The following is a 144179-nucleotide window of genomic DNA, read 5'->3' as shown; positions in this document are numbered from 1 at the left end:
CACCTAACTGCCCGAGTGACGCCAGCCCACCTAACTGCCCGAGTGACGCCAGCCCACCTAACTGCCCGAGTGACGCCAGCCCACCTAACTGCCCGAGTGACGCCAGCCCATCTAACTGCCCGAGTGGCGCCAGCCCACCTAACTGCCCGAGTGGCGCCAGCCCACCTAACTGCCCGAGTGGCGCCAGCCCACCTAACTGCCCGAGTGGCGCCAGCCCACCTAACTGCCCGAGTGGCGCCAGCCCACCTAACTGCCCGAGTGGCGCCAGCTCACCTAACTGCCCGAGTGGCGCCAGCCCACCTAACTGCCCGAGTGGCGCCAGCCCACCTAACTGCCCGAGTGGCGCCAGCCCACCTAACTGCCCGAGTGGCGCCAGCCCACCTAACTGCCCGAGTGGCGCCAGCCCACCTAACTGCCCGAGTGGCGCCAGCCCACCTAACTGCCCGAGTGGCGCCAGCCCACCTAACTGCCCGAGTGGCGCCAGCCCACCTAACTGCCCGAGTGGCGCCAGCCCACCTAACTGCCCGGGGGGCGCCAGCCCACCTAACTGCCCGGGGGGCGCCAGCCCACCTAACTGCCCGGGGGGCGCCAGCCCACCTAACTGCCCGGGGGGCGCCAGCCCACCTAACTGCCCGGGGGGCGCCAGCCCACCTAACTGCCCGGGGGGCGCCAGCCCACCTAACTGCCCGGGGGGCGCCAGCCCACCTAACTGCCCGGGGGGCGCCAGCCCACCTAACTGCCCGGGGGGCGCCAGCCCACCTAACTGCCCGGGGGGCGCCAGCCCACCTAACTGCCCGGGGGGCGCCAGCCCACCTAACTGCCCGGGGGGCGCCAGCCCACCTAACTGCCCGGGGGGCGCCAGCCCACCTAACTGCCCGGGGGGCGCCAGCCCACCTAACTGCCCGGGGGGCGCCAGCCCACCTAACTGCCCGGGGGGCGCCAGCCCACCTAACTGCCCGGGGGGCGCCAGCCCACCTAACTGCCCGGGGGGCGCCAGCCCACCTAACTGCCCGGGGGGCGCCAGCCCACCTAACTGCCTTGAACTTGATTGGAGGAATCTCTAGTGTTATCCATTCCTGTCAACGGGTTTGGTAACTTAGAATTTTTATCTTAATTAATGATGTTACATATAGAGGGCGTTTCTGTCACATTGCTTTGTAATTAAATAAGAGTATGCAGCTTTCTTCTTAGACAGAGAGGTCTGTATGCTCCCTGTCGTCTGTATTAGAGGTCGACCGATTAATCGGAATGGCCGATTAATTAGGGCCGATTTCAAGTTTTCATAACAATCGGAAATCGTGATTTTTGTGCGCCGATTTGCCTTTTTTTTTTTTTTTTTTTTTTTTAATTTAATAAAAAAAAAAAAAATGTTATACCTTTTATTTAACTAGGAAAGTCAGTTAAGAACACATTCTTATTTTCAATGACGGCCTAGGAACGGTGGGTTACCTGCCTTGTTCAGGGGCAGAACGACAGATTTTCATCTTGTCAGCTCAACCTTACAGTTAACTAGTCCAACGCAATAACGACCTGCCTCTCTCTCGTTGCACTCCACAAGGAGCCTGCCTGTTACGTGAATGCAGTAAACCAAGGTAAGTTGCTAGCTAGCATTAAACTTATCTTATAAAAAACAATCAATCATAACCACTAGTTAACTACACATGGTTGATGATATTACTAGATATTATCTAGCGTGTCCTGCGTTGCATATAATCTGACTGAGCATACAAGTATCTAAGTATCTGACTGAGCGGTGGTAGGCAGAAGCAGGCGTGTAAACATTCATTCAAACAGCACTTTCGTGCGTTTTGCCAGCAGCTCTTCGTTGTGCGTCAAGCATTGCGCTGTTTATGACTTCAAGCCTCCTGAGATGAGGCTGGTGTAACCGAAGTGAAATGGCTAGCTAGTTAGCGCGCGCTAATAGCGTTTCAAACATCACTCGCTCTGAGACTTGGAGTGGTTGTTTCCCTTGCTCTGCATGGGTAACGCTGCTTCGATGGTGGCTGTTGTCGTTGTGTTCCTGGTTCGAGCCCGGGGAGGAGCGAGGAGAGGGACGGAAGCTATACTGTTACACTGGCAATACTAAAGTGCCTATAAGAACATCCAATAGTCAAAGGTTAATGAAATACAAATGGTATAGAGGGAAATAGTGCTATAATTCCTATAATAACTACAACCTAAAACTTCTTACCTGGGAGTATGGCTGTGGTTATGGGTGGGCCCAGTAGAAAGCCCCTTGGTTATAACCAGGTCCAGAGTATGGCTGTGGTTATGGGTGGGCCCAGTAGAAAGCCCCTTGGTAATATCCAGGTCCAGAGTATGGCTGTAGTTATGGGTGGGCCCAGTAACATGTTGGATAATGTCCATAGAGCTCAAAAGGCTAGTCTACATGAGATTGTGGATAAGAGAGAGATTTTTTTTAAACGTTAGTCAAGAATAAGACCCTCTATTTATTGTAACGGAGATTCCAGTGCACTTTCACCACCCTGTGAAATTCATCATACCTTATTTCATGTGTAGCCTAATAAACTGCATAGTTTCCTGAGTCGTAGTGGGAGGAGCACACACCATGTCATCAAGTGACTCCAAGTTTACTTCCACATGGTGGTTGTTATAGCCGCCATTTCACGCATAATTAATTTTAGACACAAACATATCCTACCATTTCAAAGGAACAAATGATCTGTCAGCATATAAAATTGTTTTGAAACTTCATGTTTCCATCACAGCTGTCATGATACACTATATATACAAAAGTATGTGGACACCCCTTCAAATGAGTGGATTTGGCTATTACGGCCACACCTGTTGCTGACAGGTGTATAAAATCGAGCACACAGTCATGCAATCTCCATAGACAAACATTGGCAGTAAAATGGCATTAATGAAGAGCTCAGTGACTTTCACCGTGGCACCGTCATAGGATGCCACCTTTCCAACAAGTCACTTCGTCAAATTTCTGCCCTGCTAGAACACCAGTCTCAATGTCAGTGAAGAGGGGACTCCGGGATGCTGGCCTTCTAGGCAGAGTTCCTCTGTCCAGTGTCTGTGTTCATTTGCCCATTTTAATCTTTTCTTTTTATTGGTCAGTCTGAGATATGGCTTTTTCTTTGCAACTCTGCCTAGAAGGCCAGCATCCCAGAGTCGCCTCTTCATTGTTGACGTTGAGACTGGTGTTTTGCTGGTACTATTTAATGAAGCTGCCAGTTGAGGACTTGTGAGGCGTCTGTTTCTCAAACTAGACACTCTAATGTACTTGTTGTCTTGCTCAGTTGTGCACCGGGGCCTCCCACTCCTCTTTATATTTTGGTTAGAGCCAGTTTGCGGAGTTCTGTGAAGGGAGTAGCACACAGTGTTGTACGAGATCTTCCGTTTCTTGGCAATTTCTCGCATGGAATAGCCTTAATTTCTCAGAACAAGAATAGACTGATGAGTTCCAGAAGAAAGTTCTTTGTTTCTGGCTATTTTGAGCCTGCAATCGAACCCACAAATGCTGACGCTCCAGATACTCAACTAGTCTAAAGAAGGGAAGTTTTATTGCTTCTTTAATCAGAACAACAGTTTTCAATGCTAACATAATTGCAAAAAGGTTTTCTAATGATCAATTAGCCTTTTAAAATGATCAACTTGGATTAGCGAACACAACGTGTGGTGGCATTTTTCTGTATTACCAAATGAAGAGAGAGAGAGACAAACTTCACACAGAGTCAGAGTTATACTTAAACTACATCTTTAATGAGCTTTAAGCTTTAGCCTTTGACTTTCAACAATTCACTATCTATAATGAATTTTGAGAGTGACTACAGAAAAATACAAAGATCTTTTATAGCCAAGATACGCCTCTCAACTTACATGACGAACCACAGATTTTAGGAACTCTTCACAAAGGGACATTTACTTGAGAAAGGAGTATCCTTTAGCCAGATAGCATTAGCTATAAATTATCGCTCAGTTTGGTCTCTAAAACGAGGTTCTAATCTCGTTCCTGGTACTTCATAGTACAAAAACATTACCTCATCCAAGGCATAACTCAATTGTCAACTCTAGATACTCCCATCTCAAGTAAACCCCCTCTTGACCCCACTCCTGGTCAAGCTCACTGAGGGGAGTGAGCCTCTAGGTCATACACTATCCCAGGATAAGCGCACAGACATTGTTGAGACAAGTAATTGGTTCCCCATTAATCACGCCATCCCTTCACATGGTTTAAGAATAGGTAAAGACACATTCACATATGAAGACCATGTTCCATTCTGTCCTCTTCCCTTTCTGATATTCTGCATAGCACCAGGGACATGTGAAAGACAAGCCTGACCTCTCCCCTCTCTGGGCCCCAAGTGACTGAGTCCTAGCTGAGGGAAAAGTGCAACTTCTCACAAGCATATTATATAAATAAAAAATCGTAATTATCTATGTTACCCAACTAATTCTGATTCATCTGCCACACGTGCCATTGGAACACAGGAGTGATGGTTGCTGATAATGGGCCTCTGTTCGCCTATATAGATATTCCATAAAGAAATCAGCCGTTTCCAGCTACAATAGTCATTTACAACATTAACAATGTCTAAACTGTATTTCTGATGAATTTGATGTTATTTTAAGGGACAAAAAATGTGCTTTTCTTTCACAAACAAGGACAGTTCTAAGTGACCCCAAACTTTTGATCAGTAGTGTATATGTAGATTGTCTATAGTTGTGTGTGTGTGTATTTATGCATGCATGTATGTACAGTTGAAGTTGGAAGTTTACATACACCTTAGTTTTAAACAATTCCTGACATTTAATCCTCGTCAAAATTCCCTGTCTCAGGTCAGTTAGGATCACCACTTTATTTTAAGAATGTGAAACGTCAGAATAATAGTAGAGGGAAAAAAAGAAAGCCAGACTACGGTTTGCAACCGCACATGGGGACAAAGATTGTACTCTTTGGAGAAATGTCCTCTCTTCTGATGAAACACAAATAGAACTGTTTGGCCATAATGACCATCGTTATGTTTAGACGAAAAAGGTGGATGCTTGCAAGCCGAAGAACACCATCCCAACCGTGAAGCACGGGGGTGGCAGCATCATGTTGTGGGGGTGCTTTGCTGCAGAAGGGACTGGTGCACTTCATAAAATAGATGGCATCATGACATAGGAAAATGATGTGGATATATTGAAGCAACATCTCAAGACACCAGTCAGGAAGTTAAAGCTTGGTTGCAAATGGGTCTTCCAAATGGACAATGACCCCAAGCATGCTTCCAAAGTTGTGGCAAAATGGCTTAAGGACAACAAAGTCAAGGTATTGGAATGGCCATCACAAAGCCCTGACCTCAATCCTATAGAAAATTTGTGGGCGGAACTGAAAAAGCGTGTGCGAGCAAGGAGGCCTACAAACCTGACTCAGTTACACCAGCTCTGTCAGGAGGAATGGGCCCAAATTCACCCAACTTATTGTGGGAAGCTTGTGGAAGGCTACCCGAAACGTTTGACCCAAGTAAAACAATTTAAAGGCAATGCTACCAAATACTAATTGAGTGTATGTAAACTTATGACCCACTAGGAATGTGATGAAAGAATTAAAAAGCTGAAATAAATCATTCTCTCTACTATTATTCTGACATTTCACATTCTTAAAATAAAGTGGTGATCCTAACTGACCTAAGACAGGGAATTTTTACTCAGATTAAATGTCAGAAATTGTGAAAGTTTAAACGTATTTGGCTAATGTGTATGTAAACTTCCGACTTCAACTGTATGGTTGATAGTTATATATATAGACAGATATTTTTATTTATTTTTATTTTTTATTTCCATTTTATTTAACCAGGTAGGCTAGTTGAGAACAAGTTCTCATTTACAACTGTGACCTGGCCAAGAATAAAGCAAAGCAGTTCGACACATACAACAACACAGAGTTACACCTGGAATAAACAAACATACAGTAGAAAAAGTATATATACAGTGTGTGCAAATGAGGTAGGATAAGAGAGGTAAGGCAATAAATAGTCCATGGTGGCGAAGTAATTACAATTGACCAATTAAATACTGGAGTGATTGATGTGCAGAAGATGAATATGCAAGTAGAGATGCTGGGGTGCAGGAGCAAGATAAATAAATAAATACAGTATGGGGATGAGATAGATTAGATGGGCTATTTACAGATGGGCTGTGTACAGATGGGCTATGTACAGGTGCAGTGATCTGTGAGCTGCTCTGACAGCTGGTGCTTAAAGCTAGCTATATAGATAGTGTGTGTATATATAGTTAGATAGTGTGTGTTTATAGTTGATAGAATCTTTGTGTCCCATATACACCTCTTGTTGAAACTATGTTTGTTTGCCAAAAGTATTACACAAACTGTTTGATATGATGTATAGCCTACCACTTTATACAGAGTTACACTGCAGTGACTTCCCCGTCTCCCCCCAATAGACGGGCAGTACTGTCATCAGTCTGTTTACCACTATCTGAATAGATACTCTGAAGGAAATTGTTTGAAGAACCTCTATGTATACGGGTGGTGAATATAATGATTGATGTAATGAACTAAATATTGTTGGGGATGTTAATGTGTTTTCAGTTGACATGGACGATGAAGATGGCAGGTGCCTGCTAGATGTCATTTGGTGAGTTCATATCCAAGCTGTTATACGTTTATCCTCTTCAAAGTATTGATTATGTTCTAATATCCACACTACACACCATCTAGTATATCTGGCCAAGACATTGGTTCACACCGAAAGGTTGTTGGATCGAATCCCCGAGCTGACAAGGTAAAAATCTGTCCTTCTGTCCCTGAACAAGGCAGTTAACCCACTGTTCCCCGGTAGGCCGTCATTGTAAATAAGAATTTGTTCTTAACTGACTTGCCTAGTTAAAAAAAAAATATATATATAAAATGACTTCAGAAAGTATTCACACCCCTTGACTTTTTCCACATTTGGTTGTTAGACCCTAAATGTTATAATGGATTACATTGAGATGTTGTGTCATTGGACTACACACAGTACCCCATCTTGTCAAAGTGGAATTGTTTTTATTTTTTACAAATTAATAAAAAATGTCGAGTCAATTAGTATTCAACCCCTTTGTTACGGCAACCCTAAATCAGTTCAGGAGTAAAAATGTGCTTAACAAGTCACATAATAAGTTGCATGGACTCACTCTGTGTGAAATAACAGTGTTTAACATGATGTCTGAATGACTACCTCGTCTCTGTATCCAACACATACCATTATCTGTAAGGTCCCTCAGTCGAGCAGTGAATTTCAAACACAGATTCAACCACAAAGACCAGGGAGGTTTTCCAACACCTCACAAAGAAGGGCACCTAAAAAATAGCAGATATTGAATATCCCTGTGAGCATGGTGAAGTTATTAATTACACTTTGGATGGTGTATCAATACACCCAGTCACTGCAAAGGTGAGAGTAAGGAAACCAGTCAGGGATTTAACCATGAGGCCAATGGTTACGGAGTCAGAGTTGAACGACTGTGATAGGAAACTGAGGATGGATCAACAACATTGTAGTTACTCCACAATACTAATTTAATTGACACAGTGAAGAGAAGGAAGCCTGTACAGAATACAAATATTCCAAAACATGCATCCTGTTTACAACAAGGCACTAAAGCAATACTGCAAAATATGTGGCAAAGAAATTCACTTCATGTCCTGAATACAAAATGTGACTACCATATTGTCAAGCATGGTGGTGACTGCATCATGTTATCGTTATGATTGTAAAAAGAAACGGAATAGAGCTAAGCACAGGCAAAATCCTCGAGGAAAACCTGGTTCAGTCTGCTTTCCACCAGACACTGGGAGATGAATTCACCTTTCAGCAGGACAATAACCTAAAACACAGGCAAAATCCTAGAGGAAAACCTGGTTCAGTCTGCTTTCCACCAGACACTGGGAGATGAATTCACCTTTCAGCAGGACAATAACCTAAAACACAGGCCAAGTCTACACTGGAGTTGCCTACCAAGAAGACAGTGAATGGCCGAGTTACAGTTTGGACTTAAATCTACTTGAAAATCTATGACAAGACTTAAAAATGGTTTTCTAGCAATGATCAACAACTAATTTGACAGAGTTTGAGGATTTTTGAAAATAGTAATGGGAATATCTGGGCGGCAGGTAGTCTAGCCGCCCAGATTAAGAGCGTTAGGCCAGTAAACTAAAGTACCCCACAGGCAGGTAGTCTAGCCGCCCAGATTAAGAGCGTTAGGCCAGTAAACTAAAGGTCGCTGGTTGAATCCCTGAGCAGACTAGGTGAAAAATCTGTCATTGTGCCCTTGAGCAAGGCATTTCACCCTAATTGCTCTGGTTAAGAGCGTCTGGTAAATGACTGAAATGTCAAATGTGAATGTAAATATTGTACAGTCCAGGTGTGGTAAGCTCTTAGAGACGTACCCAGAACGACCCCCAGCTGTAATCAAAGATGATTCTACATGTATTGACTCGGGGGTGTGAATACTATAATACTATATAATAATATATATAATTATGTAAATCAGCTTGTAACACAACAAAATGTGTAATAAGTCAAGTGGTCTGAAGGGTTAGGGGTTAGGGGTTAGAGGTTAGGGGTTAGAGGTTAGGGGTTAGAGGTTAGGGGTTAGAGGTTAGGGGTTAGAGGTTAGGGGTTAGGGGTTAGGGGTTAGAGGTTAGAGGTTAGAGGTTAGAGGTTAGGGGTTAGGGGTTAGGGGTCGGGGGTTAGAGGTCAGGGGTTAGAGGTCAGGGTTTAGAGGTTAGGGTTAGAGGTTAGGGTTAGAGGTTAGGGGTTAGGGTTAGGGGTTAGAGGTTAGGGGTTAGAGGTTAGGGTTAGAGGTTAGGGGTTAAGGGTTGGGGTTAAGGGTTGGGGTTAGGGGTTAGGGTTGGGGTTAGGGGTTAGAGGTTAGGGGTTAGAGGTTAGGGGTTAGAGGTTAGGGGTTAGAGGTTAGGGGTTAGAGGTTAGGGTTTAGAGGTTAGGGGTTAGGGGTTAGAGGTTAGGGGTTAGAGGTTAGGGGTTAGGGGTAGGGTTAGGGGGTAGGGTTAGGGTTAGGGGGAGGGGGTAGGGTTAGGGGTAGGGTTAGGGGGTTAGGGTTAGGGGTTAGGGGTTGGGGGTAGGGTTCGGGGGTTAGGGTTAGGGGTTAGAGGTTAGGGGTTAGAGGTCAGGGGTTAGGGGTTAGAGGTCAGGGTTTAGGGGTTAGAGGTCAGGGGTTAGAGGTTAGGGGTTAGAGGTTAGGGGTAGGGTTAGGGGGTAGGGTTAGGGGGTAGGGGTTAGGGTTAGGGGGTTAGGGGGTAGGGTTAGGGGTTAGGGTTAGGGGGTTGGGTTAGGGGTTAGGGGTTTAGGGTTAGGGGTTGGGGGTTAGGGTTTAGAGGTTAGGGGGTAGGGGTTGGGGGTAGGGTTAGGGGTTAGGGTTGGGGGTTAGGGGGTAGGGTTAGGGTTGTAGGGTTAGGGGGTAGGGTTAGGGGTTAGGGGTTAGGGGGTTAGGGTTAGGGGTAGGGTTAGGGGGTTGGGGGTTAGAGGTTAGGGGTTAGGGTTAGGGGTTAGAGGTTAGGGTTAGGGGTTAGGGGTTAGGGTTTAGAGGTTAGGGGTTAGAGGTTAGGGGTTAGAGGTTAGGGGTTAGAGGTTAGGGGTAGGGGGTTAGGGTTAGGGGTTAGGGTTAGGGGTTAGGGGGTAGGGTTAGGGTTGTAGGGTTTGGGGGTTGGGTTAGGGGGTAGGGTTAGGGTTAGGGGTTAGGGGTTTAGGGTTAGGGGTTGGGGGTTAGGGGTTTAGGGTTAGGGGTTAGGGTTATTGACCTCAGTGAGTAATGTTTGGTATGAATACTTTCTGAAGGTTAGGGGTTAGGGGTTAGGGTTAGGGGGTAGGGTTAGGGGTTAGGGTTAGGGGTTAGGGTTATTGACCTCAGTGAGTAATGTTTGGTATGAATACTTTCTGAAGGTTAGGGGTTAGGGTTAGGGGTTAGGGTTAGGGGTTGGGGGTAGGGGTTAGGGTCAGGGGTTAGGGTTATTGACCTCAGTGAGTAATGTTTGGTATGAATACTTAGGGGTTAGGGGGTAGGGTTAGGGGTTAGGGTTAGGGGTTAGGGTTATTGACCTCAGTGAGTAATGTTTGGTATGAATACTTTCTGAAGGTTAGGGGTTAGGGGTTAGGGTTAGGGTTGGGGGTTGGGGGTTAGGGGTTAGGGTTGGGGTTGGGGGTTAGGGTTATTGACCTCAGTGAGTTTGTTTGGTATGAATACTTTCTAAAGGCACTGTAGACGTGACCTCAGTGAGTAATGTTTGTCTGACCGATGTTCCTCTCTTCACAGTGACCCAGAAGCGCTAAACGATTTTCTTCATGGATTAGACACCCATGTAAGTGGCTGCTATTTCACTGCAAGGATGGTTATGATGCCTCTATTGTACTTACCAAACTAAGGAGTTAGCTGGATTATTTCATAGCAGTTGACCTGACGCACTGAGGACGGACGCGGTTGACCTGACGCACTGAGGACGGACGCGGTTGACCTGACGCACTGAGGACGGACGCGGTTGACCTGACGCACTGAGGACGGACGCGGTTGACCTGACGCGCTGAGGACGGACGCGGTTGACCTGACGCGCTGAGGACGGACGCGGTTGACCTGACGCGCTGAGGACGGACGCGATTTGACCTGACGCGCTGAGGACGGACGCGATTTGACCTGACGCGCTGAGGACGGACGCGGTTGACCTGACGCGCTGAGGACGGACGCGGTTGACCTGACGCGCTGAGGACGGACGCGGTTGACCTGACGCGCTGAGGACGGACGCGGTTGACCTGACGCGCTGAGGACGGACGCGGTTGACCTGACGCACTGAGGACGGACGCAATTTGACCTGACGCACTGAGGACGGACGCAATTTGACCTGACGCACTGAGGACGGACGCGGTTGACCTGACGCACTGAGGACGGACGCGGTTGACCTGCCGCACTGAGGACGGACGCGATTTGACCTGCCGCACTGAGGACGGACGCGATTTGACCTGCCGCACTGAGGACGGACGCGGTTGACCTGACGCACTGAGGACGGACGCGGTTGACCTGACGCACTGAGGACGGACGCGGTTGACCTGACGCACTGAGGACGGACGCGGTTGACCTGACGCACTGAGGACGGACGCGGTTGACCTGACGCACTGAGGACGGACGCGGTTGACCTGACGCACTGAGGACGGACGCGGTTGACCTGACGCACTGAGGACGGACGCGGTTGACCTGACGCACTGAGGACGGACGCGGTTGACTTACTGGCACCAGATAACCTCTACTTCTGTTGAGCATGGAGACAAAGTGACCATTAAGTTCAACAAGTTCACTGACTACTGCACACACATCTCATATGCTTATCTAAAGGGATGTGTGTGTTTCTGTTTCAATGGGCTTTGCTGCTGCTTGTGGTTTCTTGCTTCATGAGGGATCTATATGTGAGGGATCTTTAGGATTTCAACTGTGTCTTTTCACTTTATTAATCCACAATGACCAGTACTAATCTAACGTAAGCCCTCTTCTGATTCTGTTTGTTCCTTCCTTTCTGTCCCTCTCACCTCTAAACCACTTTGCTGCCCCTCCTCAATCCTGGGTCACTGGTGGGTCTGCCCGGCTCTCTCGCTCTCTGTCTGCCCGGCTCTCTCGCTCTCTGTCTGCCCGGCTCTCTCGCTCTCTGTCTGCCTGGCTCTCTCGCTCTCTGTCTGCCCGGCTCTCTCGCTCTCTGTCTGCCCGGCTCTCTCGCTCTCTGTCTGCCCGGCTCTCTCGCTCTCTGTCTGCCCGGCTCTCTCGCTCTCTGTCCTTGTGGGGTGCGTCTCCCTCTGGCCTGTTTGTCTGTCGTTCTGTTTCCCTTCTGTCCTGGCTTTGTCTGTCGTTCTGTTTCCCCTCTGTCCTGGCCTGTTTGTCTGCCGTTCTGTTTCCCCTCTGTCCTGGCTTTGTCTGTCGTTCTGTCTGTCTAGCTGGACAATGACGACCTATTGGATGGCTCGAGCGATCCCTCCAGCTCTTTCTTCTCTGGTGCTGGGGTGAGTAAAGGCCCTCTAACCTCTGACCCTCCTGTTTCCATTCGTACATGTACATGTAGCATGCAAGTCTCCCATCATGTCACCTCACACTTCCTCCCACTGGCTGGGAGGCCTAACACTATAGTGGTCTAGGAGGGCCTTTCTGGTCAACATCTCCACGATTGAAGCCTGTGTCAACCCCTTCCTTCTCTACTCGGTTCTCCTCATCGCTTTGCTTCATTACCTCCATCACAGACCTTCTCCCTCTTCTCATCGTCCTCATCAGATCTTCTCTCTTCTCCTTGTCCTCCATCACATACCTTCTCTCCTCTCATCCTAATTACAGACCTTCTCTCTCCTTCTCGTCCTCCATCACAGACCTCTTATTCTCGTTCTTCTTCACAGACCTCCCTCTTCTCGTCCTCCATCACAGACCTTATCTCTCTTGTTCTCGTCCTCCTTCAGACCTTCTCCATCTTGTTCTCGTCTTCATCAGACCTTCTCTCTCCTCTTCTCGTCCTCCTTCACAGACCTTTTCTCTTCTCGTCCTCCATCACGTTCTCTTTCTTCTTCTTGTTCTACATCAGACCTCTCTTCTTCTCGTCTTCCATCCGACATCTCTTAATCTCATTTCAGACCTTCTCTCTATTCTCGTCCTCCATCACAGACCTTCTCTCTCTTCTCGTCTTCCACCAGACCTTCTTTCTCTTGTCCTCATCAGACCTCTCTTTTCTCGTTCTCCTTCAGACCTTCTCCCTCTTCTTCTCGCCCTCCATCAGATCTCTCTTCTTCCCGTTCTCCTTCAGACCATCTCTCTTCTTCTTCTTCTTCTTCATCACAGACCTTCTCTCATCTGTTCGTCCTCATCACATACCTTCTCCCTCTTCTTCTCGTCCGCCATCACAGACTGTCTCCTTCTAGACCTCATAGACTTTCTCTCTTCTCATCCTCCATTAGACCTTCTCTCTTCTCCTCATCCTCATCACAGATCTTCTCTCTTCTCGTCCTCCATCAGACCTTCTCTCTTATTCTCGTTCTTATTCACAGACCTCTCTTCTCGTCCTCCTTCACAGACCTCTCTTCTCCTCGTCCTCCATTACAGATCTTCTCCTTCTTGTTCTCGTCCTCCATCACAGATCTTCTCCTTCTTGTTCTCGTCCTCCATCACAGATCTTCTCCTTCTTGTTCTCGTCCTCGTCAGAGATCGCTTCTCCTCCTTGTTCTCGTCCTCGTCAGAGATCGCTTCTCCTCCTTGTTCTCGTCCTCCGTCAGAGATCGCTTCTCCTCCTTGTTCTCGTCCTCCGTCAGATCGCTTCTCCTCCTTGTTCTCGTCCTCCGTCAGAGATTGCTTCTCCTCCTTGTTCTCCGTCAGAGATCGCTTCTCCTCCTTGTTCTCCGTCAGAGATCGCTTCTCCTCCTTGTTCTCCGTCAGAGATCGCTTCTCCTCCTTGTTCTCCGTCAGAGATCGCTTCTCCTCCTTGTTCTCCGTCAGAGATCGCTTCTCCTCCTTGTTCTCCGTCAGAGATCGCTTCTCCTCCTTGTTCTCCGTCAGAGATCGCTTCTCCTCCTTGTTCTCCGTCTGAGATCGCTTCTCCTCGTCCTCCGTCAGAGATCGCTTCTCCTCGTCCTCCGTCAGAGATCGCTTCTCCTCGTCCCCCTTCAGAGATCGCTTCTCCTCGTCCCCCTTCAGAGATCGCTTCTCCTCCTTGTTCTCCGTCAGAGATCGCTTCTCCTCCTTGTTCTCCGTCAGAGATCGCTTCTCCTTCTTGTTCTCGTCCTCCATCACAGATCTTCTCCTTGTTCTCGTCCTCGTCAGAGATCGCTTCTCCTCCTTGTTCTCGTCCTCGTCAGAGATCGCTTCTCCTCCTTGTTCTCGTCCTCCGTCAGAGATCGCTTCTCCTCCTTGTTCTCGTCCTCCGTCAGAGATTGCTTCTCCTCCTTGTTCTCCGTCAGAGATCGCTTCTCCTCCTTGTTCTCCGTCAGAGATCGCTTCTCCTCCTTGTTCTCCGTCAGAGATCGCTTCTCCTCCTTGTTCTCCGTCAGAGATCGCTTCTCCTCCTTGTTCTCCGTCAGAGATCGCTTCTCCTCCTTGTTCTCCGTCAGAGATCGCTTCTCCTCCTTGTTCTCCGTCAGAGATCGCTTCTCCTCCTTGTTCTCCGTCAGAGATCGCTTCTCCTCCTTGTTCTCCGTCAGAGATCGCTTCTCCTCCTTGTTCTCCGTCAGAGATCGCTTCTCCTCCTTGTTCTCCGTCTGAGATCGCTTCTCCTCGTCCTCCGTCAGAGATCGCTTCTCCTCGTCCTCCGTCAGAGATCGCTTCTCCTCGTCCTCCGTCAGAGATCGCTTCTCCTCGTCCCCCTTCAGAGATCGCTTCTCCTCCTTGTTCTCCGTCAGAGATCGCTTCTCCTCCTTGTTCTCCGTCAGAGATCGCTTCTCCTCCTTGTTCTCCGTCAGAGATCGCTTCTCCTCCTTGTTCTCCGTCAGAGATCGCTTCTCCTCCTTGTTCTCCGTCAGAGATCGCTTCTCCTCCTTGTTCTCCGTCAGAGATCGCTTCTCCTCCTTGTTCTCCGTCAGAGATCGCTTCTCCTCCTTGTTCTCCGTCAGAGATCCCTTGTTCTCCGTCAGAGATCCCTTGTTCTCCGTCAGAGATCCCTTGTTCTCCGTCAGAGATCCCTTGTTCTCCGTCAGAGATCCCTTGTTCTCCGTCAGAGATCCCTTGTTCTCCGTCAGAGATCCCTTGTTCTCCGTCAGAGATCCCTTGTTCTCCGTCAGAGATCGCTTCTCCTCGTCCCTCCGTCAGAGATCGCTTCTCCTCGTCCCTCCGTCAGAGATCGCTTCTCCTCGTCCTCCGTCAGAGATCGCTTCTCCTCGTCCTCCGTCAGAGATCGCTTCTCCTCGTCCCTCCGTCAGAGATCGCTTCTCCTCGTCCCTCCGTCAGAGATCGCTTCTCCTCGTCCCTCCGTCAGAGATCGCTTCTCCTCGTCCCTCCGTCAGAGATCGCTTCTCCTCGTCCCTCCGTCAGAGATCGCTTCTCCTCGTCCCTCCGTCAGAGATCGCTTCTCCTCCGTCAGAAATCGCTTCTCCTCGTCCTCCGTCAGAGATCGCTTCTCCTCGTCCTCCGTCAGAGATCGCTTCTCCTCGTCCTCCGTCAGAGATCGCTTCTCCTCGTCCTCCGTCAGAGATCGCTTCCCCTCGTCCTCCGTCAGAGATCGCTTCTCCTCGTCCTCCGTCAGAGATCGCTTCTCCTCGTCCTCCGTCAGAGATCGCTTCTCCTCGTCCTCCGTCAGAGATCGCTTCTCCTCGTCCTCCGTCAGAGATCGCTTCTCCTCGTCCTCCGTCAGAGATCGCTTCTCCTCGTCCCGCCGTCAGAGATCGCTTCTCCTCGTCCCTCCGTCAGAGATCGCTTCTCCTCGTCCCTCCGTCAGAGATCGCTTCTCCTCGTCCCTCCGTCAGAGATCGCTTCTCCTCGTCCCTCCGTCAGAGATCGCTTCTCCTCGTCCCTCCGTCAGAGATCGCTTCTCCTCGTCCCTCCGTCAGAGATCGCTTCTCCTCGTCCCTCCGTCAGAGATCGCTTCTCCTCGTCCCTCCGTCAGAGATCGCTTCTCCTCGTCCCTCCGTCAGAGATCGCTTCTCCTCGTCCCTCCGTCAGAGATCGCTTCTCCTCGTCCCTCCGTCAGAGATCGCTTCTCCTCGTCCTCCGTCAGAGATCGCTTCTCCTCGTCCTCCGTCAGAGATCGCTTCTCCTCGTCCCTCCGTCAGAGATCGCTTCTCCTCGTCCCTCCGTCAGAGATCGCTTCTCCTCGTCCCTCCGTCAGAGATCGCTTCTCCTCGTCCTCCGTCAGAAATCGCTTCTCCTCGTCCTCCGTCAGAGATCGCTTCTCCTCGTCCTCCGTCAGAGATCGCTTCTCCTCGTCCTCCGTCAGAGATCGCTTCTCCTCGTCCTCCGTCAGAGATCGCTTCTCCTCGTCCTCCGTCAGAGATCGCTTCTCCTCGTCCTCCGTCAGAGATCGCTTCTCCTCGTCCTCCGTCAGAGATCGCTTCTCCCCGTCCTCCGTCAGAGATCGCTTCTCCTCGTCCTCCGTCAGAGATCGCTTCTCCTCGTCCTCCGTCAGAGATCGCTTCTCCTCGTCCTCCGGCACGGACCGCTTCTCCTCGTCCTCCGGCACGGACCGCTTCTCCTCGTCCTCCGGCACGGACCGCTTCTCCTCGTCCTCCGGCACGGACCGCTTCTCTTCCTGTCCTCCGGCACGGACCTTTTCTCTTCCTGTCCACCGGCACGGACCTTTTCTCTTCCTGTCCTCCGGCACGGACCTTTTCTCTTCCTGTTCTCCGGCACGGACCTTTTCTCTTCCTGTTCTCCGGCACGGACCTTTTCTCTTCCTGTCCACCGGCACGGACCTTTTCTCTTCCTGTCCACCGGCACGGACCTTTTCACTCTTCTTTTTGTCCTCCGGCACAGACCTTCACTCTCTTCTTCTCTCTTCTCTCTCGTCCTCCATCACAGACCTTCTTTTCGTCCTCCATCACAGACCTTCACTCTCTTCTTCTCTCTTCTTTTTGTCCTCCATCACAGACCTCTCTCATCCTCCATCACAGACCTTCTCCCTCTTCTCTCATAGTGCCACATTCCAGAGGTCCTGCCCCCAGTCCAGCTGCCGTCCAATGAGCAGCCAGTCTTGCCCCGGGTCAGTGTGGACCTGGACTTCCTGGAAGATGATGTCATCCTGGGCGGGTCGCCGGGCGGTAGCGGTAGCAACACCATGGAGCCATGTGACATCCTGCAGCAGAGCCTGGCGGAGGCTAACATTACAGAGCAGAGCCTGCAGGAGGCTGAGGCAGAGCTGGACCTGGGCTCCTTCGACCTCACCATGCCAGGCCTGACTCAGGTGGTCCAGACCCTGCCCTGTACAGACAGCCTGACTGGGCCTGGAGGGACCGCTGTGGGGGTGGGGCTCCCCATCTTCCATGGAGCTCCAGACTCCTCTGCCACCCCTCCCCAGGCCACAGCTGACATGCTGGGCTCGGTGCTGGCCCAACAGGGCCTGGAGTTTGGGCCCCAGGTCATGAACAAGGCCCAGACCATCAGTATGCAGCCGTTCATGCAGCAGGTGGCAGGCCTGGGTAACGTCACCCTTCAGCCAATCACCTCCCTCCAGGCTCTACCAAACGGCTGTCAGTCAGGACACCTGGGACTGGGACAGATACAGGTGATGGGCCAGCCCACTGTGATGACTATGAACCAATCAGGACAGCCCATCCTGGCCAAGGGTATGGGAGGATACCAGCTGCACCAGCCTGGCCCCGAGGCACAGGGGGCAGGTGGGCAGGGCGGACTGGGAGGGGGACTTCTGATCCAAGGGGGCAAAGCTACTCTGGGATCTCCAGTTTTAAACGGCCCGGCGTTGTGCACTAACAGTAACAGTAGCACCATCGCTGCTGCTGGAAGCATGGGTCAACAGAACCATCCCCAAGGACAGGTCATGCAGAACCTGATCATCCAGCGAACCCCGACCCCCATCCAGCCCAAACCCCCTCAGGGGGGCGCAGCCATCCAGCCCAAACTGTTCAAACAGCAGCAGACCCACACCCTCCAGAACGATGGCAACAAGGCTCTTGGAGGTCAGGTCCCTGTCTCCGCTGCCCAGAATGTAGCCTTCCTGACAGGCAAGCCTGGCTCTAACGTGGTCCTGACCTCTCAGGCAGGGGTTTCCCAGCAGGCACTGTTCAAACAGCAGACAGCTCACCACCCCTCTGGGAAAGCGCTCAGTGTCCATCTGCTCAACCAGCCCGGCAGCATCATGCTGGGGGGGCAGAACCACCAGTTCCTCTTGCCGCAGCAGCTAGCCGGGGGTCAGATCCTCACGCAGCACCCTGGGGGCCACATCATCACCTCCCGGGGGCCTGGGGGCCAGCTGATAGCCAACCAGATCCTGGCTCAGCACCAGAACATCAACCTGGGCCAGGTGCTGACATCTCAGGGCCACCCTCTGCTCCAGGGCCACATCCAGCTGCAGCCGGGCCAGATGGGGGTGGGACATCAGCTCTTCCAGATGCCTGTCACCCTCTCCCAGAGCCAGAGCCACCCAGTCACGGGCCACCAGGCCCACACAGTGATGCAGGGCATGCCCTTGCACAACTCCCTGACCATGCTGAGCCAGGTAGAAGGGTTGAGTCCTGCTGTCAGCCTGCAGCCCGCTCTGCAGCCACAGCCAGGGGGCGTTCCCAGCAGCGGGGTGGGTGGGGCTGCTGCCATTGCACAGGGCCAGCCTGGGGGGAGTGTGCCGATGCTGGGGAGTTCTACAGACCAAGCAGCCCACCCTGGACAAGCCCCTCAGCCCTCCTCCATCCTCTCTATGCAAGCTGGGCCCTCTGTCTCCATGGCCATGTCTGTCCCCTCCTCCTCTCCGGCCTTATCTGTGTCCACCACACTGGTCCCACACCTAGCCCAGCAGCACAGCCCTGGGAGCAGGGTGCTCTTCACAGGCCACCAGGGCTCCAGCATGATCCTCAGCCAGGAACAACTCCAGATGTTCCTCCAGCAGGTCAGTATGCCTCCCCAGTATTCCTCCCCGCGCTCTCTCTGCCTCTTCTCTACCTCTCCCCGTGCTCTCTCTCTGCCTCTTCTCTGCCTCTCCCCACGCTCTCTCTCTCTGCCTCTCCCCGCTCTCTCTCTCTGCCTCTCCCCACGCTCTCTCTCTCTCTCCCTCCCCCCGTGCTCTCTCTCTGCCTCTTCTCTGCCTCTCCCCGTGCTCTCTCTCTGCCTCTTCTCTGCCTCTCCCCACGCTCTCTCTCTCTGCCTCTCCCCGCTCTCTCTCTCTGCCTCTCCCCACGCTCTCTCTCTCTCTCCCTCCCCCCGTGCTCTCTCTCTGCCTCTTCTCTGCCTCTCCCCGTGCTCTCTCTCTCTCTGCCTCTCCCCGTGCTCTCTCTCCCTCTGCCTCTCCCCACGCTCTCTCTCTCGCTGCCTCTCCCCGTGCTCTCTCTCCCTCTGCCTCTCCCCACGCTCTCTCTCCCTCTGCCTCTCCCCACGCTCTCTCTCTCACTGCCTCTCCCCACGCTCTCTCTCGCTGCCTCTCCCCGTGCTCTCTCTCCCTCTGCCTCTCCCCACGCTCTCTCTCCCTCTGCCTCTCCCCACGCTCTCTCTCCCTCTGCCTCTCCCTGTGCTCTCTCTCCCTCTGCCTCTCCCCGTGCTCTCTCTCTCGCTGCCTCTCCCCACGCTCTCTCTCTCGCTGCCTCTCCCCACGCTCTCTCTCTCGCTGCCTCTCCCCACGCTCTCTCTCTCGCTGCCTCTCCCCACGCTCTCTCTCTCGCTGCCTCTCCCCGTGCTCTCTCTCCCTCTGCCTCTCCCCACGCTCTCTCTCCCTCTGCCTCTCCCCACGCTCTCTCTCCCTCTGCCTCTCCCCGCGCGCTCTCTCTACCTCTACACCTCTACGTCTCTACCTCTGCGTCTCTACCTCTGCGTCTCTACCTCTACGTCTCTACCTCTACGTCTCTACCTCTACGTCTCTACCTCTACGTCTCTACCTCTACGTCTCTACCTCTACGTCTCTACCTCTACGTCTCTACCTCTCTACCTCTGCGTCTCTACCTCTGCCTCTCTACCTCTGCCTCTCTACCTCTTCCTCTCTGCCTCTGCGTCTCTACCTCTGCGTCTCTACCTCTGCGTCTCTACCTCTGCGTCTCTACCTCTGCCTCTACCTCTGCGTCTCTACCTCTGCCTCTCTACCTCTGCGTCTCTACCTCTGCCTCTCTACCTCTACGTCTCTACCTCTACCTTTACGTCTACCTCTCTACCTCTACCTCTCTACCTCTTCCTCTCGACCTCTACGTCACTACCTCTAAGTCTCTACCTCTCTACCTCTACGTCTCTACCTCCTAGTCTCTACCTCCTAGTCTCTACCTCTCTACCTCTACGTCTCTACCTCTACGTCTTTTCCTCTCTACCTCTTCCTCTCTACCTCTTCCTTTCTACCTCTACGTCACTACCTCTACGTCTCTACCTCTACGTCTCTTCCTCTACATCTCTACCTCTACGTCTCTACCTCTCTACCTCTACGTCTCTACCTCTAACTTTACGTCTACCTCTTTACCTCTTTGTATCTACTTCTCTACGTCTCTACCTCTACGTCTCTTCCCATCTACCTCTTCGGCTCTGTCTCTACGTCTCTACCTCTACGTCTCTACGTTTACCTCTACCTCTACCTTTCGACGTCTGTCTACCTCTACGTCTCTACACCTCTACGTCGCTTCCTCTCTACCTCTACGTCTCTACACCTCTACGTCGCTTCCTCTCTACCTCTACGTCTCTACCTCTACGTCTCTACCTCTGCCTCTCTACCTCTGCCTCTCTACCTCTACGTCTCTACCTCTACGTCTCTACCTCTACGTCTCTACCTCTACGTCTCTACCTCTACGTCTCTACCTCTACGTCTCTACCTCTACGTCTCTACCTCTACGTCTCTACCTCTACGTCTCTACCTCTACGTCTCTACCTCTACGTCTCTACCTCCGCGTCTCTACGTCGATACCTCTAGGTCTCTACCTCTACGTGTCTACCTCTGTCTCTTCCTCTCTACATCTCTACCTCTACGTCTCTACACCTCTACGTCGCTTCCTCTCTACCTCTACGTCTCGACCTCTACGTCTCGACCTCTACGTCTCTACCTCTACCTCTCTACCTCTTCCTCTCTACCTCTACCTCTCTACCTCTTCCTCTCTACCTCTACCTCTCTACCTCTTCCTCTCTACCTCTACCTCTACCTCTTCCTCTCTACCTCTTCCTCTCTACCTCTTCCTCTCTACCTCTTCCTCTCTACCTCTTCCTCTCTACCTCTACGTCTCTACCTCTACGTCTCTACCTCTACGTCTCTACCTCTACGTCTCTACCTCCGCGTCTCTACGTCGATACCTCTAGGTCTCTACCTCTCTGTCTCTACCTCTCTACCTCTACGTCTCTTCCTCTACGTGTCTACCTCTTCCTCTCTACCTCTTCCTCTCTACCTCTACGTCTCTACCTCTACCTCTCTACCTCTACGTCTCTTCCTCTCTACCTCTCTACCTCTACGTCTCTACCTCTCTGTCTCTACCTCTCTACCTCTACGTCTCTTCCTCTCTACCTCTCTACCTCTACGTCTCTACCTCTCTGTCTCTACCTCTCTACCTCTACGTCTCTACCTCTACGTCTCTACCTCTCTGTCTCTACCTCTACGTCTCTACCTCTACGTCACTACCTCTCTACCTCTACGCCTCTACCTCTACGCCTCTACCTCTACCTCTCTACGTCTCTACCTCTACGTCTCTTCCTCTCTACCTCTACGTCTCTTCCTCTACCTCTGTCTCTACCTCTACGTCTCTACCTCTACGTCTACCTCTATGTCTCTACCTCTGCGTCTCTACCTCTACGTCTCTACCTCTACGTCTCTACCTCTGCGTCTCTACCTCTACGTCTCTACCTCTACGTCTCTACCTCTACGTCTCTACGTCTCTTCCTCTCTACCTCTACGTCTTTACCTCTACGTCTCTTCCTCACCACCTCTACGTCTCTACCTCTACGTCTCTACCTCTACGTCTCTACGTCTCTTCCTCTCTACCTCTACGTCTTTACCTCTACGTCTCTTCCTCTCTACCTCTACGTCTCTACCTCTACGTCTCTTCCTCACTACCTCTACGTCTCTTCCTCTCTACCTCTACGTCTCTACCTCTACGTCTCTTCCTCACCACCTCTACCTCTCTACCTCTACGTCTCTTCCTCTCTACCTCTACGTCTCTACCTCTACGTCTCTTCCTCACTACCTCTACGTCTCTACCTCTACGTCTCTTCCTCACTACCTCTACGTCTCTACCTCTACGTCTCTTCCTCTCTACCTCTACGTCTCTACATCTACGTCTCTTCCTCACTACCTCTACGTCTCTACATCTACGTCTCTTCCTCTCTACCTCTACGCCTCTACCTCTACCTCTACGCCTCTACCTCTACCTCTCTACGTCTCTACCTCTACGTCTCTTCCTCTCTACCTCTACGTCTCTTCCTCTACCTCTGTCTCTACCTCTACGTCTCTACCTCTACGTCTACCTCTGCGTCTCTACCTCTGCGTCTCTACCTCTACGTCTCTACCTCTACGTCTCTACCTCTGCGTCTCTACCTCTGCGTCTCTACCTCTACGTCTCTACCTCTACGTCTCTTCCTCACTACCTCTACGTCTCTACCTCTACGTCTTTACCTCTACGTCTCTTCCTCACCACCTCTACGTCTCTACCTCTACGTCTCTACCTCTACGTCTCTACCTCTACGTCTCTTCCTCACTACCTCTACGTCTCTTCCTCTCTACCTCTACGTCTCTACCTCTACGTCTCTTCCTCACCACCTCTACCTCTCTACCTCTACGTCTCTTCCTCTCTACCTCTACGTCTCTACCTCTACGTCTCTTCCTCACTACCTCTACGTCTCTACCTCTACGTCTCTACCTCTACGTCTCTGCCTCTACGTCTCTGCCTCTCTATGTCTCTACCTCTCTACCTCTACGTCACTACCTCTACGTGTCTACCTCTACGTCACTACCTCTACGTCTCTACCTCTACCTTGCGTCTCCTCTCCACCTTGCATCTCCTCTTCTCCTCTGCGCGCTCCATCCCTCCTCTGCTCGCTTCTCCTCTCTACCACTGCACACTCCGTCCCACCCTCTGCTCTCTGCCACCTTCTGCCCTCTGCCTTTCTCTCTCTGCCTCTCTGTTCTCTCTACCTCCTGTCTTTGCTGACATTGTGTTGTTGATCTGAAGTGAACAGTTAACAATGACCAACTAGATAAGACTGATGCCTTGGTCCCCTGGTCTGAACTGTCCAATCTTTTTTTTACTATTTTACTCTCCTTTCCTCTCTCCTTACCTCCTCCCTCCCTCCCTGACTTGGTAATGTGCTCATGTCAGGACCAGCGACAGACAGAGAATGACCCCGTCCCCACTATGTCAGTGGGCGTGCCAGCGTCCGTTATCGTCAGCAGCAACAGCAGCTTTGGCCAAGCCTCCTCGGGCCATGACAGCCAATTAGCTGAGACAGCAGTGGTAAACCAGGTAGACAACAAGCCACTCTGCGTCAGGACGTTGTGTTTACCTGCAGGCTTCTCTCTCTGTCTCGCTTTCGTTCGCCAGCTAGATCTCTGTGTGTTTCTCATCTGTACCTTCCATCTCAGTTCATCCTGACCATAGACCTGGTGGTTGTCTCCTCTCTAAATCACCATGCCAATCCACCTCTGTTTCCTCTCTAAATCACCATGCCAATCCATCTCAGTCCATCTGTTTCCTCTCTAAATCACCATTCCAATCCATCTCTGTTTCAATCAAGTTTATTTTATATAGCCCTTCGTACATCAGCTAATATCTCGAAGTGCTGTACAGAAACCCAGCCTAAAACCCCAAACAGCTAGTAATGCAGGTGTAGAAGCACGGTGGCTAGGAAAAACTCCCTAGAAAGGCCAAAACCTAGGAAGAAACCTAGAGAGGAACCAGGCTATGAGGGGTGGCCAGTCCTCTTCTGGCTGTGCCGGGTGGAGATTATAACAGAACATGGCCAAGATGTTCAAAATGTTCATAAGTGACAAGCATGGTCAAATAATAATCATGAATAATTTTCAGTTGGCTTTTCATAGCCGATCATTAAGAGTTGAAAAAAAGAGTTGTTTCCTCTCTAAATCACCATGCCAATCCATCTCTGTTTCCTCTCTAAATCACCATGCCAATCCATCTCTGTTTCCTCTCTAAATCACCATGCCAATCCATCTCAGTCCATCTGTTTCCTCTCTAAATCACCATGCCAATCCATCTCAGTCCATCTGTTTCCTCTCTAAATCACCATGCCAATCCATCTCTGTTTCCTCTCTAAATCACCATGCCAATCCATCTCAGTCCATCTGTTTCCTCTCTAAATCACCATGCCAATCCATCTCTGTTTCCTCTCTAAATCACCATGCCAATCCATCTCTGTTTCCTCTCTAAATCACCATGCCAATCCATCTCAGTCCATCTGTTTCCTCTCTAAATCACCATGCCAATCCATCTCTGTTTCCTCTCTAAATCACCATGCCAATCCATCTCTGTTTCCTCTCTAAATCACCATGCCAATCCATCTCAGTCCATCTGTCTCCTCTCTAAATCACCATGCCAATCCATCTCTGTTTCCTCTCTAAATCACCATGCCAATCCATCTCAGTCCATCTGTTTCCTCTCTAAATCACCATGCCAATCCATCTCTGTTTCCTCTCTAAATCACCATGCCAATCCATCTCAGTTCATCTTGTGTCCTCTCTAAATCACCATGCCAATCCATCTCTGTTTCCTCTCTAAATCACCATGCCAATCCATCTCAGTTCATCTGTTTCCTCTCTAAATCACCATGCCAATCCATCTCTGTTTCCTCTCTAAATCACCATGCCAATCCATCTCAGTTCATCTGTTTCCTCTCTAAATCACCATGCCAATCCATCTCAGTTCATCTTGTGTCCTCTCTAAATCACCATGCCAATCCATCTCAGTTCATCTTGTGTCCTCTCTAAATCACCATGCCAATCCATCTCAGTTCATCTTGTGTCCTCTCTAAATCACCATGCCAATCCATCTCAGTTCATCTTGTGTCCTCTCTAAATCACCATGCCAATCCATCTCAGTTCATCTTGTGTCCTCTCTAAATCACCATGCCAATCCATCTCAGTTCATCTTGTGTCCTCTCTAAATCACCATGCCAATCCATCTCAGTTCATCTTGTGTCCTCTCTAAATCACCATGCCAATCCATCTCAGTTCATCTTGTGTCCTCTCTAAATCACCATGCCAATCCATCTCAGTTCATCTTGTGTCCTCTCTAAATCACCATGCCAATCCATCTCAGTTCATCTTGTTTGTGGGTGTTTAAAGTAGGGAATTTCCCGAGACTTCACATACGATATGATGATGATGATGATGAGTGCCTTCACAACCCTTTATTTCCACATTTTGTTACAATGAAGGTTCCACGTTCATCTGTACAAACAATAGTACGCAAGTATAAACACCATGGGACCACGCAGCCGTCATACCGCTCAGGAAGGAGACGCGTTCTGTCTCCTAGAGATGAACGTACTTTGGTGCGAAAAGTGCAAATCAATCCCAGAACAACAGCAAAAGACCTTGTGAAGATGCTGGAGGAAACGGGTACAAATGTATCCACAGTGGGGCAAAACAGTATTTAGTCAGCCACCAATTGTGCAAGTTCTCCCACTTAAAAAGATGAGACGCCTGTAATTTTCATCATAGGTACACTTCAACTATGACAGACAAAATGAGAAAATAAAATCCAGAAAATCACATTGTAGGATTTTTAATGAATTTATTTGCAAATTATGGTGGAAAATAAGTATTTGGTCACCTACAAACAAGCAAGATTTCTGGCTCTCACAGACCTGTAACTTCTTCTTTAAGAGGCTGCTCTGTCCTCCACTCGTTACCTGTATTAATGGCACCTGTTTGAACTTGTTATCAGTATAAAAGACACCTGTCCACAACCTCAAACAGTCACACTCCAAACTCCACTATGGCCAAGACCAAAGAGCTGTCAAAGGACACCAGAAACAAAATTGTAGACCTGCACCAGGCTGGGAAGACTGAATCTGCAATAGGTAAGCAGCTTGGTTTGAAGAAATCAACTGTGGGAGCAATTATTAGTTAATGGAAGACATACAAGACCACTGATAATCTCCCTCGATCTGGGGCTCCACGCAAGATCTCACCCCGTGGGGTCAAAATGATCACAAGAACGGTGAGCAAAAATCCCAGAACCACACGGGAGGACCTAGTGAATGACCTGCAGAGAGCTGGGACCAAAGTAACAAAGCCTACCATCAGTAACACACTACGCCGCCAGGGACTCAAATCCTGCAGTGCCAGACGTGTCCCCCTGCTTAAGCCAGTACATGTCCAGGCCCGTCTGAAGTTTGCTAGAGAGCATTTGGATGATTCAGAAGAAGATTGGGAGAATGTCATATGGTCAGATGAAACCAAAATAGAACTTTTTGGTAAAAACTCAACTCGTCGTGTTTGGAGGACAAAGAATGCTGAGTTGCATCCAAAGAACACCATACCTACTGTGAAGCATGGGGGTGGAAGCATCATGCTTTGGGGCTGTTTTTCTGCAAAGGGACCAGGACGACTGATCCGGATAAAGGGAAGAATGAATGGGGCCATGTATCGTGAGATTTTGAGTGAAAACCTCCTTCCATCAGCAAGGGCAGATGAAGCTAGCTGGCTGCTAATAACGTTAGCCTTTGGCAACAGGGTTAAGTAGCTGGCTAGCTATTTATTTTCATGAGCTGAAGTTCAATTTCAATAGGCGAACAACTAGTGGCTACCTAGTTAATACTTACAAGGATTCCTAAATCATTGCTCAGAATAGTGAAAACGACTGCAGTTTCTACTGGGCATTGTTTTCAGGCTGGTTGTATTGGGTCTAGCTAGGTACCAAGCTAAAGCTAGCTACCCCAGAAGTTGCGGTCGACAAAATAATGCTTTATTACCAACGGGGTATTGTAAACACATTGTTCGTGGCCGGTGTTTGCTTGTTTGCTGACTTTTTTGTACAGCTTTGACAGTGCTACTGTATCTTTTTGACCCGCAAAGACCCAAACAGCGTTCCATAGTATGTCGTGAAGCTAATAGCAGTGACGCTATTACTGTATAACTCCGGTAGGGCAACATCTGAAAAATAGCGCACCTGGTAGTGTTAACCGGTGCTCGACCAGTCGGCGAAAGCCAACATCACCCACAATGGAGAACGGTTGATTGTGTGTGTGTTCATTGTCAAGGGCAATGAATTCCATTACCTTGGCGTTAATGGATTTCGCCTTTTGAGTTGTCTTGCTGAAGTTTTGTTATTCTTTCAAATGACTGTGCGTGTGCAACCTGTAGACGTTTCTTGGTCTCGTGTATCGTGTGAGTCAGTAGCTCTGGTCCAGGGTGTCAGGGTGCTACGCACATACCAGTCGGCCCAGTAGCTCTGGTCCAGGGCGTCAGGGTGCTACGCACATACCAGTCGGCCCAGTGGCTCTGGTCCAGGGCGTCAGGGTGCTACGCACATACCAGTCGGCCCAGTGGCTCTGGTCCAGGGCGTCAGGGTGCTACGCACGTACCAGTCGGCCCAGTGGCTCTGGTCCAGGGCGTCAGGGTGCTACGCACGTACCAGTCGGCCCAGTGGCTCTGGTCCAGGGCGTCAGGGTGCTACGCACATACCAGTCAGCCCAGTGGCTCTGGTCCGGGGTGTCAGGGTGCTACGCACATACTGGTCCAGGACGTTATGTAAACCACTGGTACTTGTGCAGCTAGCTAGTACACACTAGGTAGTTGGCTAGTACACACTAGGTAGTTGGCTAGTACACACTAGCTACCCTAATCAAATATTTTATGTATTTTCACCACCCATGCTGTACTACTACTACTTTAAATATTACTATTTACTACTACTACTACTTTAAATATTACTATTTACTACTACTACTACTACTACTACTTTAAATATTACTATTTACTACTACACCTATTTTAAAAATTACTATTTACTACTCTACTACTATTTTAAATATTACTATTTACTACTACTACTTTAAATACTACTATTTATTACAACTACTACTACTTTAAATAGTACTATTTACTACAACTACTACTACTTTAAATAGTACTATTTACTACAACTACTACTACTACTTTAAATATTACTATTTACTACAACTACTACTACTTTAAATATTACTATTTACTACTACTACTTTAAATATTACTATTTACTACTACTACTACTTTAAATATTACTATTTACTACTACTACTACTTTAAATATTACTACTACTACTACTACTAATTTAAATATTACTACTACAACTACGACTACAACTTTAAATATTACTATTTACTACTACTTTAAATATTACTACTACTACAACTTTAAATATTACTTCTACTACTACTTCTACTACAACTTTAAATATTACTACTACTTCTACAACTTTAAATATTACTATCTACTACTACTACAACTTTAAATATTACTACTACTACAACTTTAAATAGTACTTCTACTACTACTACAACTTTAAATAGTACTACTACTACTACTATTTTGAATATTACTACTACTACTACTACTTTGAATATTACTACTACTACTACTTTAAATATTAGTACTACTACTACCAATATTACTACTACTACTACTATCAATACTACTACTACTGCTACTACTATCAATATTACTACTACTACTATCAATACTACTTCTACTACTATGAATACTTGTTTTTTTAGCTTGGTGTTCTATAGCTGCCTGACCTGTTTAAAATGCTGTTCCACATTACATTTACATTTTAGTCATTTAGCAGACGCTCTTATCCAGAGCGACTTACAGTAGAGTGCATACATTTTTATTACATTTACATACTGAGACAAGGGTATCCCTACCGGCCAAACCCTCCCTAACCCGGACGACGCTATGCCAATTGTGCGTCGCCCCACGGACCTCCCGGTTGCGGCCGGCTGCGACAGAGCCTGGGCGTGAACCCAGAGACTCTGGTGGCGCAGCTAGCACTGCGATGCAGTGCCCTAGACCACTGCGCCACCCGGGAGGTTCTAGTATAACTTGTATTATTTGGAACCCAAATATCATGTTTGTATCCTCTGTGTTGGTTTCTGACGTGTTTCCTGTTTGTTTTGACCTCTAACCCCAGATGCCCCAGGCGGGTGGCCAGCAGCAGCAACTGAAGCTCCAGAGCCTGTCCCCCTCCCAGCCCCTGGCCTCCCACACTGCCCTCCCTCTGTCGGACAGCCCCCAGCCCTCCCCTCTCCCCATGCATTCCCCCCAGTCCTGGCCACCTTCTCAACCCCAGACCCCCGCCCGATCCTGTACCCCCTCCTCTCTTCCCCCAATGTTCATTATCCAGAACCAGATACCAGGCCCCTCCCAGCCTGCACTACTACAACAGCAGCAGCAACAACAGATACACCTTCAGCCCCGGCCCCCCTCCCAGCCTGCCCCACAACAACAACAGATACACCTTCAGCCCCGGCCCCCCTCCCAGCCTGCTCTCTACCAATCGGATGTCCCCCCTCCCTCTCGCTCCCCCAAACCCCCCCACATCCTCCAGGCCCCTCTGGCAGGGCTCCAGTTCACTGCTAGCCAGGTGGGGGACCCCGGGGGTGAGGTGTTGAAGACCCAGGTCTTAACAGCAGAGCGGCAGCACCGTCTGCAGCTGATTGGTGCTCAGCCCTCTCCACAACAGAAACACCAGGTGTGAAGGAACACACTTCTCACTGCTCAGATGTTTTGACTTGCTGCTATCTGAGTGTTTATCAAAGTATTCAAATAATCAATTTTCTCTCTTTATTCACGCTCAGATCCAACAGAACATTCTACTACAGGCCAAACGGCAGCAGCAAAGCCAGCCCCAATCCCAACAACATGGTGGTCAACAACAAGACGTGCCTGCTCCTCAGTCGTCTGTGCTGGTCAAGACTCCTGCCACAGGTCAGAAAGAAACAACATTACTACTGTGAAATGTGTTCCTGATCTGACTCCCATCTCTCTTTTCAGCATCCAATGACGTGTTGTCAGGAGCTCAGGTGACACAGGGGGGCGTGGCTCAAGCTAACCTTAACCAGTCAGCACACCAGCCTGGTCAACAGTCAGTACACCAGGCTGTGCAGGTAGGTAACACCTACTGATGCTCAACCCTCATCACAACCATTTGACTCCTTTAAATTCAAAAAGCTATATTGGCCATCAAATTTAAATAAATACGAATTTGTTCTTAAAAACTTCTTACGGCTGAAGTCCCGTTAACGGGATCGATATGACAACAGCCAGTGAAACTGCAGGGCGCCAAATTCAAACAACAGAAATCTCATAATTAAAATTCCTCAAACATACAAGTATTTTACACCATTTTAAAGATGAACTTGTTGTTAATCCCACCACAGTGTCCGATTTCAAAAAGGCTTTACGACAATAGCACACCAAACGATTATGTTAGATCAGCAACTAGTCACAGAAAAACACAGCCATTTTTCCAGCCAAAGAGTGGAGTCACAAAAAGCAGAAATAGAGATAAAATTAATCACTAACCTTTGATGATCTTCATCAGATGACACTCATAGGACTTCATGTTACACAATACATGTATGTTTTGTTCGATAAAGTTCATATTTATACCCAAAAATCTCAGTTTACATTGGCGCGTTATGGTCAGTAATGTTTTTTTTCCAAAACATCCGGTGATTTTGCAGAGAGCCACATCAATTTACAGAAATACTCATAATAAACATTGATAAAAGATACAAGTGTTATGCATGGAATTTTAGATAAACCTCTCCTTAATGCAACCGCTGTGTCAGATTTCAAAAAAGCTTTACGGAAAAAGCACACCATGCAATAATCTGAGTACGGTGCTCAGACACAAAAACAAGCCATACAGATACCCGCCATGTTGTGGAGTCAACAGAAGTCAGAAATAGCATTATAAATATTCACTTACCTTTGATCTTCACCGGAATGCACTCCCAGGAATCCCAGTTCCACAATAAATGTTTGTTTTGTTCGATAACGTCCATAATTTATGTCCAAATACCTCCTTTTTGTTCGCGCGTTTAGGTCACAAATCCAAATTCATGAGGCGCGAGCACTAGGTCCAGACGAAAAGTCCAAAAGTTCCGTTACAGTTCGCAGAAACATGTCAAACGATGTATAGAATCAATCTTTAGGATGTTTTTAACATAAATCTTCAATAATGTCTCAATCGGAGAATTCCTTTGTCTTTAGAAATGCAATGGAACGCAGCTAACTGACTGAGCTCATGGCACTCTGCCAGACCTCTGGTTGAAACAGCTCTCATTCTCTCCCCCTTCACAGAAGAAGCCTCAAACAAAGTTCTAAAGACTGTTGACATCTAGTGGAAGCCGTAGGAAGTGCAATCGGACCAAATTTACACTATCTTGGATAGGCTAAGAGTTGAAAAACTACAAACCTCAGATTTCCCACTTCCTGGTTGGATTTTGTTCTCAGGTTTTTGCCTGCCATATGAGTTCTGTTATACTCACAGACATCATTCAAACAGTTTTAGAAACTTCAGAGTGTTTTCTATCCAAATCTACTAATAATATGCATATCTTAGCTTCTGGGCCTGAGTAGCATGCAATTTACTCTGGGCACCTTATTCATTAAAGCTACTCAATACTGCCCTCATCCATAAGAAGTTAACTGACATACCTGGATAAATAAAGGTTCAATAGTATTGTTTTACTCTCCCTCTTTCCTCTGCCAGGTGGGGGGGTTGGAGTCAGGTCTGGGTCAGATGACCTCTACACAGCAGACTTTCAGCCCTGGTCTGGCCTCTCTACAAACACAGGTCAGGAGACCCTCAACCAATCCCGCTGGCTTCCATTTCTGACTATTTAATCACCTGTCTAATCAATCTGGGTCTGTGTTCTGATGCTGTGATGGTCATGGATGCTATGTCTTGTTCACCTGACAGACTGCTGCTATGAAGATGCCTTTCAGTATGGCTAAACCCAGCAAGGAAGCCAGGTATGCTCCTGTATTATTCTCCTGGAATGTTTTTCTGTCTTCTTTTGTTGTGTTTGTTTGTGCGCATGAGTGTTGTCCTACCGCTTGTTAAACGTATGGCAATTCAGTCTTGTGACCTATCTTCCTCGACCCTGTGTGGTGTGTGTAGGATGTTGGAGCAGCTGAGGAAGCAGCAGGGCTCAGTCCTCCACCCAGACTACAGCTCTTCCTTCCAGTGCTTTGAAGACACCCTGACCCGGCTGGTGCCTTACCACCTCTACCAGGGCACTGCCACCACACCACACGACTACCACAGAGGTACACACACCCTGACCCGGCTGGTGCCTTACCACCTCTACCAGGGCACTGCCACCACACCACACGACTACCACAGAGGTACACACACCCTGACCCGGCTGGTGCCTTACCACCTCTACCAGGGCACTGCCACCACACCACACGACTACCACAGAGGTACACACACCCTGACCCGCCTGGTGCCTTACCACCTCTACCAGGGCACTGCCACCACACCACACGACTACCACAGAGGTACACACACCCTGACCCGGCTGGTGCCTTACCACCTCTACCAGGGCACTGCCACCACACCACACGACTACCACAGAGGTACACACACCCTGACCCGGCTGGTGCCTTACCACCTCTACCAGGGCACTGCCACCACACCACACGACTACCACAGAGGTACACACACCCTGACCCGGCTGGTGCCTTACCACCTCTACCAGGGCACTGCCACCACACCACACGACTACCACAGAGGTACGTACACACTCTGACCCGCCTGGTGCCTTACCACCTCTACCGGGGCGGCAGGGTAGCCTAGTGGTTAGAGCGTTGGTCTAGTAACTGAAAGGTTGCAAGTTCAAATCCCCGAGCTGACAAGGTACAAATCTGTCGTTCTGCCCCTGAACAAGGCAGTTAACCCACTGTTCCTAGGCCGTCATTGTAAATAAGAATTTGTTCTTAACTGACTTGTCCAATTTGTAAGTCGCTCTGGATAAGAGCGTCTGCTAAATGACTTAAATGTGAATGTACCAGGGCACTGCCACCACACCACTACCACAGAGGTACACACACCCTGACCCACCTGGTGCCTTACCACCTCTACCAGGGCACTGCCACCACACCACACCACTACCACAGAGGTACACACACCCTGACCCGCCTGGTGCCTTACCACCTCTACCAGGGCACTGCCACCCCACGGCTACCACAGAGGTACACACACTCTGCTGTTAACATGTGTTTTTGTGATTGGGGGGGGATTAATACAGTATTATAAACTGGGTGGTTTGAACCCTGAATGCTGATTGGCTGACAGCAGTGGTATATATTGACTGTATACCACGGGTATGACAACTTATTTTTACTGTGGTAATTACGTTGGTAACCAGTTTACAATAGCAATAAGGCTCCTCATGGTTTGTGGTACATGGCCAATATACCACGGCTATGGGCCGCGTTGCGTCGTGCCCAAGAACAGCTATTAGCCGTGGTATATTGGCCATATACCACACCCCCTCGGGCCTTATTGCTTAATTATATTGCAATATTATTTTCGACAATATTATATTGATAACTTTGACTCCAAGTATTGATTTGTAAAAAAAAATAAAAATAAAAAAAGGTAGGTAGCGCTAGTTTTCTGTACCTGCGCCAAAACTCCTGTGCTTTCATCCTATAGCTCTCCATATTCTTTTAAATAGTGAGTAGTGCTGAGCGATTAACGGAAATGTCTGTTATTTTTGGGGGTTTTAAACAACTAATTGACCGACATGGGTGAAATATTTGAATTCCATTTTGTTTCTTTCTGTGAGCTTGATGTGCTGTTTCTGTAGAGATAAATCAGATGATGCCTGAACTGTGCGATGTAGTAGGGAGTTGTAGTTTCCAACAGCCCAATATTCAATATAGTTTAGCGCAGAAAACGTGGTAATTAACTACAATGACCATAATTCATTTCGCGCTCCGCTTAAACTTGTCAGGTCTGTACGGAGCAGACGCTCGAACTAAGAGAAGAGAATCGCAATACATGTAGAATCGTGAGAATCGCAATACATGTCGAATCGGCACCTAAGAATCGTGATACCATTGTATCGCGATGTCCCTGGCATTTCCCAGCCCTAATATGTATGGACGGGAGTGACCACATGACCTGACCAGAAACTCCAAGCCCTAATTATGTCCCATTGGTTTCCACTGTCTGATCTCCACCTCCCCTGTTCCATATTCTCTCCCCTCCAGTGGATGATGAGTTTGAGAGGGTTTCCAGCCAGCTCCTGAAGAGAACGCAGGCTATGCTGGATAAATACAGACACCTGCTTTTTGAGGAATCAACGGTAAGTTATTACCTTATTATCAATGGTAAGTTATTTAAGTTATCTGTCTCCTGCTACAGCCCTCCCTCACTAGGGTTCCTTCTCCAGGTGATTTATCTGTTCTGTCTGTTCAGTGTCTACTCTTTCTCCCTCACTAGGATTGTCTTGCTAACTTATGTGTTATGGTTGATTGATTGACTAGCTGGCTGTGTTGCTGTTGGGTTTCACAGCGCCTTGGCCCGTCAGCTGAGATGGTAATGATGGACAGGATGTTTATTCAAGAAGAGAAGATCTCTCTGGGACAGGACCGCATCCTCGCCAGAGACAGACCTGGTAACAAATCTATATCTAATATACATACAGTGAATTCGTAAAGTTTTCAGACCCCTTGACTTTTTCCACATTTTGTTACGTTACAGCCTTATTCTAAAATGGAATCATAACTTTTCCCCCCATCAATCTACACACACTACCCCATAATGACAAAGCAAAAACAGTTTTTTTTTTTGAAATGTTTACTAATGTATAAAATCAAGGTAAATATCACATTTACATAAGTATTCAGACCCTTTACCTCAGTACTTTGTTGAAGCACCTTTGGCAGCGATTACAGCCTCAATTCTTCTTTAGTATGATGCTACAAGCTTGGCATTTGGGAGTTTGTCTCATTCTTCTCTGCAGATCCTGTCAAGCTTTGTCAGGTTAGATGTTGATCGTCTCTGCACAGCTATGTTCAGGTGTCTCGAAAGATGTTCAATTGGGTTCTATGCCTATATCTAATACGCATGCCTATATCTAATATACATATCTAATATACATATCTAATACGCATGCCTATATCTAATATACATATCTAATATACATATCTAATATACATGCCTATATCTAATATACATATCTAATATGCATATCTAATATACATGCCTATATCTAATATACATGCCTATATCTAATATGCATATCTAATATACATGCCTATATCTAATATACATATCTAATATACATATCTAATATACATGCCTATATCTAATATACATATCTAATATGCATATCTAATATACATGCCTATATCTAATATACATGCCTATATCTAATATGCATATCTAATATACATGCCTATATCTAATATGCATGCATATCTAATATACATATCTAATATGCATATCTAATATACATATCTAATATACATACCTATATCTAATATGCATGCATATCTAATATACATATCTAATATACATGCCTATATCTAATATACATATCTAATATACATATCTAATATACATGCCTATATCTAATATACATATCTAATATACATGCCTATATCTAATATACATATCTAATATACATGCCTATATCTAATATACATATCTAATATGCATGCATATCTAATATGCATATCTAATATGCATATCTAATATACATATCTAATATACATGCCTATATCTAATATACATATCTAATATACATATCTAATATGCATATCTAATATACATGCCTATATCTAATATACATATCTAATATGCATATCTAATATGCATATCTAATACGCATGCCTATATCTAATATACATGCCTATATGTAATATACATGCCTATATGTAATATACATATCTAATATACATGCCTATATCTAATATACATATCTAATATACATGCCTATATCTAATATACATATCTAATATACATATCTAATATACATGCCTATATGTAATATACATATCTAATATACATGCCTATATCTAATATACATATCTAATATACATATCTAATATACATGCCTATATGTAATATACATTTCTTATATATATATCTGCGGCCCGCTAATCGTTAGCTGTCTTGAGCATATCGCTATCTGAACAGGTCTATCGAACAATCTTCCTGGGCCACTATTTTGACAATTGGATTGGTCACCTCTACCACACGGAACCCCACTAATCTACTGATGGAAACGCACGGGGTGGCTATAACAGACCATCTTCTGCTAGCTTGCTACCCATGGCTCGGCTAGCTGTCTGAATCGCCGTGACCCCAACCAACCTCTACTCACTGGACCCTTATGATCACTCGTCTAAGCATGCCTCTCCTTAATGTCAATATGCCTTGTCCATTGCTGTTCTGGTTAGTGTTTATTGGCTTATTTCACTGTAGAGCCTCTAGCCCTGCTCATTATACCTTATCCAACCTTTCAGTTCCACCACCCACACATGCGATGACATCACCTTGTTTCAATGATGTTTCTAGAGACTATCTCTCTCATCATCACTCAATACCTAGGTTTACCTCCACAGTATTCACATCCTACCATACCTTTGTCTGTACATTATTCCTTGAAGCTATTTTATCTCCCCCAGAAACCTCCTTTTACTCTCTGTTCTAGACGTTCTAGACGACCAATTCTCATAGCTTTTAGCCGTACCCTTATCCTACTCCTCCTCTGTTCCTCTGGTGATGTAGAGGTGAATCCAGGCCCTGCAGTGCCTAGCTCCACTCCTATTCCCCAGGCGCTCTCTTTTGATGACGTCTGTAACCGTAAAAGCCTTGGTTTCATGCATGTTAACATTAGAAGCCTCCTCCCTAAGTTTGTTTTATTCACTGCTTTAGCACACTCTGCCAACCCGGATGTCTTAGCCGTATCTGAATGCTGGTTTAGGAAAACCACCAAAACCCCTGAAATCTCCATCGCTAACTATAACATTTTCAGACAAGATAGAACAGTCAAAGGGGGCGATGTTGCAATCTACTGCAGAGATAGCCTGCAGAGTTCTGTCCTACTATCCAGGTCTGTACCCAAACAATTTGAACTTCTACTTTTAAAAATCCACCTCTCTAAAAACAAGTCTCTCACCGTTGCCGCCTGCTATAGACCACCCTCTGCCCCCAGCTGTGCTCTGGACACCATATGTGAACTGATTGCCCCCCATCTATCTTCAGAGCTCGTGCTGCTAGGTGACCTAAACTGTGACATGCTTAACACCCCGGCCATCCTACAATCTAAGCTTGATGCCCTCAATCTCACACAAATGATCAATGAACCTACCAGGTACAACCCCAAAGCCATAAACACGGGCACCCTCATAGATATCATCCTAACCAACTTGCTCTCTAAATTCACCTCTGCTGTTTTCAACCAAGATCTCAGCGATCACTGCCTCATTGCCTGCATCCGTAACGGGTCAGCGGTCAAACGACCTCCACTCATCACTATCAAACGCTCCCTGAAACACTTCAGCGAGCAGACCTTTCTAATCGACCTGGCCCGGGTATCCTGGAAGGATATTGACCTCATCCCGTCAGTAGAGGATGTCTGGTTATTCTTTAAAAATGCCTTCCTCACCATCTTAAATAAGCATGCCCCATTCAAGAAATGTAGAACCAGGAACAGATACAGCCCTTGGTTCTCTCCTGACCTGACTGCCCTTAACTTCTTATGGCTGCAATCGGGATGATATGACAACAGCCAGAGAGAGTGCAGGGCACCAAATTCAAACAACAGAAATCTCATAATTAAAATTCCTCAGACGTATATACATGTGTCATATATCATTTTAAAAGTAATCTTGTTGTTAATCCCATCAGTGTCCGATTTCAAATATGCTTTTCAGCGAAAGCACTACAAACGATTGTTAGGTCACACCAAACCACAATAAGCACAGCCATTTTTCCAGCGAAAGATAGCTTTCACAAAAAGCAGAAATAGAGATAAAATTAATCACTAACCTTTGATTATCTTCATCAGATGACACTCATAGGACTTCATGTTATACAATACATGCATGTTTTGTTTGATAAAGTTCATATTTATAACAAAAAATCTGAGTTTACATTGGCGCGTTACATTCACTAGTTCCAAAAACATCAAGTGATTTTGCATAGCCACATCGTTTCAACAGAAATACTCATCATAAATGTAGATGATAATACAAGTTATACACATGGAATTATAGATATACCTCTCCTTAATGCAACCGCTGTGTCTTTATGGAAAAAACAAACCATGCAATAATCTGAGACGGCGCTCAGAACAATAGCAAAATTAGCCGCCATGTTGGAGTCAACAGAAATACGAAATTACATCATAAATATTCCCTTACCTTTGATTATCTTCGTCAGAATGCAGTGCCAGGAATCCTAGTTCCACAATAAATTGTTGTTTTGTTCGATAATGTCCATTACTTATGTCCAATTAGCTAATTTTGCTAGCATGTGTAGTACACGTGTCCAAACGCTCGCGCAGATGCAGGCAAACGTCGGACGAAAACTTCAAAAGGTTATATTACAAGTCGAATAAACTGGTCAAACTTAGTAGAGAATCAATCTTCAGGATGTTGTTATCATATATATCCTACCGGAGCATTCTTTTCAGTCTCTATAAGTAATGGAACGCATGGCGATATCATGAGGAAAGTGCGTGACCAAGCACAGGCACTCTGCCAGACCACTGACTCAAACACCTCCCATCCGGTCCCACAACACAGCATAAGCTTCATTCCACGTTCTACTGACTGTTGACATCTAGTGGAAGGCGTAGGAAGTGCAAACAGATCCATATATTACAGGGAATTGAATAGGCGATGACTTTAACATCGACCACTCTCAGAATTCTCACTTCCTGTTTGGATTTTTTCTCAGCTTTTTGCCTGCCATATGAGTTCTGTTATACTCACAGACATAATTCAAACAGTTTTAGAAACTTCAGAGTGTTTTCTATCCAATACTAATAATAATATGCATATATTAGTAACTGGGACTGAGGAGCAGGCCGTTTACTCTGTGCACCTTTCATCCAAGCTACTCAATACTGCCCCTGCAGCCATAAGAAGTTAACCAACACAAAAACATCCTGTGGCATTCTGCATTAGCATCGAACAGCCCCCGTGAAATGCAACTTTTCAGGGAAGTTAGAAACCAATATACACAGGCAGTTAGAAAAGCCAAGGCTAGCTTTTTCAAGCAGAAATTTGCTTCCTGCAATACAAACTCAAAAAAGTTCTGGGACATTGTAAAGTCCATGGAGAATAAGAGCACCTCCTCCCAGCTGCCCACTGCACTGAGGATAGGAAACTCTGTCACCACCGATAAATCCACTATAATTGAGAATTTCAATTAGCATTTTTCTACGGCTTTCCACCTGGCTACCCCTACCCCGGTCAACAGCACTACACCCCCCACAGCAACTTGCCCAAGCCTTCCACATTTCTCCTTCTCCCAAATCCAGTCAGCTGATGTTCTGAAAGAGCTGCAAAATCTGGACGCCCACATATCAGCTGGGCTAGCCAATCTGGACCCTTTCTTTCTAAAATGATCTGCCAAAATTGTTGCAACCCCTATTACTAGCCTGTTCAACCTCTCTTTCGTGTCATCTAAAATTCCCAAAGATTGGAAAGCAGCTGCGGTCATCCTCAAAGGGGGGGGGACACTATTGACCCAAACTGTTACAGACCTATATCTATCCTACCCCGCCTTTCTAAGGTCTTCGAAAGCCAAGTTAACAAACAGATCACCGACCATTTCGAATCCCACCGTACCTTCTCCGCTATGCAATCTGGTTTCAGAGCTGGTCATGGGTGCACCTCAGACACGCTCAAGATCCTAAATTATATCTTAACCGCCATCGATAAGAAACAATACTGTGCAGCCGTATTCACTGACCTGGCCAAGGCTTTCGACTCTGTCAATCATCAAATCCTCATCGGCAGACTCAACAGCCTTGGTTTCTCAAATGACTGCCTCGCCTGGTTCACCAACTACTTCTCCGACAGAGTTCAGTGTGTCAAATCTGAGGGCCTGTTGTCCGGGCCTCTGGCAGTCTCTATGGGGGTGCCACAGGGTTCAATTCTTGGGCCGACTCTTCTCTGTATACATCAATGATGTCGCTCTTGCTGCTGGTCAGTCTCTGATCCACCTCTACGCAGACGTCACCATTCTGTATACTTCTGGCCCTTCTTTGGACACTGTGTTAACAACCCTCCAGACGAGCTTCAATGCCATACAACTCTTCTTCCGTGGCCTCCAATTGCTCTTAAATACAAGTAAAACTAAATGCATGCTCTTCAACCGATCGCTACCTGCCCGCCCGTCCGGCATCACTACTCTGGACGGTTCTGACTTAAAATATGTGGACAACTACAAATACCTAGGTGTCTGGTTAGACTGTAAAATCTAGAATTGGCTTCCTATTTCGCAACAAAGCATCCTTCACCCATGCTGCCAAACATACCCTCGTAAAACTGACCATCTTACCGATCCTCGACTTCGGCGATGTCATTTACAAAATAGCCTCCAACACCCTACTCAACAAATTGGATGCAGTCCATCACAGTGCCATCCGTTTTGTCACCAAAGCCACATATACTACCCACCACTGCAACCTGTACGCTCTCGTTGGCTGGCCCTCGCTTCATACTCGTCGTCAAACCCACTGGCTCCAGGTCATCTACAAGACCCTGCGAGGTAAAGTCCCGCCTTATCTCTGCTCGCTGGTCACCATAGCAGCACCCACCCGTAGCACGCATTCCAGCAGGTATATCTCACTTGTCATCCCCAAAGCCAATTCCTCCTTTGGCCGCCTCTCCTTCCACTTTCCTTCCATTTCTCTGCTGCCATTGACTGGAACGAACTACAAAAATCTCTGAAACTGAAACTATATCTAATATACATGCCTATATCTAATATACATGCCTATATCTAATATACATGCCTATATCTAATATACATGCCTATATCTAATATACATGCCTATATCTAATATACGTGCCTATATCTAATATACGTGCCTATATCTAATATACGTGCCTATATCTAATATACGTGCCTATATCTAATATACGTGCCTATATCTAATATACGTGCCTATATCTAATATACATGCCTATATCTAATATACATGCCTATATCTAATAAACATTCCTATATCTGATATATATTTAACATACATACCTATATCTAATATACATGCCTATGCCTATACATACCTACATTGGCCCTGGCCACATCTGCAGTCCTCATGCCTCCTTGCAGCATGCCTAAGGCACGTTCACGCAGATGAGCAGGGACCCTGGGCATCTTTCTTTTGGTGTTTTTCAGAGTCAGTAGAAAGGCCTCTTTAGTGTCCTAAGTTTTCATAACTGTGACCTTAATTGCCTACCGTCTGTAAGCTGTCAGTCTTAACGACCGTTCCACAGGTGCATGTTCATTGATTCTTTATGGTTCATTGAACAAGCATGGGAACAGTGTTTAAACCTTTTACAATGAAGATCTGTGAAGTTATTTAGATTTTTACGAATTATCTTTGAAAGACAGGGTCCAGAAAAAGGGACGTTTCTTTTTTTGCTGAGTTTATATTAGATATACATATGTATATTAGAAATATGTATATTAGATATAGATATTAGATAAATATGTATATTAGATATAGATATTAGATATATATATTAGATAAATATGTATATTAGATATAGATATTAGATACATATGTATAATAGATATAGATATTAGATACATATGTATATTAGATATAGATATTAGATAAATATGTATATTAGATATATGTATATTAGATATAGATATTAGATAAATATGTATATTAGATATATGTATATTAGATATAGATATTAGATAAATATGTATATTAGATATAGGTATGTACAGTTGAAGTCGAAAGTTTACATACACCTTAGACAAATACATTTAAACTCAGTTTTTCACAATTTCTGACATTTAATTCTAGTAAAAATTCCCTGCCTTAAGTCAGTTAGAACTACCACTTTATTTGAAGAATGTGAAATGTCAGAATAATAGTAGAGTGATTTATTTCAGCTTTTATTTCTTTCATCACATTCCCAGAGGGTCAGACGTTTAGATGCCTATACCCATACAAGAGTGTGCCAAGCTGTCATCAAGGCAAAGGGTGGCTGTTGAAGAATCTACAATATAACATTTATTTACATTTGTTTAACACCTTTTTTGGTTACTACATGATTCCATATGTGGTATTTCATAGTTTTGATGTCTTCATTATTATTCTACAATGTAGAAAATAGTACAAATATAGAAAAACCCTGGAATGAGTAGGTGTCCAAACTTTTGAATGGTCAAACTGGCCCTCCTGTGTACAGCCGAGAAGCACATAGCCAGATTAGTTTTGACAGAAATGTGGACTATGTGTAATAGCTTTACCTTTGGTCTGGTCTATCATCTCTAATTCATCTGATAACTTCCATCTCTCTCTCTCCAGAGGAGTATGTGGCCAACTCAAGGATGATGGAGATTGAGAGTGGAGCTGCCAACATGGCCCAGTCCAAGCCTCAGCTCCAGTCCCAGCCCCAGCCTCAGCCCCATCCTGAGCCTCAGCTCCGGTCCCAGCTCCATCCTCAGCCCCTGTCCCAGCCTCGTCCTCAGCCCCTGTCCCAGCCCCATCCTCAGCCCCGGTCCCAGCCCCATCCTCAGCCCCTGTCCCAGCCTCGTCCTCAGCCCCTGTCCCAGCCCCATCCTCAGCCCCGGTCCCAGCCCCATCCTGAGCCTCAGCCCCGGTCCCAGCCCCATCCTGAGCCTCAGCCCCTGTCCCAGCCCCATCCCCAGCTCCAGTCGGAGCCCCATCCTGAGCCCCTGTCCCAGCCCCGTCCTCAGCCTCAGCCCAAGTGGTTTGAGCCCAGCACCGTAAGGAGTGGTGTTGCCCCTGCTCCAGCCCCAACACCGATTCCGGCCCACTTCCCCTCCACCAAGCTGGTGATAAAGCAGGGAGGAGCAGGGGCGTCTGTCTCCTGGTCCAGCTCCCCAGCTCCTGTGGCCAGGTCGGGGTCAGGGGTCAGACAGACAGCCGACACCCAGAGTCACAGCTCATCCTTCAGCCGCGCTCCTCCACCTCCCTCCCGTCACTCACCCCACCACCCTTTCTCCTCCTCTCGTCCAGCTGAGGATGGTGATACTCTCCCCCGGAGGACCAGTAAACCCCCCATGAAGACGTACGCCGCCCGCCCACGCATCGGCTTGAAGCTCAAGATCAAGCAGGAGGCGGGGTTTAGTAAGGTGGTGCATAACACCGCCCTCGACCCGGTCCACACACCATCCACACCCCACCCTAAGCCACAGCCACACCCTACCACCCAGCTCCACCCGGCGCCTACACTTCCTAGCACCCAGCTCCACCCGGCGCCTACACTCCCTACCACCCGGCCCCAACCGGCGCCGGCACTCCATAAAGCCCAAACAGCAGCACTAGCCACGCCACCTTCTATAACTGTCATTAGGACTCCTCCCACTAGCTGTAACACAGCCTCCTCAGCAACGGTCTTCATAGCAACCACAAAGGCGACCCCCAGCCCACAGATAGTCACAGCGCCCGCATCCTCCTTCACGGCTCAGATGAACGGAGCGTTAGAACATCACAATGTGGGTGGAGTCAAGCGTAACCCCGCCTCCACGGCCACTTCCCCTCAGACCACCTGCCGCCTGCCTCTACGGAAGACTTACCGGGAGAACATCAGCCCCCGCGTCCGACCGGGCGTACCGGGGGGAGGAGGAGACAGTGTCCCGTACCCCCGTCCCTCCCCCTCGCCCCCCAATTCTCCCCCCCCACCCTCCTCACCCTCTCCCTCAGAGGGGACAGTGATCGCCAGCTTGAAGCTGGAGAAGAGAGGAGGCAGCCCCAGGGAGGGGGGCTCCCACACAGAGCTCAGCCGGGAGGCCCTGAGGCTGGGGAACTCCTCCCCCTCCTCTCCTGGCCTAGTGCAGGGCATCACAAACACCCAGCAGCATCTCTCAGACAGAGAGGAGGAGGAGAGGGGGAGAGAAGGGGATCATTGGAACAGAGGGGCGGACATGGGGAGGTATAAGAGGGTGAGCAGTAAAAACCACCAGAGGTCAGGTGGCGGCGGGGGGGGTGATACGTTCAGAATGGACCAGCATGCCCCTGGGCCCCCTTCCTCGCCGCCAGACACTTTTTGTTACAGAGACTCATCACTTCCTGCAAAGCGCTGTAAGTCAGACTCTCCTGTCATGGACAACGCCTCCTTCTCCTCCGGTTCCCCGCCACACGATGAGTCTCTTAACGAGCACCTGCAGTGTGCCATCGACACCATCCTCAACTTGCAGGGCCAGGCCCAGGGTCCCACGCCGCGCGGGGCCAAAGGGGGCTCCGGCAGGCCACACCACCACCACAGCCAGCGACCCGCGGCCCCCCAGCCCTCCTCACACACATACAGACCCTCAGTCTCCTCTTCATCTTCGTCCTCTCTGGCCCATCACTCTCAGGTTGGAGGCAGAGGACTCGTGCCACAGACTCACAGCAGATAACACACACAACAGTTGGGACTGAAGAGAGAGGATTAACTCTCTCACTGCTCTGACAAGCTCGGTTGGCCTTGTTTGTCCATCTGAATGTTGTTTACTTTACAATGCTCACAGTCACTGGATGGATGGTGATGACTTTCTCTGTAAAAAGGTATGCTTTACTCTGTGGCAGTACCCTCTGCTCTCTCAACTACGCTCAATCATCAATTTGATTAATTTGTCTCCAGTTTTTTTGTATTATTGAAGGTTTTCCTTTTTCATTCCCGCTGTATTCCATTCTTTAGTCATCATGTTATAGCTGCTGCCCGCCTGTCTGTATAACCAATAAGACCTGGGTCGTGTTCAGTAGGTATAAAACAGGAGAAAACTACAGGAACTTGTCCAATAATAAGAGATTTGTTTTTCTGTGACTAAATGTTTTGCTACGGTTTGCTCTACTGAACATAATCAAGGCAAGACTGCATAGAGCTCCCTAAAGCCTCTCTTCAGTAGGTAAACCACAGAGGAGAGGCTTGTGTTAGCTATCTCATCATCATTACAGCTCTACGTCTCTTTTTCCATATTCTGACTTCTATCATCACCACAAATACACCTTCTGGTCCCAGCTGTTCAGTTCTTCTCAGCTAGATGGTTAGGTTGTGTTTCTTTCAAATACATGTTGTAGTATGGTTAAATGTTGAGGTGGTTGACTGACTGGTGGCTGACTTTCTGGTTGACTGTTGAGGCTGCCGCTCTCTTACTGTAATGACGATGAGCTGTCAATGAAACATGTACGTATGAAATCACCTTTACATGTTAAAACATGTCCTCTGGTTGTCCTGACCATGGCTGACGTTCAGTAGGCTAGGATGCATTTCAGTTAACATGGCCACATTTATCAAATCTCTTATTCTCTCCTTCGCCCCTCTCACTGTTCATCCCACCATCCTTATCTTCAAAGCCTGTTGGACAATTCAAACCCAAGAGCAACAGCAACATGGACAAACCAACAATAATGTACAAAAAAAAGAGAATTTGAAGTATAGTATTAGATTAATTTTGTATTGTATTTATTGTGTATAATGACACTTTTAAATAAATAAATAAAACTGTAAATTAAATCTTTATTGAAAGAGTTGATGCTTATAATCCTTTTAGGTGGGTCTAATCCTGGCTGCTGATTGGTTCAAACCGTGTTCCAGCCGGTATCTATATGGCTATGACATTGAAATGCCTGTTTACTGTTCCGTCTCCCTGCACATTGTGTGCAGTCTATGGTGTCATTTCCTGTTTACTGTTCCATCTCCCTGCACATTGTGTGCAGTCTATGGTGTCATTTCCTGTTTACTGTTCCGTCTCCCTGCACATTGTGTGCAGTCTATGGTGTCATTTCCTGTTTACTGTTCCATCTCCCTGCACATTGTGTGCAGTCTATGGTGTCATTTCCTGTTTACTGTTCCGTCTCCCTGCACGTTGTGTGCAGTCTATGGTGTCATTTCCTGTTTACTGTTCCGTCTCCCTGCACATTGTGTGCAGTCTATGGTGTCATTTCCTGTTTACTGTTCCATCTCCCTGCACGTTGTGTGCAGTCTATGGTGTCATTTCCTGTTTACTGTTCCGTCTCCCTGCACGTTGTGTGCAGTCTATGGTGTCATTTCCTGTTTACTGTTCCGTCTCCCTGCACGTTGTGTGCAGTCTATGGTGTCATTTCCTGTTTACTGTTCCGTCTCCCTGCACGTTGTGTGCAGTCTATGGTGTCATTTCCTGTTTACTGTTCCGTCTCCCTGCACGTTGTGTGCAGTCTATGGTGTCATTTCCTGTTTACTGTTCCGTCTCCCTGCACGTTGTGTGCAGTCTATGGTGTCATTTCCTGTTTACTGTTCCGTCTCCCTGCACGTTGTGTGCAGTCTATGGTGTCATTTCCTGTTTACTGTTCCATCTCCCTGCACATTGTGTGCAGTCTATGGTGTCATTTCCTGTTTACTGTTCCATCTCCCTGCACGTTGTGTGCAGTCTATGGTGTCATTTCCTGTTTACTGTTCCGTCTCCCTGCACATTGTGTGCAGTCTATGGTGTCATTTCCTGTTTACTGTTCCGTCTCCCTGCACATTGTGTGCAGTCTATGGTGTCATTTCCTGTTTACTGTTCCGTCTCCCTGCACGTTGTGTGCAGTCTATGGTGTCATTTCCTGTTTACTGTTCCGTCTCCCTGCACGTTGTGTGCAGTCTATGGTGTCATTTCCTGTTTACTGTTCCGTCTCCCTGCACGTTGTGTGCAGTCTATGGTGTCATTTCCTGTTTACTGTTCCGTCTCCCTGCACATTGTGTGCAGTCTATGGTGTCATTTCCTGTTTACTGTTCCATCTCCCTGCACGTTGTGTGCAGTCTATGGTGTCATTTCCTGTTTACTGTTCCGTCTCCCTGCACGTTGTGTGCAGTCTATGGTGTCATTTCCTGTTTACTGTTCCGTCTCCCTGCACGTTGTGTGCAGTCTATGGTGTCATTTCCTGTTTACTGTTCCGTCTCCCTGCACGTTGTGTGCAGTCTATGGTGTCGTTTACTGTTCCGTCTCCCTGCACGTTGTGTGCAGTCTATGGTGTCATTTCCTGTTTACTGTTCCGTCTCCCTGCACGTTGTGTGCAGTCTATGGTGTCATTTCCTGTTTACTGTTCCGTCTCCCTGCACGTTGTGTGCAGTCTATGGTGTCATTTCCTGTTTACTGTTCCATCTCCCTGCACATTGTGTGCAGTCTATGGTGTCATTTCCTGTTTACTGTTCCGTCTCCCTGCACATTGTGTGCAGTCTATGGTGTCATTTCCTGTTTACTGTTCCATCTCCCTGCACATTGTGTGCAGTCTATGGTGTCATTTCCTGTTTACTGTTCCGTCTCCCTGCACGTTGTGTGCAGTCTATGGTGTCATTTCCTGTTTACTGTTCCGTCTCCCTGCACATTGTGTGCAGTCTATGGTGTCATTTCCTGTTTACTGTTCCATCTCCCTGCACGTTGTGTGCAGTCTATGGTGTCATTTCCTGTTTACTGTTCCGTCTCCCTGCACATTGTGTGCAGTCTATGGTGTCATTTCCTGTTTACTGTTCCGTCTCCCTGCACATTGTGTGCAGTCTATGGTGTCATTTCCTGTTTACTGTTCCGTCTCCCTGCACATTGTGTGCAGTCTATGGTGTCATTTCCTGTTTACTGTTCCGTCTCCCTGCACGTTGTGTGCAGTCTATGGTGTCATTTCCTGTTTACTGTTCCGTCTCCCTGCACGTTGTGTGCAGTCTATGGTGTCATTTCCTGTTTACTGTTCCGTCTCCCTGCACGTTGTGTGCAGTCTATGGTGTCATTTCCTGTTTACTGTTCCGTCTCCCTGCACATTGTGTGCAGTCTATGGTGTCATTTCCTGTTTACTGTTCCGTCTCCCTGCACATTGTGTGCAGTCTATGGTGTCATTTCCTGTTTACTGTTCCATCTCCCTGCACGTTGTGTGCAGTCTATGGTGTCATTTCCTGTTTACTGTTCCGTCTCCCTGCACATTGTGTGCAGTCTATGGTGTCATTTCCTGTTTACTGTTCCGTCTCCCTGCACGTTGTGTGCAGTCTATGGTGTCATTTCCTGTTTACTGTTCCGTCTCCCTGCACGTTGTGTGCAGTCTATGGTGTCATTTCCTGTTTACTGTTCCGTCTCCCTGCACGTTGTGTGCAGTCTATGGTGTCATTTCCTGTTTACTGTTCCGTCTCCCTGCACGTTGTGTGCAGTCTATGGTGTCATTTCCTGTTTACTGTTCCGTCTCCCTGCACGTTGTGTGCAGTCTATGGTGTCATTTCCTGTTTACTGTTCCATCTCCCTGCACGTTGTGTGCAGTCTATGGTGTCATTTCCTGTTTACTGTTCCGTCTCCCTGCACATTGTGTGCAGTCTATGGTGTCATTTCCTGTTTACTGTTCCGTCTCCCTGCACATTGTGTGCAGTCTATGGTGTCATTTCCTGTTTACTGTTCCATCTCCCTGCACGTTGTGTGCAGTCTATGGTGTCATTTCCTGTTTACTGTTCCGTCTCCCTGCACATTGTGTGCAGTCTATGGTGTCATTTCCTGTTTACTGTTCCATCTCCCTGCACGTTGTGTGCAGTCTATGGTGTCATTTCCTGTTTACTGTTCCGTCTCCCTGCACATTGTGTGCAGTCTATGGTGTCATTTCCTGTTTACTGTTCCGTCTCCCTGCACGTTGTGTGCAGTCTATGGTGTCATTTCCTGTTTACTGTTCCGTCTCCCTGCACGTTGTGTGCAGTCTATGGTGTCATTTCCTGTTTACTGTTCCATCTCCCTGCACGTTGTGTGCAGTCTATGGTGTCATTTCCTGTTTACTGTTCCGTCTCCCTGCACGTTGTGTGCAGTCTATGGTGTCATTTCCTGTTTACTGTTCCGTCTCCCTGCACATTGTGTGCAGTCTATGGTGTCATTTCCTGTTTACTGTTCCGTCTCCCTGCACGTTGTGTGCAGTCTATGGTGTCATTTCCTGTTTACTGTTCCGTCTCCCTGCACGTTGTGTGCAGTCTATGGTGTCATTTCCTGTTTACTGTTCCATCTCCCTGCACGTTGTGTGCAGTCTATGGTGTCATTTCCTGTTTACTGTTCCGTCTCCCTGCACGTTGTGTGCAGTCTATGGTGTCATTTCCTGTTTACTGTTCCGTCTCCCTGCACGTTGTGTGCAGTCTATGGTGTCATTTCCTGTTTACTGTTCCGTCTCCCTGCACGTTGTGTGCAGTCTATGGTGTCATTTCCTGTTTACTGTTCCGTCTCCCTGCACGTTGTGTGCAGTCTATGGTGTCATTTCCTGTTTACTGTTCGGTCTCCCTGCACATTGTGTGCAGTCTATGGTGTCATTTCCTGTTTACTGTTCCATCTCCCTGCACGTTGTGTGCAGTCTATGGTGTCATTTCCTGTTTACTGTTCCGTCTCCCTGCACGTTGTGTGCAGTCTATGGTGTCATTTCCTGTTTACTGTTCCGTCTCCCTGCACGTTGTGTGCAGTCTATGGCGTCATTTCCTGTTTACTGTTCCGTCTCCCTGCACGTTGTGTGCAGTCTATGGCGTCATTTCCTGTTTACTGTTCCGTCTCCCTGCACGTTGTGTGCAGTCTATGGCGTCATTTCCTGTTTACTGTTCCGTCTCCCTGCACATTGTGTGCAGTCTATGGCGTCATTTCCCTCACAATTTTAAGGCCAAGGGGTGCATAACAATCTCACAGAGGATCATGTTGAGGAGCTGACTGAGCTCAGAGAGAGATGTGTGCCCAGAAAGTGGCATTGAGAGCAAGAAATGAAGTGTGGAGCAGGCATCTCTCTGCTCATGGTGCACTTGATATATGATCTCTGTCTGCTCACAAATCTACAATGACGTCAAAGAAGGTACAGTATTAAGAAACTCTGATGACATTGGCAGCCTTATTGACCAATCATAGCACTGCTTTTTGTTACAATGCCATTGATTTGCTAGCTAAATGGAAGGTGGGACTCGTACGTCATGATGTTTACGTCCCCAGGTAGCTAACCAGAAGAAGTCGTGAATTTGTTTTTGGGGGATATTTTACTTCTCCATACAGTAGGTGGCGGCAGTAACCACCTTATGGGTGTAGTCTGCCAATAAACCTTAAAGAAGGTAGCTAACCAACAGATAGAACAATGAGACATATTTCATCGGATGTACTGTATAAATGTGAAGCATCCGCGTGTCCACTCACGTGAGAGGAAGCCCAGTGGCTAGCATTGGGAGAAAATAGAACGAGAAGGATTTTGGCCAATATTCTGATAAATTCATCATCGATTTAAAAAAAATCACAATACAGTTTTCTGTTCCCTAAACTACAATATGTTACGAACAGAATGGACTAACTTTGCCAAAAATTTAGTTGTTTAGAAGACGGGCAAATGGTGAATTGAGTCATTGCACATGCTCACTTTACAGATTAGACATTCCCCAATGGAAATATGCAAATGATACTAGAAGGCGCCAATAGGATTCCGCTAGCTCATGCATGTTCTGCCCACTATGGCTCATTGTTCCCATGTGAAACAGGCTGTGGTCTAACCTGGTATATTTATGGTAAGTATTATGTTTACCAATAAATGGCAGTATTGACTCAATATGGGATTTGCTTTCCGCTACCCGTAGCCATTTAAATGTCTGCCATAAAACCATGCTCGGGAAAAGCCTCAGGTAGCTTACGCCAGGTGGATTCTGGTAATGTTATTCTAAATTACAATGAAATACTGAAACGTACTGACGTGACTGGTGTCATCAATATAAGATGCCATCCATAGTCTCCTCAGGAAGCATTTCAGCTGCAGTCAATACTTTAATTTTTATTTATTTAACCTTTAACTAGTCAGTTAAGAACGAATTCTTATTTACAATGATGGCCTATCAAAAGGCCTCCTGTGGGGACGGGGGCTGGGATTAAAAATAAATACAATATAAATCTAGGACAAAATAGACATTTGTAAGAAATTGTATTAGATATTGGTAACTTGTTTTAACAACTTCTCAACATTAGCTATAGTTGACACAATATGCCCACACCCCCTCTTTCTCTTGGACATATGCTGGACTCATTAGACATATACACGACACCCACAACTCCCCTCCCCCATGACAATCACACAGACACACACAACTCAGGGTTGGAGCTCAAGACAAAGAACTATCTCAGGAACCAATGGAACGTGGACACCAGGCCTGTTCAGGACTACCCAAGACCCAGATCGACCAATCGGAAGGCCAGACTCGCAGATCAACCTACTTTGCTTGTTGTCTATATAAAACTGTACAACTGTTGAAACTAGCCTCTTTTCCGGACGGTTCCATAAGAATCAGACAGAAAGAGCCTTGCTGCAAGATTTTACTAAGATATCTTTACATGTGATTAAACGGCCTTATTATAAAATTATCCACCTCGTCCTATTGTCTCCTCTTGTTCTCCTGTCAACAGTAAACGATTTATCAACAGACTTGGTAGCAGAGGATGGTTACATCTTTGAATTCGGCCCAATAGAAAATTAATCGGACAGGAGACGAGAGGGAGAAAGATTCCAGAGGAGAGGTGACCTTTTCGAGGGAGAATCGCGATTCAACCCACCCAGGAAACTGATCAGAGAGCTCGAAACTAAAAAGGTAAGCAGATGCCTGTTTAATCAAAATCTGCATATAGTCTGTTGATAAATCGTTTACTGTTGACAGGAGAACAAGAGGAGACAATAGGACGAGGTGGATAATTTTATAATAAGGCCGTTTAATCACATGTAAAGATATCTTAGTAAAATCTTGCAGCAAGGCTCTTTCTGTCTGATTCTTATGGAACCGTCCGGAAAAGAGGCTAGTTTCAACAGTTGTACAGTTTTATATAGACAACAAGCAAAGTAGGTTGATCTGCGAGTCTGGCCTTCCGATTGGTCGATCTGGGTCTTGGGTAGTCCTGAACAGGCCTGGTGTCCACGTTCCATTGGTTCCTGAGATAGTTCTTTGTCTTGAGCTCCAACCCTGAGTTGTGTGTGTCTGTGTGATTGTCATGGGGGAGGGGAGTTGTGGGTGTCGTGTATATGTCTAATGAGTCCAGCATATGTCCAAGAGAAAGAGGGGGTGTGGGCATATTGTGTCAACTATAGCTAATGTTGAGAAGTTGTTAAAACAAGTTACCAATATCTAATACAATTTCTTACACATCACAACGAGAGAGACAACACTACATAGAGACCTAAGACCACATAGCAAGGCAGCAACACATGACAACACAGCATGGTACTGTAGCAACACAACATAACACCAGCATGGTAGCAGCACAAAACATGGTACACACATTATTGGGCACAGACAACAGCACAAAGGGCAAGAAGGTAGAGACAACAATACATCACACACTATGTAGACTATGTCTACACAAGAAACTATGGGTTGGGTTCCAAATGGATTCCAGCTACAATTGAGGATTGCTCAGGACCAGTTTCATGTAATGTGATCCTCGGAAGAGGACAAAGACTAATGAGACACGTGGATCAGATCAAGCTGAAATTCCAGCTCCATCCGTGGACTTGGACCAATGCTTAAACAAACAGGACATCGGAATGTTCTCCAGAGTTGCAGTTGGACAAACCTGCGACCAACAAGTCTCAACATCCTGAGACCACCAATCTGGGACGACCTCCTGAGGAAGTCTCCACAAAATAACTTTGTTTCACCATCGAGGAGTGAAGTGCTGGTGGCACCAGCTACAACACCTCTGAGGCTCTATTAGAGAGAGATGTCCGCCAGACTGTTTCGGATCCTAAGGGAGATCATGTTCCGAGAGACGCTCTATTAGAGAGAGATGTCCGCCAGACTGTTTCGGATCCTAAGGGAGATCATGTTCCAAGAGACGCTCTATTAGAGAGAAATGTCCGCCAGACTGTTTCGGATCCTAAGGGAGATCATGTTCCTTCCTAGAGGTCACAAACAAAATAACAAATAAATTAAATAAAAATGACGTGATTGTTATGAGAAAATCATAAATGTTTAGTTGGCAGCCTAGCTTAAAGGAATGATGTTGAGTTATAAGCCTTAAAGGGGGGAATGTAGTAACCTGGTATATTTATGGTAAGTATTATGTTTACCAATAAATTGCAGTATTGACTCAATACGGGATTTGCTTTCCGCTACCCGTCGCCATTTAAATGTCTGCCATAATTTGATAGAACAATGAGAAACTTTGCATAGAACAATGGGTTAGTTATAAAACATATTTGATAGAACAATGAGAATCTTTGCATAGAACAATGGGTTAGTTATAAAACATATTTGATAGAACAATGAGAATCTTTGCATAGAACAATAGGTTAGTTATAAAACATTTTGGCTAACCAGTCCAGTAGCCACATTGCAACATGGAGGACTCCCCCACAAGGCGCTTTATCTTTTAGGTAAGAAAGCTAGCTTGTTCAGCCTAATATCCTTTAAACATGTTTTTGATCTCATGTATGTAAAGATTTACCAGTGAATATCTGTCATGGTCGACTCAGTTGCTTGCACCTGTTCTTTATTTAAGGTGAAAGCCAGAAGCAGCAAGCCATCGATGTGAATTGGAAGCAGCAAGACATCGATGTGAACTAGAAGCAGCAAGCCATCGATGTGAACTAGAAGCAGCAAGCCATCGATGTGAACTAGAAGCAACAAGCCATCGATGTGAACTAGAAGCAGCAAGCCATCGATGTGAACTAGAAGCAGCAAGCCATCGATGTGAACTGGAAGCAGCAAGCCATCGATGTGAACTGGAAGCAGCAAGCCATCGATGTGAACTGGAAGCAGCAAGCCATCGATGTGAACTAGAAGCAGCAAGACATCGATGTGAACTAGAAGCAGCAAGACATCGATGTGAACTAGAAGCAGCAAGAAATCGATGTGAACTAGAAGCAGCAAGACATCGATGTGAACTAGAAGCAGCAAGCCATCGATGTGAACTGGAAGCAGCAAGACATCGATGTGAACTGGAAGCAGCAAGCCATCGATGTGAACTGGAAGCAGCAAGCCATCGATGTGAACTGGAAGCAGCAAGACATCGATGTGAACTAGAAGCAGCAAGACATCGATGTGAACTGGAAGCAGCAAGACATCGATGTGAACTGGAAGCAGCAAGACATCGATGTGAACTAGAAGCAGCAAGCCATCGATGTGAACTGGAAGCAGCAAGCCATCGATGTGAACTGGAAGCAGCAAGACATCGATGTGAACTGGAAGCAGCAAGGCTGCAGAGCCAGAGCCAAGGAGAACCTGCACTGTTGCTGGAGCAGACAGGGACCAGTGTTGAAACGGAGAGAGAAGGCCTTTATGGGAATTGGGAGGGTGAACGTGTCACCCTTCCCTAAGCAAAATATCTCTCTATATCCAACTCGAACTTAGTGCTCAATAGAGCTGTATTCTGGCATTCTCTACTGTGTTGCTACACACTCATTAATTGAATTTATTTTATTTAGCCTTTATTTAACTAGGCAAGTCAGTTAAAAACTTCTTATGGCTGCATCCCGCTACCGGGATCGATATGACAGCAGCCAGAGAAAGTGCAGGGCGCCAAATTCAAACAACAGAAATCTCATAATTAATATTCCTCAAACATACATGTGTTTTATATAATTTTAAAGGTATTCTTGTTGTTAATCCCATCAAAGTGTCCGATTTCAAATATGCTTTTCAGCGAAAGCACTACAAACGATTATGTTAGGTCACCATCAAACCACAATAAGCACAGCCATTTTTTCAGCGAAAGACAGCAGTCAGAAAAAGCAGAAATAGAGATAAAATGAATCACTAACCTTTGATTATCTTCATCAGATGACACTCATAGGACTTCATGTTACACAATACATGCATGTTTTGTTTGATAAAGTTCATATTTATAACAAAAAATCTGAGTTTACATTGGCGCGTTACATTCACTAGTTCCAAAAACATCAAGTGATTTTGCATAGCCACATCGATTCAACAGAAATACTCATCATAAATGTAGATGATAATACAAGTTATACACATGGAATTATAGATATACCTCTCCTTAATGCAACCGCTGTGTCACGTTTCAAAAAAACTTTATGGAAAAATAAACCATGCAATAATCTGAGACGGAGCTCAGAACAATATCCAAATTAGCCGCCATGTTGGACTCAACAGAAACCAGAAAATACATGATAAATGTTTCCTTACCTTTGATGAACTTCATCAGAATGCAGTCCTAGGAATCCCAGGTCCACAATAAATGCTTGATTTGTTCGATAATGTCCGTTATTTATGTCCAATTAGCTACTTTGGTTAGCGCCTTTGGTAAACAATTCCAAAGTCCCAAAGCGCCTCCACTATAACGTGATGAAATGTCCAAAAGTTCCGTAACAGTCAGTAGAAACATGTCAAACGATGTACTGAATCAATCTTTAGAATGTTGTTAACATACATCTTGAATAACGTTCCAACCGGAGAATTAGATTGACTTCAGAAGAGCGGTGGAACGGACGTCCTACTCATGTGAAGGCGCATGGTGAATGCGTGATCAGCCCGTGGAAGTGATTACTCATTCCTGTCTCCTTCGGACCCCCTTCACATTAGAGTCATCAGACAAAGTTCTATTGACTGTTGACATCTAGTGGAAGCCGTAGGAAGTGAAAACTCATCAATATCTCGCTGTAATTTCAATGAGAGCTTGGTTGAAAATCTGCCACTTCAGAAACAATTCAAACAGGAAGTGGAACTTCTCAGGTTTTTGCCTGCCATATGAGTTCTGTTATACTCACAGACATAATTCAAACCGTTTTAGAAACTTCAGAGTGTTTTCTATCCAATATGAATAATAATATGCATATATTAGCAACTGGGACTAAGGAACAGGCCGTTTAATATGGGCACCTCTGTGCACCTTTCATCCAAGCTACTCAATACTGCCCCTGCAGCCATAAGAAGTTAAGAACAAGTGTCTCTTTAATTCTATGTAAAACATGTATCTTTCATCAAAGTGTATGATGAGTATTTCTGTTACTAGATGTGGCTCTCTGCGGTGATCTAACATAATCATATGTTGTGTTTTCGCTGGATTTTTTTTTTTAATCGGACACGATGGGTAGATTAACAAGATGTTTATCTTTCATTTGCTGTATTGGACTTGTTAATGTGTGAAAGTTACATATTTCAAAAAAATATTTTTGAATTTCCCGCGCTGCCTTTTCAGCGTAATGTTGTCAGGGGTTCCGCTAGCGGAATGCATGGCCTAGAAAGGTTAACCTCTCTGGGATATGTGGGACGCTAGCGTCCCAACTGGCCAACATCCAGTGAAAATGCAGAGCGCCAAATTCAAATAAATTACTATTAAAATTAAACTTTGATGAAATCACACATTCAATATATCAAATTAAAGCTACACTTGTTGTGAATCCAGCCAACATGTCAGATTTCAAAAATGCTTTACGGCAAAAGCAAACGATGCTATTATCTGAGCATAGCACCCAAGCAAACAAACCCTCCAGGCGCGACACAAAACGCAGAAATAAAGATATAATTCATGCCTTACCTTTGATGAGCTTCTTCTGTCGGCACTCCAATATGTCCCATAAACATCACAAATTGTCCTTTTATTCGATTAATTCTGTCGATATATATCCAAAATGTCAATTTATTTGGCGCTTTTGATCCAGAAAATCACCGGTTCCAACTTGCGCAACGTGACTACAAAATATCTCAAAGTTACCTGTAAGCTTTGTCCAAACATTTCAAACTACTTTTGTAATACAACTTTAGGTATTTTTTAACTTCTTATGGCTGCAGGGGGCGTATTGAAAAAACTGGAAAATATGTGCACATTTTCAAACGGCCTCTTAATCAATTTTTGCTCTTACAATATGCATATTATTACTACTATTGGATAGAAAACAGTCTCTAGTTTCTAAAAACGTTTGAATTATTTCTCTAAGTGGAACAGAACTATTTTTACAGCCCATTTCCTATCCGGAAGTGAGATTTCCAAAATCGATGTCTCTCTTCAAGACCTTGTCTATAAAAGGGCATGTCACTTAGGACTGTAGAAACACGTCATACGCCTTCCCCTGGGTGTCATGCGGAAGTGAGAGCAGAAAGGACTTGAATATCTCGTCCAGGGATTGAACACAACCTCTTGGAGTGAGACTTGCGCACTTTATTTTTTTTTCTGGGCACGAAGTAGGACCTGGACTCGGCTCCTGGAAAACGCTCGTTAAAGGTGAATATGATCTCCGGCTTCGATTTTATTTGATACATGTCACAATATCATCCTAAAGTATGTTTTTTCAATATAGTTTAATTATATTATTGAAATTTATTCTGGACTTTAGACGTGATGCGACGCAAGAATTTTGTCAAGATGGAGAGGTTAGCGTCGTACTGCCAGTGTGCTTGCTAATTCAAGAGGGAAATCGTTCGTTCTGGATCGAAATAAAGACGTTTCTGAACAAAGGACCCCTTGGAGAACATTCTGATGGAAGATCAACAAAGATAAGGACCCAATTTGGGATGCTTTTTCATATATCTGTCGAACTGTGCTATGCTACCGTTTGACTAGAATCAATGCTGCTGTGTGCTAGCTAATGTAGTAAGCTAATATAACGATATATTGTGTTTTCGCTGTAAAACACTTCAAAAATCGGAAATATTGGCTCTATTCACAAGATCTTTGTCTTTCATTAGCTATCCACCATATATTTTTCTGAAATGTTTTATGATGTGTAATTAGTAGTTGACGTTGGTGTCTGTATTTTCTCTGGCTACTCCCGTGCGATTTCTGACTGTAGCTATGATGGTAGCAGTAATGTAAAACTGATTTATAGCTAAAATATGCACATTTTTTGAACAAAACATAGATTTATTGTGTAACATGTTATAGGACTGTCATCTGAGGTAGTTTTTTCTAGGTTATTTAGGTTGGTTCTAGGTTAGTTAGGTTGGCTTGTGCATGCTACTTGCATCCTACTTGTGCTGTGAAAAATGTCTGTCCTCTTTTTTATTTGGTGGTGAGCTAACATAAATATATGTGGTGTTTTCTCTGTAAAACATTTAAAAAATCGGACATGTTGGCTGGATTGACAAGATGTTTATCTTTCAAATGCTGTATTGGACTTGTTAATGTGTGAAAGTTAAATATTTAAAAAAAAATAGATTTTGAATTTCGCGCCCTGCACTTGAGCTGGATGTTGTCATAAGTGTACCGATGTCGGGACAGCCCGCCTAACAGGTTTTAACGTAAATAATCGATAAAATTGAAGACGGGATGATCTGTGTTCAATACCGAAGGAAAACAACTGTGTAACGCGCCTCTAACAAAGAGTAAACTTCCCTCGAGCCTCATTCTGAACAGTGTTACTTCTTCATTTCTCAAAGGAAAAACCTCAACCAATTTCTAAAGACTGTTGACATCCAGTGGAAGTGATAGGAACTGCAAGAAGGTCCCTTAGAAATCTGGATTCGCAATGAAACCCATTGAAAAGAGAGTGACCTAAAAAAGGCCTCGGGGCCTGCCAAATAAGTTATGTTATAGTCACAGACATGATTCAAACAGTTTTAGAAACTTCAGAGTATTTTCTATCCAAATCTACTAATAATATGCATAACTTAGTTTCTGGGCATGAGTAATAGGCAGTTTAATTTGGGCACGCTTTTCATCCAAAATTACGAAAGCTGCCCCCTATCCTAGAAAAGTTAACCTGTTTGGCGTGCAAGCCCGACGTCGGTACACTTATGACAACAGCCAGCTCAAAGTGCAGGGCGCGGAATTCAAAATATATATTTTTTAAATATTTAACTTTCACACATTAACAAGTCCAATACAGCATATGAAAGGTACACATCTTGTGAATCAAGCCAACATGTCCGATTTTTAAAATGTTTTACAGGGAAGACACAATATGTAAATCTATTAGCTAACCACGTTAGCAAAAGACACCACTTTTCTTACTCCATCAGTTTTTTACTCCATCAGTAGCTATCACAAATTCGACCAAATAAAGATATAAATAGCCACTAACCAAGAAACAACTTCATCAGATGACAGTCTGATAACATATTTATTGTATAGCATATGTTTTGTTAGAAAAATGTGCATATTTCAGGTATAAATCATAGTTTACATTGCAGCTACAGTCAGAAATTGCACCGAAAGCAGACAGAAAAATTACAGACACCAACGCCAAATAACTAAATACTCATCATAAAACATTTCTGAAAAATACATAGTGTACAGCAATTGAAAGACAGGCATCTTGTGATTCCAGACAATATTTCCGATTTATCAAGTGTTTTACAGCGAAAACACAATATAGCGTTATATTAGCTTAGCACAATAGCAAACATAACAACAGCATTGATTCAAGGCAAAAATAGCGATAACGTAGAAACCACCAAAATATATTAATTTTTTCACTAACCTTCTCAGAATTCTTCAGATGACAGTCCTGTAACATCATATTACACAATGCATATAGAGTTTGTTCGAAAATGTGCATATTTAGCGGCACAAATCGTGCTTATACAATGAAAATAGTGTCCAAATACTCAAGCAATCTGTCCGGCGCCATCTTGGAAAGGCCCCTATTCTTATCGAAAACTATTCATAAACTTGACTAAAAAAATACAGGTTGGACAGCAATTGAAAGACAAATTAGTTCTTAATGCAATCGCTGAATTACATTTTTAAAATTAACGTTACTGCGCAATGCAGGGTGCGATAAAGCAAGGCTACACTGCAAGTAATGGCGTCTTATGCATTTTACTTTTTCCAACAGAACAATGAATTATCAGCATAAATAGTTCTTACTTTTGGATGAACTCCCATCAGAATCTTGGGAAAGGTGTCCTTTGTCCAAAAGAATCGTTGCTAGGTTGGAGAACGTCGTCTTCAACGTTGCAATTAGCAGTAAACAATAGCCATGTGGGCCAGAGATACCCAACTTCCTACAACGTCACGAAAATAAATACCCGAAAATCGCAATATACTGACATAAACTGATATAATTCGGTTTAAAATAACAACATTACGATGTCTTTAACACCTATTTCGAATAAAAACAGAGCCGGATATATCTAGGAGCTAAAACAGGACCTTCTAACATGACATGCCAAGACCCTCCCTGCGTCAGAGCGAAGAGTGGAAAGATGGGACATTTCGGTTCCAAGCAATTTATAACCTTTGGGAACTACATAGAAACTCCATTTCAAGTCTCCCTATTCGCTGACACCCAGGGGAAGGCGTATGCAGTGCATCTCAACCAATAGAGGACAGGCAAATTAATACACAGGTCTCAGAACAGCCAGCAAAATTCTGCATTCTGACATACACATAGGAAAATTGCTCTAAGTCGAGTTCTGTTTCACCCACAGATATAATTCAAACGGTTTTAGAAACTAGAGAGTGTTTTCTATCCAATAGTAATAATAATATGCATATTGTACGAGCAAGAATTGAGTACGAGGCCTTTTTGAAATGGGCACCTTTTATCTGGCTACTCAATACTGCCCCTTGAGCCCAAAGAGGTTAACTTCTCTAGGGTAGGTGAGACGCTAACGTCCCACCAGGCCAACATCCGGTGAAACTGCAGAGAGCTAACATTTTAAATACACCATTCGTTGTATTAAACATTCTTGTAAATACATGTATCTTACATCATTTAAAAGATGAACGTCTTATTAATCCAGCCGCTGTGTCAGATTTCAAAAAGGTTTACTGCAAACCTGCGATTTTCTGAGGACGGCGCCCCACACACACAAGTATTACTAGCATTTTCCAACCAAACATTAGCGACACGAAAGTCAGAAATAACAATAAAATAAATCGCTTACCATTGAAGATCTTCCTCTGGTGGCAATGCCAAGTGTCCTAACTACACAGTGAATGTTCGTTTTGTTTGATAAAATCCATTTTTATAGCCTAACACGAAACATTTGTAAACCGTTGCGTCGTGATTTCCCTCTCATTCAACTTTGGACGAAGCGTTCGTGGTAATTACACACACTAAACAAACGTTTATCCAGTCATGGTTGGTTTCATGATACCCATCCCGGATCCGGGAGCATCCTCATCACTGTAATCATACTTAACCTTTCAGTGATACCCATCCCGGATCCGTTAGCATCCTCATCACTGTTATCATACTTAACCTTTCAGTGATACCCATCCCGGATCCGTTAGCATCCTCATCACTGTAATCATACTTAACCTTTCAGTGATACCCATCCCGGATCCGTTAGCATCCTCATCACTGTAATCATACTTAACCTTTCAGTGATACCCATCCCGGATCCGTTAGCATCCTCATCACTGTAATCATACTTAACCTTTCAGTGATACCCATCCCGGATCCGTTAGCATCCTCATCACTGTTATCATACTTAACCTTTCAGTGATACCCATCCCGGATCCGTTAGCATCCTCATCACTGTAATCATACTTAACCTTTCAGTGATACCCATCCCGGATCCGTTAGCATCCTCATCACTGTAATCATACTTAACCTTTCAGTGATACCCATCCCGGATCCGTTAGCATCCTCATCACTGTTATCATACCTAACCTTTCAGTGATACCCATCCCGGATCCGTTAGCATCCTCATCACTGTAATCATACCTAACCTTTCAGTGATACCCATCCCGGATCCGTTAGCATCCTCATCACTGTTATCATACCTAATTTAGAATTCTTTATGTAACATTAGTTGGGCTATATGTTTTGATTTTTAATACATTCTAAGGCTTCATGATATGACTCTAATGATTATTTGAAAAAAGTTGCATGAGCTCTGCTTTGTTTTTGTGTGCAGGTTTTACACACTTCATCAGTCTCTCATTGACAATTTGACATGCACTTGATAACGCCTTGAATTTCCCGGGTGCGTCCCCTTTGGGTGGCCATAATCCCCCTAAAATAATCCATGCCTTTTGCAGCCAGTAGCCGTTATGCCCTTGTAATTCCCTCCTCAGTCATGATCAGGTCTTTCTCACAGGCTACAAGTGAAGACAGACACATCGGGGACACCGCTGCGTGCATCCTTACCCTTTTCCGAGGCACATATTGATGTTGGATGTTGGAAGAACTGTCTACATTTGTTTTTTGTCAGCCAACAAGCTGAATAGGCCTAATGAACAGCAAAAGCACTAGCCTCCATATGTCAATCTACTATCCCCCATAGTACAACAGGACTAGCCTCCGTATGTCAATCTACTATCCCCCTTAGTACAACAGCACTAGCCTATGTCAATCTACTATCCCCCATAGTACAACAGCACTAGCCTATGTCAATCTACTATCCCCCATAGTACAACAGCACTAGCCTATGTCAATCTACTATCCCCCTTAGTACAACAGCACTAGCCTATGTCAATCTACTATCCCCCATAGTACAACAGCACTAGCCTATGTCAATCTACTATCCCCCTTAGTACAACAGCACTAGCCTATGTCAATCTACTATCCCCCATAGTACAACAGCACTAGCCTATGTCAATCTACTATCCCCCTTAGTACAACAGCACTAGCCTCCGTATGTCAATCTACTATCCCCCATAGTACAACAGCACTAGCCTCCGTATGTCAATCTACTATCCCCCTTAGTACAACAGCACTAGCCTCCGTATGTCAATCTACTATCCCCCTTAGTACAACAGCACTAGCCTCCGTATGTCAATCTACTATCCCCCTTAGTACAACAGCACTAGCCTATGTCAATCTACTATCCCCCATAGTACAACACCACTAGCCTATGTCAATCTACTATCCCCCTTAGTACAACAGCACTAGCCTCTGTATGTCAATCTACTATCCCCATAGTACAACAGCACTAGCCTATGTCAATCTACTATCCCCCATAGTACAACAGCACTAGCCTATGTCAATCTACTATCCCCCATAGTACAACAGCACTAGCCTATGTCAATCTACTATCCCCCATAGTACAACAGCACTAGCCTATGTCAATCTACTATCCCCCTTAGTACAACAGCACTAGCCTATGTCAATCTACTATCCCCCTTAGTACAACAGCACTAGCCTATGTCAATCTACTATCCCCATAGTACAACAGCACTAGCCTATGTCAATCTACTATCCCCATAGTACAACAGCACTAGCCTATGTCAATCTACTATCCCCATAGTACAACAGCACTAGCCTATGTCAATCTACTATCCCCCTTAGTACAACAGCACTAGCCTATGTCAATCTACTATCCCCCATAGTACAACAGCACTAGCCTATGTCAATCTACTATCCCCCATAGTACAACAGCACTAGCCTATGTCAATCTACTATCCCCCTTAGTACAACAGCACTAGCCTATGTCAATCTACTATCCCCCATAGTACAACAGCACTAGCCTATGTCAATCTACTATCCCCCATAGTACAACAGCACTAGCCTATGTCAATCTACTATCCCCCATAGTACAACAGCACTAGCCTCCCTATGTCAATCTACTATCCCCCATAGTACAACAGCACTAGCCTCTGTATGTCAATCTACTATCCCCCATAGTACAACAGCACTAGCCTATGTCAATCTACTATCCCCCATAGTACAACAGCACTAGCCTATGTCAATCTACTATCCCCCTTAGTACAACAGCACTAGCCTCTGTATGTCAATCTACTATCCCCCATAGTACAACAGCACTAGCCTATGTCAATCTACTATCCCCCATAGTACAACAGCACTAGCCTATGTCAATCTACTATCCCCCATAGTACAACAGCACTAGCCTATGTCAATCTACTATCCCCCATAGTACAACAGCACTAGCCTATGTCAATCTACTATCCCCCATAGTACAACAGCACTAGCCTATGTCAATCTACTATCCCCCTTAGTACAACAGCACTAGCCTCTGTATGTCAATCTACTATCCCCCATAGTACAACAGCACTAGCCTATGTCAATCTACTATCCCCCTTAGTACAACAGCACTAGCCTCCGTATGTCAATCTACTATCCCCCATAGTACAACAGCACTAGCCTCCGTATGTCAATCTACTATCCCCCTTAGTACAAAAGTTGACCTATTCTGTACGATAAATAAATATTCCAAACATAGTCCGGGACGGTTGTGGGATGCGATAGATCCCACATTAATACAACCACTAGCATCAAAAAACCTTTTTCAAGCAATGAGCCTGATGATAACAGATCAGAACATTTAGCTTAAAATGTTGATAAACTATTGGGCTATTTCTTCACATTATAAGGCAGCAATGCGCACACAGCAGTAGGCTATAGAATGTTCCATTAGCAGGAAAACACCATTATCAAAAGTGACCACAAATGCGATTATTCATGTAATTGTTATATTATAAAGATGCATTTTTATGGTGAAAATGATCTTCCCCAAACGTGAAACGCCTAACCGTACAACCGTTATAAAGCAGATTAATGTGCTTCAATTTCAAAGTTATTTGGTCACTTTAGTTGTGATGAAACCTTATTAAAACATATGGACATATGGGTTAGGATACATGAGGTGTGATACTAACCTTATAGGCCTATGGGTTAGGCTACAGGAGGTGTGATACTAACCTTATTAAAACATATAGGACTAGGCTACATGAGGTGTGATACTAACCTTATTAAAACATATAGGACTATGGGCCAGGCTACATGAGGTGTGATACTAACCTTATTAAAACATATAGGACTATGGGCTAGGCTACATGAGGTGTGATACTAACCTTATTAAAACATATAGGTCTATGGGCTAGGATACAGGAGGTGTGATACTAACCTTATTAAAACATATAGGACTATGGGTTAGGCTACATGAGGTGTGATACTAACCTTATTAAAACATATAGGACTATGGGCTAGGCTACAGGAGGTGTGATACTAACCTTATTAAAACATATAGGACTATGGGCTAGGCTACATGAGGTGTGATACTAACCTTATTAAAACATATAGGTCTATGGGCTAGGATACAGGAGGTGTGATACTAACCTTATTAAAACATATAGGACTAGGCTACATGAGGTGTGATACTAACCTTATTAAAACATATAGGCCTATGGGCTAGGCTACATGAGGTGTGATACTAACCTTATTAAAACATATAGGACTATGGGCTAGGCTACATGAGGTGTGATACTAACCTTATTAAAACATATAGGACTATGGGCTAGGCTACATGAGGTGTGATACTAACCTTATTAAAACATATAGGACTATGGGCTAGGCTACATGAGGTGTGATACTAACCTTATTAAAACATATAGGACTATGGGCTAGGCTACATGAGGTGTGATACTAACCTTATTAAAACATATAGGACTATGGGCTAGGCTACATGAGGTGTGATACTAACCTTATTAAAACATATAGGACTATGGGCTAGGCTACATGAGGTGTGATACTAACCTTATTAAAACATATAGGACTATGGGCTAGGCTACATGAGGTGTGATACTAACCTTATTAAAACATATAGGACTATGGGCTAGGCTACATGAGGTGTGATACTAACCTTATTAAAACATATAGGACTATGGGCTAGGCTACAGGAGGTGTGATACTAACCTTATTAAAACATATAGGCCTATGGGCTAGGCTACATGAGGTGTGATACTAACCTTATTAAAACATATAGGACTATGGGCCAGGCTACATGAGGTGTGATACTAACCTTATTAAAACATATAGGACTAGGCTACATGAGGTGTGATACTAACCTTATTAAAACATATAGGACTGTGGGCTAGGATACAGGAGGTGTGATAATAACCTTATGAAAACATATAGGACTATAGGCTACATGAGGTGTGATAATAACCTTATTAAAACATATAGGACTATGGGCTAGGCTACATGAGGTGTGATAATAACCTTATTAAAACATATTGGACTATAGGCTACATGAGGTGTGATACTAACCTTATTAAAACATATAGGACTATGGGCTAGGCTACATGAGGTGTGATAATAACCTTATTAAAACATATAGGACTATGGGCTAGGCTACATGAGGTGTGATACTAACCTTATTAAAACATATAGGACTATGGGCTAGGCTACATGAGGTGTGATACTAACCTTATTAAAACATATAGGACTATGGGCTAGGCTACATGAGGTGTGATACTAACCTTATTAAAACATATAGGACTATGGGCTAGGATACATGAGGTGTGATACTAACCTTATTAAAACATATAGGACTATGGGCTAGGCTACATGAGGTGTGATACTAACCTTATTAATACATATAGGACTATGGGCTAGGCTACAGGAGGTGTGATACTAACCTTATTAAAACATATAGGCCTATGGGTTAGTCTACATGAGGTGTGATACTAACCTTATTAAAACATATAGGACTGTGGGCCAGGCTACATGAGGTGTGATACTAACCTTATTAAAACATATAGGCTAGGCTACATGAGGTGTGATACTAACCTTATTAAAACATATAGGACTGTGGGCCAGGCTACATGAGGTGTGGTACTGACCTTATTAAAACATATAGGCCTATGGGCTAGGCTACATGAGGTGTGATACTAACCTTATTAAAACATATAGGACTAGGCTACATGAGGTGTGGTACTGACCTTATTAAAACATATAGGACTATGGGCTAGGCTACATGAGGTGTGATACTAACCTTATTAAAACATATAGGACTAGGCTACATGAGGTGTGGTACTGACCTTATTAAAACATATAGGACTATGGGCTAGGATACATGAGGTGTGATACTAACCTTATTAAAACATATAGGACTATGGGCCAGGCTACATGAGGTGTGGGACTAACCTTATTAAAACATATAGGCCTATGGGTTAGTCTACATGAGGTGTGATACTAACTTTATTAAAACATATGGGACTGTGGGCCAGGCTACATGAGGTGTGATACTAACCTTATTAAAACATATAGGCTAGGCTACATGAGGTGTGATACTAACCTTATTAAAACATATAGGACTATGGGCTAGGCTACATGAGGTGTGATACTAACCTTATTAAAACATATAGGACTATGGGCTAGGCTACATGAGGTGTGATACTAACCTTATTAAAACATATAGGACTGTGGGCCAGGCTACATGAGGTGTCGTACTGACCTTATTAAAACATATAGGCCTATGGGCTAGGCTACATGAGGTGTGATACTAACCTTATTAAAACATATAGGACTAGGCTACATGAGGTGTGGGACTAACCTTATTAAAACATATAGGCCTATGGATTAGTCTACATGAGGTGTGATACTAACCTTATTAAAACATATAGGACTGTGGGCCAGGCTACATGAGGTGTGATACTAACCTTATTAAAACATATAGGCTAGGCTACATGAGGTGTGATACTAACCTTATTAAAACATATAGGACTGTGGGTCAGGCTACATGAGGTGTGGGACTAACCTTATTAAAACATATAGGACATATCGGACTAGCCCATAGAAAGCTGATGGGATCCTCCTCTTTTTAACTTCTCTGGGATAGTTGGGACGCTAGCGTCCCACTTGACAAGCACCCCCAACCCCCCCCCCACTGATTAGCATCGCTAGCATAGCGTCACAATTAAATAGTAGCATCTAAATATCATTAAATCACAAGTCCAAGACACCAAATGAAAGATACAGATCTTGTGAATAAAGCCATCATTTCTGATTTTTAAAATGTTTTACAGGGAAGACAAAATATGTAAATCTATTAGCTAACCACGTTAGCAAAAGACACCACTTTTCTAACTCCATCAGTTTCTTACTCCATCAGGTGCTATCACAAATTCGACCAAATAAAGATATTGATAGCCACTAACCAAGAAAAAACCTCATCAGATGACAGTCTGATAACATATTTATTGTATAGCATAGGTTTTGTTAGAAAAATGTGCATATTTCAGGTATAAATCATAGTTTGCCATTGCAGCCACCATCACAAATCTCACCAAAGCGACTAGAATTACTACAGAGAGCAACGTGTATTACCAATTTACTCATCATAAAACATTTCTTAAAAATACACAGCGCATAGCAATGGAAAGACACAGATCTTGTGAATTCAGACAATATTTCAGATGTTCTAAGTGTTTTACAGCGAAAACACAATAAATCGTTATATTAGCATACCACATGTGCAAACGTTACCCGAGCATTGATTCAAGCCAAAGAGAGCGATAACGTTATCATCGCCAAAATATATTAATTTTTTCACTAACCTTCTCAGAATTCTTCCGATGACACTCCTGTAACATCATATTACAACATACATATAGAGTTTGTTCGAAAATGTGCATATTTAGCCACAAAAAACCGTGGTTATACAATGAGAATAGTAGCCAAACTAGGCCGAAAATGTCGGGCGCCATCTTTGACAGTGATCTAGTCTAATGAATAACTAATCATAAACTTTACTAAAAAATACAGGGTGAACAGTTATCGAAAGACAAATTAGTTCTTAATGCAATCGCTGAATTACATTTCTAAAATTATCCTTACTGTGCAATACAGGGTTCGCCAAGCGAAGCTACACAAAAAAAAATGGCGATATATGCGTTTGACATTTTTCAACAGAATAACGATTTATCATCATAAATAGTTCTTACTATGAGCTGATCTTCCATCAGAATCTTGGGCAATGTATCCTTTCTCCGGTCTAATCGTCTTTTGGTCGAAAGATGTCCTCTTGTCCTGTCGAAATGGCCACTAACGTTCGGCATGTACTGGAAACGTGACCAGCTCTTCAAAGTGCGTCACAAAGAAATGCCTCAAAATCGCACTAAACGGATATAAATTGCTATAAAACGGTTTAAATTAACTACCTTATGATGTTTTTAAGACCTATAACGAGTAAAAACATGACCGGCGATATATAAGTGGCTAAACCAAAGCTTGGAAGGAGGCCAGTCCGACGACCACTCTGCGTCGAGCGCACTGTTGAAAAGGACGGTCTTTCCGCTCCAGGGTCTATTTATAGAGCCCAGATTGCGCAATCCACTCCATTCAAAATCTCCCCGCTTACTGACATCTAGAGGAAGGCGTAGGCAGTGTTTGTAGCATCATAGCATTCACAGGGACTTATGAACTGACCTGGGAGCAGGGGCCAAGATTTCTGAAATCTCACTCCCTGGCAGGAAAAGTGCTGTAGAATGAGTTCTGTTTCACTCAGAGACATAATTCCAACGGTTATAGAAACTAGAGAGTGTTTTCTATCCAATAATAATAATAATATGCATATTGTACGAGCAAGAATTGAGTACTAGGCAGTTTAATTTGGAGACCAATATTTCCAAGATCGAAATAGCACCCCCCATAGGCTCATAATTCTGTTTTCACACAATTGTATAGTCTACATAAATGTTGCACAACATGAGCTCATGGGCTCTCATGAATTGTTTGATTAGATTTTCGATTACATTTGCATTGATGTTAGTGATTAGAGCGACAATATAGTACGGAGTACCAGTCAGCAAGTTTGGTATGTTACTAATGATAATCAGCAGCATCAGAGCTTGGTGAAGCCGAATTGCCGTGACTAAATGGTCACAAAGAATTTGACTGCCATCATGACTCGTGACCACCGGTGTGGCGGTAATACAATCACAGTAACAGCCCTACCTACATATCATTAGATGGGTAACTGTGACTGAGGTTGTGTTGAATGGGGGAAAAGGGGGGTGTAGTGTGTATGTCAGCCAGCAGGGGGTGTTGTTGGTAGTGGACTGGAAACTGTCTTCATGCTCTGATGGGCCTGCAGGGTTCACAGAGTTAGGGAAGAGGAGCGGAGAGAGGGGAGGGGGATTAGAGAGAGGGGAATAGGAGAGGAGAGAGTAGGAGTGGAGAGAGGGGAAAAGGAGCAGAGGAGAGGGGAAGTTGAGAGGAGAGGAGGAACGGAGAGCAGGGAGGAGGAGAGGAGGAGTGGAGAGAGGGGAAGAGGAGCGGAGAGAGGAGAGGCAGAGAGAGGGGAAGAAGAGCAGAGAGATGGGAAGAGGAAAAGGAACGGAGAGAGGAGGGGCGGAGAGAGGGGAAAAGGAGCGGAGAGACGGGAAGAGGAGCAGAGAGAGGGGAATAGAAGTAGATTGTGGAGGAGCGATGAGAAGGAGTGGAGAGAGGGGAGGGGAAGTGGAGGAAGGGTGAGCTTAGAGAGGGGAAGAGGGGCGGAGAGAGGGGAAGGGAGCGGAGAGTGGGGGAGCGTAGAGAGGGGCGGAGTAACGGAGGGAGGAGGATCGGAGAAAGGGAAGAAGAGTGGAGAGATGGGAAGAGGAGGAAGAGTGGAGAGAAGGGGGAGTGGAGAGGAAGGGGTATGGAGAGAAGGGAAGAGGAGCGGATAGAGGGAGCGGAGCGAGGTGAAGAGGAGCGGAGAGACTGGAATAGGAGGAGGAGTGGAGAGAAGGGGGAGTGGAGAGAAGGGAAAAGGAGCGGATAGAGGGAGCGGAGCGAGGTGAAGAGGAGCGGGGAGACTGGAATAGGAGGAGGAGTGGAGAGAAGGGGGAGAGGAAGGGGAATGGAGAGAAGGGGAATGGAGAGAAGGGGAATGGAGAGGGGAGAGGGGAGAGGGGAGAGGGGAGAGGGGAGAGAGAGAGAGAGAGAGAGAGAGAGAGAGAGAGAGAGAGAGAGAGAGAGAACCCCTTCTCACTCATATTAAACTCTGGAGACGTACCATCCCACAGACTGACAGGCTTCTGGCTGCCACACCCACACATGAGCTGCAGCAACTCTGGAGACGTACCATCCCACAGGCTTCTGGCTGCCACACATGAGCTGCAGCAACTCTATAAAGTCAGACTATTCTGCAACTTCCTTAAACTCTTCTCCCATCTTCACCAGGTATGGGTTTCTTTTCTGTTGCTAGAACTTAATGTAATGGTCTATTTCTGTCTCTGACTTTAAACTGTGTGTTTCCAAGTTCCCATCAAACAGCCTTTGTGAGGTACTGAATGGAAATTCTAAAGCACTGGCTGGATATTTGTTTTGTTTTGAGTGTTTGATCAGTGAAATCGAATGGGTTTGGTGAGGGGCCGCTCTAATGCACTCAACTAGGGTCATACTGTTCCTACTGTTATAGTGAACTCAAACCGACGTTTCCCTTTCTTTAAACTATCACACGCTGTGTCTTTCTAAACTATCCCACTGCTCCATCTCTGACTTCAGATCCACTGTGCTACCAGAAACAGTTTTGTATAGATTCTATTTGGCTCTGACACTACTTTAGAATGTTAACTTTAGATTCTATTTGGCTCTGACACTACTTTAGAATGTTAACTTTAGATTCTATTTGGCTCTGACACTACTTTAGAATGTTAACTTTAGATTCTATTTGGCTCTGACACTACTTTAGAATGTTAACTTTAGATTCTATTTGGCCCTGACACTACTTTAGAATGTTAACTTTAGATTCTATTTGGCTCTGACACTACTTTAGAATGTTAACTTTAGATTCTATTTGGCTCTGACACTACTTTAGAATGTTAACTTTAGATTCTATTTGGCTCTGACACTACTTTAGAATGTTAACTTTAGATTCTATTTGGCTCTGACACTACTTTAGAATGTTAACTTTAGATTGTATTTGGCTCTGACACTACTTTAGAATGTTAACTTTAGATTGTATTTGGCTCTGACACTACTTTAGAATGTTAACTTTAGATTGTATTTGGCTCTGACACTACTTTAGAATGTTAACTTTAGATTCTATTTGGCTCTGACACTACTTTAGAATGTTAACTTTAGATTCTATTTGGCTCTGACACTACTTTAGAATGTTAACTTTAGATTCTATTTGGCTCTGACACTACTTCAGAATGTTAACTTTAGATTCTATTTGGCTCTGACACTATTTTAGAATGTTAACTTTAGATTCTATTTGGCTCTGACACTACTTTAGAATGTTAACTTTAGATTCTATTTGGCTCTGACACTACTTCAGAATGTTAACTTTAGATTCTATTTGGCTCTGACACTATTTTAGAATGTTAACTTTAAATTCTATTTGGCTCTGACACTACTTTAGAATGTTAACTTTTGATTCTATTTAGCTCTGACACTACTTCAGAATGTTAACTTTAGATTCTATTTGGCTCTGACACTACTTTAGAATGTTAACTTTAGATTCTATTTGGCTCTGACACTACTTTAGAATGTTAACTTTAGATTCTATTTGGCTCTGACACTACTTTAGAATGTTAACTTTAGATTCTATTTGGCTCTGACACTACTTTAGAATGTTAACTTTAGATTCTATTTGGCTCTGACACTACTTTAGAATGTTAACTTTAGATTCTATTTGGCTCTGACACTACTTTAGAATGTTAACTTTAGATTCTATTTGGCTCTGACACTACTTTAGAATGTTAACTTTAGATTCTATTTGGCTCTGACACTACTTTAGAATGTTAACTTTAGATTCTATTTGGCTCTGACACTACTTCAGAATGTTAACTTTAGATTCTATTTGGCTCTGACACTATTTTAGAATGTTAACTTTAGATTCTATTTGGCTCTGACACTACTTTAGAATGTTAACTTTAGATTCTATTTGGCTCTGACACTACTTTAGAATGTTAACTTTAGATTCTATTTGGCTCTGACACTACTTCAGAATGTTAACTTTAGATTCTATTTGGCTCTGACACTATTTTAGAATGTTAACTTTACATTCTATTTGGCTCTGACACTACTTTAGAATGTTAACTTTAGATTCTATTTGGCTCTGACACTACTTCAGAATGTTAACTTTAGATTCTATTTGGCTCTGACACTACTTTAGAATGTTAACTTTAGATTCTATTTGGCTCTGCCACTACTTTAGAATGTTAACTTTAGATTCTATTTGGCTCTGACACTACTTTAGAATGTTAACTTTAGATTCTATTTGGCTCTGACACTACTTTAGAATGTTAACTTTAGATTCTATTTGGCTCTGACACTACTTTAGAATGTTAACTTTAGATTCTATTTGGCTCTGACACTATTTTAGAATGTTAACTTTAGATTCTATTTGGCTCTGACACTACTTTAGAATGTTAACTTTAGATTCTATTTGGCTCTGACACTACTTTAGAATGTTAACTTTAGATTCTATTTGGCTCTGACACTACTTCAGAATGTTAACTTTAGATTCTATTTGGCTCTGACACTACTTAGTATATAGTCTGTGTGTATATATATATATATAGTCTGAGTGTGTATATAGTGTGTGTCTATATAGTCTGAGTGTGTGTATATATATATATAGTCTGAGTGTGTATATAGTGTGTATATATATATATAGTCTGAGTGTGTGTATATATATATATATATATATATATATATATATATAGTCTGAGTGTGTATATAGTGTGTATATATATATATAGTCTGAGTGTGTGTATATATAGTCTGAGTGTGTATATAGTGTGTGTATATAGAGTCTGAGTGTGTGTATATATATATATAGTCTGAGTGTGTATATAGTGTGTATATATATATATAGTCTGAGTGTGTGTATATATATATGTATAGTCTGAGTGTGTATATAGTGTGTATATATATATATATATAGTCTGAGTGTGTGTATATATATAGTCTGAGTGTGTATATAGTGTGTGTCTATATAGTCTGAGTGTGTGTATATATATATATATATATATATATATATAGTCTGAGTGTGTGTATATATATAGTCTGAGTGTGTATGTAGTGTGTGTCTATATAGTCTGAGTGTGTGTATATATATATATATATATATATAGTCTGAGTGTGTATATATATATATAGTCTGAGTGTGTGTATATATAGTCTGAGTGTGTATATAGTGTGTGTATATAGAGTCTGAGTGTGTGTATATGTAGTCTGAGTGTATGTATATATAGTGTGTATATATAGTCTGAGTGTGTGTTTAGTGTATTTGTGTATATATAGTCTGAGTGTGTGTATATATAGTCTAAGATTATATATACAGTCTGAGTGTGTGTATATTTTGTGTGTATATAGTGTGTATATATAGTCTGAGTGTATGTATATATAGTCTTAGATTATATATACAGTCTGAGTGTGTGTATATAGTGTGTATACATAGTCTGAGTGTATGTATATATAGTCTTAGATTATATATACAGTCTGAGTGTGTGTATATAGTGTGTGTATATATAGTCTGAGTGTATGTATATTTAGTGTGTATATAGTGTGTGTATATATAGTCTGAGTGTATGTATATATAGTGTGTATATATAGTCTGAGTGTGTGTTTAGTGTATTTGTGTATATATAGTCTGAGTGTGTCTATATATAGTCTTAGATTATATATACAGTCTGAGTGTGTGTATATAGTGTGTGTATATTTTGTGTGTATATAGTGTGTATATATAGTCTGAGTGTATGTATATATAGTCTTAGATTATATATACAGTCTGAGTGTGTGTATATTTTGTGTGTATATAGTGTGTATATATAGTCTGAGTATGTATATATAGTCTTAGTTTATATATACAGTCTGAGTGTGTGTATATAGTGTGTGTATATTTTGTGTGTATATAGTGTGTGTATATATACTCTGAGTGTATGTATATATAGCGTGTATATATAGTCTGAGTGTGTGTATAGTGTATTTGTGTATATATACAGTCTGAGTGTGTGTATATTTTGTGTGTATATAGTGTGTGTATATATAGTCTGAGTGTGTGTGTAATGTGAAGCATGAAGCAGGCTAGACTAGCTTAGGTTTTTTTTGTAGATATTTATTAGTTCTTTCCTTGGTTTCAGCTCAGCCCCCCCCCCCCCCCATTACTGTGTGTTTGAACAATAAACCAAGTGTTTGACGGTAGATTTAAGTTGTCTGTTGTTATTAGTTCTCACTGTTCCTTTTCACTATTATGATTTGTATGAGATATGTTACGGGTCTCGTTTCCATCCCCCCTAGACTGCAGGGCCAAAGGGGTTCGTAACAGTGTGTATATATAGAATTCTAATGTCTAGAGGGGGTAATATTCACAATGTAGCAGACAGAATTCTAATGTCTAGAGGGGGTAAAATTCACAATGTAGCAGACAGAATTCTAATGTCTAGAGGGGGTAATAGTCACAATGTAGCAGACAGAATTCTAATATCTAGAGGGGGTAAAAGTCACAATGTAGCAGACAGAATTCTAATGTCTAGAGGGGGTAATAGTCACAATGTAGCAGACAGAATTCTAATGTCTAGAGGGGGTAATATTCACAATGTAGCAGACAGAATTCTAATGTCTAGAGGGGGTAATATTCACAATGTAGCAGACAGAATTCTAATGTCTAGAGGGGGTAATATTCACAATGTAGCAGACAGAATTCTAATGTCTAGAGGGGGTAATAGTCACAATGTAGCAGACAGAATTCTAATGTCTAGAGGGGGTAATATTCACAATGTAGCAGACAGAATTCTAATGTCTAGAGGGGGTAATATTCACAATGTAGCAGACAGAATTCTAATGTCTAGAGGGGGTAATATTCACAATGTAGCAGACAGAATTCTAATGTCTAGAGGGGGTAATATTCACAATGTAGCAGACAGAATTCTAATGTCTAGAGGGGGTAATATTCACAATGTAGCAGACAGAATTCTAATGTCTAGAGGGGGTAATATTCACAATGTAGCAGACAGAATTCTAATGTCTAGAGGGGGTAATATTCACAATGTAGCAGACAGAATTCTAATGTCTAGAGGGGGTAATATTCACAATGTAGCAGACAGAATTCTAATGTCTAGAGGGGGTAATATTCACAATGTAGCAGACAGAATTCTAATGTCTAGAGGGGGTAATATTCACAATGTAGCAGACAGAATTCTAATGTCTAGAGGGGGTAATATTCACAATGTAGCAGACAGAATTCTAATGTCTAGAGGGGGTAATATTCACAATGTAGCAGACAGAATTCTAATGTCTAGAGGGGGTAATATTCACAATGTAGCAGACAGAATTCTAATGTCTAGAGGGGGTAATATTCACAATGTAGCAGACAGAATTCTAATGTCTAGAGGGGGTAATATTCACAATGTAGCAGACAGAATTCTAATGTCTAGAGGGGGTAATATTCACAATGTAGCAGACAGAATTCTAATGTCTAGAGGGGGTAATATTCACAATGTAGCAGACAGAATTCTAATGTCTAGAGGGGGTAATATTCACAATGTAGCAGACAGAATTCTAATGTCTAGAGGGGGTAATATTCACAATGTAGCAGACAGAATTCTAATGTCTAGAGGGGGTAATAGTCACAATGTAGCAGACAGAATTCTAATGTCTAGAGGGGGTAATAGTCACAATGTAGCAGACAGAATTCTAATGTCTGGAGATGAAATCCTTTTGACCTGTTCTTGAGTATCGTAGCCTTTCTATGCTAGGCCCCTATACAGTTCTACCTGTATGAGTATCATAGCCTTTCTATGCTAGGCCCCTATACAGTTCTACCTGTATGAGTATCGTAGCCTTTCTATGCTAGGCCCCTATACAGTTCTACCTGTATGAGTATCGTAGCCTTTCTATGCTAGGCCCCTATACAGTTCTACCTGTATGAGTATCGTAGCCTTTCTAGGCTAGGCCCCTATACAGTTCTACCTGTATGAGTATCTTAGCCTTTCTATGCTAGGCCCCTATACAGTTCTACCTGTATGAGTATCGTAGCCTTTCTATGCTAGGCCCCTATACAGTTCTACCTGTATGAGTATCGTAGCCTTTCTATGCTAGGCCCCTATACAGTTCTACCTGTATGAGTATCATAGCCTTTCTATGCTAGGCCCCGATACAGTTCTACCTGTATGAGTATCATAGCCTTTCTATGCTAGGCCCCTATACAGTTCTACCTGTATGAGTATCGTAGCCTTTCTATGCTAGGCCCCTATACAGTTCTGCCTGTATGAGTATCGTAGCCTTTCTATGCTAGGCCCCTATACAGTTCTACCTGTATGAGTATCGTAGCCTTTCTATGCTAGGCCCCTATACAGTTCTACCTGTATGAGTATCATAGCCTTTCTATGCTAGGCCCCTATACAGTTCTACCTGTATGAGTATCATAGCCTTTCTATGCTAGGCCCCTATACAGTTCTACCTGTATGAGTATCATAGCCTTTCTATGCTAGGCCCCTATACAGTTCTACCTGTATGAGTATCGTAGCCTTTCTATGCTAGGCCCCTATACAGTTCTACCTGTATGAGTATCGTAGCCTTTCTATGCTAGGCCCCTATACAGTTCTACCTGTATGAGTATCGTAGCCTTTCTATGCTAGGCCCCTATACAGTTCTACCTGTTCTTGAGTATCGTAGCCTTTCTATGCTAGGCCCCTATACAGTTCTACCTGTATGAGTATCATAGCCTTTCTATGCTAGGCCCCTATACAGTTCTACCTGTATGAGTATCATAGCCTTTCTATGCTAGGCCCCTATACAGTTCTACCTGTATGAGTATCATAGCCTTTCTATGCTAGGCCCCTATACAGTTCTACCTGTATGAGTATCGTAGCCTTTCTATGCTAGGCCCCTATACAGTTCTACCTGTATGAGTATCGTAGCCTTTCTATGCTAGGCCCCTATACAGTTCTACCTGTATGAGTATCGTAGCCTTTCTATGCTAGGCCCCGATACAGTTCTACCTGTATGAGTATCTTAGCCTTTCTATGCTAGGCCCCTATACAGTTCTACCTGTATGAGTATCGTAGCCTTTCTATGCTAGGCCCCTATACAGTTCTACCTGTATGAGTATCGTAGCCTTTCTATGCTAGGCCCCTATACAGTTCTACCTGTATGAGTATCGTAGCCTTTCTATGCTAGGCCCCTATACAGTTCTACCTGTATGAGTATCGTAGCCTTTCTATGCTAGGCCCCTATACAGTTCTACCTGTATGAGTATCATAGCCTTTCTATGCTAGGCCCCTATACAGTTCTACCTGTATGAGTATCATAGCCTTTCTATGCTAGGCCCCTATACAGTTCTACCTGTATGAGTATCGTAGCCTTTCTATGCTAGGCCCCTATACAGTTCTACCTGAATGAGTATCGTAGCCTTTCTATGCTAGGCCCCTATACAGTTCTACCTGTATGAGTATCATAGCCTTTCTATGCTAGGCCCCTATACAGTTCTACCTGTATGAGTATCATAGCCTTTCTATGCTAGTCCCCTATACAGTTCTACCTGTATGAGTATCGTAGCCTTTCTATGCTAGGCCCCTATACAGATCTACCTGTATGAGTATCATAGCCTTTCTATGCTAGGCCCCTATACAGTTCTACCTGTATGAGTATCATAGCCTTTCTATGCTAGGCCCCTATACAGTTCTACCTGTATGAGTATCATAGCCTTTCTATGCTAGGCCCCTATACAGTTCTACCTGTATGAGTATCATAGCCTTTCTATGCTAGGCCCCTATACAGTTCTACCTGTATGAGTATCATAGCCTTTCTATGCTAGGCCCCTATACAGTTCTACCTGTATGTTCTGTATGTTTAATGTGTTCTGGACATACTCTTTTTTAATAGTTGTCTCCTCTCACTGGAGAATGGCACTGGAACATGCTGACAATTCATTTAGGATTTTCTTTTGCAGAAACGTGTCTGTGTTTCTCTAGAGACATGTTTATAGTTGACATTTCATTCATTCATTCTTTTTCAGGTCGTTCAGGAGTCAGAGTGTTGTGTATAGAAGAAGGAAGACCCAGACCAGAGCTCTAACATACTACAGAAGTCACAGCCCTACAGTAACATACAGGACCATCTTCTGAGAGGAGGCTCAGGAGAAGAGCAACATTCACAAAAACACAGGAAACACCTGAAGAAAGTTTCACCCTCAGAAAACACAGATGTACACCGACAGACGCAACACACACACTTCCACACACACACTTCCACAGACAGATAACTCAAGGAACTCCCAAGCTCACTCATTCATCTAGTCAGATCATTTCCTCTTGAAGGACAACAATCAATCAACCAACTGACAAATCAATCAACCTATCATCCAATCAGGATGTCTCGTTGGGGCCGTAAAGACGTGAAGAAGACTCCTGAGGTGATCAGGACAGTGACAGAGGGGTTAAAGTCTCTGTACCATCAGAAGCTCCTCCCCCTGGAGCAGCACTACGGTTTCCATGACTTCCACTCTCCCTCCTTGGAGGACGCAGACTTTGACAACAAACCCATGGTTCTGGTGGTGGGGCAGTACTCCACTGGAAAGACTAGCTTCATCAAGTAAGAGTTTAAACAGACAGCTTGGTGCATTCAACATGTGAATACTTCTTACAAAAACAAGTAGTGATGAAGTCAATCTCTTGTCTACTTTGAGCCAGGAGAGATTGACATGCATATTAGCACTCTGTATACAATTAAGGGGCAGCTGTGCCCTGTTCTCGCCAGTTGCTTATTCTATGTTTCTCTGTGCTACGTGTTGCTTATTCTATGTTTCTCTGTCTGCATGCTACGTGTTGCTTATTCTATGTTGATCTGTCTGTGTGCTACGTGTTGCTTATTCTATGTTGATCTGTCTGTGTGCTACGTGTTGCTTATTCTATGTTGATCTGTCTGTGTGCTACGTGTTGCTTATTCTATGTTGATCTGTCTGTGTGCTACGTGTTGCTTATTCTATGTTTCTCTGTCTGCATGCTATGTGTTGCTTGTTCTATGTTGATCTGTCTGTGTGCTATGTGTTGCTTGTTCTATGTTGATCTGTCTGTGTGCTATGTGTTGCTTGTTCTATGTTGATCTGTCTGTGTGCTATGTGTTGCTTGTTCTATGTTGATCTGTCTGTGTGCTATGTGTTGCTTGTTCTATGATGATCTGTCTGTGTGCTATGTGTTGCTTGTTCTATGTTGATCTGTCTGTGTGCTATGTGTTGCTTGTTCTATGTTGATCTGTCTGTGTGCTATGTGTTGCTTGTTCTATGTTGATCTGTCTGTGTGCTATGTGTTGCTTGTTCTATGTTGATCTGTCTGTGTGCTATGTGTTGCTTGTTCTATGTTGATCTGTCTGTGTGCTATGTGTTGCTTGTTCTATGTTGATCTGTCTGTGTGCTATGTGTTGCTTGTTCTATGTTGATCTGTCTGTGTGCTATGTGTTGCTTGTTCTATGTTGATCTGTCTGTGTGCTATGTGTTGCTTGTTCTATGTTGATCTGTCTGTGTGCTATGTGTTGCTTGTTCTATGTTGCTCTGCATGTGCTCACTGCTCATTGTTTGTCTGTATGGTTATTGTAAATATTTTTTAAATTAGCCGGCTGGCTAAAACCGGCACTTTTACTGAAACGTTGATTAATGTGCACTGTCCCTGTAAAAATAAACTCAAACTCAATTTCTCATAAACCCACAGGGATTTAACAGATTAATGTCATTTTATTAATGGGTGCTTATTAGTAACTGGAATAAGTAGTTTCATTAATGTGTCAAGTGCAGCATCTGGTTGCTCCTCGTTACACACCACAGACCAGCAAATATTATTTATCATCAATATAGGAATCACTACAACTTATTGTATGACCTGTTATACACTTTTGTTTTCCTAGATATGGCTACTATATTGTGATCCCTACACTAGCAGGATTTCTCAAGCAGTTTCAGCAAGTAACCATTCAGATATACAGTAGCTGTCAAGTTCATTACAGGGACAGATGTTCTTTTATCTGTTTTATACTGCAAAACAAACATTGCTTTGATGTAATGTTTTGATAAGCACCTGCTCCAATGTGTGCGTCTGGCTAACGTGGTGGCGTTTGTTTGTCTGTATGAGTCTGTCTCAGATAAAAACCCTGATTTAAGGCTACACGCCGAAACACATTGGTTTTAACAACAGACTTTAATGTGAATATGTTCCTCTCTCCCTGCGTCAGGTATGTGTTGGAGCAGGATATCCCAGGAAGCAGGATAGGACCAGAGCCCACCACTGACTGTTTCACAGCCATCATGCACGGTGAGGTGGAGGGAGTTATCCCAGGCAACGCTCTCATCGTCGACCCCAACAAACCCTTCCGCAATCTCAACCCCTTCGGAAACACCTTCCTCAACAGGTGAGTACAGGATGAAATCCATAATGAATGTTTTGGAATTTTCTAGAATGGTCCTTCTGAAGGAAGGGGGAGATGAGGATGAAAAACGAGAGAAACTGAGCCAATGAGAACCACCCCTTGCCCTCACCACCTCCTCCAATGAAAGGAGAGCCAGGAAGGGAGAGAACAGAAAATCTGTTTATTGCTCTATGGAATTTCAAGTGTCCGTCCCAAATTTCAGAGTGGGGAGGGACTTGAGAAAGGGAGCGATATCTATCTGGCGTTACGGGGCTGAATCATCCTGAGGTACTTTCCTCTGCTCTAGTGTGTTTATCCTGTAGTCTGGGATGCCCTCTTTCAGAAGGATACCTTCTATTGAGGCATGCTGTGGCAGCTATGTTTGTTGTTATACTGAAGCCATATCAACTGCAGAAGTCGAACACTAGAAGAACTGAATCCGAATCAACTGTAGGAGTCGAACACTAGAATTACTGAAGCCATATCAACTGCAGAAGTCGAACACTAGAAGAACTGAATCCGAATCAACTGTAGGAGTCGAACACTAGAATTACTGAAGCCATATCAATCAATCAAATGTATTTATGAAGCCCTTCTTACATCAGCTGATGTCACAAAGTGCTGTACAGAAACTCAGCCTAAAACCCCAAACAGCAAGCAATGCAGGTGTAGAAGCACGGTGGCTAAGAAAAACTCCCTAGAAAGGCCAAAACCTAGGAAGAAACCTAGAGAGGATCCAGGCTCTGAGGGGTGGTCAGTCCTCTTCTGGCTGTGCCGGGTGGAGATTATAACAGAACATGGCCAAGATGTTCAAATGTTCATAGATGACCATCAGGGTCAAATAACATTAAACACAGTGGTTGTCGAGGGTGCAACAAGTCAGCACCTCAAGAGTAAATGTCAGTTGGCTTTTCATAGATGATCATTCAGAGTTAGAGACAGCAGGTGTGGTAGAGAGAAAGAGTCGAAAACAGCAGGTCCGGGACAAGGTAGCACGTCCGGTGAACAGGTCAGGGTTCCATAGTCGCAGGCAGAACAGTTGAAACTGGAGCAGCAGCATGATCAGGTGGACTGGGGACAGCAGGGAGTCATCAGGCCAGGTAGTCCTCAGGCATGGTCCTAGGGCTTAGGTCCTCTGAGAGAAGAAAAAGAGAGAGAATTAGAGGGAGCATACTTAAACTCTCACAGGACACCGGATAAGACAGGAGAAATACTCCACATATGACAGACTGACCCTAGCCCCCCGACACATAAACTATTGCAGCATAATTACTGGAGGCTGAGAGAGGAGGGGTCGGAAGACACTGTGGTCCCGTCCAACTATACCCCCGGACAGGGCCAACCAGGCAGGATATAACCCCACCCACTTTGCCAAACCACAGCCCCCACACCACTAGAGGGATATCTTCAACCACCAACTTACCATCCTGAGACAAGGCCGAGTATAGCTCACGAAGATCTCCCCCACGGCACAAACCCGAGGGGGGTGCCAACCCAGACAGGAAGATCACGTCAGAGACTCAACCCACTCAAGTGACGCACCCCTCCTAGGGATGGCATGAAAGAGCACCAGTAAGCCAGTGACTCAGCCCCTGTAATAGGGTTAGAGGCAGAGAATCCCAGTGGAGAGAGGGGAACCGGCCAGGCAGAAACAGCAAGGGTGGTTCATCGCTCCAGTGCCTTTCCGTTCACCTTCACACTCCTGGGCCAGACTACACTCAATCATAGGACCTACTGAATAGATGAGTCTTCAATAAAGACTGAAAGGTCAAGATCGAGTCTGAATCTCTCACATGGGTAGGCAGACCATTCCATAAAAATGGAGCTCTATAGGAGAAAGTCCTGCCTCCAGCTGTTTGCTTAGATATTCTAGGGACAATGAAGCCTGCATCTTGTGACCGTAGCCTGCGTGTAGGTATGTACGGCAGGACCAAATCGGAAAGATGGATATGAGCAAGTCCATGTAATGATTTGTAGGTTAGCAGTAAAACCTTGAAATCAGCCCTAGCCTTGTAGAGAGGCTAGCACTAGAGAAATATGATCACATTTTTTGGTTCTAGTCAAGATTCTAGCAGCCGTGTTTAGCACTTCCTGAAGTTTATTTAGTGCTTTATCTGGGTAGCCGGAAAGTAGAGCATTGCAGTAGTCTAACCTAGAAGTAACAAAAGCATGGATACATTTTTCTGCATAATTTTTGGACAGAAAGTTTCAGATTTTTGCGATGTTATGTAGATGGAAAAAAGCTGTCCATGAAACACTCTTGATATGTTCGTCAAAAGAGAGATCAGGGTCCAGAGTAACGACGAGGTCCTTCACAGTTTTCTTTGAGACAACTGTACAACCATTAAGATTAATTGCCAGATCCAACAGATCTCTTTGTTCCTTGGGACCTAGAACTATCATCTCTGTTTTGTCCGAGTTTAAAAGTAGAACATTTGCTGCCATCAACTTCCTTATGTCTGAAACACAGGCTTCCAGGGAGGGCAATTTTGGGGCTACACCATGTTTCATCAAAATGTACAGCTGTGTGTCGTCCGCATAGCAGTGAAAGTTAACATTATGTTTCCGAATGACATCACTAAGAGGTAAATTATATAGTGAAAACAATAGAGGTCCTAAACAGAACCTTGAGGATCACTGAAATGTACAGTTGATTTGTCAGAGGACAAACCATCCACAGAGACAAACTGATATCTTCCCGACAGATAAGATCTAAACCAGGCCAGAACTTGTTCGTGAAGACCAATTTGTGTTTCCAATCTCTCCAAAATAATGTGGTGATCGACGGTAACAAAAGCAGCACAAGAACAGATACAGAGCCTTGGTCTGAGGCCATTAAAAGGTAATTTACCACCTTCACAAGTGCAGTCTCAGTGCTATGATGGGGTCTAAAACCAGACTGAAGCGTTTTGTATACATTGTCTGTCTTCAGGGAGTCAGTGAGTTGCTACGAAACAGCTTTTTCAAATGTTTTTGAGAGGAATGGGAGATTTGATATAGGCCGATAGTTTTTTTTATATTTTCTCGGTCAAGGTTTGGCTTTTTCAAGAGAGGCTTAATTACTGCCACTTTTAGTGAGTTTGGTACACATCCGGTGGATAGAGAGCCGTTTATTATGTTCAACATAGGAGGGCCAAGCACAGGAAGCAGCTCTTTCAGTAGTTTAGTAGGAATAGGGTCCAGTATGCAGCTGGAAGGTTTAGAGGCCATTATTATTTTCATCGCTGTGTCAAGAGATATAGTATTAAAAAACTTGAGTGTCTCCCTTGATCCTAGGTCCTGGCAGAGTTGTGCAGACTCAGGACAATTACGCTTTGGAGGAATACGCAGATTTAAAGAGGAGTCCGTAATTTGCTTTCTAATGATCATGATCTTTTCCTCAAAGAGTTCATGAATTTATCACTGCTGAAGTGAAAGCCATCCTCTCTTGGGGAATGCTGCTTTTTAGTTAGCTTTGCGACGGTATCAAAAATACATTTAGGATTGTTCTCATTCTCCTCAATTAAGTTGGAAAAATAGGATTATACTGCGGATCAAATCAAATTTTATTTGTCACATACACATGGTTAGCAGATGTTAATGCGAGTGTAGCGAAATGCTTGTGCTTCTAGTTCCGACAGTGCAGTAATAACCAACGAGTAATCTAACCTAACAATTCCACAACTACTACCTTATACACACAAGTGTAAAGGGATGAAGAATATGTACATAAAGATATATGAATGACTGATGGTACAGAACGGCATAGGCAAGATGCAGTAGATGGTATCGAGTACAGTATATACATATGAGATGAGTAATGTAGGGTATGTAAACATATAAGTGGCATTGTTTAAAGTGGCTAGTGATACATGTATTACATAAAGATGGCAAGATGCAGTAGGTGGTATAGAGACAGTATATACATATGAGATGAGTAATGTAGGGTATGTAAACATTATATTAAGTGCTTTGGGGATGATCAGTGAGATATACGTTCCTTTTGATGGCGTAGAAGGCCTTTCTTGCCTGGTCTCTCAGATCATTCACAGCTTTGTGGAAGTTACCTGTGGCGCTGATGTTTAGGCCGAGGTATGTATAGTTTTTTTGTGTGCTCTAGGGAAATGGCGTCTAGATGGAATTTGTATTTGAACTCCTGGCAACTGGACCTTTTTTGGAACACCAGTATTTTTGTCTTACTGAGATTTACTGTCAGGGCCCAGGTCTGACAGAATCTATCTAGGTGCTGCTGTAGGCCCTCCTTGGTTGGGGACAGAAGCACCAGATCATCAGTAAACAATAGACATTTGACCTCAGATTCTAGTAGGGTGAAGCCAGGTGCTGCAGGCTGTTCTAGTGTCCTTGCCAATTTGTTTGTATAGCAGACCCTCATGCCAAATTGAGTCAAAAGCTTTTTTGAAATCAACAAATTATGAGAAGGCTTTGCCTTTGTTTTGGTTTGTTTGTCAATTAGGGTGTGCAGGGTGCAGTCTGTCGTAAGGTAATTTGGTAAAACCAATTTGACATTTGCTCAGTACATTGTTTTCACTGAGGAAATGTATGAGTCTGCTGTTAATGATAAGGCAGAGGATTTCTCCAAGGTTGCTGTTGCATATCCCACGGAAGTTATTCTCCACTTTGTGGATTAGGGTGATCAGTCCTTGGTTTAAACCATTGGGGAAGATGACAGAGCTGAGGATGATGTTTAAGTATAGCCAATTGGAATTTGTGGTCTGTATATTTTATAATTTGTTTTAGGATACCATCAACACCACAGGCCTCTTTGGGTTGGAGGGTTTTTATTTAGTCCTGTAGCTCATTCAATGTAATTGGAGAATCCAGTGGGTTCTGGTAGTCTTTAATAATTGATTCTAACATTTGTAATTGGTTCTGTGTATGTTTTTGCTATTTATTATTTGTTATAAAGCCAAAAAGATTGGAAAAGTGGTTTATCCATACATCTCCATTTTGGATAGATAACTCTTCTTGTTGTTGTTTGTTTAGTGTTTTCCAATTTTCGCAGAAGTGGTTAGATTCTATGGATTCTTCAATTACATTGAGCTGATTTCTGACGTGCAGTTCCTTCTTTTTCCGTAGTGTATTTCTGTATTGTTTTAGTGATTCATCATAGTGAAGGCTCAGGTTTTCTGGGTCTCTATGTTTTTGGTTGGATAGGTTTCTCAATTTCTTTCTTAGGTTTTTGCATTCTTCATCAAACCATTTGTCATTGTTTTTCATTTCTTAGGTTGTCTGCTTGACATTTTTAGATTTGACAGGGAAGCTGAAAGGTAAAATATACTATTTAGTCCTTCTACTGGTAAGTTTACACCTTCATTATTACAGGGAAACGTTTTGTCCAGGAAGTTGTCTAAAATGAATTTTATTTGTTGTTGCCTAATTGTTTTTTGGTAGGTTTCCACACTACTTTCCATCCATCTATAGTATTTCTTAATATTATTCAGTTCCTTTGGATTTGATGTCTCATGATTGCGCATTGCTCTGTTCAGGTAGACTGTGATTTTACTGTGATCTGATAAGGGTAGTAGTGGGCTGATTGTGAACGCTCTGAGAGACTCTGGGCTGAGGTCAGTGATAAAGTACTCTGTTGTACTACTTCCAAGGGACGAGCTGAAGGTGTACCTACCATAGGAGTCTCCCCGAAGCCTACCATAGGAGTCTCCTCGAAGCCTACCATAGGAGTCTCCTCGAAGCCTACCATAGGAGTCTCCTTGAAGCCTACCATAGGAGTCTCCTCGAAGCCTACCATAGGAGTCTCCTCGAAGCCTACCATAGGAGTCTCCTCGAAGCCTACCATAGGAGTCTCCTCGAAGCCTACCATAGGAGTCTCCTCGAAGCCTACCATAGGAGTCTCCTCGAAGCCTACCATAGGAGTCTCCTCGAAGCCTACCATAGGAGTCTCCTCGAAGCCTACCATAGGAGTCTCCTCCAAGCCTACCATAGGAGTCTCCTCCAAGCCTACCATAGGAGTCTCCTCCAAGCCTACCATAGGAGTCTCCTCCAAGCCTACCATAGGAGTCTCCTCCAAGCCTACCATAGGAGTCTCCTCCAAGCCTACCATAGGAGTCTCCTCGAAGCCTACCATAGGAGTCTCCTCCAAGCCTACCATTGACTATGTACAGACGCAGCATGCGACTGAGCTGCAGGAGTTGTGACCAACTTTTGTTGGTTGTTTTGTCGTAGTTGTGTCTAGGGGGCATATTTGGGAGGGAATACTGTCACCTCCTGGTCGGTGTTTGTCCCCCTGTGTGCTGAGGGTGTCAGGTTCTGGTCCAGTTCTGGCATTTAGGTCGCCACAGACTAGTACATGTCCCTGGGCCTGGAAATGGTTGATCTCCCCCTCTAGGATGGAGAAGCTGTCCTTGTTAAAGTATGGGGATTCTAGTGGGGGGATATAGGTAGCACACAGGAGGACATTTTTCTTTGTTGAGATCATTTCCTTAAAAATTTCTAGGCAAATGTAAAATGTTCCTGTTTTGACTAATTTAATAGTGTGTTAGGTCTGCTCTATATCAAATTAGCATACCCCCTGAGTCTCTTTCCTGTTTTATTCCAGGTAGTTTGGTGGATGGGACTACCAGCTCTCTGTAACCTAGGGGGAAACCAGTGCGTCCATCTCCTCTATACCACCCACCTGGTAGTGTGGTGGATGGGACTACCAGCTCTCTGTAACCTAGGGGGAAACCAGTGCGTCCATCTCCTCTATACCACCCACCTGGTAGTGTGGTGGATGGGACTACCAGCTCTCTGTAACCTAGGGGGAAACCAGTGCATCCATCTCCTCTATACCACCCACCTGGTAGTGTGGTGGATGGGACTACCAGCTCTCTGTAACCTAGGGGGCAACCAGTGCGTCCATCTCCTCTATACCACCCACCTGGTAGTGTGGTGGATGGGACTACCAGCTCTCTGTAACCTAGGGGGCAACCAGTGCGTCCATCTCCTCTATACCATGTCTCTTGTAGGATGACAATGTCTGTATTTCTAATTTCTCTGGTGAAGTCCAGGTTCCTGCTCTTTAGGCTAAAGGCAGATGACCTCAGGCCTTGGATATTCCAGGGTGAGATAGTGAAGGCTTTGTGTTCCATAAAGGCAGATGACCTCAGGCCTTGGATATTCCAGGGTGAGATAGTGAAGGCTTTGTGTTCCATAAAGACAGATGACCTCAGGCCTTGGATATTCCAGGGTGAGATAGTGAAGGCTTTGTGTTCCATAAAGGCAGATGACCTCAGGCCTGGGATATTCCAGGGTGAGATAGTGAAGGCTTTGTGTTCCATAAAGACAGATGACCTCAGGCCTTGGATATTCCAGGGTGAGATAGTGAAGGCTTTGTGTTCCATAAAGTGTCCAATGTTGTTTTCGTGTGGTTTAGGCTTGGACCATGATAGTAGGTGTTTTCGTGTGGTTTAGGCTTGGACCATGATAGTAGGTGTTTTCGTGTGGTTTAGGCTTGGACCATGATAGTAGGTGTTTTCGTGTGGTTTAGGCTTGGACCATGATAGTAGGTGTTTTCGTGTGGTTTAGGCTTGGACCATGATAGTAGGTGTTTTCGTGTGGTTTAGGCTTGGACCATGATAGTAGGTGTTTTCGTGTGGTTTAGGCTTGGACCATGATAGTAGGTGTTTTCGTGTGGTTTAGGCTTGGACCATGATAGTAGGTGTTTTCGTGTGGTTTAGGCTTGGACCATGATAGTAGGTGTTTTCGTGTGGTTTAGGCTTGGACCATGATAGTAGGTGTTTTCGTGTGGTTTAGGCTTGGACCATGATAGTAGGTGTTTTCGTGTGGTTTAGGCTTGGACCATGATAGTAGGTGTTTTCGTGTGGTTTAGGCTTGGACCATGATAGTAGGTGTTTTCGTGTGGTTTAGGCTTGGACCATGATAGTAGGTGTTTTCGTGTGGTGTAGGCTTGGACCATGATAGTAGGTGTTTTCGTGTGGTTTAGGCTTGGACCATGATAGTAGGTGTTTTCGTGTGGTTTAGGCTTGGACCATGATAGTAGGTGTTTTCGTGTGGTTTAGGCTTGGACCATGATAGTAGGTGTTTCTCTCTCTCTCTCTCTGTTTGCGGCATCCTTCCCGTCCGGTGAAGCGCTGGTCTAGTTAAAGCCATCTTAATCAGGAAGTAGCGGTGTTGTTGTTAGTGGTCGATCATTAGCAGATCGTATTGTTGTGGCTCTGGCACAGGAGACCGTTTTCCTTCAGGAAGCCCAGAACATTGAGAGCCCTGTTGGAACACAATGGGTCCTGGGCAGGGAGGGGTCCAGTACAGCAGGAATACCACAGTGTAGTCTGCATACCAAATGGCAACCTATTCATTATTGTACTGCCTTTCAAAAGTAGTGCACTACAGTATATAGAATAGGGTGCCATTTGGGACGTAGCCTTGGTCTGGTTCTTAGATCACGTTTAGCTGTTACCGTGACGATGGCTAATAACCGTGTTCCTACATTATCCACATTCTTTCCATTGATGTTGGACGGGATGGGGCTGGACGGGGTGGGGGTGGGGGGGATGGACGGGGTGGGGGTGGGGGGGCCCTTTAGTGGAATGTTGGAAAGCTGCCCTGGCTTGAGTAACCTGAGGAGAACCTGTAGGTGACCTATAGATGTTCATTCCTCTAACTTATTCATGCTGTGTTGCTATTGCATTGTGTGATGTTATTGTGTTGTTGTGTTTGTGTCATTGTGTTGTTGTTGTGTAGTGTTATTGTGTAGTGTGTTTTGTTGTGCTATTGTGGTGTGTTATTGTGTTGTTGTGTAGTGTATTTGTGTTGTTGTGTAGTGTTATTGTTATTTTAGATTTATCTTTATTTAACTAGGCAAGTCAGGTACAATGACGGCATACTTGAAAATAAAGGAGAGCCTCACACTCTAGGAGCTCAGATGCGAAAATGTTATGTCCAACGTTTGGACAGCCAAGCTGTCTTCATCAGGGTTTAATCACAAACACTGCGGGATGACTCGTTTATATAGTGTCAAAAGACACACAGGTGTCTGTAATCATGGCCAAGAGTGGCCTAATATCATTGGTTAATTCTCAAATATTAAAATGGCATACAAAGAACAGCATACAAAAAACAAATGGATAGCATACGATCATAGATTCATTTTAGACTACACAAGCTTACAAACAATTACAATGGCAAAGTCACAAACACAAGAATGGCTTCAGATCAAAGTCTACGTTGAGACCGAAGGGAGCAAGGGTCTTTAAGTTAAAGATTCAGGCAGCCTCTCGTTTTAACAATAAATTATCAAGGTCACCCCCTCTCCTAGGGAGGGTGACATGTTCGATGCCAATATAACGCAGAGACGAAATCGAATGGCCTGCCTCCAAAAAGTGGGCCGCAACTGGGTAAGTCAAGTTTTTGCACCTAATGGTGCTACGATGGTCTGAGATACGTATTTTGAAACTTCTTATGGCTGCAATCACGTTAACGGGATGACATGACAACAGCCAGTGAAAGTGCAGGGCGCCAAATTCAAACAACAGAAATCTCATAATTAAAATTCCTCAAACATACATGTATCTTATACCATTTTAAAGGTAATCTTGTTGTTAATCCCACCAAAGTGTCCGATTTCAAATAGGCCTTACAGCGAAAGCACCACAAACGATTATGTTAGGTCACCGCAAAATCACAGACAAACACAGTCATTTCTCCAGCCAAAGACAGGAGTTACAAAAAGCAGAAATAGAGATAAAATTAATCACTAACCTTTGATGATCTTCATCAGATGACACTCATAGGACTTCATGTTACACAATACATATATTTTTTGTTCGATAAAGTTCATATTTATATCCCGTTCCAACCGGAGAATTCCATTGACTTCAGATGTGGGATGGAACAGAGCTCCCTCTCATGTGAACGCGCATGGTCAGAGCATGGTCAGGTCATGAAAGACCTGACTAATTCCTGTCTCCTTCGGCCCCAATTCACAGTAGAGGCATCAGACAAGGTTCTACAGACTGATTTTATCTAGTGGAAGCCGTAGGAAGAGCAAACTCATCCATATCCCACTGTGTATTCAATAGGGTCTTGGTTGAAAATCGACCAACCTCAGAATTCCCACTTCCTGTTTGGATTTTTTCTCAAGTTTTTGCCTTCCATATGAGTTCTGTTATACTCACAGACATCATTCAAACAGTTATAGAAACTTCAGAGTGTTTTCTATCCAATACGAATAATAATATGCATATATTAGCAACTGGGACTGAGGAGCAGGCAGTTTACTATGGGCACCTCTGTGCACCTTTCATCCAAGCTACTCAATACTGCCCCTGCAGCCATAAGAAGTTAATTCGCGCTTTGTTTTACCCACATAATTTTTACCACAAGGACAAGTTATAAGATAAATAACTGCCTTAGTGGAGCACGTAAAAACACCTTTGATTGGGATCGATTTCCCTGTTTGTGGGTGTTTGAAGGATCTACATTTATAAGTGCCATTGCATTGAGCACAGCCATTACACTTGTAATTTCCATCCAGGAGGGGCGCAAATAGACGTTGTTCAGGAATATCTTGGGGTGGTAAATCAGAGTGTACCAATTGGTCTCTGAGATTTCTGCCCCACGAAAACACGACCAAGGGAAGGTCTGAAAACACATTACCGAGACTATCATCGGATTTTAGAATGTGCCAATGTTTGTGAACGATTCCTTTAATTTGTTCAGAGCGCTTTGAATAGCGGGTAGTTAGAATGCAAGAATGCGTCTTTTTGCGAGACTGACCTTGAAAAAGGTCATGTTTTGAATTTTCTCAATGGCAATATTAATCTGATCATTTTTGTACCCCCTCTCCTTGAACTTTCCTTGCGTCTCAACCATATTTCTGTCAATCTGATTGTTTTTTGCAAATTCTTTTGATTGGACAGAATTGGCTGAAGGGCAAACTATTTTTCAAGGGAAGTGGGTGACAACTGTCAGCCCTCAACAAACTGTTAGGATCAGTAGGTTTCCTGTGAAGATCAGTGTATAGAACATTATCTTCACACAAGATCAGAAGATCAAGGAAACTGATTTGACGTCAGATTGCATAGTAAATCTCAAATGTTCAGAACAGGAGTTAAGAAAAGCATGGAACGCCTGGAGCTGTTTTGCATCACCCCTCCATAGAACAAAAATATCATCAATATACCATTTCCAAATAATGATGTTAGGCAAGAAAACATTTTTGAGATGATTGAAAATGGACTGTTTCTCCATGTAACCCACATACAAATTAGCATAGTTAGGAGCCATGGGGGATCCCATAGCAGTACCCTTCGTCTGAATAAAGAAATCATTTAGAAACATGAAATAGTTGTGTGAGTACTATTTCAGCCAATGTTATAATGCATGATGCACTGGAAGGTAGTTCATTAGGGTCATGTTGCAGAAGAAAATGTTCCATAGCTTCAATACCGCCCTCGTGTGGAATATTAGTGTATAACGACTCAACATCAAAAGTAACTAACAAGGTATTCTCAGGGAGAGGATCAAGAGATTCTATGATAGAGATCATACAGCTGGTGTCCTTTAGGAGGGGAGCTGTTCTGAGATCATACTGCTGGTGTCCTTTACAAAGGAGGGGAGCTGTTCTGAGATCATACTGCTGGTGTCCTTTAGGAGGGGAGCTGTTCTGAGATCATACTGCTGGTGTCCTTTAGGAGGGGAGCTGTTCTGAGACCATACTGCTGGTGTCCTTTAGGAGGGGAGCTGTTCTGAGATCATACTGCTGGTGTCCTTTACAAAGGAGGGGAGCTGTTCTGAGACCATACTGCTGGTGTCCTTTAGGAGGGGAGCTGTTCTGAGACCATACTGCTGGTGTCCTTTAGGAGGGGAGCTGTTCTGAGATCATACTGCTGGTGTCCTTTAGGAGGGGAGCTGTTCTGAGACCATACTGCTGGTGTCCTTTAGGAGGGGAGCTGTTCTGAGACCATACTGCTGGTGTCCTTTAGGAGGGGAGCTGTTCTGAGATCATACTGCTGGTGTCCTTTACAAAGGAGGGGAGCTGTTCTGAGATCATACTGCTGGTGTCCTTTAGGAGGGGAGCTGTTCTGAGATCATACAGCTGGTGTCCTTTACAAAGGAGGGGAGCTGTTCTGAGATCATACTGCTGGTGTCCTTTACAAAGGAGGGGAGCTGTTCTGAGATCATACTGCTGGTGTCCTTTACAAAGGAGGGGAGCTGTTCTGAGACCATACTGCTGGTGTCCTTTAGGAGGGGAGCTGTTCTGAGATCATACTGCTGGTGTCCTTTAGGAGGGGAGCTGTTCTGAGACCATACTGCTGGTGTCCTTTAGGAGGGGAGCTGTTCTGAGATCATACTGCTGGTGTCCTTTACAAAGGAGGGGAGCTGTTCTGAGACCATACTGCTGGTGTCCTTTAGGAGGGGAGCTGTTCTGAGACCATACTGCTGGTGTCCTTTAGGAGGGGAGCTGTTCTGAGATCATACTGCTGGTGTCCTTTAGGAGGGGAGCTGTTCTGAGACCATACTGCTGGTGTCCTTTACAAAGGAGGGGAGCTGTTCTGAGACCATACTGCTGGTGTCCTTTACAAAGGAGGGGAGCTGTTCTGAGATCATACTGCTGGTGTCCTTTAGGAGGGGAGCTGTTCTGAGATCATACAGCTGGTGTCCTTTACAAAGGAGGGGAGCTGTTCTGAGACCATACAGCTGGTGTCCTTTAGGAGGGGAGCTGTTCTGAGATCATACTGCTGGTGTCCTTTAGGAGGGGAGCTGTTCTGAGATCATACAGCTGGTGTCCTTTACAAAGGAGGGGAGCTGTTCTGAGATCATACTGCTGGTGTCCTTTAGGAGGGGAGCTGTTCTGAGATCATACTGCTTGTGTCCTTTAGGAGGGGAGCTGTTCTGAGATCATACTGCTGGTGTCCTTTAGGAGGGGAGCTGTTCTGAGATCATACTGCTGGTGTCCTTTAGGAGGGGAGCTGTTCTGAGATCATACTGCTGGTGTCCTTTAGGAGGGGAGCTGTTCTGAGACCATACAGCTGGTGTCCTTTACAAAGGAGGGGAGCTGTTCTGAGATCATACTGCTGGTGTCCTTTAGGAGGGGAGCTGTTCTGAGATCATACTGCTGGTGTCCTTTACAAAGGAGGGGAGCTGTTCTGAGACCATACTGCTGGTGTCCTTTAGGAGGGGAGCTGTTCTGAGACCATACTGCTGGTGTCCTTTAGGAGGGGAGCTGTTCTGAGACCATACTGCTGGTGTCCTTTAGGAGGGGAGCTGTTCTGAGATCATACAGCTGGTGTCCTTTACAAAGGAGGGGAGCTGTTCTGAGACCATACTGCTGGTGTCCTTTACAAAGGAGGGGAGCTGTTCTGAGATCATACTGCTGGTGTCCTTTACAAAGGAGGGGAGCTGTTCTGAGACCATACTGCTGGTGTCCTTTAGGAGGGGAGCTGTTCTGAGATCATACTGCTGGTGTCCTTTACAAAGGAGGGGAGCTGTTCTGAGATCATACTGCTGGTGTCCTTTAGGAGGGGAGCTGTTCTGAGACCATACTGCTGGTGTCCTTTAGGAGGGGAGCTGTTCTGAGATCATACTGCTGGTGTCCTTTAGGAGGGGAGCTGTTCTGAGACCATACTGCTGTTGTCCTTTAGGAGGGGAGCTGTTCTGAGATCATACTGCTGGTGTCCTTTAGGAGGGGAGCTGTTCTGAGACCATACTGCTGGTGACCTTTAGGAGGGGAGCTGTTCTGAGACCATACTGCTGGTGTCCTTTAGGAGGGGAGCTGTTCTGAGATCATACTGCTGGTGTCCTTTACAAAGGAGGGGAGCTGTTCTGAGATCATACTGCTGGTGTCCTTTAGGAGGGGAGCTGTTCTGAGATCATACTGCTGGTGTCCTTTAGGAGGGGAGCTGTTCTGAGATCATACTGCTGGTGTCCTTTAGGAGGGGAGCTGTTCTGAGATCATACTGCTGTTGTCCTTTAGGAGGGGAGCTGTTCTGAGATCATACTGCTGGTGTCCTTTAGGAGGGGAGCTGTTCTGAGATCATACTGCTGGTGTCCTTTACAAAGGAGGGGAGCTGTTCTGAGACCATACTGCTGGTGTCCTTTAGGAGGGGAGCTGTTCTGAGATCATACTGCTGGTGTCCTTTAGGAGGGGAGCTGTTCTGAGACCATAATGCTGGTGTCCTTTAGGAGGGGAGCTGTTCTGAGACCATACTGCTGGTGTCCCTTAGGAGGGGAGCTGTTCTGAGACCATACTGCTGGTGTCCTTTAGGAGGGGAGCTGTTCTGAGATCATACTGCTGGTGTCCTTTAGGAGGGGAGCTGTTCTGAGACCATACTGCTGGTGTCCTTTACAAAGGAGGGGAGCTGTTCTGAGATCATACTGCTGGTGTCCTTTACAAAGGAGGGGAGCTGTTCTGAGATCATACAGCTGGTGTCCTTTACAAAGGAGGGGAGCTGTTCTGAGATCATACAGCTGGTGTCCTTTAGGAGGGGAGCTGTTCTGCGAGTGGTCTAATAAAAAAGTCAACAAAAGTAGATAGAGGGGCTGTTACTGCATCAATGCCCGCTACAATAGGGGCCGTTACTGCATCAATGCCCGCTACAATAGGGCGCCCTGGAGGTTTTGTAACATTCTTGTGTAATTTCGGCAAAGTATAGAAAGTGGCAATTTTAGGGTGTTGAATAGCCAAAAAGTCATGTTCTTTTTTGGTTAACTGACCAGAACTTAAATACCCATCTAGGACAGTAAAGATAGTATTCTGAAATTGGGAAGTGGGGTCACTTCTGAGTTTCTTGTAAAAGGTGTTGTCAAACAGTTGTCTATGAAACTCATTTACATTATCTGTCCTATCCATGAGTACAACCCACCCACCCTTATCAGCAGGGCGAATAAGGACTGAGGTATCGGATTGTAAATCAAGCAAAGCTTGTTTTTCATCCTAAGGTAAATTATGGAAAGATTTGGACACCTGTTTGTTCTTAAGGAGATGAGCAACATATTTTTCAACAAGTCTGCAATATGTCTCGATAGAGTGATTGCGTTTGGCTGGAGGTATAAAATAACTCTTGCTTCTAGAAGGAGTCGGAGTATGTGCAGGTGAGCAACCTACTGGTTCAGTAGAAATGTCAGGATTAGGGGAGATAAAGTATTCCCTTAAACGGATGTTTCTAAAAAACTTAAACATGTCTACCTTCACATCAAAGTCGTTGCACTGAGTTGTAGGCACAAAAGATAACCCTTTATTAAGCAAAGAGACATGGGCAGGGCTCAATATCTTGCTTGATAAATTAAAGACACTCAGTCCCGTGGGTTCTGGGACCGTGTGACCGGTCTCCTCTGATAGTCGTTTCTTCTTACCCTGTCGGGTGCGGCATCTCGTCGATGCGCGTGCCTGCGGCCACCTCCGCTCTTCCTTCGGCCCAGTCTCTCGTTGAATAAAAAACTACCACTGGAAGCCGATGAGGCGCTGGTTGTAGAGTGTTGATCAGACGGGGGTGGATCGAAGTAAGCGGCATCCCTCCTGCATCTGCCATGGAGAGGAGGAGCAGGACCTCTCTTGTCAGCGTTTCTCCAGAAGTAGACTTTGTCCTCGGCCTTGTCTTTTTTGTCTCGCCTAAATAGGTGTGCGTTTCTTTTTCTTCTACAATGACGGCATACACCAGTCAAATCCGGATGCCGCTGGGCCAATTGTGCGCCGCCCTATGAGACTCCCAATCACGGCCGGTTGTGATACAGCCTGGATTCGAACCAGGGACTGCAGTGCCTTAGACTGCTACGCCACTCGGGAGCGGTGTGTGGTTGTGTAGTGTTACTGCATAGTGTTATGTAGTATTGTGTTGTATTAATGTGTTATGTAGTATTGTGTTGTATTAATGTGTTATGTAGTATTGTGTTGTATTAATGTGTTATGTAGTATTGTGTTGTATTAATGTGTTATGTAGTATTGTGTTGTATTAATGTGTTATGTAGTATTGTGTTGTATTAATGTGTTATGTAGTATTGTGTTGTATTAATGTGTTATGTAGTCTTGTGTTGTATTAATGTGTTATGTAGTATTGTGTTGTATTAATGTGTTATGTAGTATTGTGTTGTATTAATGTGTTATGTAGTCTTGTGTTGTATTAATGTGTTATGTAGTATTGTGTTGTATTAATGTGTTATGTAGTATTGTGTTGTATTAATGTGTTATGTAGTATTGTGTTGTATTAATGTGTTATGTAGTATTGTGTTGTATTAATGTGTTATGTAGTATTGTGTTATGTATTAATGTGTTGTATTAATGTGTTATGTAGTATTGTGTTGTATTAATGTGTTATGTAGTATTGTGTTGTATTAATGTGTTATGTAGTATTGTGTTGTATTAATGTGTTATGTAGTATTGTGTTGTATTAATGTGTTATGTAGTATTGTGTTGTATTAATGTGTTATGTAGTATTGTGTTGTATTAATGTGTTATGTAGTATTGTGTTGTATTAATGTGTTATGTAGTATTGTGTTGTATTAATGTGTTATGTAGTATTGTGTTGTATTAATGTGTTATGTAGTATTGTGTTGTATTAATGTGTTATGTAGTCTTGTGTTGTATTAATGTGTTATGTAGTCTTGTGTTGTATTAATGTGTTATGTAGTATTGTGTTGTATTAATGTGTTATGTAGTATTGTGTTGTATTAATGTGTTATGTAGTCTTGTGTTGTATTAATGTGTTATGTAGTCTTGTGTTGTATTAATGTGTTATGTAGTCTTGTGTTGTATTAATGTGTTATGTAGTATTGTGTTGTATTAATGTGTTATGTAGTCTTGTGTTGTATTAATGTGTTATGTAGTCTTGTGTTGTATTAATGTGTTATGTAGTCTTGTGTTATGTTATCGTGTTGTGTTAATGTGTTATTTTTGTGTTGTGTTATTGTGCGTTGTGTTATTGTGTAATAGTGTTGTCATTGTGTTGTGGTGTTTTTTTGTTGTGCTGGTGTGTGTTATTGTGGTGTTGTGTTTTGATTGTTGTGCATGTCTGCTCCCTTTTCTACTGTCGTGTGATAGGTTACAGTGTGCCCAGCTGCCCAATCAGGTCCTGGAGAGCATTAGCATTATCGACACGCCGGGGATCCTGTCAGGAGCGAAACAGAGGGTGAGCCGAGGTGAGAAGAGCAAGGCTCAGGAGTGGACGGGTCAAGGTGAGGAGAGAGTAGAAGTAGGCGGTCACAGAGACACACCTGGTGCACACCTGGTCAAGTCTCTCGTCTGTATGTCGTCATCATCATCATCATCAGCTAAAACAACTAGCCTTCATCCTTCCTCGTCCCACCTGACCAGGCTAACCCTGTGACTGACCTCCATGTACTGTCTGAGGAAAGGAGACAGGGAGATAGGGCGAGGCAACTCTCTGGGGTAAGGAGAGAAGCGATGAGAGAGAGAAAGGCAGAGCTCTGGAGAGTTCTTCAGATTCCTCCACCACATCTTGAAAGACACACAGACAGACAGACACACACACACACACACACACACACACACACACACACACACACAGGTAGATAAAGAAACACACACAGTTAAAGACACACACACACAGGTAGATAAAGAAACACACACAGTTAAAGACACACACACACACACACACAGATAAAGACACACACAGATAAAACCACACACAGACCACACACACACACACACACACACACACAGATATAGACACACACAGATAAAACCACACACACACAGATAAAGACACACACACACACACACAGGTAGATAAAGACACACACACAAAGACACACACACACACACACACACACAGATAAAGACACACACACACACACACACACAGATAAAACCACACACACACACGCACACAGATAAAGACACACACAGATAACCACACACAAAGACACACACAGGTAGATAAAGACACACACACAGATAAAGACACACACAGACACACACAGATAGAGACACACACAGATAGAGACACACACAGATAGAGACACACACAGATAAAGACACACACAGATAGACACACACAGAGATAGAGACACACAGAGATAGAGACACACAGATAGAGACACACACAGATAGACACACACACAGATAAAGACACACACACAGATATATAAAGACACACACACAGATATATAAAGACACACACACACACACACACACAGATTAAGACAAACACAGATACATAGATAGCCACACACAGATATATAAACACACACACACACACACACAGATAAAGACACCCTCCTTTCCCATCTCTTCCTCCACCCTCCCATTCCCATCTCTTCCTCCACCCTCCCCTTCCCATCTCTTCCGCCACCCTTCCCTTCCCATCTCTTCCTCCACCCTTCCCTTCCCATCTCTTCCTCCACCCTCCCTTCCCATCTCTTCCTCCACCCTTCCCTTCCCATCTCTTCCTCCACCCTCCCTTCCCATCTCTTCCTCCACCCTCCCCTTCCCATCTCTTCCTCCACCCTCCCCTTCCCATCTCTTCCTCCACCCTCCCCTTCCCATCTCTTCCTCCACCCTCTCCTTCCCATCTCTTCCTCCACCCTTCCCTTCCCATCTCTTCCTCCACCCTCCCCTTCCCATCTCTTCCTCCACCCTCCCTTCCCATCTCTTCCTCCACCCTCCCTTCCCATCTCTTCCTCCACCCTTCCCTTCCCATCTCTTCCTCCACCCTCCCCTTCCCATCTCTTCCTCCACCCTCCCTTCCCATCTCTTCCTCCACCCTCCCTTCCCATCTCTTCCTCCACCCTCCCCTTCCCATCTCTTCCTCCACCCTCCCTTCCCATCTCTTCCTCCACCCTTCCCTTCCCATCTCTTCCTCCACCCTTCCCTTCCCATCTCTTCCTCCACCCTCCCCTTCCCATCTCTTCCTCCACCCTCCCCTTCTCATCCCTTCTCCACCCTTTGTCCAACTTCATTGTGTATTACAGTTCAATGTGTATTACAAAAACATTCATTATTTCTTTCAGCATATTTTTTTGTTCTCAGCATGTTGCAAATCTAAAAATGTAAGACTCATCTATTTTTCACTATAATCTATGAATCATCTGACAGACCCTCTCTGTGTTCCCTGACCCCTGACCCTAACACTCTTCAGGCTATGACTTCCCAGCGGTGCTGCGATGGTTTGCAGAGCGCGTTGATCGCATCGTCCTCCTGTTCGACGCCCACAAGTTGGAGATCAGTGACGAGTTCTCCGAAGCCATCGGAGCGCTGCGGGGTAATGAGGAGAAACTGCGTGTCGTCCTGAACAAGGCTGACATGGTGGGAACACAACAGTTGATGAGAATCTACGGCGCTCTAATGTGGTCTCTGGGCAAGGTGAGAGGAGACTGACCTTTATTTATCCCCAAGGGAAATGACTTTCCTACAGTCATAGTAAAAACAATACAGACCTATACACAGTGGTGACCCGTCATTCAGGGCAGGTCAACCGTAGCTTTGATTGGACTGATCATGTCAACATCTTACTTTCAAAATCTTAGCTAGCAAGCTAGCGGTCATCATCATGAATCAAGTCGACAATCTACTGGCAAAATCTTTTCAATCCTTGTCATACGAAGAGAAATTATGAAGAGATATTATAGATAAAACGTACCGGTGCTCATTGGCCATTGGACAAACATTACAAAACAAGTTGGAAATTGCAAATTCAACAATAAGTGGTTTGGAAGGAATCAGTGGCTAACTGCAAGCATTGCAAAGCAATCACTAACCTGTTATTCAGTGGAGAGGGTGTGTGGTCCAAGTCTGGGTTTAAGGGTCTCTTTTCCAAGCTTAAAAGGATAAACATTCAACACCATGGGCCAAAAAAGGTTGAATACATTGGCCATCCGGTCAATCCAGCATGACTTCTGCCAAGTTCAAAACAACTGGAAACTCGGAACTGGGAAATCTCAGACTTCAGTGAGTTCAAGAAAAAAATGAGCTCCTACTGGGAAAATACGTTTTGAACAGTCATCCAACTCGGTATTCCAAGTCGTGAACTCGGGCCTCTTTCTAGAGCTCTGATCTGAAGATCACTGACGTTATGATTCAACCTTGTTTTCTTCAGTTTCCAGTTGTCTTGAAAGCACCATAAATCCAGAGAATGCCAGACTTTGATGACAAAATATGCCCACAAAGGACCGCCACACCACCTTCTTGTTCAAGTGAGCACAGCACAACAAGGGGAGTCCAAAAATGTATTTTATGCTGCTGCATAAATGATGTAATATGCCAGGGAGATATGAAGGGGGATACCTAGTCAGTTGTAAAGGGGGATACCTAGTCAGTTGTAAAGGGGGATACCTAGTCAGTTGTAAAGGGGGGATACCTAGTCAGTTGTAAAGGGGGGATACCTAGTCAGTTGTAAAGGGGGGATACCTAGTCAGTTGTAAAGGGGGATACCTAGTTAGTTGTAAAGGGGGATACCTAGTTAGTTGTAAAGGGGGATACCTAGTCAGTTGTAAAGGGGGATACCTAGTCAGTTGTAAAGGGGGATACCTAGTCAGTTGTAAAGGGGGATACCTAGTCAGTTGTAAAGGGGGATACCTAGTCAGTTGTAAAGGGGGATACCTAGTCAGTTGTAAAGGGGGATACCTAGTCAGTTGTAAAGGGGGATACCTAGTCAGTTGTAAAGGGGGATACCTAGTCAGTTGTAAAGGGGGATACCTAGTCAGTTGTAAAGGGGGATACCTAGTCAGTTGTAAAGGGGGATACCTAGTCAGTTGTAAAGGGGGATACCTAGTCAGTTGTAAAGGGGGATAACTAGTCAGTTGTAAAGGGGGGGATACCTAGTCAGTTGTAAAGGGGGGATACCTAGTCAGTAGGAAAGGGGGATACCTAGTCAGTTGGAAAGGGGGATACCTAGTCAGTTGGAAAGGGGGATACCTAGTCAGTTGGAAAGGGGGGATACCTAGTCAGTTGTAAAGGGGGATACCTAGTCAGTTGGAAAGGGGGATACCTAGTCAGTTGGAAAGGGGGATACCTAGTCAGTTGGAAAGGGGGATACCTAGTCAGTTGTAAAGGGGGGATACCTAGTCAGTTGTAAAGGGGGAGGATACCTAGTCAGTTGTAAAGGGGGAGGATACCTAGTCAGTTGTAAAGGGGGAGGATACCTAGTCAGTTGTAAAGGGGGAGGATACCTAGTCAGTTGTAAAGGGGGAGGATACCTAGTCAGTTGTAAAGGGGGAGGATACCTAGTCAGTTGTAAAGGGGGAGGATACCTAGTCAGTTGTAAAGGGGGAGGATACCTAGTCAGTTGTAAAGGGGGAGGATACCTAGTCAGTTGTAAAGGGGGAGGATACCTAGTCAGTTGTAAAGGGGGAGGATACCTAGTCAGTTGTAAAGGGGGAGGATACCTAGTCAGTTGTAAAGGGGGAGGATACCTAGTCAGTTGTAAAGGGGGAGGATACCTAGTCAGTTGTAAAGGGGGGGATACCTAGTCAGTTGGAAAGGGGGGGATACCTAGTCAGTTGGAAAGGGGGGGATACCTAGTCAGTTGGAAAGGGGGGGATACCTAGTCAGTTGTAAAGGGGGGGATACCTAGTCAGTTGTAAGGGGGGGATACCTAGTCAGTTGTAAAGGGGGGGATACCTAGTCAGTTGTAAAGGGGGGGATACCTAGTCAGTTGTAAAGGGGGGGATACCTAGTCAGTTGTAAAGGGGGGGATACCTAGTCAGTTGGAAAGGGGGGGATACCTAGTCAGTTGGAAAGGGGGGGATACCTAGTCAGTTGTAAAGGGGGGGATACCTAGTCAGTTGTAAAGGGGGGGATACCTAGTCAGTTGGAAAGGGGGGGATACCTAGTCAGTTGGAAAGGGGGGGATACCTAGTCAGTTGTAAAGGGGGGGATACCTAGTCAGTTGTAAAGGGGGGGATACCTAGTCAGTTGGAAAGGGGGGGATACCTAGTCAGTTGTAAAGGGGGGGATACCTAGTCAGTTGTAAAGGGGGATACCTAGTCAGTTGGAAAGGGGGGGATACCTAGTCAGTTGGAAAGGGGGGGATACCTAGTCAGTTGTAAAGGGGGGGATACCTAGTCAGTTGTAAAGGGGGGGATACCTAGTCAGTTGTAAAGGGGGATACCTAGTCAGTTGTAAAGGGGGATACCTAGTCAGTTGTACAACTGAATGCATTCAACTGACATGTGTCTTCCACATTTAACCCAACAATCAGTACTGTAGCTAAGAAAGTAATACTAAGTGTATGTTGTGTAGTAAGCTGTTAGTACAGGCATGGTCCTTGGAGGCCTGATTGGTATCACACTTTTCCCCCATCCCTAAGGTCTGATTGGTGTCACACTTTTCCCCCATCCCTAAGGTCTGATTGGTGTCACACTTTTACCCCCATCCCTAGCAAACACAGCTGATTTAAAGATCATGATTAGTTGATTATTGGAGTCAGGTGTGTTAGAGGCTGGGGCAAAAGTGTGACACCAATCAGGCCCCCGAGGACTGGAGTTGCCCAGGGCTGTGTTAGTAGCTCATGTGCCTCACCCTAATAATTTAGTTCCTTTCCCCCTCATAACTTAGCCTACTGTTCTGACTTGGTGGTGCACATGTAGCCTGTTTTAGAAAATGTTATCATCGAATATTGTAAGAGCTTTTATTGTCTGCTTATATGCCCCCTTTATTTATCATACGGTTCTGACTTGGTGTACAGAGAGAATACTCTAAGAACGGCCTATGTTCTGAATTCTGTCGCAGTGCATTTAAAAAGTGCTGAACAAATTATTATATTGACTATGTCTGTCTCAGCTCGCTCATTAATGTCTTAATCGAAATGACGGATTGCCTCTTGTCCGCTTGTCGTCCCTTTATGCCATAGTTTGTACATCTCAACTGTCTGTAGAAACCACATTTGTTTAAGCAAGTCAGCCATATCAGCTATGTTTATTAAAAGGCAGTAAATGAGGCTGAATGAACTGTTTCCCTGCCAGACAAGGTTCCAGGTGTAGCAGTGGTAAGGATTCACTCCATGGTGCTGAAAAGAAAGCTCTGCTGTTGGGACAGCATTATGTAGGCTTTGTGATCACTGTTTGTCACCGCTATAGTGCAATGAATGTATTGTGTTGTGTAGTGTCTTTGCTGGCATCTAAAACATATTTTGGGAGTTTGCCCCACCAAGATTTAAATGGTAAAATTGCCACTGCCAATACATAGTCAAAACAATCACTAAACAGTACATATTCACCCAGTTCCTTCAGAAAGTGTTCAAACCCCTTGACGTTTTCCACATTTTGTTACAGCCTGAGTTTGTTGTGTCACTGGCTTAAACACAATACCCCATAATGTCAAAGTGGAATTATGTTCTTAGATATTTTTACAAATTAATAAACAATGAAAAGCTGAAAAGTCTTGAGTCAATTAGTATTCAACCCCTTTGTTACGGCAACCCTAAATACGTTCAGGAGTACACATTTGCTTAAGTCACATAATAAGTTGCATGGACTCACTCTGTGTGAAATAACAGTGTTTAACATGATGTCTGAATGACTACCTCGTCTCTGTATCCAACACATACCATTATCTGTCAGGTCCCTCAGTCAAGCAGTGAATTTCAAACACACATTCAACCACAAAGAACAGGGAGGTTTTCCAACGCCTCACAAAGAAGGGCACCTACAAAATAGCAGATATTGAATATCCCTGTGAGCATGGTGAAGTTATTAATTACACTTTGGATAAGGGGGGTTATACTAAGCTAACATATGGAATTATTGCTATTTGATTTTGAATTGAAGGACCCCTTTAGGTATAAAAAAAATATATACTTTTTTTTTGGGGTGGGGGGGGGGGGTAAAACATTGCATTTGGCCTTACTGCTATTAGCCAATAGAAACACATTGCATTTGGCCTTACTGCTATTAGCCAATAGAAACACATTGCATTTGGTCTTACTGTTATTAGCCAATAGAAACACATTGCATTTGGTCTTACTGCTATTAGCCAATAGAAACACATTGCATTTGGCCTTACTGCTATTAGCCAATAGAAACACATTGCATTTGGCCTTACTGCTATTAGCCAATAGAAACACATTGCATTTGGCCTTACTGCTATTAGCCAATAGAAACACATTGCATTTGGCCTTACTGCTATTAGCCAATAGAAACACATTGCATTTGGCCTTACTGCTATTAGCCAATAGAAACACATTGCATTTGGCCTTACTGCTATTAGCCAATAGAAACACATTGCATTTGGCCTTACTGCTATTAGCCAATAGAAACACATTGCATTTGGCCTTACTGCTATTAGCCAATAGAAACACATTGCATTTGGCCTTACTGCTATTAGCCAATAGAAACACATTGCATTTGGCCTTACTGCTATTAGCCAATAGAAACATGGAAAAACAAATAGAATATATCAAAAGGAAGTGTGTTTTAAAGTTGTTTGTCCTTCAGTATATCTGAGAGATATTAGAAAGATCAGGAAAATGTTGTATATGTTTTGGACTGATATTTAACCATCTTCTTTGGCAGTAAACTATCTCCATATATACTTCCATTTGTTTTGTTTTGTTTTACTGGTACCGGGCTATCTTCAGTCTAGTCCTAGAGCAAAACCATCGACACGTACGTGTTCCCCTCTATGGGAAGGTGACCATCTATGAAAAGTCTCACCTTTCTACAGACTAGTCCCGTGACACTTGTTGGGGTCGTAGAGCAAAACGAAGAACATCATCGTGGTCGTGAGAGTCTCATCTTTCTATAGAGTGGTCGGTGTTTTGGGACGTCTCATGGTCTGACAAACATCGTTGTAGCTCGGCCACCTTCCACCGCAGATGCGGTAGGCCGCCATTTGCGGGCGTTTTCACTTTGTCCATATCGGGTATTGCGTGTAGATGGGTGACTAAACATATATTTAATACATTTTGAAATGAATTTGTAACACAACAGAAAGTGGAATAAGTCAAGTGTTATGAATACTATCTGGAGGCAGCAGGGTGAAGTTAACTACAGAACTAACATGCAAAAGGGCACCTAAAGGGTTGTGTTGAGTGGGTATAACATCTAAAGGGTTGTGTTGAGTGGGTAGTGGGTATAACACCTAAAGGGTTGTGTTGAGTGGGTATAACACCTAAAGGGTTGTGTTGAGTGGGTATAACATCTAAAGGGTTGTGTTGAGTGGGTAGTGGGTATAACACCTAAAGGGTTGTGTTGAGTGGGTAGTGGGTATAACACCTAAAGGGTTGTGTTGAGTGGGTATAACACCTAAAGGGTTGTGTTGAGTGGGTATAACACCTAAAGGGTTGTGTTGAGTGGGTAGTGGGTATAACACCTAAAGGGTTGTGTTGAGTGGGTATAACACCTAAAGGGTTGTGTTGAGTGGGTATAACACCTAAAGGGTTGTGTTGAGTGGGTAGTGGGTATAACATCTAAAGGGTTGTGTTGAGTGGGTATAACATCTAAAGGGTTGTGTTGAGTGGGTAGTGGGTATAACACCTAAAGGGTTGTGTTGAGTGGGTAGTGGGTATAACACCTAAAGGGTTGTGTTGAGTGGGTAGTGGGTATAACACCTAAAGGGTTGTGTTGAGTGGGTATAACACCTAAAGGGTTGTGTTGAGTGGGTAGTGGGTATAACACCTAAAGGGTTGTGTTGAGTGGGTAGTGGGTATAACACCTAAAGGGTTGTGTTGAGTGGGTAGTGGGTATAACACCTAAAGGGTTGTGTTGAGTGGGTAGTGGGTATAACACCTAAAGGGTTGTGTTGAGTGGGTAGTGGGTATAACACCTAAAGGGTTGTGTTGAGTGGGTAGTGGGTATAACATCTAAAGGGTTGTGTTGAGTGGGTAGTGGGTATAACACCTAAAGGGTTGTGCTGAGTGGGTATAACATCTAAAGGGTTGTGTTGAGTGGGTAGTGGGTATAACACCTAAAGGGTTGTGTTGAGTGGGTAGTGGGTATAACACCTAAAGGGTTGTGTTGAGTGGGTAGTGGGTATAACATCTAAAGGGTTGTGCTGAGTGGGTAGTGGGTATAACACCTAAAGGGTTGTGTTGAGTGGGTAGTGGGTATAACACCTAAAGGGTTGTGTTGAGTGGGTAGAGGGTATAACGTCTAAAGGGTTGTGTTGAGTGGGTAGTGGGTATAACATCTAAAGGGTTGTGTTGAGTGGGTATAACACCTAAAGGGTTGTGTTGAGTGGGTATAACACCTAAAGGGTTGTGTTGAGTGGGTATAACACCTAAAGGGTTGTGTTGAGTGGGTAGTGGGTATAACACCTAAAGGGTTGTGTTGAGTGGGTAGTGGGTATAACACCTAAAGGGTTGTGTTGAGTGGGTAGTGGGTAGAACACCTAAAGGGTTGTGTTGAGTGGGTATAACACCTAAAGGGTTGTGTTGAGTGGGTATAACATCTAAAGGGTTGTGTTGAGTGGGTAGTGGGTATAACACCTAAAGGGTTGTGTTGAGTGGGTAGTGGGTATAACACCTAAAGGGTTGTGTTGAGTGGGTAGTGGGTATAACACCTAAATGGTTGTGCTGAGTGGGTAGTGGGTATAACACCTAAAGGGTTGTGTTGAGTGGGTAGTGGGTATAACACCTAAAGGGTTGTGTTGAGTGGGTATAACACCTAAAGGGTTGTGTTGAGTGGGTAGTGGGTATAACACCTAAAGGGTTGTGTTGAGTGGGTATAACATCTAAAGGGTTGTGTTGAGTGGGTAGTGGGTATAACACCTAAAGGGTTGTGTTGAGTGGGTAGTGGGTATAACACCTAAAGGGTTGTGTTGAGTGGGTAGTGGGTATAACACCTAAAGGGTTGTGTTGAGTGGGTAGTGGGTATAACACCTAAAGGGTTGTGTTGAGTGGGTAGTGGGTATAACACCTAAAGGGTTGTGTTGAGTGGGTAGTGGGTATAACACCTAAAGGGTTGTGTTGAGTGGGTATAACACCTAAAGGGTTGTGTTGAGTGGGTATAACACCTAAAGGGTTGTGTTGAGTGGGTAGTGGGTATAACACCTAAAGGGTTGTGTTGAGTGGGTATAACATCTAAAGGGTTGTGTTGAGTGGGTAGTGGGTATAACACCTAAAGGGTTGTGTTGAGTGGGTAGTGGGTATAACATCTAAAGGGTTGTGTTGAGTGGGTATAACACCTAAAGGGTTGTGTTGAGTGGGTAGTGGGTAGAACACCTAAAGGGTTGTGTTGAGTGGGTAGTTGGTATAACACCTAAAGGGTTGTGTTGAGTGGGTAGTTGGTATAACACCTAAAGGGTTGTGTTGAGTGGGTATAACATCTAAAGGGTTGTGTTGAGTGGGTATAACATCTAAATGGTTGTGTTGAGTGGGTAGTGGGTATAACACCTAAAGGGTTGTGTTGAGTGGGTAGTGGGTATAACACCTAAAGGGTTGTGTTGAGTGGGTAGTGGGTATAACACCTAAAGGGTTGTGTTGAGTGGGTAGTTGGTATAACACCTAAAGGGTTGTGTTGAGTGGGTAGTGGGTAGAACACCTAAAGGGTTGTGTTGAGTGGGTAGTTGGTATAACACCTAAAGGGTTGTGTTGAGTGGGTATAACATCTAAAGGGTTGTGTTGAGTGGGTAGTGGGTATAACACCTAAAGGGTTGTGTTGAGTGGGTAGTGGGTATAACACCTAAAGGGTTGTGTTGAGTGGGTATAACATCTAAAGGGTTGTGTTGAGTGGGTAGTGGGTATAACACCTAAAGGGTTGTGTTGAGTGGGTAGTGGGTATAACACCTAAAGGGTTGTGTTGAGTGGGTAGTGGGTATAACACCTAAAGGGTTGTGTTGAGTGGGTATAACACCTAAAGGGTTGTGTTGAGTGGGTAGTGGGTATAACACCTAAAGGGTTGTGTTGAGTGGGTAGTGGGTATAACACCTAAAGGGTTGTGTTGAGTGGGTAGTGGGTATAACATCTAAATGGTTGTGCTGAGTGGGTAGTGGGTATAACACCTAAAGGGTTGTGTTGAGTGGGTAGTGGGTATAACATCTAAAGGGTTGTGTTGAGTGGGTAGTGGGTATAACACCTAAAGGGTTGTGTTGAGTGGGTATAACACCTAAAGGGTTGTGTTGAGTGGGTATAACACCTAAAGGGTTGTGTTGAGTGGGTAGTGGGTATAACACCTAAAGGGTTGTGCTGAGTGGGTAGTGGGTATAACATCTAAAGGGTTGTGTTGAGTGGGTAGTGGGTATAACACCTAAAGGGTTGTGTTGAGTGGGTATAACACCTAAAGGGTTGTGTTGAGTGGGTATAACACCTAAAGGGTTGTGTTGAGTGGGTAGTGGGTATAACACCTAAAGGGTTGTGTTGAGTGGGTAGTGGGTATAACACCTAAAGGGTTGTGTTGAGTGGGTAGTGGGTATAACACCTAAAGGGTTGTGTTGAGTGGGTATAACACCTAAAGGGTTGTGTTGAGTGGGTAGTGGGTATAACACCTAAAGGGTTGTGTTGAGTGGGTAGTGGGTATAACATCTAAAGGGTTGTGTTGAGTGGGTAGTGGGTATAACACCTAAAGGGTTGTGTTGAGTGGGTATAACACCTAAAGGGTTGTGTTGAGTGGGTAGTGGGTATAACATCTAAAGGGTTGTGTTGAGTGGGTATAACACCTAAAGGGTTGTGTTGAGTGGGTAGTGGGTATAACACCTAAAGGGTTGTGTTGAGTGGGTAGTGGGTATAACATCTAAAGGGTTGTGTTGAGTGGGTAGTGGGTATAACATCTAAAGGGTTGTGTTGAGTGGGTATAACACCTAAAGGGTTGTGTTGAGTGGGTAGTGGGTATAACACCTAAAGGGTTGTGTTGAGTGGGTATAACACCTAAAGGGTTGTGTTGAGTGGGTATAACATCTAAAGGGTTGTGTTGAGTGGGTAGTGGGTATAACACCTAAAGGGTTGTGTTGAGTGGGTAGTGGGTATAACACCTAAAGGGTTGTGTTGAGTGGGTAGTGGGTATAACACCTAAAGGGTTGTGTTGAGTGGGTATAACATCTAAAGGGTTGTGTTGAGTGGGTATAACACCTAAAGGGTTGTGTTGAGTGGGTAGTGGGTATAACATCTAAAGGGTTGTGTTGAGTGGGTATAACATCTAAAGGGTTGTGTTGAGTGGGTAGTGGGTATAACATCTAAAGGGTTGTGTTGAGTGGGTAGTGGGTATAACATCTAAAGGGTTGTGCTGAGTGGGTAGTGGGTATAACATCTAAATGGTTGTGTTGAGTGGGTAGTGGGTATAACACCTAAAGGGTTGTGTTGAGTGGGTAGTGGGTATAACATCTAAATGGTTGTGCTGAGTGGGTAGTGGGTATAACACCTAAAGGGTTGTGTTGAGTGGGTAGTGGGTATAACATCTAAATGGTTGTGCTGAGTGGGTAGTGGGTATAACACCTAAAGGGTTGTGTTGAGTGGGTAGTGGGTATAACATCTAAAGGGTTGTGTTGAGTGGGTAGTGGGTATAACACCTAAAGGGTTGTGTTGAGTGGGTATAACACCTAAAGGGTTGTGTTGAGTGGGTAGTGGGTATAACACCTAAAGGGTTGTGTTGAGTGGGTAGTGGGTATAACATCTAAAGGGTTGTGTTGAGTGGGTAGTGGGTATAACATCTAAAGGGTTGTGTTGAGTGGGTAGTGGGTAGAACACCTAAAGGGTTGTGTTGAGTGGGTATAACATCTAAAGGGTTGTGTTGAGTGGGTAGTGGGTATAACATCTAAAGGGTTGTGTTGAGTGGGTATAACATCTAAAGGGTTGTGTTGAGTGGGTAGTGGGTATAACACCTAAAGGGTTGTGTTGAGTGGGTAGTGGGTATAACATCTAAAGGGTTGTGTTGAGTGGGTAGTGGGTATAACACCTAAAGGGTTGTGTTGAGTGGGTAGTGGGTATAACACCTAAAGGGTTGTGTTGAGTGGGTATAACACCTAAAGGGTTGTGTTGAGTGGGTAGTGGGTAGAACACCTAAAGGGTTGTGTTGAGTGGGTAGTGGGTATAACACCTAAAGGGTTGTGTTGAGTGGGTATAACACCTAAAGGGTTGTGTTGAGTGGGTATAACACCTAAAGGGTTGTGTTGAGTGGGTATAACACCTAAAGGGTTGTGTTGAGTGGGTATAACATCTAAAGGGTTGTGTTGAGTGGGTAGTGGGTATAACATCTAAAGGGTTGTGTTGAGTGGGTATAACATCTAAAGGGTTGTGTTGAGTGGGTAGTGGGTATAACACCTAAAGGGTTGTGTTGAGTGGGTAGTGGGTATAACATCTAAAGGGTTGTGTTGAGTGGGTAGTGGGTATAACACCTAAAGGGTTGTGTTGAGTGGGTAGTGGGTATAACACCTAAAGGGTTGTGTTGAGTGGGTATAACACCTAAAGGGTTGTGTTGAGTGGGTAGTGGGTAGAACACCTAAAGGGTTGTGTTGAGTGGGTAGTGGGTATAACACCTAAAGGGTTGTGTTGAGTGGGTATAACACCTAAAGGGTTGTGTTGAGTGGGTATAACACCTAAAGGGTTGTGTTGAGTGGGTATAACACCTAAAGGGTTGTGTTGAGTGGGTAGTGGGTATAACACCTAAAGGGTTGTGTTGAGTGGGTAGTGGGTATAACACCTAAAGGGTTGTGTTGAGTGGGTAGTGGGTATAACACCTAAAGGGTTGTGTTGAGTGGGTACTGGGTATAACATCTAAAGGGTTGTGTTGAGTGGGTATAACACCTAAAGGGTTGTGTTGAGTGGGTAGTGGGTATAACACCTAAAGGGTTGTGTTGAGTGGGTAGTGGGTATAACATCTAAAGGGTTGTGTTGAGTGGGTATAACACCTAAAGGGTTGTGTTGAGTGGGTAGTGGGTATAACACCTAAAGGGTTGTGTTGAGTGGGTAGTGGGTATAACACCTAAAGGGTTGTGTTGAGTGGGTAGTGGGTATAACACCTAAAGGGTTGTGTTGAGTGGGTATAACACCTAAAGGGTTGTGTTGAGTGGGTAGTGGGTATAACACCTAAAGGGTTGTGTTGAGTGGGTAGTGGGTATAACATCTAAAGGGTTGTGTTGAGTGGGTAGTGGGTATAACACCTAAAGGGTTGTGTTGAGTGGGTATAACATCTAAAGGGTTGTGTTGAGTGGGTAGTTGGTATAACACCTAAAGAGTTGTGTTGAGTGGGTATAACACCTAAAGGGTTGTGTTGAGTGGGTAGTGGGTATAACACCTAAAGGGTTGTGTTGAGTGGGTAGTGGGTATAACACCTAAAGGGTTGTGTTGAGTGGGTAGTGGGTATAACACCTAAAGGGTTGTGTTGAGTGGGTAGTGGGTATAACACCTAAAGGGTTGTGTTGAGTGGGTAGTGGGTATAACACCTAAAGGGTTGTGTTGAGTGGGTAGTGGGTATAACACCTAAAGGGTTGTGTTGAGTGGGTAGTGGGTATAACACCTAAAGGGTTGTGTTGAGTGGGTAGTGGGTATAACATCTAAAGGGTTGTGTTGAGTGGGTAGTGGGTATAACATCTAAAGGGTTGTGTTGAGTGGGTATAACATCTAAAGGGTTGTGTTGAGTGGGTAGTGGGTATAACACCTAAAGGGTTGTGTTGAGTGGGTAGTGGGTATAACATCTAAAGGGTTGTGCTGAGTGGGTATAACACCTAAAGGGTTGTGTTGAGTGGGTAGTGGGTATAACACCTAAAGGGTTGTGTTGAGTGGGTATAACACCTAAAGGGTTGTGTTGAGTGGGTATAACACCTAAAGGGTTGTGTTGAGTGGGTAGTGGGTATAACACCTAAAGGGTTGTGTTGAGTGGGTAGTGGGTATAACACCTAAAGGGTTGTGTTGAGTGGGTATAACATCTAAAGGGTTGTGTTGAGTGGGTAGTGGGTATAACACCTAAAGGGTTGTGTTGAGTGGGTAGTGGGTATAACATCTAAAGGGTTGTGTTGAGTGGGTAGTGGGTATAACACCTAAAGGGTTGTGTTGAGTGGGTAGTGGGTATAACACCTAAAGGGTTGTGTTGAGTGGGTAGTGGGTATAACACCTAAAGGGTAGTGGGTATAACATCTAAAGGGTTGTGTTGAGTGGGTAGTGGGTATAACACCTAAAGGGTTGTGTTGAGTGGGTAGTGGGTATAACATCTAAAGGGTTGTGTTGAGTGGGTAGTGGGTATAACACCTAAAGGGTTGTGTTGAGTGGGTAGTGGGTATAACATCTAAAGGGTTGTGTTGAGTGGGTAGTGGGTATAACACCTAAAGGGTTGTGTTGAGTGGGTAGTGGGTATAACACCTAAAGGGTTGTGTTGAGTGGGTAGTGGGTATAACACCTAAAGGGTTGTGTTGAGTGGGTATAACACCTAAAGGGTTGTGTTGAGTGGGTATAACACCTAAAGGGTAGTGGGTATAACATTTTGTGATAACTGTAAAAAGGGCTTCATGGATATATTGGATTGATTGACAGGTGTTCAACACCCCAGAGGTCGTGAGGGTGTATATCGGGTCGTTCTGGTCTGAACCGCTGCTGGTCCCTGATAACCGTCGTCTGTTTGAGCTGGAGGAGGAGGATCTGTTTAGTGACATCCAGAATCTTCCTCATAACGCAGCCCTCAGGAAACTCAACGACCTGGTGAAGAGGGCACGGCTGGTCAGGGTAGGTTCTCTCTCTCTGGATCTCCCTCCCGCTGTCTGTCTGTCTCATTCATCTACTAGATGCTATGATATAATCTGCAACCACACCTTTCTGACTAGGTACTGAAGAATAAGGTGTCTGACTCAGTTTGATATAAGACATTGAGGAGAAAGTGGCTTTGCTGAAGTGAATATCCTCCTCTCTCTCTCCCTCCCCCCTCTCTCCCCCCTCCAGGTGCATGCCCACATCATCAGTTACCTGAAGAAGGAGATGTCAACCTTCAGGAAGGACAACAGGAAGAAGAACCTGATCTACCAACTTCCTGTCATCTTCTCCAAGATCCAGCTGCAGCACCACATCTCTGCTGGGGACTTCCCTGACTGTGCCAAGATGCAGGTCGATCTGGTTGTCTGTCTGTCTTTTTTTCATGAATTAGAAAACACTCAACATGATAAAAAAAGAAACGTTTATTAGATTAGTATAAAACATTTGTTGATGATTTAAAACCAAAAATTATTTTCTATATAAACATTCAAAATATCGTTTATATTTAGTCTGTTTGGGTTTCAGTGTCCAGCACTAATATGACCACTCTGTGGAAAGGTGAGACTTCTCAATGTCCATAGCAAAAAGTCCAGCATCCCTCAGTAATCCATCTCTAAGTCATACAGTGCCTTGCAAAAGTATTCATCACCCATGGCGGTTTTCCTATTTTGTTGCATTTTAACCTGTAATTTAAAACAGATTTTTATTTGGACTTCACCAATTTGGACTATTTTGTGTATGTCCATTACATGAAGTGAAATGAAAATGTTTTCTTATTTAAAAAAATTCTAAAAAATTCAAAACGGAAAAGTGGTGCATGTATATGTATTCACCTCCTTTGCCATGACGCCCCTAAATAAGATCTGGTGCAACCAATTACCTTCAGAAGTCACATAATTAGTTAGATTGCCACAGGTGGACTTTATTTAAGTGTCACATGATCTGTCACATGATCTCAGTATATATACACCTGTTCTGAAAGACCCCAGAGTCTGCAACACCACTAAGCAAGGGGCACCACAAAGCAAGCGGCACAGTGAAGACCAAGGAGCTCTCCAAACAGGTCAGGGATAAAGTTGTGGAGAAGTACAGTTCAAGGTGGGTTATAAAAAAAATATCAGAAACTTTGAACATCCCACGGAGCACCATTAAATCCATTATTAAAAAATTGAAAGAATATGGCACCACAACAAACCTGACAAGAGAGGGCCGCCCATCAAAACTCACGGACCAGGCAAGGAGGGCATTAATCAGAGAGGAAACAAAGAGACCAAAGATAACCCTGAAGGGGTTGCAAAGCTCCACAGTGGAGATTGGAGTATCTGTCGATGGGACCACTTTAAGCCGTACACTCCACAGAGCTGGGCTTTACGGAAGAGTGGCCAGAAAAAAATAAGCATACATGTTTGGTGTTTGCCAAAAGGCATGTGGGAGACTCCCTAAACATACTCTGGTCAGATGAGACTAAAATTGAGCTTTTTGGCCATCAAGGAAAATTTCTATGTCTGGCGCAAACCCAACACCTCTCATCACCCCGAGAACACCATCCCCACAGTAAAGCATGATGGTGGCAGCATCATGTTCTGGAGATGTTTTTCATCCTCAAGGACTAGAAAACTGGTCAAAATTGAAGGAATGATGGATGGCGCTAAATACAGGGAAACTCTTGAGGGAAACCTGTTTCAGTCTTCCAGAGATTTGAGACTGGAACAGATGTTCACCTTCCAGCAGGACAATGACCCTAAGCATACTGCTAAAGCAACACGCGAGTGGTTTAAGGGGAAGCATTTAAATGTCTTGGAATGGCCTAGTCAATGCCCAGACCTCAATCCAATTAAAAATCTGTGGTATGACTTAAAGATTGTTGTACACCTGTGGAAACCATCCAACTTGAAGGAGCTGGAGCAGTTTTGCCTTGAAGAATGGGCAAAAATCCCAGTGGCTAGATGTGCCAAGCTTATAGAGACATACCCCAAGAGACTTGCAGCTGTAATTGCTGCAAAAGGTGTCTCTACAAAGTATTGACCTTGAGATGAATAGTTAACTTCTCTGGGATAGGTGGGACGGTAGCATCCCACTTGGCCAAAATCCAGAAAAAAATGTAGCGCGCCAAATTCAAATATATTACTATAAAAATAAATCTTTCATGAAATCACACATTAAAGACACCAAATTAAAGGTACACATGTTGTGAATCCAGCCAACATGCCTGATGTCAAAAAGTATTTACGGGGAAAGCACACCAAACAATTATGTTAGCTCAGTACATAGCCACAGAAAAACACAGCCATTTTCCCAGCAAAAGATAGTAGTAACAAAAAGCAGAAATAGAGATAAAATTAATCACTAACCTTTGATGATCTTCATCTGATGACACTCATAGGACATCATGTTACACAATACATTTATGTTTTGTTCGATAATGTGCATATTTATATCCACAAATCTCGGTTTACATTGGCGCCATGTTCAGAAATGCCTCTAAAATATCCGGAGTAATTGCAGAGAGCCACGTCAAATAACAGAAATACTCATCATAAACTTTGATGAAAGATACATGTTTAACACAGAATTAAATATCCACTTGTTCTTAATGCAACCGCTGTGTCAGATTTAAAAAAAACTTAAAAAGCACACCATGCAATAATCTGAGACAGCGCTCAGATTTAACAACATTTCTCCGCCATGTTGGAGTCAACAGAAATACGAAATTACATCATAAATATTCCCTTACCTTTGATTATGTTCATCAGAATGCACTGCCAGGAATCCTTGTTCCACAATAAATCGTTGTTTTGTTCGATAATGTCCATTACTTATGTCCAATTAACTACTTTTGCTAGCATGTGTAGTACACGTGTCCAAACGCTCGCGCAGATGCAGGCAAACGTCGGACAAAAACTTCAAAAAGTTATATTACAAGTCGAATAAACTGGTCAAACTTAGTAGAGAATCAATCTTCAGGATGTTGTTATCATATATATCCAATAACGTTCCAACCGGAGCATTTCTTCATGTCTGTATAAGTAATGGAACGCAAGGCGATATCATGAGTAAAGCGCGTGAGCAAGAACTGGCAAACTGCCAGACCAGTGACTGAAACACCTCCCATCCGGCCCCACATAACACTAGAGGCTTCATTCAGCGTTCTACAGACTGTTGACATCCAGTGGAAGGCGTAGGAAGTGCAAACAGATCCATATATTACAGGGAATTGAATAGGCGATGACTTTAACATTGACCCTTCTCAGAATTCTCACTTCCTGTTTGGATTTTTTCTCAGGTTTTAGCCTTCCATATGAGTTCTGTTATACTCACAGACATCATTCAAACAGTTTTAGAAACTTCAGAGTGTTTTCTATCCAATAATAGTAATAATAATATGCATATATTAGCATCTGGGACAGAGTAGGAGGCAGTTCACTATGGGCACGCAATTCATCCAAAAGTGAAAATGCTTCCCCCTATATCAAAGAAGTTAAGCACGCTCAAGTTTTCTGTTTTTTTGTCAAATTTCTTGTTTCTTTCACAAGAAAAAATATTTTGCTTCTTCAAAGTGGTAGGCATGTTGTGTAAATCAAATGATACAAAATCTATTTTAATTCCAGGTTGTAAGACAACATTTTTTGAAAAATGCCAAGGGAGTGAATACTTTCGCAAGCCATTTTATTTCCCAGATGGACTGATTGGCTGACTAGTTCGCTCTGTTCTCTGTTCCCATCCAGGAGCAGCTGTTGACCCATGACTTCAGTAAGTTCAAGCCCCTGAAACCGTCCCTGATGGTTGCTCTGGACGAGCTGCTGGTATCCGACATCGCCAAGCTGATGCCCCTGCTGCGCCAGGAGGAGATCAACATGGGGGTGCAGCCAGTGGTGCAGGGGGGGGCCTTCCTGGGAACCCGCACCGGGCCCTTCGTGAAGAACGACCCATTCGGAGACGTGGAGAAGGAGGGCGAGGATGGGGGCGAGATGGCCTGGGTGGTGACCAAGGACAAGCCCAAATATGACGAGATCTTCTACAACCTGGCGCCCAACGAGGGCAAGCTGAGTGGCACCAAGGCCAAGGACTGGATGGTGAGCACCCGGCTGCCTAACTCCGTACTGGGGAGGATCTGGAAGCTGTCGGATGTGGACCGAGATGGCATGCTGGATGACGAGGAGTTTGCCCTGGCCAGCCACCTGATCGAGGTGAAGTTAGAGGGGCATGGTCTGCCACCCGAGCTACCAGCACGTCTGGTGCCCCCCTCCAAGCGCAGGCAGAAAGGATCTGATACATAGAGAGACTACATTAACACACCCTTTGGAGCTGAGAGTATAACCCTCTGACAGCTGACACACACACTACTGCCCCCCCCCCACGTTGTCACCTAGTCCCCCACGTTGTCACCTAGTCACCTAGTCCCCCACGTTGTCACCTAGCCCCCACGTTTTCACCTAGTCACCTAGTCCCCCACGTTGTCACCTAGTCCCCCACGTTGTCACCTAGTCCCCCACGTTGTCACCTTGTCCCCCACGTTGTCACCTAGCCCCCACGTTTTCACCTAGTCACCTAGTCCCCCACGTTGTCACCTAGTCCCCCACGTTGTCACCTAGTCCCCCACGTTGTCACCTAGCCCCCACGTTTTCACCTAGTCACCTAGTCCCCCACGTTGTCACCTAGTCCCCCACATTGCCACCTAGTCCCCCACATTGCCACCTAGTCCCCCACATTGCCACCTAGTCCCCCACGTTGTCACCTAGTCCCTCACGTTTTCACCTAGTCCCCCACGTTTTCACCTAGTCACCTAGTCCCCCACGTTGTCACCTAGCCCCCACGTTTTCACCTAGTCACCTAGTCCCCCACGTTGTCACCTAGTCCCCCACGTTGTCACCTAGTCCCCCACGTTGTCACCTAGTCCCCCACGTTTTCACCTAGTCCCCCACGTTGTCACCTAGTCCCCCACGTTGTCACCTAGTCCCCCACGTTGTCACCTAGTCCCCCGCATTGTCACCTAGTCCCCCACGTTTTCACCTAGTCCCCCACGTTTTCACCTAGTCCCCTAGTCCCCCGCATTGTCACCTAGTCCCCCACGTTGTCACCTAGTCCCCCACGTTGTCACCTAGTCCCCCACGTTGTCACCTAGTCCCCCACGTTGTCACCTAGTCCCCCACGTTGTCACCTAGTCCCCCACGTTGTCACCTAGTCCCCCACGTTGTCACCTTGTCCCCTACGTTGTCACCTAGTCCCCCACGTTGTCACCTAGTCCCCCACGTTGTCACCTAGTCCCCCACGTTGTCACCTAGTCCCTCACGTTGTCACCTAGTCCCCCACGTTGTCACCTAGTCCCCCACGTTGTCACCTAGTCCCCCACGTTGTCACCTTGTCCCCTATGTTTTCACCTAGTCCCCCACATTCTCACCTAGTCCCCTACGTTGTCACCTAGTCCCCTACATTGTCCCCTACGTTGTCCCCTACGTTGTCCCAGTCCCCTACGTTGTCCCCTACATTGTCTCCTAGTCCCCTACGTCATCCCCTAGTCCCCTACATTGTCCCCCAGATCTCTACATTGTCCCCCAGTCCCCTACATTGTCTCATAGTCCTCTGTGATGTCCCCTACATTGTACCCTAGTCCCCTATTTTATCCCCTACATTGTCTCCTAGTCATCTATGATGTCCCCTACATTGTTTCCTAGTCCCCTACATTGCCCTCTGATGTCCCCTACATAGTCTCATAGTCCACTACCTTGTCCCCTACATTGTCTCCTAGTCCCCTACGTTGTCCCCTACATTGTCTCCTAGTCCCCTAGTCCCCTAGGTTTTCCCCTTGTACCCTACATTGTCTCCTTGTTTCATTATCTTTCCTTACTTCATGTCTGTAAGCCCCTGGCTGCATCTCAATAGCCTTCGGTAGCTTTCTCTTCTCCTCTCCTGTAAAGTCACATTTGTTTGTAAAGTCAACATTGTTTTATATGTTTTATTCCTAAAGGATAACAGAGGTCTGATGCCCTTTCATGTTTTGTATTAATGGACAAAAGGAGAGTAGAGAGGGTAAGTAGACAGAGTCGTGGAGATGGGACTCGAACCCCCGTGTCCAATGTGTCTCCACTCTAATTCCTTTCCCATAGTGCAGATGAAGGAAAGGAGGAGGAGGAGACTTTATATTATTGAGATGCACCACAACTTTTTCCAATTGGATCTAAATGTGTTTTGCTGAGTGATGTCAAATAAAAGCTAGTGGCCTGCTCTACTCTACTCTACTCCACTCTACACTGCTCTGCTCTACTCTACTAATTACACATTGATCTGATTATACACGGCTCTGACAGATGCCTTACTATATTTGACTTGCTTTTACATGGAGCTATTTAGCAGGGATTTTAACAAGACAGACATACATAGACACATGTTGAATATGTTCAAGTACACTAATCTACGTTCATGTATTTGATAGACAGCTGTTGCCATTAGATACAGTATGAAGCTTGTTTAGTCATCTCTTTGTCTGTCTGCAGGGGACTGGTCCAACCAATAACATTGCAGGACTTATATAGTTAGTATAGTTTTCCTCACACACTATGTCACTGTCTTCTTCTATTCAGCTTTTGGGGGATTGTTTAGTGAGTATTGCTGTTGATGTTCTATGTACTAGACAAATAACTGCATTTGTTTCAAATTAATGTAATATGCTGTGAGAACAATGTTATGTACAACAGTTGTGCTCAGCTAACCCAACAGCTACATGTTATATCATTACCTAATAAACTGTATGGACAGCTAACCCAACAGCTACATGTTGTTATCATTACCTAATAAACTGTATGGACAGCTAACCCAACAGCTACATGTTGTTATCATTACCTAATAAACTGTATGGACAGCTAACCCAACAGCTACATGTTGTTATCATTACCTAATAAACTGTATGGACAGCTAACCCAACAGCTACATGTGGTTATCATTACCTAATAAACTGTATGGACAGCTAACCCAACAGCTACATGTGGTTATCATTACCTAATAAACTGTATGGACAGCTAACCCAACAGCTACATGTTATATCATTACTTAATAAACTGTATGGACAGCTAACCCAACAGCTACATGTTATATCATTACCTAATAAACTGTATGGACAGCTAACCCAACAGCTACATGTTATATCATTACCTAATAAACTGTATGGACAGCTAACCCAACAGCTACATGTGGTTATCATTACCTAATAAACTGTATGGACAGCTAACCCAACAGCTACATGTTATATCATTACCTAATAAACTGTATGGACAGCTAACCCAACAGCTACATGTTATATCATTACCTAATAAACTGTATGGACAGCTAACCCAACAGCTACATGTTATATAATTACCTAATAAACTGTATGGACAGCTAACCCAACAGCTACATGTTATATCATTACCTAATAAACTGTATGGACAGCTAACCCAACAGCTACATGTTGTTATCATTACCTAATAAACTGTATGGACAGCTAACCCAACAGCTACATGTTATATCATTACCTAATAAACTGTATGGACAGCTAACCCAACAGCTACATGTTATATCATTACCTAATAAACTGTATGGACAGCTAACCCAACAGCTACATGTTGTTATCATTACCTAATAAACTGTATGGACAGCTAACCCAACAGCTACATGTTATATCATTACCTAATAAACTGTATGGACAGCTAACCCAACAGCTACATGTTATATCATTACCTAATAAACTGTATGGACAGCTAACCCAACAGCTACATGTTATATCATTACCTAATAAACTGTATGGACAGCTAACCCAACAGCTACATGTTATATCATTACCTAATAAACTGTATGGACAGCTAACCCAACAGCTACATGTTGTTATCATTACCTAATAAACTGTATGGACAGCTAACCCAACAGCTACATGTTGTTATCATTACCTAATAAACTGTATGGACAGCTAACCCAACAGCTACATGTTGTTATCATTACCTAATAAACTGTATGGACAGCTAACCCAACAGCTACATGTTATATCATTACCTAATAAACTGTATGGACAGCTAACCCAACAGCTACATGTTGTTATCATTACCTAATAAACTGTATGGACAGCTAACCCAACAGCTACATGTTATATCATTACCTAATAAACTGTATGGACAGCTAACCCAACAGCTACATGTGGTTATCATTACCTAATAAACTGTATGGACAGCTAACCCAACAGCTACATGTTGTTATCATTACCTAATAAACTGTATGGACAGCTAACCCAACAGCTACATGTTATATCATTACCTAATAAACTGTATGGACAGCTAACCCAACAGCTACATGTTATATCATTACCTAATAAACTGTATGGACAGCTAACCCAACAGCTACATGTTATATCATTACCTAATAAACTGTATGGACAGCTAACCCAACAGCTACATGTTATATCATTACCTAATAAACTGTATGGACAGCTAACCCAACAGCTACATGTTATATCATTACCTAATAAACTGTATGGACAGCTAACCCAACAGCTACATGTTGTTATCATTACCTAATAAACTGTATGGACAGCTAACCCAACAGCTACATGTTGTTATCATTACCTAATAAACTGTATGGACAGCTAACCCAACAGCTACATGTTGTTATCATTACCTAATAAACTGTATGGACAGCTAACCCAACAGCTACATGTTATATCATTACCTAATAAACTGTATGGACAGCTAACCCAACAGCTACATGTTGTTATCATTACCTAATAAACTGTATGGACAGCTAACCCAACAGCTACATGTTATATCATTACCTAATAAACTGTATGGACAGCTAACCCAACAGCTACATGTGGTTATCATTACCTAATAAACTGTATGGACAGCTAACCCAACAGCTACATGTTGTTATCATTACCTAATAAACTGTATGGACAGCTAACCCAACAGCTACATGTTGTTATCATTACCTAATAAACTGTATGGACAGCTAACCCAACAGCTACATGTGGTTATCATTACCTAATAAACTGTATGGACAGCTAACCCAACAGCTACATGTTGTTATCATTACCTAATAAACTGTATGGACAGCTAACCCAACAGCTACATGTTGTTATCATTACCTAATAAACTGTATGGACAGCTAACCCAACAGCTACATGTTGTTATCATTACCTAATAAACTGTATGGACAGCTAACCCAACAGATACATGTTATATCATTACCTAATAAACTGTATGGACAGCTAACCCAACAGCTACATGTTGTTATCATTACCTAATAAACTGTATGGACAGCTAACCCAACAGCTACATGTTATATCATTACCTAATAAACTGTATGGACAGCTAACCCAACAGCTACATGTTATATCATTACCTAATAAACTGTATGGACAGCTAACCCAACAGCTACATGTTATATCATTACCTAATAAACTGTATGGACAGCTAACCCAACAGCTACATGTTGTTATCATTACCTAATAAACTGTATGGACAGCTAACCCAACAGCTACATGTTATATCATTACCTAATAAACTGTATGGACAGCTAACCCAACAGCTACATGTTGTTATCATTACCTAATAAACTGTATGGACAGCTAACCCAACAGCTACATGTTGTTATCATTACCTAATAAACTGTATGGACAGCTAACCCAACAGCTACATGTTATATCATTACCTAATAAACTGTATGGACAGCTAACCCAACAGCTACATGTTATATCATTACCTAATAAACTGTATGGACAGCTAACCCAACAGCTACATGTTATATCATTACCTAATAAACTGTATGGACAGCTAACCCAACAGCTACATGTTGTTATCATTACCTAATAAACTGTATGGACAGCTAACCCAACAGCTACATGTTATATCATTACCTAATAAACTGTATGGACAGCTAACCCAACAGCTACATGTTGTTATCATTACCTAATAAACTGTATGGACAGCTAACCCAACAGCTACATGTTGTTATCATTACCTAATAAACTGTATGGACAGCTAACCCAACAGCTACATGTTGTTATCATTACCTAATAAACTGTATGGACAGCTAACCCAACAGCTACATGTTGTTATCATTACCTAATAAACTGTATGGACAGCTAACCCAACAGCTACATGTTGTTATCATTACCTAATAAACTGTATGGACAGCTAACCCAACAGCTACATGTTGTTATCATTACCTAATAAACTATATGGACAGCTAACCCAACAGCTACATGTTGTTATCATTACCTAATAAACTGTATGGACAGCTAACCCAACAGCTACATGTTGTTATCATTACCTAATAAACTGTATGGACAGCTAACCCAACAGCTACATGTTGTTATCATTACCTAATAAACTGTATGGACAGCTAACCCAACAGCTACATGTTGTTATCATTACCTAATAAACTGTATGGACAGCTAACCCAACAGCTACATGTTATATCATTACCTAATAAACTGTATGGACAGCTAACCCAACAGCTACATGTTATATCATTACCTAATAAACTGTATGGACAGCTAACCCAACAGCTACATGTTGTTATCATTACCTAATAAACTGTATGGACAGCTAACCCAACAGCTACATGTTATATCATTACCTAATAAACTGTATGGACAGCTAACCCAACAGCTACATGTTGTTATCATTACCTAATAAACTGTATGGACAGCTAACCCAACAGCTACATGTTGTTATCATTACCTAATAAACTGTATGGACAGCTAACCCAACAGCTACATGTTGTTATCATTACCTAATAAACTGTATGGACAGCTAACCCAACAGCTACATGTTGTTATCATTACCTAATAAACTGTATGGACAGCTAACCCAACAGCTACATGTTGTTATCATTACCTAATAAACTGTATGGACAGCTAACCCAACAGCTACATGTTGTTATCATTACCTAATAAACTATATGGACAGCTAACCCAACAGCTACATGTTGTTATCATTACCTAATAAACTGTATGGACAGCTAACCCAACAGCTACATGTGGTTATCATTACCTAATAAACTGTATGGACAGCTAACCCAATAGCTACATGTTGTTATCATTACCTAATAAACTGTATGGACAGCTAACCCAACAGCTACATGTTGTTATCATTACCTAATAAACTTTATGGACAGCTAACCCAACAGCTACATGTTATATCATTACCTAATAAACTGTATGGACAGCTAACCCAACAGCTACATGTTATATCATTACCTAATAAACTGTATGGACAGCTAACCCAACAGCTACATGTTATATCATTACCTAATAAACTGTATGGACAGCTAACCCAACAGCTACATGTTGTTATCATTACCTAATAAACTGTATGGACAGCTAACCCAACAGCTACATGTTATATCATTACCTAATAAACTGTATGGACAGCTAACCCAACAGCTACATGTTGTTATCATTACCTAATAAACTGTATGGACAGCTAACCCAACAGCTACATGTTGTTATCATTACCTAATAAACTGTATGGACAGCTAACCCAACAGCTACATGTGGTTATCATTACCTAATAAACTGTATGGACAGCTAACCCAATAGCTACATGTTGTTATCATTACCTAATAAACTGTATGGACAGCTAACCCAACAGCTACATGTTGTTATCATTACCTAATAAACTTTATGGACAGCTAACCCAACAGCTACATGTTATATCATTACCTAATAAACTGTATGGACAGCTAACCCAACAGCTACATGTTATATCATTACCTAATAAACTGTATGGACAGCTAACCCAACAGCTACATGTTATATCATTACCTAATAAACTGTATGGACAGCTAACCCAACAGCTACATGTTGTTATCATTACCTAATAAACTGTATGGACAGCTAACCCAACAGCTACATGTTATATCATTACCTAATAAACTGTATGGACAGCTAACCCAACAGCTACATGTTGTTATCATTACCTAATAAACTGTATGGACAGCTAACCCAACAGCTACATGTTGTTATCATTACCTAATAAACTGTATGGACAGCTAACCCAACAGCTACATGTTATATCATTACCTAATAAACTGTATGGACAGCTAACCCAACAGCTACATGTTGTTATCATTACCTAATAAACTGTATGGACAGCTAACCCAACAGCTACATGTTGTTATCATTACCTAATAAACTGTATGGACAGCTAACCCAACAGCTACATGTTGTTATCATTACCTAATAAACTGTATGGACAGCTAACCCAACAGCTACATGTTGTTATCATTACATAATAAACTGTATGGACTGCTAACCCAACAGCTACATGTTGTTATCATTACCTAATAAACTGTATGGACAGCTAACCCAACAGCTACATGTTATATCATTACCTAATAAACTGTATGGACAGCTAACCCAACAGCTACATGTTATATCATTACCTAATAAACTGTATGGACAGCTAACCCAACAGCTACATGTTATATCATTACCTAATAAACTGTATGGACAGCTAACCCAACAGCTACATGTTATATCATTACCTAATAAACTGTATGGACAGCTAACCCAACAGCTACATGTTGTTATCATTACCTAATAAACTGTATGGACAGCTAACCCAACAGCTACATGTTGTTATCATTACCTAATAAACTGTATGGACAGCTAACCCAACAGCTACATGTTGTTATCATTACATAATAAACTGTATGGACTGCTAACCCAACAGCTACATGTTGTTATCATTACCTAATAAACTGTATGGACAGCTAACCCAACAGCTACATGTTATATCATTACCTAATAAACTGTATGGACAGCTAACCCAACAGCTACATGTTATATCATTACCTAATAAACTGTATGGACAGCTAACCCAACAGCTACATGTTATATCATTACCTAATAAACTGTATGGACAGCTAACCCAACAGCTACATGTTATATCATTACCTAATAAACTGTATGGACAGCTAACCCAACAGCTACATGTTGTTATCATTACCTAATAAACTGTATGGACAGCTAACCCAACAGCTACATGTTATATAATTACCTAATAAACTGTATGGACAGCTAACCCAACAGCTACATGTTATATCATTACCTAATAAACTGTATGGACAGCTAACCCAACAGCTACATGTTATATCATTACCTAATAAACTGTATGGACAGCTAACCCAACAGCTACATGTTATATCATTACCTAATAAACTGTATGGACAGCTAACCCAACAGCTACATGTTGTTATCATTACCTAATAAACTGTATGGACAGCTAACCCAACAGCTACATGTTGTTATCATTACCTAATAAACTGTATGGACTGTGTTCTGATGACCTCCACTGACCTTTTGTTCAGATTGAAGAGGAGAAGAAGTTCAATTCATTAGTGTTTAGAGAAAGGAAAGGTAATGGTGGATGTTTGACAAGTGGTGATGACTTGAGATGATTCTAATCAACAACATAGACAGAAACATCATTTGAATCTGTGGATTAAAGTGATGCTCCAGGGGCCTCGTATCAATCATGCGTAGGAACAAATCTGGCCTCATTTATCAAAACAGACAGGACAAGAATTCAGCCTGGTTGGGCCTTTTTTTAAATGCATTTTTAATTTAACGTTTGTTTAAGGTTAAGAAAGTCAGTTAAGAACAAAATGTTATTTACAATGACGTCCTACCCCGGCCAAAACCTCCCCTAACCCGAAAGACGCTGGGCCAATTGTGCGCCGCCATTTGGGACTCCCGATCACAGCCGGTTGTGATACAGCCCGTGACCGAACCAGGGTCTGTAGTAACACCTCTAGCACTGAGATGCAGGGTCTTAGACCCCTACTCCACTCTGGAGCCCCCCACATAGCACTGAGATGCAGGGTCTTAGACCCCTACTCCACTCTGGAGCCCCCCACATAGCACTGAGATGCAGTCTTAGACCCCTACTCCACTCTGGAGCCCCCCACATAGCACTGAGATGCAGTGTCTTAGACCCCTACTCCACTCTGGAGCCCCCCACATAGCACTGAGATGCAGTGTCTTAGACCCCTACTCCACTCTGGAGCCCCCCACATAGCACTGAGATGCAGTCTTAGACCCCTACTCCAATCTGGAGCCCCCCACATAGCACTGAGATGCAGTGTCTTAGACCCCTACTCCACTCTGGAGCCCCCCACATAGCACTGAGATGCAGTCTTAGACCCCTACTCCACTCTGGAGCCCCCCACATAGCACTGAGATGCAGTGTCTTAGACCCCTACTCCACTCTGGAGCCCCCCACATAGCACAGAGATGCAGTGTCTTAGACCCCTACTCCACTCTGGAGCCCCCCACATAGCACTGAGATGCAGTGTCTTAGACCCCTACTCCACTCTGGAACCCCCCACATAGCACTGAGATGCAGTCTTAGACCCCTACTCCACTCTGGAGCCCCCCACATAGCACTGAGATGCAGTCTTAGACCCCTACTCCACTCTGGAGCCCCCCACATAGCACTGAGATGCAGTCTCTTAGACCTCTACTCCACTCTGGAGCCCCCCACATAGCACTGAGATGCAGTCTTAGACCCCTACTCCACTCTGGAGCCCCCCACATAGCACTGAGATGCAGTGTCTTAGACCCCTACTCCACTCTGGAGCCCCCCACATAGCACTGAGATGCAGTCTCTTAGACCCCTACTCCACTCTGGAGCACCCCACATAGCAATGAGATGCAGTCTAGACCTCTACTCCACTCTGGAGCCCCCCACATAGCACTGAGATGCAGTGTCTTAGACCCCTACTCCACTCTGGAGCCCCCCCACATAGCACTGAGATGCAGGGTCTTAGACCCCTACTCCACTCTGGAGCCCCCCACATAGCACTGAGATGCAGTGTCTTAGACCCCTACTCCACTCTGGAGCCCCCCACATAGCACTGAGATGCAGTCTTAGACCCCTACTCCACTCTGGAGAACCCCACATAGCACTGAGATGCAGGGTCTTAGACCCCTGCTCCACTCTGGAGCCCCCCACATAGCACTGAGATGCAGTGTCTTAGACCCCTACTCCACTCTGGAGCCCCCCACATAGCACTGAGATGCAGTGTCTTAGACCCCTACTCCACTCTGGAGCCCCCCACATAGCACTGAGATGCAGTCTTAGACCCCTATTCCACTCTGGAGCCCCCCACATAGCACTGAGATGCAGTGTCTTAGACCCCTACTCCACTCTGGAGCCCCCCACATAGCACTGAGATGCAGTGTCTTAGACCCCTACTTCACTCTGGAACCCCCCACATAGCACTGAGATGCAGTGTCTTAGACCCCTATTCCACTCTGGAGCCCCCCACATAGCACTGAGATGCAGTGTCTTAGACCCCTACTCCACTCTGGAGCCCCCCACATAGCACTGAGATGCAGTGTCTTAGACCCCTACTCCACTCTGGAGCCCCCCACATAGCACTGAGATGCAGGGTCTTAGACCCCTACTCCACTCTGGAGCCCCCCACATAGCACTGAGATGCAGTGTCTTAGACCCCTACTCCACTCTGGAGCCCCCCACATAGCACTGAGATGCAGTCTTAGACCCCTACTCCACTCTGGAGCCCCCCACATAGCACTGAGATGCAGTCTAGACCCCTACTCCACTCTGGAGCCCCCCACATAGCACTGAAATGCAGTCTTAGACCCCTACTCCACTCTGGAGCCCCCCACATAGCACTGAGATGCAGTCTAGACCCCTACTCCACTCTGGAGCCCCCCACATAGCACTGAGATGCAGTCTAGACCCCTACTCCACTCTGGAGCCCCCCACATAGCACTGAAATGCAGTCTTAGACCCCTACTCCACTCTGGAGCCCCCCACATAGCACTGAGATGCAGTCTTAGACCCCTACTCCACTCTGGAGCACCCCACATAGCACTGAGATGCAGTCTTAGACACCTACTCCACTCTGGAGCCCTCCACATAGCACTGAGATGCAGTCTTAGACCCCTACTCCACTCTGGAGCCCCCCACATAGCACTGAGATGCAGTCTAGACCCCTACTCCACTCTGGAGCCCCCCACATAGCACTGAGATGCAGTCTTAGACCCCTACTCCACTCTGGAGCCCCCCACATAGCACTGAGATGCAGTCTTAGACCCCTACTCCACTCTGGAGCCCCCCACATAGCACTGAGATGCAGTCTTAGACCCCTACTCCACTCTGGAGCCCCCCCCACATAGCACTGAGATGCAGTGTCTTAGACCCCTACTCCACTCTGGAGCCCCCCACATAGCACTGAGATGCAGTCTAGACCTCTACTCCACTCTGGAGCCCCCCACATAGCACTGAGATGCAGTCTTAGACCCCTACTCCACTCTGGAGCCCCCCACATAGCACTGAGATGCAGTCTTAGACCCCTGCTCCACTCTGGAGCCCCCCACATAGCACTGAGATGCAGTCTTAGACCCCTACTCCACTCTGGAGCCCCCCACATAGCACTGAGATGCAGTGTCTTAGACCCCTACTCCACTCTGGAGCCCCCCACATAGCACTGAGATGCAGTCTTAGACCCCTACTCCACTCTGGAGCCCCCCCACATAGCACTGAGATGCAGGGTCTTAGACCCCTACTCCACTCTGGAGCCCCCCACATAGCACTGAGATGCAGTCTTAGACCCCTACTCCACTCTGGAGCCCCCCACATAGCACTGAGATGCAGGGTCTTAGACCCCTACTCCACTCTGGAGCCCCCCACATAGCACTGAGATGCAGTCTTAGACCCCTACTCCACTCTGGAGCCCCCCACATAGCACTGAGATGCAGTCTTAGACCCCTACTCCACTCTGGAGCCCCCCCACATAGCACTGAGATGCAGGGTCTTAGACCCCTACTCCACTCTGGAGCCCCCCACATAGCACTGAGATGCAGTCTTAGACCCCTACTCCACTCTGGAGCCCCCCACATAGCACTGAGATGCAGTCTTAGACCCCTACTCCACTCTGGAGCCCCCCACATAGCACTGAGATGCAGTCTTAGACTATTCAACTCATTTAGATGTTCTAGACTTTAACAGAACCATTTTGCCCCAACTATATGTTGAACGTGTGGAATTGTGAGTAATGACTAAATCATTTAGCGATTTCATTGTATTTCCATTGTGTATTAATGCCACATATCTTGACAGGCTATATCATATAATTTGACCACATACGTGCATTAGTTAGAATAATAATCCATATAAAGTAATTAGTTAAATTAGAGCTATATGTGTAAAGTAAACCATTGTGTAAATCCTATGAAACAACAGAGATAATGGAAATCCAATGAGAGGCTGATCCAGCTCTGTTGGAAGATTTGGCACACGTATTTGGCAGAGAGTGCATTTTTAGAGACGAGGGACTTTTTTCCAGCAGTAAATACAGATTGACTCATCATCAGATATCATTTCCAAAAACCAATTTCATAGGAGTTTTGTGAGGATTTTTGTGCTATCCATCCTCGGGTTTTTGGCAACAGGCACTTTTCAACTGGAGCTTGACAATCGGCATCTCACCTCGATGAGACATCTTGGATGCATCATCAGCAAAAGGAACCGTAAGACATACCATTTGGTATTAGTACCATTTGAAATTAAGAGGGGTTTCTTTGCCTCCAATGGGGTTCCCAAATAGGAGCAGAGCAATAGACGGCCCCCACCTGGACATAAACACATCGAACCAAAAAGAGTTGAACCATGTGAATAGAAAAGGCTGTTAATGTGCAGGTGATAGGTTAAGTGATGATCAAAAGACACTGCTGAATGTGGTGGCCAGGTGGAACGCACCACTCGTTCATTCTGCAGAACAGCAATGTTGGCCTATAGGAGGGAGCTGTTGAGAATGGGTGGCTTATTGGAGAGAGTCTACTCATTTAAAGTATTTAAAGTACCTCAAACTCCTCCCGAGGGAGAAGAAATACTCAATTGTCGAGAAGGAGTGCCTCGCCGTGACATGGGCCCTCGACACCCTCAAGTATTACCTCCTCGGGAGGAAGTTCACCCTGATTACTGACCATGCCGCTCTCGTGTGGATGGCACAAGGTAAGGACACGAATGACCGTGTCACCCGCTGGTTCCTGTCCTTACAGCGATTCTCTTTCTCTGTCATCCACAGGTCGGAGGCCCAGCACGGCAATGCGGACGCCCTATCCAGGAGGGATGCAAACCTAGCCCTGAGCATGCCTCCCTCCCAGTCAGGGCTAGGGGGTTTGTTGGTATCCCAGGAGGTTCACCCCGGGGGATGGTAATAGAGGGGAGGTACGTGATGCGATGTTGGCTCCCTCTGCTGGGGATACGTGAGCTGGGCACCCCAACACGGACAGCTAAGTGGAGGTAATTAGAGGAAAGTGCCAACCAACCGTGGAGGCCAAATAAAAGGAGCGCGGTGGCACACCGAGAGAGAGAAGGGGGAGAGAGACAGACACCAGTTAAGAGAGAGAAGGGGGAGAGACGGACACCAGTTAAGAGAGAGAAGGGAGAGAGAGACGGACACCAGTTAAGAGAGAGAAGGGAGAGAGAGACGGACACCAGTTAAGAGAGAGAAGGGAGAGAGAGACGGACACCAGTTAATAGAGAGAAGGGAGAGAGAGACGGACACCAGTTAAGAGAGAGAAGGGGGAGAGAGACAGACACCAGTTAAGAGAGAGAAGGAAGACTGAGCAAAACCTAAGTTATTTCTTTGATATATTTATTTTCTCTCTTAGTAAAGTTGTTTTTTCGGACTAAAGCCTCCCTGTCTCTGTGTCAATCTCTGCACGCTCAACCCAACACCCCACGGTTTACCACAAACTATTACAATATTTGGTTTATTAACCCTCAATTAAATGGTCTGTTTGTTGTGAATTAGTTTGATAGCCAGCTAGCTAAACTAACGTCAACCAACTTGTTTTCAAAGATTAGCCAGGACAAACATTTTCACTAATACCATCAAAATCATAGCATGTTTTTGGGGCTCATTCAGTAGTTTTTACCTGATAAAGCAGAATCCTGTTGCAAGTACAATTGTATATTCCTAAAAAAGATTGAAAAGTATATGCTTCTTCGATGAGGTTTATTGGCGGTTGCCATCCAATATATGTTGCATTACCGCCACCTACTAGACTGGAGTACAACTCCCTTATACTTTGCTTGGAAAAGAAATCATGTTTTAATGAACCTTTATTTAACTAGTCAGTTAAGAACAAATTCTTATTTACAATGACGTCCTAGGAACAGTGCCTTGTTCAGGGGCAGAATGAAAGATTTTTACCTTGTCAGCTCAGGGATTGCGGTTACTGGCCCAACGCTCTAACCACTAGGCTACCTGCCAACCCAAATATCCTACCGTCTAACACTCCACTCACGCAAAAATATACACTGCTCAAAAAAATAAAGGGAACACTTAAACAACACAATGTAACTCCAAGTCAATCACACTTCTGTGAAATCAAACTGTCCACTTAGGAAGCAACACTGATTGACAATAAATTTCACATGCTGTTGTGCAAATGGAATAGACAACAGGTGGAAATTATAGGCAATTAGCAAGACACCCCCAATAAAGGAGTGGTTCTGCAGGTAGTGACCACAGACCACTTCTCAGTTCCTATGCTTCCTGGCTGATGTTTTGGTCACTTTTGAATGCTGGCGGTGCTTTCACTCTAGTGGTAGCATGAGACTGAGTCTACAACCCACACAAGTGGCTCAGGTAGTGCAGCTCATACAGGATGGCACATCAATGCGAGCTGTGGCAAGAAGGTTTGCTGTGTCTGTCAGCGTAGTGTCCAGAGCATGGAGGCGCTACCAGGAGACAGGCCAGTACATCAGGAGACGTGGAGGAGGCCGTAGGAGGGCAACAACCCAGCAGCAGGACCGCTACCTCCGCCTTTGTGCAAGGAGGAGCACTGCCAGAGCCCTGCAAAATGACCTCCAGCAGGCCACAAATGTGCATTATACCATTATAGTACTAAATAGAATTTAGATTTTTTAAAAATCTAACCTAAATAAGCATTTCGTTTTTTTTCTTAGTTATTTTATGAAATGTATAATTGCAAGGCAGAACACTTGATAAACAAGCCACATTTGACATTTTATTTTTCAGATGTGGTTTGAACTGGGTGTGACCTAGTAACCTCTATGGGAAAGTCCAACAACTGGGATAGGTGGGGCAGGTTTTAGACTAATCTCAGGAATTCATATGAAAAATACACTATTTCTCAGCTGCCTATCCAATGTTTTAATGTGAAGTAATAATTTTGAATTGCTAAATATTTCCAATAGATGGCAGCATAAGACCATGAAGCGTCAGTTATAGGCTATAGCAGCAATATGATTGACATAAAATACCAAGGACTATATGTCCCATGATTTTCTGAAATGGTAACTCATTACTTTATATATCTAGTATTAGGCCTGTGTTGCTTCTGGGAGAGCAAAAATAATAACTATAGCGGGTATTGAACCCCAGCCAAATGCGCTAACCTCAACCCAACATGCATTACATATTCATTTAAACATCTAGCATCTTAACATCTGATATAGTTCAATAAAGGTTAGGTAAATATGACAGGGTGAGTACACATCCTCGGAATAGAAAAGACAAGCATGCAGCTTCCACAACCTGCCAATAAATTGCATCACGCAATTCTAGCGGTTAGCAAATTTACCTCAGTTTGCGCGATAATGCACAGTGCTCGCTGCCGCTAACGGCACAAGCTTTTGGGCGTGTTGTGTTGGCTGCTTGTGCGAGAAGGAAGAGTGGCTCGATGCTGGTTGATGAATGTACAAGGAAAATACGTTTCATGCAGAAACCATTTACTTGATTTTGCAGACCCACGACTATGGTGTATTGACGCTAGCTAGCTAGCCAGCCTAGCAAGCTCTAGTCTAGTCCAATGGAAACCCATGAAAACCCTGCTGGCTAACGTGGCTAGCTAGATGAGCAGTGGTGAGACAGATTCAAGGCTCTATTTTGATGTTAGGGAGAAATCAACCACATGACTACCTAGGTGTCATCGTATCCCCACAGATCACAGCGATTTCAACAGTACTTGATAGAGTGTGTTACCTCTAGAGTCCACTAGCTTGCTGAACTGCTGTAAAATGTCACTATTGCATATGATTTGTATATGAACATATCTGGGACATTTTGGAGAACACGTATGTATTGTTAGACACATACATACATCTATGGATTTTCTCTGTAAACTGATTTGCATTTCTGGGGTGAGGTGGGGCTAACTAAATGAGAAAGGGAAATCCAGCATACTTTGTGATATTAAATGCCTTCTTACACTTTAAGACAGGGGATGCAACAAAGCTCACATGAAACCATTCACCAATCTGTAGCGGGTTTCTTATCCTGTCTGACTCTGGCATTCCGCCAGCGGAACTCCTCCCACATTCCACTGAAAAGGCAGAGCGCGAAATTCAAAATATATTTTTTAGAAATATTTAACTTTCACACATTAACAAGTCCAATACAGCAAATGAAAGGTACACATCTTGTGAATCCAGCCAACATGTCCGATTTTTTAAATGTTTTACAGCGAAAACAGCACGTATATTTATGTTAGCTCACCACCAAATACAAAAAAGGACAGACATTTTTCACAGCACAGGTAGCATGCACAAAGCCAACCTAACTAACCAAGAACCAACCAAACTAACCAACAAACAACTTCATCAGATGACAGTCTTATAACATGTTATTCAATAAATCAATGTTTTGTTCGAAAAATTTGCATATTTCAGGTATAAATCATAGTTTACATTGCAGCTACAATCAGAAATTGCACCGAAAGCAGCCATAATAATTACAGACACCAACGTCAAATACCTAAATACTCATCATAAAACATTTCTGAAAAATACATGGTGTACAGCAAATGAAAGACAGGCATCTTGTGATTCCAGCCAATATTTCCGATTTATTAAGTGTTTTACAGCGAAAACACAATATAGCGTTATATTAGCTTACCACAATAGCCAGAAACACAAGCCATTCCCCAGTAGTAAAAGTTAGCGATCGTGACAAACCAGCAAAAGATATATAATTTTTGACTAACCTTGATAAGCTTCATCAGATGACAGTCCTATAACATCAGGTTATACATACACTTATGTTTTGTTCGAAAATGTGCATATTTAGAGCTGAAATCAGTGGTTATACATTGTGCTAACGTAGCATCTTTTTCCCACAACGTCCGGATATTTTTCTGACACTTTTTCTGACACACATATTCTGACCAAATGACTATTCATAAACATAACTAAAAAATACATGTTGTATAGGAAATGATAGATACACTAGTTCTTAATGCAATCGCCGTGTTAGAATTCTAAAAATAACTTAATTACGACATCCAGCTTAGGTATAGCGAGAGAGTACCCAAAAGCTGGGCGCAAACGACTAGCACAACATGTTCGACAGATATATGAAATAGCATCATAAAATGGGTCCTACTTTTGCTGATCTTTCATCAGAATGTTGTACAAGGGGTCCTTTGTCGGGAACAATCGTTGTTTGGATTTAGAACGGCCTTTTTCCCTCTCGATTTAGCAAGCACACTTGCCAAGTGGCGCGAATCTCTCCATGTCAACAAACGGAAGAGAATGGAACACGGCAAAACTCCCGAAAAAATTTCGATATTGTCACATGTATCAAATAAAATCAAAGCCGGAGATATTAGTCGTCCATAACGGCAGCTTATCAGAAGGCAAATCCAGGTCCCTCCTCGCGCTCTCCAGAAAACAGGAAACTGGTGACACGTCATGCCAAGAGCTATGATTCGAGTCCAGATCAAGTTACACACTCAATTTCTTCTCTCACTCCTTGTCGACATCTAGTGGAAGACGTATGAAGTGCATCTAAACTAATAAATAACAAGGACTTTAATAGGCAGCCCCTAGAAGAGTGCATCGATTTCAGATTTTCTACTTCCTGTCAGGAAGTTTGCTGCAAAAGGAGTTCTGTTTTACTCACAGATATAATTCAAACGGTTTTAGAAACTAGAGAGTGTTTTCTATCCAATAGTAATAATAATATTCATATTGTACGAGCAAGAATTGAGTACGAGGCCGTTTAAATTGGGCACGATTTTCCCCCAAAGTGAAAACAGCGCCCTCTGTCCTCAACAGGTTATGTGCCGCAGGAGAACCAAGAAATGAAGAGCGACACCACGGCTGGCTTTTAGGCTTTTATTTTGATCTGCAATAGTATTGTGAAAAGACAGGAACACATCAGTCTCCAATGCACCATCTGACAAGTTGTTCTTTCTCTCTCAGTGTTTTCTCGGACTCACACAATCACACTCATATATATAATAGAACAGTAGAACCATACCTGCAATAGTATTGTGAAAAGACAGGACAGGAACACATCAGTCTCCAATGCACCATCTGACAAGTTGTTCTACACAGGAGCCTGAAGAAAGGTAAACCACATGTCTCACATCCCCAATACATTGCTAGGTGCTTTCAGTGTTGACAGTACCAAAATACAACAACTCATGTACAAAAACACTGCAACACAAACAAGTTACAACGTGAAATCGCCTATATTCCATTCAGACCGTAGTGGACCAAACTACATCTCCCATAATGCAACGCCAGCACCAGTCGGCAGTTTAGCTAACCGTCTGCATCACAGAAAGGCATGCTAGCTAGCAACAGCAGCACTTTTAGCACTCTGTCAACTATATTAATAACAACAATACAACTCTGAAAGTGACATGTTTCAATAGTCTCACACTCCCTTATAACAATATCTACAGCATTAACCTTGGGATGTTTTATTTATTTCACGTTATGGACTTCTACAAAGGAGTAATCTGCATCACATACCTTTGTCTCACTGTTTTCTCGGACTGAGGAGAACGGGAGCTACGGGTAGTACCAGGGTGTTAGTAGGTGACACAAGCACCCGGATGAAATAAAATACATTTAATGAAATAAAACCCGAAGATGTTAACATCATTCAGCTACTGTAGCTGCCTACCTAACATCAACAGGCAGCACCAGTAGCGCAACAATTAAAAATAGACAGCTGTTCCTGGCGATCAAAGCGATCTGACTCCCCCTCTCTGTCTGAACTTGGAATATTCCTGTTCACGGGCTTTGGCCACTGACCCTCAACCTGGTTGTTCTGTTCTGCGTTGTGTACTATTCTAATAATTTGAAGTTTGATAGAATCACGTGGTCCCGTGTGGCTCAGTTGGTAGAGCATGGCGCTTGCAACGCCAGGGTTGTGGGTTCATTTCCCACGGGGGGACCAGGATGAATATGTATGAACTTTCCAATTTGTAAGTCGCTCTGGATAAGAGCGTCTGCTAAATGACTTAAATGTAAATGTAATAACCATTTTAACTCTACTACACTCACCCCTTCTTAATTTCAGCAAACTTTTAAGACATAAGGTAAGAGTTCTTCCTCCACAGGGGTAACCTTGACCAAGAGTCGCCCAGAAGGACAGCAAAGAGACTTTGCCAGGTAGAAATATGCCCATATACATACAACCTAAGACCCCCTAATAAAGTATTTCTCATTTCCTTAATCTATCCTCTGGCCTCTGTTTCATTGGGGTACTGTCACTTCAACAAAAGTTGACAGGGCCTGAATCAGGGCGGCTAGATGCTCTCTTTTGTCAGGCTCAGCAATCACTTGACTCATTGAATCTAAAAGTCTTCTGACAGGCTTCACAACTCTTCCAGTTCAAGTTCTCAAAGTGCCTTCACTGGGTCTCAGGACTGTATCAGTGAACTCAGACGTCTGGCTGTTTCTGCGCTCTTCCTCTCTCTGGTTACCCATTCTCTTCTTAGTAGATCTTATGCATACAGAGCCGCTGACTGGTGAACTTCTACTGCTGATGCCATCTGACGTTGCTTTTCTACTTCTGTCATCTTCAGAAGGATCACTTGAATCATCACCAGGCATCCTTGAGGAGCTTCCTGTGCTTGAGTTAGCTGCCTGTCCGGAGATCATGTCCTTCCCTGGGCTTTGAGGATCAGCTTCTCTCATGTTTACTCCATCTTCCAGTCCCGAAGATTTTTGAGCTTCAGCTTCCGTGGGCCCCTCAGGGTTCTGGCCCTCGAGAATCCAGACAGCAGTCCTTCGATCCTCTGAATCCTCTTCCACATCGAATACCGGCCTTTCGTCATCGCTGTCTGCGTTTATGTCCTCCTCTGAAGCAGTAGAGGCTACTGTGGACATCTCGTCTGTCTGTCCCACAGGCAGGAAGTTCACTGGCAGTATGAAGTTTCGATGAACTACCTTACTCTTCTTGGTAGTAGGATCTTCGACTCTGTAGATGTGCACAGACGGGTCTGTCCAAGTGATCACATAGACCGTTGAATCCCACAAGTCGGCAAGTTTACCTTTTCCTCTTTCCTTTCGGTTTGCCAAGAGAACTCGGTCTCCAATCTCCAGGGCAGTGCCTTTCTCTCTCTTGTTATACTGCCTTGCTTGCTTTTCTGAGCTTCAGTGGTGTTGGCCTGAGCGATCCTGACAGCCTCTCGCAGGTCCTTTTGGAACGAGTCAACATACTCGTCATGAGTCAACACGTCTCCGTTTTTCAAGGTACTTCCAAACATGATGTCCACTGGCAGCTGTGGAATTCAGCCGAATATCAGGAAGAACGGTGCGAATCCTGTCGTTTCGTCTGTGGTACAGTTGTACGAGAAGGTGAGCGTCTGTATCATCTGGGGCCATCTTTCTTTTGCTCTCGCTGGCAACGATCGGACCATGTTACCGAGCGTGCGGTTGAATCTTTCCGTCTGACCGTTGCACATAGGATGATATGGAGTGGTATGGGACTTTCTGACTCCTGACACTTGTAGAAATTCTGCGATTAAGTGACTCTCAAAGTTTGCTCCTTTGTAAGAGTGTATCCGCTGGGGAAACCCATAGACACAGAAGAACTGGTTCCATAACTTCTGGGCAACCACCTTTGCCGTCTGGTTCGGGCAAGGAAACGCATGTGCCAGCTTCGTAAAATAATCTGTGATGACAAGTACATCAACGCTCTCTCCATCCCTTCCTTCTGCTGACCAGGAGTCTATGCACACCAGTTCCAACACTGTGCTGGTCTGTATAGATTCCAACGGTGCCCTAGCCTCTGGCTCCATTGTCTTGCCAACCACACAGCATTTACAGTAGGAGACATACTTCTTCACTTCCCCTTCCATTCCAGTCCAGAAGAACCTTTGACATACCAAATGGAGTGTTCTAGTCTGGCCTTGGTGGCCGGCTTCATCATGGGTTCCCCTCAGAACGATGGCTTTAAGGGAGTCTGGCACCACCAGCTGGTACCTCTTCTTGACAACTCTGTCCTTAGATCTTCGGTAGAGGATCTCATCCTTGATTTCGAGTTTATCCCAATTCTTCAGCATTCTGAACACTTGGGCAGTCACATGAGCCCTCTCTCTCCGCGAAGGTCTCCTCCTCCTCTCAACAAAGTACGCCACTCGGGCCAGCACCTGATCCGCCTTCTGTTTTCTCCGTATCACATCAGAAGAAAGGACTGGAAGAGTAGCCGCTCCCCCTTCATGCTGAAGGATGCTGGCAGAATACTGGGCTAATTGGAATTTGCGCACTGGCACACTCGCATCCCACTCCAGACAGGATTCCAAAACTGCTTTCACTCTTTCAGAAGAGACTTGAGCCAGGATCTCACCACCTTGGATATTGACTGACAGTTTGAATGCGTCCTGGATGGACTCTGAAGTCACATACTCTGGGAACTCACTTGCCTTCCTAGCTCCAACGAACGGCTGTCGACTAAGCAGGTCTGCTGGGACATTCTGGGGCCCGGGGATGTATTTCAAGTCAAAGTCAAAGAGGGCCAGTTTAGAGACCCACCGTTGCTCACAGGCGTCTAGCTTTGGTTTTGTCATTATATATGTCAGGGGGTTGTTATCTGTTAGGACTGTGAATCTATTCCCCTTCAGCCAATGGGTTAACTTAAGAGCGAATAACTCTAATCTGTGTGCCGGGTAATGGGACTGGGACCTTGACAGAGTCTTGCTTGCAAAGGCTACTGGTCTGGGCCTACTCTCACCCTCAAACGTCTGGCTAAGTACTGCACCTAAGCCATCCATTGATGCATCTGTTGATAGGAGAAACGCTCTGCTAAAGTCTGGGTGAGCCAGCACAGCTGTTTGGGAGACTGCAAATTTTAGCTTCTCCAGCGCCTCCTCACATTCATTCGTCCAGTCTCCAGGTTTCAGACGTTTTAGGGCCAAGCCATGAGGTTTTCCTTTTTCTCCTTTCTGCTTACTTTTCTGTCCTGCAATCAGACGAAACAGTGGTTTGGCTAAACCTGAGAAACTCACAATGAAGTGGGAATAATAGTTTGCCATACCAAGAAATGATCTGACCTTGGTGGGTGAAGGTGTTTTCCCATCATTTTCCATCAGGTCAGCTGCTGTGATGTCGTTGATTGCAGACACTTTTCCTGGGTCGGTTGCAATGCCCTCTGCCGTGATGATATGACCTAAAAAACTTGACCGATTTTCTGAGGAGGTAACATTTTTTTTGAGCTAGATTCAGGTTGTGTTCCTTAAGGTGGGAGAACACCATTTCAAGACGGTCTAGGGCTTTCTGCTCACTCTTCCCGATAACCAGGAGATCATCCAAGTAGCACAGGAGGGACAAGTAGTTCTGGTCGCCGAAGATCGAGGTCATCATTCTGGCGAATGTTGCTGGGCTGTTACATAACCCCTGAGCCATTCTGTTGTACTCAAATAAACCTGTGGGTGTTGTGCACGCTGTGTACTTGCGGTCATCTTCATGTATGGTGATGTTGTAGAATCCCGAAGTCCAATCCATAGTACTGAAGAAGCAGTTCCCTCCCAAAGCAGCGAGAGCATCGGCTTGATGGGGCAATGGGTATGCATCTTTCTCTGTCCTCTGGTTCAACCATCTGAAATCAGTGCAAATTCTCAACTCTCCTGATGGCTTCCAAACCAGGACAAGGGGGAGGCCCACTCACTACTGGACTTTCGGATGATGCCCCGCTCCTCCATTTCCTCCAACGTCTGCCTCAGTTTCTGTTAGTCGGATGGAGAGACCCTCCTGTACTGCAGCCTGAAAGGCTTTTCATCTTTGAGTCGGATACGGTGGATGACATTCTTCGCTTCTCCACAGTCAAGTCGGTCCCCGGAGAAGATGCCTTCATACTGAGCAATAAGGTCCATTAGTTTTCCTTTCCACATATCAGTCACTTCACAGGACTTATTGAAAGAGATCATGATACCTCACATCTCAAAATAGGGTTACTTAATGTTAGATCCCTCACTTCAAAGGCAGTCATAGTCAATGAACTAATCACTGATCATAATCTTGATGTGATTGGCCTGACTGAAACATGGCTTAAGCCTGATGAATTTACTGTGTTAAATGAGGCCTCACCTCCTGGTTACACTAGTGACCATATCCCCCGTGCATCCCGCAAAGGCGGAGGTGTTGCTAACATTTATGATAGCAAATTTCAATTTACAAAAAAAAAAATGACGTTTTCGTCTTTTGAGCTTCTAGTCATGAAATCTATGCAGCCTACTCAATCACTTTTTATAGCTACTGTTTACAGGCCTCCTGGGCCATATACAGCGTTCCTCTCTGAGTTCCCTGAATTCCTATCAGACCTTGTAGTCATAGCAGATCATATTCTAATTTTTGGTGATTTTAATATTCATATGGAGAAGTCCACAGACCCACTCCAAAAGTCTTTCGGAGCCATCATCGACTCAGTGGGTTTTGTCCAACATGTCTCTGGACCTACTCACTGCCACAGTCATACTCTGGACCTAGTTTTGTCCCATGGAATAAATGTTGTAGATCTTAATATTTTCCCACATAATCCTGGACTATCGGACCACCATTTTATTACGTTTGCAATCGCAACAAATAATCTGCTCAGACCCCAACCAAGGAGCATCAAAAGTCGTGCTATAAATTCTCAGACAACACAAAAATTCCTTGATGCCCTTCCAGACTCCTTCTGCCTACCCAAGGACGTCGGAGGACAAAAATCAGTTAACCACTTAACTGAGGAACTCAATTTAACCTTGCGCAATACCCTAGATGCAGTTGCACCCCTAAAAACGAAAAACATTTGTCATAAGAAACTAGCTCCCTGGTATACAGAAAATACCCGAGCTTTGAAGCAAGCTTCCAGGAAATTGGAACGGAAATGGCGCCACACCAAACTGGAAGTCTTCCGACTAGCTTGGAAAGACAGTACCGTGCAGTACCGAAGAGCCCTCACTGCTGCTCGATCATCCTACTTTTCCAACTTAATCGAGGAAAATAAGAACAATCCAAAATTTCTTTTTGATACTGTTGCAAAGCTAACTAAAAAGCAGCATTCCCCAAGAGAGGATGGCTTTCACTTCAGCAGTAATAAATTCATGAACTTCTTTGAGGAAAAGATCATGACCATTAGAAAGCAAATTACGGACTCCTCTTTGCATCTGCGTATTCCTCCAGGGCTTAGCTGTCCTGGATCTGCACAGCTCCGCCAGGGCCTGGGATCGGGAGAGACACTTAAGTGTTTTAGTACTATATCTCTTGACACAATGATGAAAATAATCATGGCCTCTAAACCTTCAAGCTGCATACTGGATCCTATTCCTACTAAACTGCTGAAAGAGCTGCTTCCTGTGCTTGGCCCTCCTATGTTGAACATAATAAACAGCTCTCTATCCACCGGATGTGTACCAAACTCACTAAAAGTGGCAGTGATAAAGCCTCTCTTGAAAAAGCCAAACCTTGACCCGGAAAATATAAAAAACTATCGGCCTATATCGAATCTTCCATTCCTCTCAAAAATTTTAGAAAAAGCTGTTGCGCAGCAACTCACTGCCTTTCTGAAGACAAACAATGTATACGAAATGCTTCAGTCTGGTTTTAGACCCCATCATAGCACTGAGACTGCACTTGTGAAGGTGGTAAATGACCTTTTAATGGCGTCAGACCGAGGCTCTGCATCTGTCCTCGTGCTACTAGACCTTAGTGCTGCCTTTGACACCATCGATCACCACATTCTTTTGGAGAGACTGGAAACCCAAATTGGTCTACACGGACCAGTTCTGGCCTGGTTTAGATCTTACCTGTCGGAAAGATATCAGTTTGTCTCTGTGAATGGTTTGTCCTCTGACAAATCAACTGTGCATTTCGGTGTTCCTCAAGGTTCCGTTTTAGGACCACTATTGTTTTCACTATATATTTTACCTCTTGGGGATGTTATTCGAAAACATAATGTTAACTTTCACTGCTATGTGGATGACACACAGCTGTACATTTCAATGAAACATGGTGAAGCCCCAAAATTGCCCTCGCTAGAAGCCTGTGTTTCAGACATAAGGAAGTGGATGGCTGAAAACTTTCTACTTTTAAACTCGGACAAAACAGAGATGCTTGTTCTAGGTCCCAAGAAACAAAGAGATCTTCTGTTAAATCTGACAATTCATCTTGATGGTTGTAAAGTCGTCTCAAATAAAACTGTGAAGGACCTCGGCGTTACTCTTGACCCTGATCTCTCTTTTGACGAACATATCAAGACTGTTTCAAGGACAGCTTTTTTCCATCTACGTAACATTGCAAAAATCAGAAATTTTCTGTCCAAAAATGATGCAGAAAAATTAATCCATGCATTTGTTAATTCTAGGTTAGACTACTGCAATGCTCTACTTTCCGGCTACCCGGATAAAGCACTAAATAAACTTCAGTTAGTGCTAAATACGGCTGCTAGAATCCTGACTAGAACCAAGAAATTTGATCATATTACTCCAGTGCTAGCTTCCCTACACTGGCTTCCTGTTAAGGCAAGGGCTGATTTCAAGGTTTTACTGTTAACCTATAAAGCGTTACATGGGCTTGCTCCTACCTATCTTTCCGAGTTGGTCCTGCCGTACATACCAATACGTACGCTACGGTCACAAGACGCAGGCCTCCTAATTGTCCCTAGAATTTCTAAGCAAACAGCGGGAGGCAGGGCTTTCTCCTATAGATCTCCATTTTTATGGAACAGTCTGCCTACCCATGTGAGAGACGCAGACT

The 144179-nt window shown here is 44.3% G+C and overlaps 3 protein-coding genes across 3 annotated transcripts in view; all 3 read left to right on the top strand.

Annotated features, from left to right (window-relative positions):
* The window catches only part of LOC120018899 (basic proline-rich protein-like), an 8899-nt gene extending 7835 nt beyond the window's left edge, over nucleotides 1–1064 (top strand). The window contains exon 3 of the mRNA XM_038962119.1: nucleotides 1–1064. This exon is cut by the window's left edge and continues 880 nt beyond it. Within this exon, the coding sequence (XP_038818047.1) occupies nucleotides 1–1064 (1064 nt within the window).
* LOC120018012 (BRD4-interacting chromatin-remodeling complex-associated protein-like) overlaps nucleotides 1–45293 on the top strand; it is a 53004-nt gene extending 7711 nt beyond the window's left edge. The window contains exons 2-16 of the mRNA XM_038960965.1: nucleotides 6569–6614; nucleotides 10291–10336; nucleotides 11949–12014; nucleotides 16610–18532; nucleotides 22911–23054; nucleotides 28726–29286; nucleotides 29393–29522; nucleotides 29589–29701; nucleotides 31315–31398; nucleotides 31525–31577; nucleotides 31726–31819; nucleotides 31898–32342; nucleotides 33828–33922; nucleotides 34132–34234; nucleotides 42134–45293. Of these exons, the coding sequence (XP_038816893.1) occupies nucleotides 6574–6614; nucleotides 10291–10336; nucleotides 11949–12014; nucleotides 16610–18532; nucleotides 22911–23054; nucleotides 28726–29286; nucleotides 29393–29522; nucleotides 29589–29701; nucleotides 31315–31398; nucleotides 31525–31577; nucleotides 31726–31819; nucleotides 31898–32342; nucleotides 33828–33922; nucleotides 34132–34234; nucleotides 42134–44190 (5955 nt within the window). The 5' untranslated portion in view covers nucleotides 6569–6573 and the 3' untranslated portion in view covers nucleotides 44191–45293. The remainder of the gene's footprint in view (nucleotides 1–6568; nucleotides 6615–10290; nucleotides 10337–11948; nucleotides 12015–16609; nucleotides 18533–22910; nucleotides 23055–28725; nucleotides 29287–29392; nucleotides 29523–29588; nucleotides 29702–31314; nucleotides 31399–31524; nucleotides 31578–31725; nucleotides 31820–31897; nucleotides 32343–33827; nucleotides 33923–34131; nucleotides 34235–42133) is intronic.
* A 33342-nt stretch (nucleotides 45294–78635) lies between these two features.
* On the top strand, nucleotides 78636–117452 carry LOC120018898 (EH domain-containing protein 2-like). The gene is made up of 7 exons (XM_038962118.1): nucleotides 78636–78856; nucleotides 80486–80662; nucleotides 97650–97747; nucleotides 99709–99932; nucleotides 112963–113151; nucleotides 113365–113526; nucleotides 116901–117452. The coding sequence occupies exons 1-7, from the start codon at nucleotides 78636–78638 to the stop codon at nucleotides 117450–117452; spliced, it is 1623 nt and encodes a 540-aa protein (XP_038818046.1).
* The last annotated feature ends 26727 nt before the right edge of the window (nucleotides 117453–144179 follow it).

The sequence above is a fragment of the Salvelinus namaycush genome, chromosome 23 (genome assembly GCF_016432855.1).
Source record: "Salvelinus namaycush isolate Seneca chromosome 23, SaNama_1.0, whole genome shotgun sequence".
NCBI lineage: Eukaryota > Metazoa > Chordata > Actinopteri > Salmoniformes > Salmonidae > Salvelinus > Salvelinus namaycush.
Note: the sequence above shows the minus strand (reverse complement) of the source record. Positions and strands in the feature narration are given on the sequence as shown.

Excerpts from the sequence above, each read along its gene's own strand:
- LOC120018898 (XM_038962118.1), top strand. The coding sequence starts at position 78,636 with ATGTCTCGTTGGGGCCGTAAAGACGTGAAGAAGACTCCTGAGGTGATC. Across the intron at positions 80,663-97,649 it reads GGAAACACCTTCCTCAACAG|GTTACAGTGTGCCCAGCTGC; the intron begins GTGAGTACAGGA and ends GTCGTGTGATAG. Across the intron at positions 97,748-99,708 it reads GAAACAGAGGGTGAGCCGAG|GCTATGACTTCCCAGCGGTG; the intron begins GTGAGAAGAGCA and ends AACACTCTTCAG.